Genomic DNA, 144,179 nt, shown 5'->3' with positions numbered 1-144,179 from the left:
GACTGTGTTTTTTGAACTTGCTTATAATAATAGTGCTAGAGTATTTTTAAGTGTGTCTTTAAATAAATAATTATATACTTGATACCAAAGCTCTGGTCAGAGTATGCTTGTGCTACTGTATTTGGGTACCTATCTTGTATACTCTACATACTGTCTAACTCTTCTTGAGAGAAGTCTGGCTGCTCAGCCACAGCTACCAGGTAAATCTTGGTGGTACAGACTGCTACCAATTGGGTTTACTGCCAACACCTGTAGTCTTAAGCCTTTTGCAGTGTTCCCTAAGGGAACTGCACCGGTTTCTGCCTAACATTGAGGGTGACTGAAAGACCTCAATGAGCACACAGAGCAAGGGCACTTACAAATTACTCCCAGACAGGTGTTATATCAAAATATAGACACATTTATTACAAGGCCTTTGTAACTCAGACCATAGCAAAAGAATCATAGCAATACTAAGTAAAGCAACACAACAATATCAATACAATGTATATACAAGACCATTGGGGTCTAAAGGGGTGAATGCACGAAATATGTAGACAACCTAGATGGGTAGGAAACAGGCAGTGCAGGTAGTGTTTAGGCCTTTACGACATCAGCAACACACCTAACTAAGAGGCAGTCCAAGCCCTAAGAAGAGAGGAGAATTGTGCTCAAAAGTACATGCAATGCAAGCGCACACAGTTGTTCCAATGGGCGAAACAGGGTCTCTTCAGGGGTCTCTAGCAGCTCAGGAAGGTGGATGAGGCGATGAAGAATAAGTTCCCTCTATTCAGGGAGGATCTCCACTTGAAGGCAGAGGCAGTTCCAGAGTGCGGGATGGAGTCGCTTGTTTGCACTAGCAGTGGAAAGGAGAGGGACCCTCAGGGGCCACTCGTGCGTAAAAAGGGGCCCTGGTGCTAGAGGTCACTGGTTAGTGTTGGAAGTACTCACCAGTCCCAGGTGCACTCGGACCTAAACTTCGCCAGTTCAGTCCACTTAGTTTGCAGTTTCGAACACGACAAAAAGGACATCTCTGCGGCTTTCAGTTCCGAAGATACAGTGATGATTCCCAAACGGGACAGTGGTGATTTCTCCACTCCGTGTGATGAATCGACCCAGTTTCACTGCAGCAGGCTTCAGGGGCAAGAGGGCCACAAATGCAGTGTACCTGCAAAGGTCGTTGCCGCGGCAGGGCAACACGGTAACCGCATATGCTTCGGTCTGGGCGCACTCATCTCACTTCAGACCTGGGGATGCCAAGTGTACGAAATTCAGTGTGAGGGTGCCGTGGACACAGAGCTAGTGGTATACCAAGTTTCAAGGGGCTCCTCGAAACGGTGACGGTGACAGAGCAAAACAACTGAGTAAGCTGGTCAGCCCACTGGTTGGCCCAGGGAAATTTTTAATAAAGCTTACTTGCAGGTTTGGATGAAGGTGCCGAGAATAGTTGGACCCGCTATTCTAATGGGTCGAAGCGTCTTCACAGACCTCCTAGGAAGACCAGATGCAGAAGGGTCCCACGGGATGACAGCGGGCTCAGGGTGCCAAACCTTCCAGCGGTTCCTCGACCCGACTTCTTACTTTCAGGATACTTTGATCCTATCCTTCGTTCAGTGAGAACTCCAGAGATCGACATAGTATGGGTGTTTTCAGCCTCCTCTTATCCAAAGTTCCCTTCATGCCAAAATGGAGAGGACCCAATGGCAGATCTGCTCACAAACACACACTCCATATGTGGACCAATCATGGACCACAGTGGTCCCAGTCATTCACAGCACTCCAGACTTTCTGGCACCCAGGATGTGTACTGGGGACAGACACCCCAGCCCACATCCTGGAGGCACACACACAAGGCATGCAGGAGCCCGCGAAAGCTTGGCATTTTGCGGGAAACTGCATGTCCAAATAAGGACTGACCCAGTCGACTTGACCTGGGGAAGGTGAAGGGGCAAGATGGCCAAAGGAAAGGACAAAGAACCTCATGGCATGGCCATTTTGGAGTCAGGCCACCTATTCGTGCCAAACGCGGTTAACGCGGTTAACACGGTTAACATGGCAGGAAAGGGTTACAAATAATGCGAAAAGGGAGCTGCCAACAGCCCTGTCCATGACACATCTGCACATCTCACAAAAAGTCCATCGGGAGTATCTAGGGCCTTTGGAAAATGACTACAGACCCAAGTACACTGTACTGGAAGGTGCATAGGCCCTCATTACGACCCTGGCGTTGGACCATGGTGCTAATAGCACCATGGTCCATGCTGGTAACTTACCGACTCCGCCATGGCGGAATGGGGAATTACCGCCCCATTCCGAGGTTGGCGGGGTGGTAATTCCCCATGCCGCCATGGCCTTTCCCCATTCCCATTTTTGCCCCATAGGGCTCAATGGGACTGGGGAAGGCGCTAAGTACGCGGCCGCAAATTGCGGCACCGTATTTAGCACTAAGGTCCCTTTGCAGGTTGGTTTTTAACGCCTGCAAAAAGCAGGCGTTAAAACCTCCAACCCGCAAAGGGACCTCGTAATCAGGCGTTAAGGGGTTAACGGCGCCGCCACCTTTTACGGCGCCGTTAACCCCTTAACGCCAGGGTTGTAATGAGGGCCATTGTGTACTTGTTACATGTTGCAGAAAATTGCAACATTGGAAAAGGACTAAGGGAAACAAAGTCTCCCAGTACTCACTGTCTTAAGGGCATGTCAGTTTCCCCAATAAAAGTGAGTGAAAGCCCAGAGGAGTGCAGCTGAAGGCTGTGCTTCTCTGACAAAGTTAGTCTATGGTGTCTAAACAGCAGCAACAAGTTTGGGGGTGTACACATGGAGGAAAAATTACATACAAATATGAAATCTTTCCTAACACTCGCCCCTCCCAGACTAAGGACAGGGGATACTAATCCACCCCTGGATGAGTTTCTTGTTCAGGTCGGTTAAACATTCTGGACAACCCATCAGCATTGCTATGTTGGACACTTGGCCTATGCTCAATCGTGAAGTCAAAGCCTTGCAGATTTATGGACCACCTAAGCAACTTTGGATTCTCTCCCTTCATGTTCATTAGCCACTTTAAGGATTTATGGTCAGTTTGCACAGTGAAGTGGGTCCCATAGAGGTAGGGCCTCAGCTTCCATAGGGCCCACACAACAGAGAAACATTCTTTCTCCACTGTGGACCACCTGAGCTCTCTGTCCTTAAGATGGCGAGTAATGAAGTCAATAGGATGTTCCCTACCCTTCTCATCTACTTGTGATAGTACAGCTCCTATCCCAGTGTCAGAGGCATCTGTCTGCACAATAAAAGGTCTTTGGTAATCAGGGGCCCTGAGAACAGGGGCCTGGCACAAGGAGTTGTTTATGCCATGGAAGGCCTTCTCACACTCTTCAGACCAAAGTACCTTCTTGGGTTTCTTTGGAGTCGTAAGAGCAGTGCCGTGGACACAGAGCTAGCAGTATACCAAGTTTCGAAGGCCTCCTCGAAACGGCGGTGGTGACAGAGCAAAACAACTGGGGAAGCTGGTCAGCCCACTGGTTGGCCCAGGGACACTTCAGAGAAATCTTACTTGCAGGTTTGGATGAAGGTGCCGAGAATAGTTCATCCCACTATTCTAATGGGTCGAAGCGTCTTCACAGACCTTCTAGGATGACCAGATGCAGAGGGATCCCACGGGACGAAAGCAGGCTCAGGGTGCCAAACCTTCCAGCAGTTCACCAGTGGTTCCTTGACTCAGCTTCTTAGTTTCAGGATACTTGGATCCTATCCTTCGTTCAGTGAGAACTCCAGAGATCGACATGGTATGGGTGTTTTCAGCCTTCTCTTATCCAAAGTTCCCTTTGTGCCAAAACGGAGAGGACCCAATGGGAGATCTGCACACAAACGCACACTCCGTACGTGGACGAATCATGGACTGTGGTGGTCCCAGTCATTCACAGCACTCCAGACTCTCTGGCACCCAGGATGTGTACTGGGGACAGACACCCCATCCCACATCCTGGAGGCACACACACAAGGCATGCAGGAGCCCACGAAAGCTTGGCGTTTTGCAGGAAACTGCATGTCCAAATAAGGACTGACCTGGGTTGACTCGACCTGGGGAAGGTGAAGGGGCAAGATGACCAAAGGACAGGACAAAGAACCTTGTGGCATGGCCATTTTGGAGCCAGGCCACCTATTCGTGCCAAACGCAGTTAACGTGGTTAACATGGCAGTAAAGGGTTAGAAATAATGCGAAAAGATAGCTGCCAACAGCCCTCTCCATGACACCTCTGCACATCTCACAAAAAGTTAATCAGGAGTATCTAGGGTCTTTGAAAATGACTACAGACCCAAGTACACTGTACTGGAAGGTACATTGTGTACTTGTTACATGTTGCAGAAAAGTTGCAACATTGGAAAAGGACTAAGGGAAACAAAGTCTCCCAGTACTGACTGTCTTAAAGGCATGTCAGTTTCCCCATTAAAAGTGAGTGAAAGCCCAGAGGAATGCAGCTGAAGGCTGCGATTCTCTGGCAAAGTTATTCTATGGTGTCTAAACAGCAGCAAAATGTTTTGGGGTGCACACATGGAGGGAAAATTACATACAAATATGAAATCTTTCCTAACACTCGCCCCTCCCAGACTAAGGACAGGAGGAACTAATCCACCCCTGGATGAGTTTCTTGTTCAGGTCGGTTAAACATTCTGGACAACCCATCAGCATTGCTATGTTGGACACTTGGCCTCTGCTCAATAGTGAAGTCAAAGCCTTGCAGACATATGGACCACCTAAGCAACTTTGGATTCTCTCCCTTCATGTTCATTAGCCACTTTAAGGGCTCATGGTCAGTTTGCACAGTGAACTGGGTCCCATAGAGGTAGGGCCTCAGCTTCCTTAGGGCCCACACAACAGAGAAACCTTCTGTCTCCACTGTGAACCATCTGAGCTCTCTGTCCTTAAACTGGTGACTAATGAAGCCAATAGGGTGCTCCTTACCCTTCTCATCTACTTGTGATAGTACAGCTCCTATCCCAGTGTCAGAGGTATCTGTCTGCACAATAAAAGGTCTTTGGTATTCAGGGGCCCTGAGAACAGGGGCCTGGCACAAGGAGTCTTTTAAGCCATGGAAGGCCTTCTCACACTCTTCAGACCAAGATACCTTCTTGGGTTTCTTTGGAGTGGTGAGAGCAGTCAGAGGGGCAGCTATGGTGCCATAGTCTGTCATGAAATTTCTGTAATACCCAGTGAATCCTAAAAGGGCTCTCAACTTGGGTCTGAGTAGTGGGGGTAGGCCAGTCTTGTACTGCTTGTACATTACTGGGTAGAGGATGTATCCTCCCTCCACCTACTTCATGTGCAAGGTAGACCACTGATACTTGTCCAATCTAGCACTTACTGGCCTTTATGTTCAAGTGGGCCTTCTGAACAGCCTGTAACACAATCCTAAGGTGTTTCACATGGTCTTCACAGGTGGCACTGAAAACTGCTATATCATCCAGATATACAAGACATAATTCATCCAACCCATTCAACACATGATTCAAAAGCCTCTGGAAAGTGGCAGGTGCATTCTTCAACCCAAAAGGCATTACCCTGAACTGGTAAAGACCCTCTGGTGTTGAGAAAGCTGTCTTCTCCTTGGCATGTTCTGCAAGAGCTATTTGCCAATAGCCTGCAGTGAGGTCAAATGTGTTGAGGTATTTGGAGGCACCCAAACTATCCACCAGCTCATCTGGTCTAGGCAAGGGGTGTGCATCTGTCTTGGTGACAGCATTCAGAGCCCTGTAATCCACACAGAACCTCAACTCAGACGTACCTGCTTTTGGAACCAATACCACTAGGCTGGACCAAGCACTACTAGAGGGTTCAATCACCCCAAGATCCAATATTGTGTTGACCTCTGTCTTAATGTAAGACCTTACTTTGTCTGACATTCTGTATCCCCTACTTTTGGTAAGTACACTGTCTCCTGAGTCAATGTCATGTTTGCACCAAGGTGTCAAACCAGGGGACTGTGAGAACAAGGGGGGAAACTGTATAAGCAAACTTTTCTCCTCTGCTTATGATATGATATGATATGGCATTTGTAACGCGCCTATACACAAGTGTTTCAAGTGCTTGTTGATCAGAAGTCAGGTGAGGGGCCACATGGACACCCTCAATGGAGCTGTCTGGAGGACTACTTTGGAACAGGTCAGGGAGAGGTTCCGACTCTTCTTCCTCAACATCTGAAGCCAGTAGCAGTTCAGCGATTTCAACTCTGGGGATGAAAGCCTTCAGTCCATTCACATGGAACACCTTTGGAGCCTGCCCAGCCCTTCCAAGGTACACTAAACAGTTGACCTCACCCAGTGACTCCACCACTGTGTAAGGGCCTGGCCATTTGTCCTGCAAAGCTCTAGGCCTTATAGGATTCATGATCAGGACTTTCTGACCAGGTGTGAAAGTGATGGGGAAGCTTTCTGGTCATACCAATGTTTCACCAGTGCTTGCCCTGCCTTCAGCTTGTTACTATCCAGACCCATCAGGAGTACCATCCTTTTTCTGAGCCCTAGCACATAGTCCACTACGTTGGTAGTAATAGGGGGAGTGGGCATCTCTCATCCCTCCTTGACTATGGCCAAGGGTCCCCTTACAGGGTGACCAAACAGAAGTTCAAAGGGGCTGAAGCCAACACCCTCTTGTGGTACCTCTCTGTAGGCAAACAGTAAGCATGGTAACAGAAGATCCCATTTTCCTCTTTGGGGTTTTTCCAGAGCCCCAATCATGCTTTTTAAGGTTCTGTTAAACCTTTCCACAAGATCATTCATCTGTGGGTGGTATGTGGATGAAAACTTATAGGTGACACCACATTCCTTGCACATGGCCTGCATATACTTTAACATAAGGTTGCTGCCTCTATCAGACACAACTTCTTTAGGGAAACCAACCCTAGTAAATATGCCAAGTAAAGCTTTTGTAACTGACTTGGCAGTCACAGTCTTCAATGGGATGGCATCAGGATAACTGGTGGCATGGTCAACCAGCACCAGGATAAACCTATTGCCTGAGGATGTTTCAGGTTCAAGGGGACCAACAATGTCGGTCCCTACCCTCTCAAATGGTACACCCACCACAGGGAGTGGTACCAATGGAGCTTGGATTGTTGAGCCACTCTTACCAGATAAGTGGCAGGTGGCACACTCCTGCAGTGACTTTCTACTTGCACCCCCATCTTGGGCCAGTAGAAGTGCATGGATAACCTTTGCTTGGTTCTCTTGATTCCAAGGTGACCAGCAAGGGGCACCTCATGCGCCAGCTGCAGGAGGAAGGGTCTTACAGAAAGGGGAACCACCAACCTCCTATGGTCTCCTTCTGTAGACTCTGTAGGTTCACTGTACAGGAGACCACCTTCCCAATAAATCCTATTCTTCCAGGAGGTTCACTCTCAAGCTGGGAGCAGGCCTGTCTCCATAGGCTTTCCAGAGATGGGCACTCAGGTTGGCCTTTACTGAATTCTTCTCTGTCGGGACCACCTTCTACCAACAAGTCTTTTAGTTCAGGATGGTCATTTGGATCAAATAGTTCAGGAAACACCTCTACCTCATCAAGTTCTGGTGTTTGACCTACTACCTCCACCTCAGTGGTAGGTGAGTTAGGGGGAATATTCTCATTCCCTCTTTTGGTTTTTCTGACTCCTTTAGCCTTGGGTTTCCCCTTTGGCTGGGGCACTGCAGTGGTCTTGGCCAGTGCTGCCCTTGTTTGAGACCTTGTGCAGGGTCTTTCAGCTGTACCTCCCACAAGCCCTAAAGCTCTGAGATCATTTCCCAGCAAGACCTTTCCTGGGACATCTCTCTGAATGCTCAATGGAATCCTGACTACTGTACCATTTACAGTAAGATTTACAGGTATTACTGGGAACTGGAGAGGTGGGCCATGAGCCAATTTAGTGGGCATCAGAGGAGCTCTGGCAACTTCCTCTGGGTCTACCAAGGTTTTTAAAGACAGTGTGCTGATCAATGGAGTGTATACTCCAGCTCTTAGGGATAGTGGGTGCAGTCAAACTGTAGAGGATTCTACCTTGGTAGACTCAGAGGAAAGACTTGTTAGTAGAAGGCAGTCCTGACAGGGAAGAATTCAGTAAAGGCCAACGTGAGTGCCCATCTCTGGAAGGCCTAAGGAGACAGGCCTGCTCCCAGCTTGAGGGTGAACCTCCTGGGACGCATCAGATTTATTGGGAAGGTGGACTCCTGTATAGTGAGCCCACAGAGTCTACAGAAGGAGACCATAGGAGGTTGGTGGTTCCCCTTGCTGTAAGACCCTTCCTCCTGCAACTGGCTGATGAAGTGCCCCTTGCTGGTCACCTTGGTATTAAGAGGACCAAGCAAAGGTTATCCGTGCACTTCTACTGGCCCAAGATGGGGGTGCAAGTAGTAAGTCACTGCAGAAGTTGTGCCTCCTGCCAATTATCTGGTAAGAGTGGCTAAACAATCCAAGCTCCATTGGTACCACTCCCAGTTGTGGGAATACCATTTGAAAGGGTAGGGATCGACATTGTTGGTCCCCTTGACCCGCAGACATCCTCAGGCAATAGATTTATCTTGGTGCCAGTCGACTATGCTACCAGATATTCTGAGGCCATCCCATTGAAAACTGTAACTGCCAAGTCAGTTGCAAAAGGGTTACTTGGCATCTTTACTAGGGTTGGCTTCCCTAAAGAAGTTGTGCCTGACAGAGGCAGCAACTTTATGTCAAAGTATATGCAGGCTATGTGGAAAGAATGTGGGGTCACCTACAAGTTCTCTTCTGCATACCACCCCCAGACCAATGGTCTGGTGGAACGTTTCAACAGAACGTTAAAGAGCACGATTGGGGCTCTGGAAGAACCTCAGAGAAGAAAATGGGATTTTCTTTTACCATGCTTACTGTTTGCCTACCGAGAGGTACCACAGAAGGGTGTTGGCTTCAGCCCCTTCGAACTTCTGTTCGGTCATCCTGTACGGGGACCCTTAGCAATAGTCAAAGAGGGATGGGAGATTCCCACTCCCCCTGTTACTACCAACGTAGTAGATTATGTGCTGGGGCTCAGAAAACGGATGGTACTTCTGATGGGCTTGGCTAGTGATAAATTGAAGGCAGGACAAGCGCTGGTGAAACATTGGTACGACCAGAAAGCTTCCCTCATCAACTTTACACCTGGTCAGCAAGTCCTGATCATGAATCCCATAAGGCCTCGAGCGTTACAGGACAAATGGTCAGGCCCTTACACAGTGGTGGAGCCCCTGGGTGAGGTTAACTATTTAGTGGACCTTGGAAGGCCTGGACAGGCTCCAAAAGTGTTCCACGTAAATAGGCTGAAGGCTTTTGTCCCAAAAGTCGAAATCGCAGCACTGCTACTGGCTTCAGATGTTGAGGAAGAGGAGTCTGAACCTCCCCCCGACCTGTTCCAAAGCGGTCCTTCAGATAGCTCCTTTGAGGGTGTCCGAGTGGCCCCTCACCTGACTTCTAATCAGCAGGCTGAGGTGAAAAGTTTGCTTAGGCAGTTTTCCCCCGTTTTCACAGTCGCCTGGTTTGACACCTTGGTGCAAACATAACATAGACACAGGAGACAGTGTACCTACCAAAAGTAGGGGATACAGGATGTTAAGACCGAGGTCAACAAAATGTAAGACCTTGGGGTGATTGAACCCTCTAGTAGTCCTTGGTCCAGCCCTGTGGTTTTGGTTCCAAAAGCAGGCACTTCTGAATTGAGGTTCTGCGTGGATTACAGGGCTCTGAATGCTGTCACCAAGACAGATGCACACCCCTTGCCTCGAACAGATGAGCTGGTGGATACTTTGGGTGCCTCCAAGTACCTCAGCACGTTTGACCTCACTGCTGGCTATTGGCAAATAGCTTTAGCAGAACATGCCAAGGAGAAGACAGCGTTTTCTACTCCAGACGGCCTTTACCAATTCAGGGTAATGCCGTTCGGGTTGAAGAATGCACCTGCCACTTTCCAGAGGCTTGTGAATCATGTATTGAATGGGTTGGACGAATTCTGTCTTGCATATCTGGACGATATAGCAGTTTTCAGTGCCACCTGGGAAGACCATGTGACACACCTCGGGATTGTGCTCCAGGCTCTTCAGAAAGCACACTTGACCATAAAGGCTAGTAAGTGCCAGATTGGACAAGGCTCATTGGTTTACCTTGGACATGAAGTAGGTGGAGGGAGGATACAGCCTCTTCCCAGTAAAGTACAAGACTGGCCTACCCCCACTATACAGACCCAAGTGAGAGCCTTCTTAGGACTCACGGGGTATTACCGCAACTTCATGGCAGACTATGGCACCATAGCTGCCCCTCTGACTGCCCTCACTACTCAGAAGAAACCCAAGAAGGTAACTTGGACCGACGAGTGTGAGAAGGCCTTCAACGGCTTAAAAGAATCTTGTGCCAGGCCCCTGTCCTCAGGGCCCCTGATTATCAAAGACCTTTTAATGTGCAGACGGACGCCTCTGACACTGGGATAGGAGCTGTACTATCGCAAGTAGATGAGAAGGGTAAGGAACACCCTATTGGTTTTATTAGTCGCCAGCTTAAGGACAAAGAGCTCAGATGGTCCACAGTGGAGAAAGAATGTTTCTCTGTTGTCTGGGCCCTACGGAAGCTAAGGCCCTACCTCTATGGGACCCACTTTACTGTGCAAACTGACCATAAACCCTTAAAGTGGCTAATGAACATGAAGGGAGAGAATCCAAAGTTGCTTAGGTGGTCCATATGTCTACAAGGCTTTGACTTCACTATTGAGCATTGGCCAGGTGTCCAACATAGCAATGCTGATGGGTTGTCTAGATTGTTTAACCGACCTGAACAAGAGACTCATCCAGGGGTGGATTAGTTCCCCCTGTCCATAGTCTGGGAGGGGCGAGTGTTAGGAAAGATGTCTTAATTGTGGGTAATTTTCCTTCCATGTGGCAACCCCTAAACATTTTGCTGTTGTTTTCACCAGGATCTAGACTTTGCCAGAGAAGTGCAGCCTTTGTTTTACGTAGTTTCTTTATCATGTTGCAGCTTTCGCGCAACATGACACAAGAGGGCAGTGTAAGCTAAGTTACTGCTCTCTTGGGTCTCTAATCCTCTACAGGCCCTAGATACTCTCTTTGGATTGTTAATGAACGACTCAAGTGAATCACGGACGGGACTGGTGGCAGCGATCGTTTCTTGTGTTTTTTAGCTCCTTTTGGCATTTAAGCATGTTTCTCGCGCTTAGCCCAAAATGGTGGCCTGGCTTCCAAAATGGCCGGACCATGAGGCTCTTTGTCCTGTCCACTGACCGTCTTGCCCCCTTCAACTCCCCCAGGTCGAGCCGACCCGGGGCCTTCCTTATTTGGGCAGGTACTTTCCCGCGAAACACAGATGCTTTCGCGGGCTTCTACAGGCCTTGTGTGTGCCTCCAGGATGTGGGCTGGGATCTCTTGTCCCAATACACATCCTGGGCGCCAGAGAGTCTAGGGTGTCGTAAATGCCTGGGACCACCGTGGTCCGTGATAGGTCCACGTATGGTGTGAATGTTTTATGAGCAGATCTCCCATTGGGTCCCCTCCGTTTTGGCGCGAAGGGAACCGTGGATAAGAGGGGGCTGGAAACACCACTCCTGAGTTCTCACGACAAAGGACTACAGGAGCCAAGTATCCTGCAACCACGAGGCTGAACCGAGGAATCGCTGGTGACCCGCTGAAGGACTGCTCCTATGCACTGCTGTCGCTTTGTGAAACCCTGTCTACCCCGAATCGAACGAGAAAGCCTGTACTGGTACTTCGACCCTTGGAATAGTGGGAACCACTATTCTCGGCACCTTCACCATCTCCTGCACGTAAGCCTTCGGAAGTGTCTCTGGGCCATCCAGCAGACTGACCAGCCTACCCAGGAGTCTTGCTCTGTAACCGCCATCAGGTTGTGTTGTATTACGAGTCCTTGTCACTCTCACACGATTCGTACACTTGGCATTCCCAGGTCTGAAGTGAGTAGTGTACATTTGGCTGAAATACACACGGCTGCTCCGTTGCCCTGCTGTGGTAACAAACTGTGCGGGTTCACTGCGTTTGGGACATCCTCAACTCAACTTCTGCTGCTGCGGAATTTACACGACGCCGAGACGTCCCCTGCTCGTATCTGAACCTGCCAGCACCGAAACTGACGCGGAGAAGCCTGGGTCTGCCTGCATCGGGGACCGGTGAGTAGCATCGCTAGGAACTGGTCGCCCTCCTGCAGGAGCCCATAGCTTTTCCCCGCTGTGTCTAACAGCACGCCTTTCCGTACTCGCGCTCTGCTTCTGCCCACAGTGGAGGCTGCGCTTGAGTCGCGGAGCTCTGTTCATCTTCATTTGTTCATCGAACTAAACTGCCTGATTCCCTCGAAGAGACTCCCCTTTTGCCCATTGGAACCAGCGTGTGCAGGTACTTTTGAGCACAAGGCTCCACTCTTCGTAGGGCTTGGACTTCCTTTTAGTTAGGTGCCTCTGAAGGCGGACTGAGTCTAATTATTATTCGCACTGCCTGTTTTCCTCCCCATGTAGGTGGTCTACATATTTCATGCGTCTAACTCGTTAGACTCGTTTGTATTTGTATATATATTGTATTGGATTGGTATGTGTTGATTTACTTGAGTTTTATTGTGATTTCTCGCTATGGTCAATGTTACAAAGGCCTTGTAATAAATTTGTATATATTTTTAATATAACACCTGCTTTGAGTAATTTGTAAGTGTCCTTGCTTTGTGTGCTCATTGCGGGCTTTCAGTCACCCTCACCCCTCTTGAGACCTAGTCTTGACCACCGCAATCGCTACCCTGATTGGTCTGGCTTGTCCGGAGGTTACCCTGTTCCAAGAAACTAGGCTGTCCTTCTGAACCTCTGCCCCTCCTGGACAGAGTTCAGAAATCCATCTTAACAGTGACTCTTGCCATTCCATGATTCTTTGACTCATTTCGATTTGTGTGCCTTGAACAGGTAAACCCCTCTCAGCACACATCTTTCTTAATGTAGGCTGTGCAGGTAGTCTTTAGGCCCTTTTGACATCAGCAACACACATAACTAAGAGGCAGTCAAAGCCCTAAGAAGAGAGGAGCCTTGTGCTCAATAGTGCATGCAATGCAAGCACACGTAGTTGTTCCAATGGGCAAAACGGGGTCACTTCAGGGGTCTCTAGCAGCTCAGGAAGGTGGATGAGGCGATGAAGGATAAGTTCCCACTTTTCAGGGAGAACCTCCACTTGAAGGCAGAGGTAGTTCCAGAGTGCAGGATGGAGTCGCTAGTTCGCACTAGCAGTGGAAAGAAGAGGGACCCGTAGGGGCCACTCATGCATAAAAAGGGGCCCTGACTCTAGTGGTCACCGGTTAGTGTTGGAAGTACTCACCGGTCCCAGGCGCACTCAGACCCAAACTTCGCCAGTTCAGTCCACTTCGTTTGCAGGTTCAAACACGACAAAAAGGACGTCTCTGCGGCTTTCAGTTCCGAAGATACAGTGATGATTCCCAAACGGGACAGTGGCGATTTCTTGGCTCCGGGTGGATGAATCGACCCAGTTTCACTGCAGCAGGTTTCAGGGACAAGAAGGTCACAAATGCAGCGTACCTGCAAAGATTGTTGCCGTGGCAGGGCAATGCGGTAACCGCGTATGCTTCGGTCCGGGCGCACTCATCTTACTTCAGACCTGGGAATGCCAAGTGTACGAAATTTGGTGTGAGGGTGCCGTGGATACAGAGCTAGCAGTATACCAAGTTTCAAGGGCCTCCTCAAAACGGCGGTGGTGACAGAGCAAAACAACTGGGTTGGTCCCACTATTCTAATGGATTGAAGCGTCTTTGCAGACCTTCTAGGAGGACCAGATGCAGAGGGGTCCCACGGGACGACAGCGGGCTCAGGGTGGCAAACCTTCCAGCGGTTCACCAGCGGTTCCTCGACTCGGGTTCTTAGTTTCAGGATACTTGGATCCTATCCTTCGTTCAGTGAGAACTCCAGAGATCGACATGGTATGGGTGTTTTCAGCCTCCTCTTATCCAAAGTTCTCTTCGCGCCAAAATGGAGAGCACCCAATGGGATATTTGCTCACAAAACTCACACTCCATATGTGAACCAATCATGGACCACGGTAGTCCCAGTCATTCAAACCACTCCAGACTCTCTGGCACCCAGGATGTGTATTGGGGACAGACACCCCAGCCCACATCCTGGAGGCACACACACAAGGCATGCAGGAGCCAGTGAAAGCTTGGCGTTTCACGGGAAACTGCATGTCTAAATAAAGACTTACCCGGGTCAACTCAACCTGGGGAAGGTGAAGGGGCAAGAGGGTCAAAGGACAGGACAAAGAACATCGTGGCATGGCCATTTTGGAGCCAGGCCACATATTCGTGCCAAGCGTGGTCAACGCGGTTAACATAGCAGGAAAGGGTTAAAAATAATGCGAAAAGATAGCTGCCTACAGACCTGTCTATAACACATCTGCACATCTCACAAAAAGTCCATTGGGAGTATCTAGGGCCTTTGGAAAATGGCTACAGACCCAAGTACACTGTACTGGAAGGTACATTGTGTACTTGATACATGTTGCAGAACATTTGCAACATTGGAAAAGGACTAAGGGAAACAAAGTCTCCCAGTACTGACTGTTTTAAGGGCATGTCAGTTTCCCCATTAAAAGTGAGTGAAAGCCCAGAGGAGTGCAACTGAAGGCTGTGCTTCTCTGGGAAAGTTAGTCTATGGTGTCTAAACAGCAGCAAAAGGTTTGGGGGTGTACACATGGAGGGAAAATTACATACAAATATGAAATCTTTCCTAACACCCCCACCAGTGACGGCAACCTGCAGGCAGGCCCGGACCCATGTCCTCCCACCCCCACCCGTGACAGCAACCTACAGGCAGGCCCTGACTCATGTCCCCCCACCAAACACATTGTCCCAACATGCAATCATGTATCAAATGTCCACCGAAATGCAACCACACGCTGCCCCCCCCCACAGTGCAACTCAACACCCTTCCATTGGTCCTACTCCCCAATACCTGCTCCATGGCATGTGAATGCCAAATGCACACAAGCATGTTTGCAAACACATGACCAACATTGCTCAACAGCAGGGACACGTAACAGAGCCAATGAAGAGTGACACATGCACCAAACCATTGAGAGCAGACAGCACTTTGATTGGGATGAATAAAAATGTATTAAGAACAAAAAATCACACCAGCTGTGTACAGGTAAACATAGAGAGTGTGTCCAATAACCTCACTGTGTCAAAGCATGAACTTAGAAAGTGTGCCTAGTAGCGTAACTGTGGTCTAGTTCAATTTAGAAAGTGTGACTATTAACCACAAAGTTGAATTTAGAAGTATGTCTAATAGCGTAACTGTGGTCTAGTTGAATTTTGAGAGTGTGTCATATAACGTCACTGTGTCAAGTCTGAATTTAGAAAGTGTGCCAGTAGCGTAACTGTGGTCTAGCTCGCTTTAGAAAGTGTGCCAATAACTACATTGTGACAAAGTTGAATTTAGAAGTATTCTTAATAATGTAACTGTGATCTAGTTCAATTTAGAGAGTGTACCTAACAGCGTAACTGTGGTCTAGTTCAATTTAGAGAGTGTACCTAATAGCGTGACTGTAGACTAGCTCAACTTGGAAAGTGTATCTGATAACCACATTGTGCCAAAGTTGAATATAGAATTATCCCAAACAACTAACTGCGATCTAGTTCAATTTAGAGAGTGTACCTAGACACCACACTGTGCCATCGCTGAATTTAGAAAGTGTGTCAATGTTGTAGCTGTGGTCTAGTTCAATTTAGAAAGTGTACCTAATAGCGTAACTGTGTCCTAGTTCAATTTAGAAAGTCTGCCTAAGAACGTAACTGTGGTCCAATTCATTTTAGAAAGTGAGAATAATCCCACCCTATGGCATAGTTGAACTTAGAAAGTGTGAACAATATCATCCCGTGGTATAGTTGACCTTTAAATTGTGAATAATACTTTCCTGTGATACAACTGAACTTAGAAATCCTAAATAATAACAACAGTGCTACTGCCAAACTAGAAAGTGGGTCTAACTGCGGTACAGTTAAACTCTGAAAGTGTGAATAATATCCTCCTGTGGTTCAGTTGAACTTAGAAACCATCCCTAACTGTGGTATAGATAAACTTAGAGAGTGTGGATAATATCTTCCAGTGGCTCAGTTGAACTTAGAAACTGTCCATAACTGTGGTATAGGCAAACCTAGAAAGAGCGAATAATATCTTGCTGTGGCTTATGTTGAACCTTGAAACTATCCCTAGCTGTGGTACAGGTAAACATAGAAAGTCTAAACAATTAACATCCGGTGGTATAGTTGAAGTTGGAAGGTGTGAACGAAATCATTGTTAGGGAGAATTCTCATTTATGGCTGATTTCCCTCACCTAGTGAGTCCCCCAGCAGCTTTGCTGGACTTCTGGAGTTGATTTTTTTCCACTTGGTAAGAGTGTGAGCTTTTCCCCCACTCTTACCTGTGTTTTGCCATGTGTATTTCTCTGTTTTTGTGATTGTGGACTCTGAAGCACACCACTTCAGTAGCCCCCTTCTTGTGTGTGTCACACAGCACCTTCAGTGCCGTGGCACAGGGTTGTCTTTAAGACTTCCCCCGACTCCATTTCTGAGGCTGACTACAGTCCCCCAGAAAAGGGTAAAGTTGCCATTAACTTTACTTAGTCAATCTACCACAGATCCAGTACACCCCATCTTCCATGGAGTACTGGAAAGGGTTCATTCATATCCCTTTTTATCTGTACCTCCTAGAGCATTGTTTCGCTCTTTTAACATTTAGACTTGGCTGGTGGCAGTGGTATTTACCCTAACTTTTCTACCGCGATTATATTAAATAAACGTGGTATTGTTCTTGGCTAGTATATTAGCCTCGAACCTAAACCCACTTGACCAAATTGTCTTTCTTTTGGCTGCGGTTGGGTTTATTCGCCATTTCTTTTTGTTAAAGTCCTTCTTGTGTTTTACGTTGCGCGGCAAACTAGGTTTGCCTTCTTTGTTCACTGTCTTTTGGTGGGCTTCTGCTCACAAGCCCCCCACCAGGTGCCTGGGTGTCTAGGTGGGCTGAATGTGAGGGAGGGGTGTAGTCACCCCCTGCACAGGGTATCCTAGAAAATCCAAGTCGCACTTTGCCATGATTGGCTGAGGTGGTTGTCCAGGCTGGACAACCCCCCTGCTGGTTGATTGACAGCCAGGCTGTGTGAATGGGGGTTTTGCGCATAAAAGGCAGGTCTCTTGGGCTAGAAGTCAGAGAGTCGCCACTGGAACTACAAGGAACCGAAGAGAAGCAGAGAGAACGACGGCTGCTGCAACTCCCCTGTCCCGGTGAAGACTGCTGCAGTCCTGAGCTATCTACCCTTAAACGACTAATAGAAAATCCAGTCTGGAGTCTTCTTCCCTTGAGCCTGGTGGGGATAACCAGCTCATCTTCCATAGCCAGAGGATCATCTTCCTTGGTCGAAATCGCTGCACACGGCTGCAGTGGTCCGGATAGCCATTTGAAGAGCCTCTCCTGTTTTTAAGGAGCGCACCTTTTATTTGTTGTCGCTGCTGCCTGCTTCATCCCTGTATGATGCAGACCCCCTTCAGACGTCCTCCTTCACAACAAAGCTCCAGGAATCGTGGGTCTGCGGGAAACCAACAGGAACAACTGCCAGGGCACCAGCTGCACCATTGGAATAAGGTACTTTGTTCTGCTTGAGGAAACTAGGTGAACTTTTCTTCATCTCCAAGGCTTGCCCTTGTCTTCCCTCCTCCTTATAACTTTTGCTTCCGAACATTGACAATATCGAAGTACTCTTGGCTACATTGAATCTTTTACTGTCTGGCTGTGTGATCTTCGGCAACAGGCCCCCGTGTCACTTGAACCTGGCTCCGGCCTTTTGACTTTTGAACTCCTGTCTCTGAGTGTTTCTCGATTCTGTCTGCCTAACCAAAATATTGCCTGTGATTTTTGCCTCCAACTCTCTCTGGGTATCTCAGGTGCTAAGTGTGTTTTGCCCCTGTAGCATTTCATGTCACAGATATGCGTTTAATTAGTAGACCGAACTGTCAAAAACTGATCGCAATAGTATTCGCGGTAACGTGTTTTGTTTGTAACACCGGTTTATCCAAACACAGGGTACTTACCTTGAGACATACTGTACAAAGTGAATTGGTTAGTTGTAGTATATTTAACGTGTGGTTTGTGTTTAAGTTTAATAGATGTGTTGTGTTTATAACAAATGGTTTAAAAATAAATGTACTTATATTTTTCTACCTGAAACCTTGAGTCAGTGTTTGCTTGAGTCACAGTAATTGTGGTCCCTTTGTGTAATCTCTTCTATTGCTCATATACTCTTGAGATAAGCCTGGCTGCTCTGCCACTGCTACCACTGACATAGTAGTATAGGCTTGTACCAAAGGTAAAACTTGTATTGCCACCTGTAGTCTTAATTGTGTGTAGTGGTCCCTAAGCGCACTGCACAGGATTCTGCCTAACAATCATCCTATGCCAACTATAACACAGTTCAAACTTAACCACACCATGAGCCCACCCAACCCACCAAGGTCCGCCAAAAAAGACCTGCTCACGACCGCCTCCCTTCCCTCTCGCCCTACCTCCTATCCCCCCCTTCCCCAATCCATCCCGCCCTCCACCACATCCTCTGCCCATCCCCTATCCAACTCCCAAGCCAGAAGAACCATCCCATCCCAATCCAGCCCACCCTCCACCTCCCCCCACCTCATCTGCAATGCAAACACCAATCCAGAGGTGCACGATGGCGAGACAAACATCCTAAGACCCCTGCTCCTCCCATCCCCTCCACTCACCCGCCCACTATCATCATACCCTCACCCCGGGCTCCACCAACTAACGGCCCGCCTTGCCTCCCAAGCACACCCAGCCCCGCAACCACCCCCCCACCCTTCCCATCATCAACTCCCACCAACATCCCCCTCTGACCCCACTCCTTCCACTCCCTAAAAACTGCACGCCTCACCCTGGCAAGAACAGTAGCCGCATCCCTTGCACTCTCTGACCCCCCTACCCTCTCTCACACACCAACCGCAACAAAAACCCTGAAGAGAAAACATACCTGGTCTCCTTGAATCTCTCAGTATCCTTGCCACTCCTGTCTCGACCTACCACCTCAATCTCCCAATCTCGATCATCACCACCCTCACCCCCTGCCTCATCCTGCCTGAAACCCCTCTCCCTCGAATTCTCACCAACCACAACTGAAACTCCTAACCCCCCACACCTCATCTTCAAGTCTCCCGACCCAAACCCAACCAACCCGACACAACGTCCAACCCCTTCCCCCCACACCCACCACCTCGACCGCCCACCTACTCTTCCCATCGACCACCGACCACCCCCCTCTCTCTCACCCCAGTTTCCACTCTCTACCCTCACCCCCACACCAACTCACCTCACCACCCCTCTGACTCAATGCCCCTCCCCTCCCGCCCTCCACCTCTGCTACTCCCTCATCATCATCCTGTACCGAAGTAAGATGCATCCTTTTTAATGCCCGATCTGTAGCAAAAAACAGACACAGTATCTTTGACCTCCTCGCCTCTGGCAAACCGGACCTGGTATTTATCACGGAAACCTGGTTCTCTGATGACTTTGCCCCCATAGCCAATGAAGCCTTCCCCCAGACTACTCCCTTGTCCCACTGAACTGACCTTCTAGAGGAGGAGGACTAGCAATCGCCTTCAAGTCACACTTCTCTGCCTCAATCATCGCCAACCATCCCTTCCTGCGAATCACTTCTCGTAAAACTATCCCTCTTCCTTCGTTCTCCCACAGCTTCCTAATCATCTACAGACCTCCTGGCTATGACAGACAATTCTCAAACAACCTCTGTGACTCGATAGCCACCCTCCAATTAAACCATCCCACCCCCACCCTTCACCCTTCTAGGAGATTTCAATATCTGGCTTGACATCCCCACCAACCCTATGACCCACTCTCTGGTTGATTGCCTAGACGCGATTAACCTCCATACCCACATAAATGGGCCAACTCACTATTAAGGACACACCCTTGATGCCATCTTCAGCTCCCACGACCAGATACATCTAAACCCCCCACCCCTATCATCTGGTCCGATCACTTCATTGTCCCATTCACCATTCGCTCACCCACCCCGCTCACCGTACCCGAACCTCCAAATCTACGCAAATGCTGGAAGAAACTAAAAATCCTTCCCGACCTAGCTGACTCGCTCCTTCTGTCTCCTCCCCCTACTCGCCCACCCAATGAACACCTAACCTCTGATGCCTTTGACTTATGGTTCAATACCTCATTAATCCCGCTCACCCCCACTTGCAAACCATCAGCTCGCCATGGCCCTTTTCCTAGATGGTTTACACCAGAACTGAAGACCGCAAAACAACTATATATATCCCTAGAACGCAAATGGTGGAAAGACAAAACCACCCTGAGCAGATCCACCTTGGCCCGGCACCATCGCCACTACAATGCCGAAATCCAGAAAGCAAAAAAAGCCCATTACAACTCCCGAATCCTGAACTGTGAAAACCCCAGCAAAGAACTCCACAAAATCATCTCTGAATTCACCAAACCATCAAGTACCACCACCCAATCGACCCCCTCACAATCACTCTGCGACTCACTCTCTCTCCACTTCTGCACCACTGCCCTCAAAAGAACAAACTCTCTAACCAACAAACTGGCCCTCTTACACCCACCACACAATCTACCCACCCTACCTGCCATCCCACCACCTGCAACTGCTGCCCACCCGACCTTCGACTCCTTCACTCTGATATCAACTGACCAATTTCTCAAACTTCTCTCTGCCAGCAAACCATCCGGCTCCCCGCTGGACCCTTGCCCAGCCACAACCCTCAAAGAAATATTTGCATCTACCTGCGCAGGAGAACACGCAAGAACCATCATAAGCGACTTCCTCTCCTCAGGAATTTTTCCCAATGCGTTCAAAACTGCTCATGTCAAGCCTCTTCTAAAAAAACCTTCCCTTGAGCCTCTCAAGCCCAAAAACTACCGCCCCATCTCAAACACCAAGTTCTTTGCTAAACTCATTGACCGAACCGCCTACTCCCAACTAAATGCCGTTGTCGAAGCCAACAATCTCCTAAACCTCGCTCAATCAGGTTTGAGACCCGGACACGGAAATTGAAATCACCCTAACCTCAATCTGGGAAGACTTTAAAAACACTGCAGATTCTGTGGGATGCGCTGCATTAATCCTTCTTGACATATCCGCCGCCTTTGACACAATCAACCACTCAATCCTCCTGGACCGCCTCCACTCCCTAGGAATCCGTGGAAATGCTCTCAAATGGATAGCATCCTTCCTCAACAATAGGAACCAAATAACCCTTCTCTCCTCCTATGCTTCCCCCACCCGACCAGTCAATACCGGAGTTCCACAAGGAGCATGCCTATAAGCCCTCCTGTTCAACCTCTATATGTCCACCCTCCCACGAATAATCTGCTTACACAATATCCTGTGCTACAACTACGCCGATGACACCAAACTAATCCTAAAACTCCTTAATTCAAAACCCAACTGTCAACCCGACTTCGCTGTCTGCCTCCTTGACATAGATCATTGGATGACCACAAACCACCTCCTGTTAAACCCCTCCAAAACAGAAATCATGGTGTGTGGCAACACCGAACTTCTTCCGCACCCCCTACCCTGGCCATCTGCCATGGGCAAATCCCCGACAACCTCAAACTCAGTAAAAAACCTTGGATGCACTCTCGACTCCGACCTAACACTCTCGCTCCAAGTCAACAACGTCTCTAAGTCCTGCCACTACCACCTCAAAATTCTTAGGTGCATTTTTCCATACCTCTGCTTTCCGAACAGACTCTCTGTGGTCCAATCAATTGTTATGTCAAGACTGGACTATGCTAACCCCCTCTACCTCGGAATCCATGCGTACCACCTGACTAAACTACAAAGAGCACAAAAAGCCGCAGCCAAACTGCTACTATCACTTGGCCCAAGAGATCACATCTCCGCAGCTCTCAAAACTCTGCACTGGCTTCCGGTTGCCCGAAGGGTGACCTTCAAAACCTTATGCATCTCTCACTGAGTAATACATTTATTTATTTATTTATTTCAATTTATAAAGCGCTCAGCTGCCCTAGGGCATCGTGGCGCTGTTACAGTATATTCACTTGGGCGAAGGCAAAAACAGTGTACAGTTCTCAGTACAGGGTCATACAGATTAGTCAATAGTAAAGTTCCTTGGTTACAGTGGAACTTACAGTTATTTGAATAGTCCGGTTTTCAGAGCCTTTCTAAAGGCTAGGAGTGATGTTTCTTTCCTGAGTTTGGGAGGTAGTGAGTTCCAAGATTTTGGTGCCAATACTTCAAAGCTGGTACCGCCGGCTTTGGCTCTGTTAAAGACAGGGACCGCGAGTTGTCAAAGTAGAGTTCTCGCTTGGGTTTGAGTGATTGTGCAGGGTGTATTCGATCCGCTAGGTACCGGGGCGCCGATTGGGAGAGACATCTGTGTGTGATTGTGAGCGCCTTGAACAATATGCGTTCTTTGATAGGGAGCCAGTGGGCATCTTGTCTGGCCTGGGAGATATGCTCTCTCCTGGGGATACTAAGAGCAGCTCGGAGAGCATTATTTTGTGCAATTTGTAACCTGTTTATGTTCTTGGCAGACGTACCTAGTAGGAGGACATTGCAGTAGTCCAGTTTGAGGTAGGGTTTTACCGCATTGATGATTTTAGTGGTGTGAGCTGCTGATGAGGAGATGTAGCTAACTTGTCTATTCATGGAGAGGGTGAGTCTAGAAAGACACCAAGTGTTTTTACTGCAGTCGAGACTGGGATGACAGTGTTTTTGATGTTGAAATTGCTGTATTTGGTGTCAGGTTTTTTTAAGGTTTCCTTGGGGCCTACAATTAGGAGTTCCGTTTTATCCCCGTTAAGGCATAGGCCGTTTGCCACCATCCAAGTCTGATGATTGCATAGGTCTGTTGTAGTGTTCTGAGGTCTTTCTCGTAGTCACCAGATAGAGGGAGGAGGATTTGTGTGTCATCGGCATAATTGGTGAAGGTTATGCCAAGACATTAAATAATGGCATGGTGAAGAGGTTGTAGAGGGTTGGCGAGGTGCTTGATCCTTGAGGCACTCCACAGCTGATGGGAGAGGGAGCGGCTGATGCCTGGTCTGAGAAGACCCTCATGGAACGGCCCTCTAGGAAGGAAATTATCCATGTGGTGGCTTCGTGGGAGAAGGACGCAGAGTTAATGAGGTGGTTTCCTAGCGTTTTGTGGTCGACCAAGTCGAACACTGCTGATAGATCTAGGAGCAGGAGATGCGCAGCTTTACCATTGTCCATGTTTTTTAGGAGCTGATTTTTTAAATCTAGCAAGGCTGATTCTGTGCCGTGCCATGGGCGAAACCTAGATTGCCTCTTGCCCAGGAGGTTGTGCGATTCCAGAAAGGCTTGTATCTGTAGGTAAGCCGCTTTATCAAGAATTTTCAGAAGGAATGGCACAGTGGTGGTCGGTCTGTAATTGTTGGGGGAGTTTGAGTCAAGTGTGGGTTTTTTAGCAGTGGACGAACCCACGCTTCCTTAAGGGAAGAGGGTACAGTGCCCTAGGTAAGTGAAGCATTAATAAAGGCTGTAAAGAAAGGTGCTAAGGATGCAGCACAGTCCTTGATGATGTTAGCAGGGCAAATATCGCCTTTGCATAATGAGGGTTTAAGGTTCTTTTCGTATGACTTCAGGAATGGTTACTTCTCTGAAGGTAAAGGGTGTGGGGTGATTTGAGTCTGCGGCAGGGGTTTGAAGCTTGGTGCCAGTCTGTGTTGGGGGTGAGGCTTTGGGTAGGCTGTTGAGGTTGGTTTTAATTTTCTCTTGGAGTAGGTTGATCTTGTCTAACATAGCGTGTTGGATGTTGTTACACCATTTTTCATCCTTTACGGTCTGAAGTGTAGACGTGGGGCGAATAGTTAGTTCATTGAAAATGGCAAATAATTCCTTGGATTGTGATTTTGCATTGTTAATTCTGGAGTTGTAGACATTGGCTTTAGCTGTGGCTATGGCATTTTTATACTGTTTAGCGATTGATAGATATGACTCTCTTGCATGGGTGGAGGGGCTGGATTGCCAGCTCTTCCAGGCTTGTCTTTTTAGAACTTTTAAGTCAAGTAGGTCTTGATTGTACCAATAGTTGGAGTGTTTGTTTTTTTGGCTCTTTTACTTTCTAGAGGGGCGATGATATCGACTACCTCTTTGATGACTGATTTGTAGAGATTAACCAGTTCTGTGGGATTATTGGGTAGAGGTTGTGCAAGGGCTGATGCTTCAAGAAGGGGGAGGATTCTATCTTTGGTGAGCATTTATTTGTATCTAGCTAAGGAGGTAGGCATTGGGTTTTGTTGCATAGGTATTTTTGCCGGTATGAAGAAGTGTAGAAGGTGGTGGTCAGTCCAGGGGTGAGGGATGTTGGAGCTGATGTCTGCCTCACAGTTGTGATCCGCTAGCCAGTGTAGTATGCGACCTTTGATGTGGGTTAGGCTGTCAACTTTTTGGATGAAACCCAGGTGAAGGAGAGATTTGGCGAAGGCTTTGCCTTTTTTATCTTTGGGATCCTGTAACCCAAGGTTGAAATCTCCTAGGAGGATGGATCTGGAGCTGGTTTTGAGGTTGCTACCAATCAGGTGTAGGAGAATAGCTTGGAAGTCCAGCAGAGGGCCAGGAGGACGGCAGACTAGGTGTAATGTGATGGTGTCGTTAGGGGAGAGGGAGATTTTTACAGAGAGTGCATCAAAGTGGTCTGAGGTGGCGGACTTGATTTGTCTAGCTTTGAGTGATTCTTTAACAATAAGTGCTACCCCCCCTCCTTTGTTGGTACGTCTATCCTGGTGGAGGATGGTGTATCCCGGTGGTTTGGACATTAAACCGGACCTCAATATCTCCAGGACAAACTAAAACCCTACCATCCACCACACACTCTAAGATCAAGCTCTGCCCGCCTCCTAGTGATACCAAAAACCAACTGAGTCAGCTTAGGTGGATCATCATTCTCAGCCCTGGCCCCCACTCTGTGTAATTCACTTCCACCCCATATCTGACTCACCGAGGACCTCATGTCTTTCCGCAAATTACTGAAAACGTGGCTCTTCCCCTAAAATCGACTCTTAACACAAACAGTATAACAGCAACAACAAACAGTAGCCCAAGGTTGCTGTATCAAAAATAACAATCCAGCATCGAGACCCGATTGAGAAAAATGGAAAACTAAAACTGCTAATGTAAATTAAAATGGATAAACTGAATAGAAGGAATTAAGTGGATGAAAGGAATGAAGTGGATGAAAGGAATGAAGTAGATGCAGTGGGTGAAACTAATGCAGTGGATGAAATGGATGTAATGGATGCAGCGGATGAAACGGATGAAGCGGATGAATCGGATGCAGTAGGTGTAACGGATGAAGCGGATGGAAGGGGTGAAGCAGATGGAACGGATGAAGTGGACGGAAAGGATGAAGTGGATGGAACGGAGGAAATGGATGGAACCGATGAAGTGGATGGAACGAATGAAGTGGATGGAGCGAATTAAGTGGATGTAACGAATGGAACAGATGAAGTGGATGGAAAGGACAAAGTAGATCGAAGGGACAAAGTGAATGGAACGGATGAAGTGGATGGAATGGATGAAGTGGATGGAACGGAGGAAATGGATGGAACCGACGAAGTGGATGGAGCGGATGAAGTGGATGGAAGGATGGAGCAGATGAAGTGGATGGAATGGATGCAACGGATGAAGTGGATGGAACGGACAAAGTAGATAGAATGGACGAAGTAGATGGAACGGATGAAGTGGATGGAACAGATGAAGCGGATGGAACGGATGAAGTGGATGGAACGGATGAAGTTGATGGATCGGATGAAGTGAATGGATCGGATGAAGTGGATGGATCGGATGAAGTGAATGGATCGGAGGAAGCAGACGGAACGAATGAAGCAGATGAAACAGTGCAGATTGAACAAATGGAAAAAGTAGTAGCTTTAACAAATGGAACAGATCAAATGGGCTGAACCGATGCAGTTGATGAAAACGGATACATTAGACAGTACTGATGGAGTTGATGGAACAAATGGAGCGGAGGGAACAGATGCAGTAGATCGTTCCATTGGAGTAGATGGAATAGATGAAGTGAATGGAACAGGTAGAGTGGATGAGACAGGTAGAATGGATGGAACTGATGAAGTAGATGGAACTGATGGAATGGATGAACATATGGAGTGTATGGAATCAGATGGAGTGGATGGAGCAGAAGAAGTGAATGAAACAGAAGGAGTAGATGGAACGGATGGGAGTAGAGGGAACGGATGAATGGATGGAGTGGATGGATCGGATGGAGTGGATGGATCAATTGGAGTGGTTGGATCAGATGGAGTGGATGGATCGTATGGAACGCATGGAGCGGATAGAACGCATGGAGCGGATAGAATGGACGGAGTGGATGGAACGGATGGAGTAGATGGAACGGACAGAGTAGATGGAACGGATAGAGTGGATGGAATGGATAGAGTGGATAGAATGGATGGAATGGATGGAACGGATGGTGTGGATGGAACGGTTGGAGTGGATGGAAAGAATGAAGTGCATGGACCAGGTGGAGTGCATGGAACAGATTGAACAGATGGAGTGCATAGAACAGAGGGAGTACATGAAATGGATGGAGTGCATGGAACGGATAAAGTACATGGAATGGATAGAGTGCATGGAATGGATGGAGTGGATGGAACGGATGGAGTGGATGGAACAGATGGAGTGGATGGAACGGACAGAGTAGATGGAACAGATAGAGTGGATGGAATGGATAGAGTGGATAGAATGGATGGAATGGATGGAACGGATGGTGTGGATGGAACGGTTGGAGTGGATGGAAAGAATGAAGTGCATGGAACAGGTGGAGTGCATGGAACAGATTGAACAGATGGAGTGCATAGAACAGAGGGAGTACATGAAATGGATGGAGTGCATGGAACGGATAAAGTACATGGAATGGATAGAGTGCATGGAATGGATGGAGTGGATGGAACGGATGGAGTGGATGGAACAGATGGAGTGGATGGAACGGATAGAGTGGATGGAATGGATAGAGTGGATGGAATGGATGGAACGGATGGTGTGAATGGAACAGTTGGAGTGGATGGAACGAATGAAGTGCATGGACCAGGTGGAGTGCATGGAACAGATAGAACAGATGGAGTGCATAGAACAGAGGGAGTACATGGAACGGATGGAGTGCATGGAACGGATAAAGTACATGGAATGGATAGAGTGCATGGAATGGATAGAGTGCATGGAATGGATGGAGTGGATGGAACGGATGGAGTGGATGGAACAGATGGAGTGGATGGAACGGATGGAGTAGATTTAACGGATAGAGTGAATGGAACGGATAGAGTAAATGGAACAGATAGAGTGGATGGAACGGACAGAGTGGATGGAATGAATGGAATGGATGGAACGGTTGGAGTGGATGGAACGGATGAAGTGGATGGAACAGATGGAGTGCCTGGAACAGATGGAGTGCATGGAACAGATAGAACGGATGGAGTGCATAGAACGGAGGGAGTACATGGAACGGATGAGTGCATGGAATGGAAAGAGTGCATGGAATGGATGGAGTGCATGGAATGGATGGAGTGGATGGAACGGATGGAGCGGATTGAAAGGATGGAGTAGATGGAACGGATAGAACGGATGGAGTGCACAGAACGGAGAGAGAGCATGAACGGATGGAGTGCATGGAACGGATGGAGTGCATGGAACGGATGGAGTGGTTCGAACAGATGGAGTGGTTCAAACAGATGGAGTGGATGGAAGGAATGGAGTGGATGGAACAGATGGAGTGGACGGAATGGATGGAGTGGATGGAACGGATGGAGTAGATAGAACGGATGCAGCGGATGGAACTGATGAAGTGTGTAAAACACATGGAACAGATCGAATGAATAAAAAGGATGGAACAGACGGAACACACTAAACAGATGGGAAGGATGAAATGGATCAACAGATTAGTTGGAGCAGTTTATGTAGATGAAGGATCGAATGATGGAATTAATGGAAAGACTAGTAAACTAAATGATGAACCAGACGAAATGTATGAACAGACGAAGCTGAATTAACGGACAGAGTGAATAAAACGGATAAAATAGATGGTACAGATGAGCGCTCGATCTCAAGCACCTTACTGAAAACCACCACATCACACCACCATGCTTACTCTCTCCTATACACCACCACTCAACTAGAACCCAGCAATACTATGACACATTCGGTATAGCTGTTCTCATACAAACCCCTGCCACATACTCCTCATCATCCTAATTAAATAGAGCTAGTTCAGCACACACTGCTACCCTATGCGTCTCCTCAGGCCTAACACAGCCAGAAATCAGTCTGGGTATCAACCCACCAGAATGAACACACATTCCTGAGCTCCCAACCACCACACCTACCGCTAAGAAGCAGCTATCATGCAAGTGCCACACCAGCTGCACACAAATCCAGTGCACCCTTATGACTCTCTCTCTACTGACTTGAACTACGGTTCCGGAGGGCGTTCAACCTACCAGCGCTTTGAGATCATACTAATGATACATAAGGCGCTATATAAATGCAAAGTAACATAACATAACATAACCATGAAAATGAAAATGAAAGGAATGCCAATGAAAATGAAATCCAAAACAAAAACAAATGTGATATTTAAAAATGAGAAACTCCAAAAAGTGGCCCATGTTCAATGTTTGTCCTCCAAATGAAAATCCAAATAATAAAAAAACCATTACTCCATGGTGAAAAAAAAATAAAAATTAAAAATATGTCCAACTATGTACAAGTCTGAAGGGCCCATGATCCCAAAATACAAATATACATCCTTAAAAACCCTAAAAAACAAACTATTTACAAAATGTGGAGCAAAGTCCATTAACTCCAAATCATTAAAAAAAAGGAAACCTACCACTAAATAACTATTTACAAAGGCAGCGGGATAGTCCTATGACTCACCATTTTCCCCAAGAGTTTCGGCCAGGGCATCATCGAACTCTGCATCAATATCCTAGAGGGGGGCCTGTGCTCCCTCCTCGAGGGCCCGCAGGGACACCCCCATGCTCCTCACAAACTCCATGAGAGTCTCCTCGAGGAACTCCGCCCGCCTCTCTGCCCGACACAGGGTGTTCTCCGCCCTGGCCATGGTGAATCGTGCCCCCCATGCCCGCTGCCGCTCTGCATCGATCTGCTGGCCCATTAGCTGCAACATGGAAGACATCCTTGGGCTAAGGTCCATGTCTCCCTTCCGCCCGATGGCCGATACCTGCCTTTCTGATGTTGATGGCCCCGAGTCCTGTCACCTCCTACGTCGAGCCTGCTGCTGCCAATGTGCCCGGTGCCTGCGCCTCCAGGACTGCCTCCGGGATGATGACAAGCCCCGGGGCAGTCTTGCATGTGCCCTGCTGCAAGGTGCCTGTACAACCTCCATTGCCACTGTTCCTGTTGCTGGGGTGACCACTTCTGCTGAACCTCCGACTCCCGACTGTGACAGGGATGTGGTCTCCACCAGACTGGCTGCCATGGTTGGGACAGGTCCACAGGGGACCCTGGTGGCATCTGGGCAGGAAGACGGCAGGGAGGACGGCTGGCGCATAGTGGAGAAAGAGGAGGAGGGGGTCGCAGCAATGCCCAGCACACGTGGCAAACCCGCGACAATGAGCTGAGCTAGACAGTTCATGAGGGCCCAGACCTCTTTGTGATGACGTGCAAGCACCCAACTGGAAGCCTGCACACCATCATGAAGGGCGCCTGTGAGCCTCGCGATACTGGCTAGCATGGGCTCCACCCTGTCACGGATTGCCTCGTCCGCAGGTAGTGGAAGGTCAGTTGATGTGGACTCATCTGCTACCTGCGGATGGGTATGGCGTGAGGCATGCCCCCAGGTGCATACTGATACAGACGCAGCTTCAGGGACAGGATTAGGCACAGGCCCCTCCACGGTGACCTGCATTGCCTCCTGCCCCTGGACTGCACCAGTTGCACCTGCCTCATCACCCCCGCCAGGCCCCATGTGCTAGTCTGATGCGGCCTCCTCCTCCGCAACCACCAACCTGGATGACTCTGAACCGTGTTCTGCATTGGATTGCCCCTGTGGGGGCTCACCTGTCGCTCCCGCTGCCGAGGAGCCCACGTCCAACTTCACCTTCTCGGACCTCCCCTCAGCAGCTGCAGCCGTAGTTGTGGACACAGCACCAGTCTCATCGCTCCCGGAAGATATAGTAGCCTGGGAGGATGACTGGGCCTTGCGTTTCTGTCTGGTGGAGGCATCCTTGCCGCTGTGCTTTACAGCGCTGTCTCCGCCCTCTTCCTCCATGGCTGCTGTGGATAGGGAGACATTGAACACAGGCATCAGTGTACCAAACAAATGTCTGCTTGACACAAAGCAAATGCACATGAGTGTCACTGTCAAACGTCACAACCATCTTCACCCTCCACAACACACAGGTCAATGCACGCAACACACATGCACAAACATGCATGCCACGTGCAACAAACATTTGCATCCATGTACAAGGCACTGCAGCCACATCAGAAGAGGGGCTCAACCTCACATGTATAATGGAACATGTACATCACATGCACACACATCACCTGACAGTCATGCATCAGGCCATGTAGACCTCCCGTCACAGCGCACTTGTGGACAACTGGGCCGCATGAGTCAATCACGCATTGAGATGCACATGTGTCATGCATCCATGGGGTTGGCCAGTCACACACTCACCACTCATACACACGCACATGTACACCATGCATGTCCATGAAGGTGACATAAGCATCCATGTCTCACACCTCTCGCATGGCCAAGTCCAGACACAGGCATGCAAACATGTGTGCGTCGTCACATGCTGGTGCACATCATGCATTGCAACACAGACACATTGATGTGGAACATGCTTGATTGGACTCACATGCTGCACTGTATTGGACATGCACACAGACATTAGTACATGAGGCATGCCAGACATGAGGCCAAGGTGCACTTACCATTCCACTCCGGACTGATGTTCAACTCTAAGACCTGGGTGTGCAGCGCTGGGTTGATGCGCTCCGGGACCCTCATCTCATTGTTGGTCAACCGGCCCCGGTGCCCCACTCCATCACCAGACGTGACGAGGCACCAGGCCTTGTTGAGGGTCCTGGCCATGAAGTCTTCCCAGCCCTTCCGGACATGTTTGAAGTCACGGGATGCCACCGCCTTCGCATTGATGGCACCCACCACCCACGATGTCCGCCCAGATCTTACTCTGTCCTTTCCTTGTCGAGTCGTGATGGTCCAGGGAAGAGAGCATCATAATGCCCCAGGACTTGCTCTACCAGGATGCCAACTTCTTTGCAAGAGAAAATGGCAGCCCTCTGCCTCTCTGCCGGGGGGTTGGCACTTACCCCAGATGTTGCCTGGTCCGACATGGCAACCCCTGAGGCAAGTGTGGGTGGGCAACTGGGTCCTGGGGCTGGGCTGTGGAGCAATGGAATGGCAGTCGGGAGTCTTCTGGGTTAGCAGAGGTGGTCTCAGCAACAGGAATTCTCGCAATGTGATGATGAAATTGCAGGGCATGTGGGCAGCAGGCACACAGAGTGGGCTGGCAGCAGCAGATGGCTCGTAGGAGACAGCTCGGGGTGTCTGAGGCAGGTAAATGGCCTTGTGGGCAGGAGCGTGGGTGTTCCGTGTGCTTTAGCTTGGCCAGCTGGATGCAGAGTGACTCTGCACGTGCGGAAACAGCGCATTAGCATGTAATCAGAGGAAAGGCCCTAAGCGCGTAAATTACATGACGCACGCGGGACATTGGGCGTTGCCGTTCAGTACGGGTTAAAGGTCCGCGTAGGACGCCAGTGCACTGTACATGCTTTTTGTGGGGACTGACGCATGAAATTCTTCTTCTTGTGGGTTCACATGCGATTTGCTCACTACTGTGGCAGTGAGTACTTCTTTACTGTGGCAGTGCTTACTTCTGGTTTACTGCGGCAGTGCTTACTTCTTGTTTTGGCAGGGGAGCTGCCGACGTGCACACGCGTGTGTTTTTTTCTTCATTTTTCCAGGCAGATGGTGAGTTGCGCACGTATTTTTCCCACTGTGGTTGCCCCTGTGTGTCACGTACCCCATTGTTGAGGTCGTAGTAGCCTGTGTGTTCCACGATTATGCATTTTTTGTGTTCCTGGTTGCCACAGCATCCTGTGTGACGTTATTTCCACGTACGTAGGCTACTGAGGGGACCCGTGCACATTTCTTTTGGGTTTTGGGGTGCCTGAGCATTGCGTGACCTGTCATTTTTCCCCAGGGGTCACAGACAGCCTTGGAGGAGGACAGCGGTATGTTTTCCATCACGTACCCTGCCCCCTTGGTAGGCAGAATCACCTGCAGTACCCTTGGGGACCACTACAGGCAATTAGGACTACAAGTGTAAGCACAATTTCACCTTTGGTAGAAGCCTGTACTACACAGTAAAGTGGCAGCGATGGCTGAGCAGCCAGACTTATCTCAAGAGTTTATGTGAGCAGTAGAACAAGTTACACAAAGGACCAACCAATACAGTGATTCAAGTAAACACTTACTCAAGGTTTCTTTGTAAAAGAATATACATTTATTTACTCGGTCAGTTATAAAACATTACACTAGCATAAGCAGCTCAATATCATACACTAATACACCACAAAAATCCAACCGGTAAGTAACTAAACAAGTTTAGCTCAAAAATCAAGTGTGAGCAAAATGGCACTTTAGATACTTGAAAAGGGAGGGAATAGACAAGGTTATAAGAATAGACAGCCCAAATACAATCATAGGCAGGGCAAAGGATTCACAACCAGCAATTCTTCTGAATAGGCCTGTGCCAAAGTCAATGGTTCAGAGTCTTTTGTATAGGATAGCACAGTTCTGGTATATAACGGTTAAGTCTTTGCCACAGATTTTTAAAGGATTTCGCTAGGCGAAAGTTTGATGAATGTTTAGGGAAGGACAAGCCTTCGTAGTTGAGGAAAGTTTCACACACTTTCTCGATGCCGAAAAGATTTCCGGACCGCGTTTGCACAGCACCTTTGAAATGAAGAAAGCTGTAGATGAGGCAGTTGCTCCTGGCAGTTCGAGCAGATCTTGCTGTTCCTGTGCTTCAGTCGTGGGGACAAGAAGGAGGACATCAGGAGGTTCCTGCACTGCCCAGGGAAGAGGCCAAAAGCTGTAGCAAGACATCGGTTTAAGGTGAAGTGCCTTAAATACCCCCTGGTTTCCTTCCCTCTGGCTATCCGGTTTTCAACAGCACTCTGATGAAAATTCGACCAGAATAGGACGGTGCCAGGTGGCTTGTGAGTTGGTTGTTCCCACTAAACTCAAGGGAAGAAGTTAACCTTGAAGGGCTTCTCTGTTGTCAGAATTCAGACCTGCAGCCGGGCTTCACCGGTCGTACAGGAGTTGCATCCGTCCTCTTCCTTCCTCTCCTCTTCGGTTCTTTCATTCCAGTGGTCGACTCTCCTTTCCAAGTTCCAGAGACCCACTTTTAAACAGTTTTCCCCCATTCATTCCAGCCTGGCTGTCACTCACCCAGCGGACAGCCGGACAGCCGGACAGTCAGCCAGCCAGTCACACCAGAGTGCATTCAGGTCTCCTAGGAGACTAAGCACAGGGAGTTTCGGGCACCTTGCTCACATCCTGTCCACCCCGGACACTCTGGCACCAGAGGAGGGCTTCAGCACAGAAGCCCGCCAAAGGGCACGAACAAAGGGACCAAACCTGGTGTGGCGCACAGAGTTACACACAAGAAGGACTTTTCCTAAAAGAAATGGTGAAAAAAGATGACCGGAGTCTGTTTTTACAGATAGGTCTGGGGCGCCATATTGAAAAACATGGCTACTCCTGATTTTGAGCTAGCGTTGTTAGTGGTTGCGAAAAATCATGGTAGTTGATCTAAACCACTGCTACCAGCCATTTAAAATAGGAAAATATAACATTTTACTGTTACATGAGTGTTTTCACTCAGGGGAAGCTAAGCAACCCCTCCAGCACTCTATAGTAAGATAGGGTGTGCTGGGTCAGTAAATTTAAATAGACTAGTAAAGTCAATTTAACTTTACTTGTCCTGAGAGACAGTAGTCATTCTCAGGGAAGGTAGTTAAACCTTTGGGGAGTCTGAAAAGACAACCCTGTGTCACTGCACTGAAGGTGCTGTGTGACACACAGAAAAAGATGATGCCACTGGAGTTGTTTTAAAACTCCATAACCAAAGAACACCAAAGTAAAACACACACAAAATACATGGAAGAGGGGGAAAAAAAGGCACATACTCTTCCCAGGTAAAAATGTTAATCCAAGAAATCCAGCAAAGTTGCTGGGGTTCTCAAAAGGTAAGGCCCATTCAGGGACTGCTATGCTGACTTCAGTGGGTCAGGGAGATGCAGCTGCAGCTGACACACCCCAGCTCAGGGCCTGCTAGCCCGGACCGGATTGGTCAGGGAAAAGGCACGGGATGACTCACAGGCTGACTTCCATGTCAGGAAGTCCAAGCCATGTGTGGCGGTGAAAGTTGCTGTCATCAGGCCACGTGGATCTGGTGGAGCAATGTCATCTGCTGTCCCGAGCAGCCAGGAAGTGGAAGCTGCAGGGGCATCTGCAGCTGACACCACCCCGGCTCTGAGACCCCCAGCCGGACTGTGTTGGTCCCGGCCCTTGACACTGAGGCAGTTGTGGCGCTGGGTCCTGGTGACAGCACCCAGCAGCCAATGCCTGCAGTCAGATCTTCAGTCGTCATGCCATTGCCTGCTTCCAGTGACCAGTCCACCTGCTCTTCAGCCACTAATGACCGGAGCGGCAGAAGCCACTCAGGGTCCGCACCACCTCCCAAGAGGAAGAAGCGTGCTCTTGCAGAACAGGCTGGGACTCCAGACACGGCTCGGGCCTCCAACACATCAAGGAAGCAGGGTTTCAATCAAATGGAACTGGACGCACTTGTGGGCTACGTGTCAGTACACGGCCATGACATGCTGGTGATGGTAGGGTGCAAAACTACGCCTGCTCAGCGTAGGGCCCACTGGCAGTGCATCGCGGACCGTATTAGTGCCTTGGGATGTGAGAAGCGCACAGCTGATGATTGCTTGAAGCGTTGGAATGATCTCTGACGCCGAGCAAAAAACAAGTAAGCTTCTAATTACGCCTCTACTCTGGAGACTGGCAGTGGGTCACCACCAGAGGAGGATGAGCTCACTGAACAAGAGGCGATCGCTGGAGGGTTCATCGCAGAGGGTCAGATCCAAGGCGTGGGAGATCTCCCGGATTATGAGACAATGTCCGGTGAGTGTTCATTCGTGTGTGTCCAGGCCATATGTATGTTGTTTGGGTGATGTGTTGTGATTGACTGCCAGTTCAGGCTATTTAGTCATGACTGCCATGTGTGACTCATGCAATTCTTGACTGATACGTGTTTGTTGTGATGCAGACTGCATACAGGCCATGTGCTGTACACAGAGGCAATCCTCATCAACACACCTGCACCCTCCTTCCATGTCAATCACTCGCCAGCCTCTCTTGTCCAAATTCTTGCTCCGAAACATGTTTGCGGATAGCCTGTGATGATCTTCCACTCAACACTCGCCCTCTGTCGTCACCTGACTGATGTCTCTGTGAGGTCACCTTGCAAGCTGATCCTCCTCAGGGGCATCCTTCCTTGCCTCTCTATCCCCCAGCAGCTCGCTGTCTCCATGGGAGTGGTGATTCCAATTGCGGACTACTGCTACGGCCTGTTCCTGATTTTTTGTGAATATACACTCTTCCCTCTGCAACTCTGCCGGACCTGTACTGTGTGGAACATCCTTTGGCCTTGATGCAGGGTCTGTCACTCGGACTGTGCTGATGGCCCAGGCTCACAGTGGCCATGAGTGTTCATTCATGGACCATGTGCATTCCAAGCAAGCCCCTATGGGTCCGGGGCAAGCCCCTCATCCGACTCCATCTCTGGTATTTCCTCCTACTCGTAGTATTTGATCATCCCTTTCCTGCTCCCTCAGGGTCAGTTACTCCACATGGCCATTAGTTTGTGGTTCTCGTCTGTGTCGAGCGGATGTCTCCCTCTGGTACAGCCTCCCTGACTCTATGCAACTGCTGTTGTGAGTTCTCCAGGTCTGGGGGCACTACTGATGCTTCCTCATGTGTTGTGCTTTCTGTCCTCCTCTCCCCTGCTGTAGTCCCAGATGACTGTGAGAATGCAATTGACATCTGCCCACACTGTCTGCTACAACAGGGTACTATGCGTAACCATTTTGACCCATGCACTGCCTACAAGCCATCCCCCGCCCTTGGGGTTGGGGTTCACTCTATCCCTACAACCTACTGGCAACACTTTGGACATGATGACTGCACTTGCCCTTACACTGCCATCATGACACGACATTGAAATTACTGGTTTTGTCTTTTTATTGATAGTTGAGGCTGTACACATGTACTGCACCCACACACTTCTGAGCCCTGTTTCACCCTTCAACATGCCTATTCACTTGTGTGATTTCAAAGTGACCTAGAATTAATTTATCCATGTGCCTCCCTTCACTGTATTTCAACACCTTAGCGTTGTTGCATCCTGTGACACATGTGTGTTTTGTCATAGTGATTTCCATGTACTCTCTGATGACATGCATTTTACATGGATCACAGACAGTAGTATTTAACTTCCATCTGGGGCTGGTTGACAGTTCTGCCCTGGCTATGCTACATTCCATCTGTGTGTTGGCATCTGTCATGTTTGTGGAAGGACTATGCCAGTCACAAGCTTGTGTGTGATGCAGGTGCTATGCACCATGCAGTACATGTCTTATTTTGCCATTTGACAGGCATCCATTGCTTTCAGGGTCCCGTTCCATTACATTGGCACTGTGTGCATGCCTGAATTTGTGTCATGTGTCACATGGCTGCTCCATGTGTTGGCTTTCAACATTGTAATACCTATTTTTGTGGCCTATGATGTTAACATGTGTGGTCATGTCTTATTTTTTATTTTGTGCAGGTGATGAGGCACTGGAAGCAGTGGAGGAGGAGGAGATGGTGGCGGGGGTGGAGTATTCAGAGCCCCAACCAGGCACCAGTGGAGGCCGTCGGGTGGTAGCGCATGTAAATCAATTGGTGTTACAGACCATTCTGGCCAGGGGTGTCTCTGAGTACACCCTCTGAGGATCTCTATGCCTCTGGTGTGGAATCGGATATTGAACCATATGTGCTGTCGCAGGTGAGTGATTCTGGCATGGATGCTGTTCTGTCTGACACACCTGCAGTGGGGGTAGACCCCTCAAGGGGCCATTCAGTGTTGGTACATCTTCCTGTGGCGGTTACAGATGCAGGGTCACGCTCCACACTATTTGCTCCTGTTCCTGGGGCAGCAGATCAAAGGAGGGATGCAGTCCTGCAGCCACAGGCAGCGCCAGCACAGCAAGGACCAGATCTCCTTGGGCCCAACAGGTGTGGTGTCTGGCCGTGCGCCACAGGGCAATACTGTGTGGGTGAATTCCATGTATGCAATTGCACAGCAACAGGGGGCATCATGTGAGATGATGGCTCAGGGCGTGGAAAGGGTGGCCAATTCCATTCCCCCCCAAAAGGCAGTTGGAGCTCCAGCAGCAGTCCACATGCCGCTCACAAAGGCAGGTCATGCTGGCCGCCAACAAGGACCCACGGGCTGAACTGGGCGCTCTGTGCACAGCCATGGCTGCAGAGGTACAGGCCCACAGGGATGCCCTGGGGGAAGAGAACACCTCCCTCAGAGCTACTCTGGGTGCACTTGAGATAGCCCACAGTAGACAGGTGGAACAGCAGATGGAGCACCAGACACACAACATCTCGGCTGAGCACCAGGCAAGCCGTGAGGAAACCCATGTGTCACGTGAGGCCTTGCAGGCGGAAGTCTGTGCAACACGTGAGGCCTTGCAGGCAGAACGCTGTGCTATATGTGAGGTGCTGCATGGGGACCTCCGGACCATCATCCTGCAGAACACGACCTTTCAGATCTGCATGCTTGCTGCGATGGAGGAGCATGCCAGGGCTATGCATGGTCAGCCTCCTGTGCCATGCACACCTTCTCATATTGCACCAGAGGGTGACGACATGTGGGTGTTGAGGTCAACCATGGGCATTTTCTTTTTTTTTTTTTCTTGAATTTTTTTTGTGTCTATTGTGCATTCATGTGACAGTGTGTTGCTTTGTGTGGCATCCGAAGGCATCCACTGTGTGTTCCGGCTGGGCCCATACAGGCTTGTCTCGTGTTTGTGTTTGAGGCTTGGGGTCCAGACACATATGCCACTCCTGTTTCCACTTTCCATGGGCTTGCAAGGAGGGCACCGTGTGACAGTAACTTACACAGAGGCATTGGGTTTCCATCATTTCTGTGGTGAGTCTGAAGTCCAAACTGTGTATACACCCCTAGTGGGGATTCATGATGGTTTCTCCAGTGCATGGTTGAGATGCATTTTCGTTTGTATATTGCTAATTGTGCATATTTACATGTTACATCTAAATGTATTACCTTGTCTGTCTCCATTGTTGATGCACTTCATGCTGTATGCGGTACCCTGCCACATTTAGCTAGCAGCAACACACTCAGGATGGGAAGGGGTCCATGTGGTAGCTTTGTCAATTTGAGACACTTGTGGTATTGTGATTGGTCACTGTCTGACGTTGTCAGTGTTGGGTGGTCCTGTGTTCATGATATGTTATGCGGGTAAATATATGTTCATGTGTACGGTTTGATTTTGATGTGTCAGAGGGAATTGTCTCTGGCCTGTTTCCATTTATCACAGTGCACTTTGTGACAGTTGTGTCATGTGTTGTGCATTTGTTTTGTTGTTTTTACATAGCATGCGATGGCTTGGTATGTCGGGCAGGTTTGTTTGTTTGTTTGTTTATTTATTTATAATGTCCACCAGACCCAAGGGCGCAGAAGAGGGAAAGAGGATTGTTCAGCTTAGGTTACATTGCTGTACATTGCAATACAAAATAATAGTGATAGACAGTGCTGGCCTAAATCATACAAATAAGCGAGAGGTAGCACTGAGCATCAAGCAACAGTTTTGTACAATATATACAATTATACAGATACAGGTATACAGATACAGATATAAATATATACATGTATACAGTTATACGCAGTGGTGTAGAATGGTGTGGTGGTGTGGACGAGGTCAGATGTCATGCTCCTTAATCCATTGGATGAGGTTAGATCTGAAGCGTGGGTAGGGCAAGTCTTCTCTCTCTTAGAGAGGGTGAGAGTGAGTTCCATTTTTGGGAGCTTTGACCAGGAAGCTACTACCACCGTTTGAATCCAGGCACTTGAAGTAGGTTTGTATTAGCTGTAGGTGACATGGGGTTTGGGAGGGTTTAGGTGACATACTAGTATTTGGATGTGCTGTTTTGCAAGGGGGTAGTGGATTATGCACCTTGAATGTGTGCCTTTTGGTCACACGGGATTGGGTTTGTTTAAGTAGCTAGGGATGCACACAATGTAGCACTTCCAAGGACATATTCTCAGGGTGGTAAGGTTTTGACAGTTGACTGTCCCTTTGTTATCATCGATTGTCACCTGGAATGTGCCAGGCCTGTGTGCACTCCGCAGGGGTGGGATTTTAGGTGAAAAATCGAATCACAGGCTTGGTACGGACTGCCTCGCCACTTGCCCTTTCCCCTTCCATGCGCAGATGGCGTGCTTTTGGCTTGGGATTGGGGGCATCACCATGTCCACTGGTACACCCCACAGTGTTGCAAAGTTGTGCAGGACACATGCTGCCACAATTATCCTGCACACTACTGGCGGTGCATATAGTAGCTGTCCACCAGAGCGGTCAAGGGAGCGGAAACCTGACTTGAGCACTCCGAATGGGCGCCCCACTATGGCCCTGGTTGCAATATGGTCTGCATTGTATCTTACCTGAGGTGGTGTGGTGGGGTTCCGTATTGGCACCATCATGTAGGTGCTCAGAGTAGGCACTGTCCCCTGGGGAGGTGATAATGGTTGTCATTAGTTGGGTTTGTCCATTTATCTGTGTGTGACATGCATGCATGTGCACAGGCATTTGTACTCACCAATGAGCCATGTGTTGCCATGCCCCCGAGCTTCCAGGTCCCAGTTTAGGGGTAACATTCTGAATATGAAACTTTCATGGGTGGACCCTGGATAGTTTGCATCGACAGAGGTGATGATTCCCTTGGCATCGCATACAACCTGCACGTTGATGGAATGCCAGTGCTTGCTGTTGCGATAGATGTGCTCAGTGGCCCTTGGTGGACAGAGGGCCACATGGGTGCAATCAATGGCACCAAGCACTTTGGGGAAGTGTGCCACCCGTAAAAGTCCTGGACCACTGCCTGCCTTTCTGCGGGTGTTCTGGGCATGTATATGTGCCTGCGGACTGAGGGGCGTGCAGTCATAATTGCCAACACCTGGTGTAGGCAGCGTGACTGCGCGGGCTGTGAGACGCCACCAACTATGGCAGTTGTCTGCTGAAATGACCCAGTGGCCAAAACATTCAGGACATTGAGCACCTTTTCCAAGGGACTCAGTGCTTGGGAGCACAGGGTGGGTGATGTGAGGTCATCGTCCCACTCAGTGACCAGGTCTAGGATGATATGAGGTGTAAACCTATACCTGCCATAGACCTGGTCATCAGGCATCCCAAAAAGGCTGGTCCTGGGTAAAAAAAATGTGGGCCTGGCTATCCTTCTCCTCCTCATGCGGTGTCCCACGATCACTGCTGCGAGGAATTGTACATTCATCGTAGCTGTATACGCACATTTGTTGTTTGCTCGCACTTTTATGCATTGGCTTTGGTCCGCGGGGGCGCTTCCGCCTGCTTTCACCTGGCGTACGTGTTTCCGGGTTTGCACGTCTTTTGCCACGCACCAGTGAGCCCTGTTCGATTCCATGAATACGTGTTGTTAGCGCGTGTGGGCGTTGCAAGGATTTTACTTCGGTGCTTCCTCCTCTAACGCCCACATTTTCGCGTGTTCTTCCCCATTTCACGTGTTCCTCCCCCTTTTTAGGTGTGTGCGCTGTTGAACTTGTGCGGATTCAGCGCAGGTCTCAGGTAAGCCACGTGCAATGTGTTCCATGCATACCTATACATGCAAAAATGGGCGCTTGCGCGTGTTTTCGCACGCAAGCACCTGTTTTTGGCGCACATTTATTCCATTAATTACTTTGTTGGGGTTACCAGTGGTCTCGCCTTTTCCCTATGCGCCCAGCTAGGTGCACCCACACGTGTGAGGAACTGTTTTCATCGGGACACCTGTGGGAATGCGGGAAGGTAGGACATGTGTTGCTGGTGGCATGTTTCAGTGAGATGACAAAAGGAAATGTCTGAAAATTACGTTTTTTGGCCACATTTCGGACTTTGCCGGGGTTTGTTGGTAATAAATTCTGGGCGATTCGCGCAAGTCAGACCTCTGTGCATTCCCACGGGTGTCTTCTTTTTGGAAACGCATGGGGTTCCCTGTTTTCCATTTTGGCTTAGACACGCTAGGCTCAAATCTGTAGTTTGTCCACAAGAGCAAAATCCTGCAAAATCTGCTCTGCCGAAATGTTAGGGAGAATTCTCATAAATGTGCTAATTTCCCTTAAATTTCCCTTATCTTTTGAGACCCCCTTTGCTGGATTTCTAGGACTTTCATTTTTACCTGGAAAGAGTGTGAGCCTTTTCCCCCACTCCTTCATGTATTTTGATGTGTGTTTTACTTTTCTGTTCTTTGGATATGGAGTTTTAGACAACTCCATAGGCATCATCTTTTTCTTGTGTGTCACACAGCACCCTCAGTGCAGTGGCACAGGGATGTCTTTTAGAATTCCAGAGGTTTAAATACCTTCTCTTGGACTGACTACTGTCTCCCAGTGAACGTAAAGTTAAATTGACTTTGCTAGTCTTTTTAAAATTGCTAGACCCAGCACACACTGCCTTACAGCGAAGTTCTGGACAGAATACCTAGTGTTCCCTATGCCTAGAAAACTCATGTAGCACTCAAAAGCTACCCTTTCCTCTCAGAATGGCTGGTGGCAGTGGTATTACCATGATTTCCTCGACCACGACCCGTTTAAACTCTGCGCTAGCCATGTTTTCCAAGATGGCGTCTCTGTAAAAACAGGTTTCCGATGGACTTTTCTTGCCATTTCTTTTTTGAACCCTCCTTTTAGTGTTTGTCTCTGCGCGCCAAACTAGGTTTGGTCCCTTAGTTTGTTTGCCTTTGGCAGGCTTCAGTGCTGAAGCCCCCCTCTGGCGTCTGAGTGTCTGAGGTGGACAGGATGTGAGGGAGGTGCCTGAAACTCCCTGTGCTTAGTCTCCTAGGAGACCTAAATGCACTCTGGCGTGATTGGCTGGCTGACTGTCCGGCAAGGACAGCCACCCTGCTGGGTAATTGACAGCTAGGCTGGAATGAATGGGAGAAAACTGTTTAAAAGTAGGTCTCTGGGACCTGGGAGTCGACCACTGGAACGAAAGAACCGAAGACGAGCTGAAGGAAGACGACTGCTGCAACTCCTGGACCATTGGTTTGGCCATTGAAGCCCTGCAGCAGGTCCGAATTGCCTTAAACTCCCTCAACAGAGAAGCCCCTTCAAGGACGACTTCTTCCCTTAAGCTGGTGGGAACAACCAACTCGCAAGCCACCTGGAAACCATCTCCATACTGGTTGAATTGTCTTCAGAGTGCTGTTGAAAACCGGATAGCCAGTGAGAAGGATACCAGTTTGTGGACTTTAAGGCACTCACACATTAAACTGATGTTTTGCCAAGCTTGTGGCTCCTTCCCTGTGCAGTGCAGGAACCTCCCGACGTCCTACCTCTTGTCCCCATGACTGAGGCTCAGTAACAGCGAGATCTGCAGGGTCTGTCAGGAACAACTGCCTCAGCTACAGCTTTTCTTCAATCAAAAGGTACTGTGCAAATGCGGTAGAGAAATCCTCTTTGCTGCGGTGAAAGTTTGTGAAACTTTCCCAACTTTGGAGTCTTGTTCACTCCTAAACCGACCTATAACTAACTCTTTTTCGTGCGAACCACTTCTAAGAACATTGGCAAATACTTAACCGTTTACTTTCAGAACTGTGCTATCCTATCCAAGACACTGATCCATTGACTTTGGCCCAGGCCTATTGAATTGAATTGCCTCTTGTAGTGACTGAAACTATTTGCCCTGCCTATGAAAGTAACTGTGTTTGATTATAATAACCTTTATCTTTCTACCCCTTTTGAAAGTTACTGAACTGCCATTTTGCTCCCACTTCAGGGGTGCCTAACTTGTTCAGAAACGTATTGGTTTGGTACTGTAGTGTATTATACTGTGATATTGAGCTGCTTATTACTAGTAGAATGGTTTCTAACTAAATGTGTAAATAAATTAATATTGTTTTACCAAGAAACCTTGAGTGTTTGTTTGAACCCCTGTGATTGCAAGTCCTTTGTGTAACACCTTGTACTGCTCACATCCCTCTTGAGATGAGCCTGGCAGATCAGCCCTGCTACCACAAAACTGTGTAGTACAGACTTAAAACAAAGGTGAGATTGTGATTACACCTGTAGTCTTAATTGTGTGTAGTGTTCCCAAAGGGATGGAACCGAGGAAATGGATGGAACCGACGAAGTGGAAGGAGCGGATGAAGTGGTTGGAAGGATTGAGCAGATGAAGTGGATGGAATGGATGCAACGGATGAAGTGGATGGAACGGACAAAGTAGATAGAATGGACGAAGTAGATGGAACGGATGAAGTGGATGGAACAGATGAAGCGGATGGAACGGATGAAGTGGATGGAACGGATGAAGTGGATGGATCGGATGAAGTGAATGGATCGGATGAAGTGGATGGATCGGATGAAGTGAATGGATCGGAGGAAGCAGACGGAACGAATGAAGCAGATGAAACGGTGCAGATTGAACAAATGGAAAAAGTAGTAGCTTTAACAAATGGAACAGATCAAATGGGCTGAACCGATGCAGTTGATGAAAACGGATACATTAGACAGTACTGATGGAGTTAATGGAACAAATGGAGCGGAGGGAACAGATGCAGTAGATCGTTCCATTGGAGTAGATGGAATAGATGAAGTGAATGGAACAGGTAGAGTGGATGAGACAGGTAGAATGGATGGAACTGATGAAGTAGATGGAACTGATGGAATGGATGAACATATGGAGTGTATGGAATCAGATGGAGTGGATGGAGCAGAAGAAGTGAATGAAACAGAAGGAGTAGATGGAACGGATGGGAGTAGAGGGAACGGATGAATGGATGGAGTGGATGGATCGGATGGAATGGATGGATCAATTGGAGTGGTTGGATCAGATGGAGTGGATGGATCGTATGGAACGCATGGAGCGGATAGAACGCATGGAGCGGATAGAATGGACGGAGTGGATGGAAAGGATGGAGTAGATGGAACGGACAGAGTAGATGGAACGGATAGAGTGGATGGAATGGATAGGTGGATAGAATGGATGGAATGGATGGAACGGATGGTGTGGATGGAACGGTTGGAGTGGATGGAAAGAATGAAGTGCATGGACCAGGTGGAGTGCATGGAACAGATAGAACAGATGGAGTGCATAGAACAGAGGGAGTACATGAAATGGATGGAGTGCATGGAACGGATAAAGTACATGGAATGGATAGAGTGCATGGAATGGATGGAGTGGATGGAACGGATGGAGTGGATGGAACAGATGGAGTGGATGGAACGGATAGAGTGGATGGAACGGACAGAGTAGATGGAACGGATAGAGTGGATGGAATGGATAGAGTGGATGGAATGGATGGAACGGATGGTGTGAATGGAACAGTTGGAGTGGATGGAACGAATGAAGTGCATGGACCAGGTGGAGTGCATGGAACAGATAGAACAGATGGAGTGCATAGAACAGAGGGAGTACATGGAACGGATGGAGTGCATGGAACGGATAAAGTACATGGAATGGATAGAGTGCATGGAATGGATAGAGTGCATGGAATGGATGGAGTGGATGGAACGGATGGAGTGGATGGAACAGATGGAGTGGATGGAACGGATGGAGTAGATTTAACGGATGGAGTGAATGGAACGGATAGAGTAAATGGAACAGATAGAGTGGATGGAACGGACAGAGTGGATGGAATGAATGGAATGGATGGAACGGTTGGAGTGGATGGAACGGATGAAGTGGATGGAACAGATGGAGTGCCTGGAACAGATGGAGTGCATGGAACAGATAGAACGGATGGAGTGCATAGAACGGAGGGAGTACATGGAACGGATGAGTGCATGGAATGGAAAGAGTGCATGGAATGGATGGAGTGCATGAAATGGATGGAGTGGATGGAACGGATGGAGCGGGTTGAACGGATGGAGTAGATGGAACGGATAGAACGGATGGAGTGCACAGAACGGAGAGAGAGCATGAACGGATGGAGTGCATGGAACGGATGGAGTGCATGGAACGGATGGAGTGGTTCGAACAGATGGAGTGGTTCAAACAGATGGAGTGGATGGAAGGAATGGAGTGGATGGAACAGATGGAGTGGACGGAATGGATGGAGTGGATGGAACGGATGGAGTAGATAGAACGGATGCAGCGGATGGAACTGATGAAGTGTGTAAAACACATGGAACAGATCGAATGAATAAAAAGGATGGAACAGACGGAACACACTAAACAGATGGGAAGGATGAAATGGATCAACAGATTAGTTGGAGCAGTTTATGTAGATGAAGGATCGAATGATGGAATTAATGGAAAGACTAGTAAACTAAATGATGAACCAGACGAAATGTATGAACAGACAAAGCTGAATGAACGGCAGAGTGAATAAAACGGATAAAATAGATGGTACAGATGAGCGCTCGATCTCAAGCACCTTACTGAAAACCACCACATCACACCACCATGCTTACTCTCTCCTATACACCACCACTCAACTAGAACACAGCAATACTATGACACATTTGGTATAGCTGTTCTCATACAAACACCTGCCACATACTCTTCATCATCCTAATTAAATAGAGCTAGTTCAGCACACACTGCTACCCTATGCGTCTCCTCAGGCCTAACACAGCCAGAAATCAGTCTGGGTATCAACCCACCAGAATGAACACATATTCCTGACCTCCCAACCACCACACCTACCGCTAAGAAGCAGCTATCATGCAAGTGCCACACCAGCTGCACACATATCCAGTGCACCCTTATGACTCTCTCTCTACTGACTTGAACTACGGTTCCGGAGGGCGTTCAACCTACCAGCGCTTTGAGATCATACTAATGATACATAAGGCGCTATATAAATGCAAAGTAACATAACATAACATAACCATGAAAATGAAAATGAAAGGAATGCCAATGAAAATGAAATCCAAAACAAAAACAAATGTGATATTTAAAAATGAGAAACTCCAAAAAGTGGCCCATGTTCAATGTTTGTCCTCCAAATGAAAATCCAAATAATAAAAAAACCATTACTCCATGGTGAAAAAAAAATAAAAATTAAAAATATGTCCAACTATGTACAAGTCTGAAGGGCCCATGATCCCAAAATACAAATATACATCCTTAAAAACCCTAAAAAACAAACTATTTACAAAATGTGGAGCAAAGTCCATTAACTCCAAATCATTAAAAAAAAAGGAAACCTACCACTAAATAACTATTTACAAAGGCAGCGGGATAGTCCTATGACTCACCATTTTCCCCAAGAGTTTCGGCCAGGGCATCATCGAACTCTGCATCAATATCCTAGAGGGGGGCCTGTGCTCCCTCCTCGAGGGCCCGCAGGGACACCCCCATGCTCCTCACAAACTCCATGAGAGTCTCCTCGAGGAACTCCGCCCGCCTCTCTGCCCGACACAGGGTGTTCTCCGCCCTGGCCATGGTGAATCGTGCCCCCCATGCCCGCTGCCGCTCTGCATCGATCTGCTGGCCCATTAGCTGCAACATGGAAGACATCCTTGGGCTAAGGTCCACGTCTCCCTCCTGCCCGATGGCCGATACCTGCCTCTCTGATGTTGATGGCCCCGAGTCCTGTCACCTCCTACGTCGAGCCTGCTGCTGCCAATGTGCCCTGTGCCTGCGCCTCCAGGACTGCCTCCGGGATGATGACAACCCCCGGGGCAGTCTTGCACGTGCCCTGCTGCAAGGTGCCTGTACAACCTCCATTGCCACTGTTCCTGTTGCTGGGGTGACCACTTCTGCTGAACCTCCGACTCCCGACTGTGACAGGGATGTGGTCTCCACCAGACTGGCTGCCATGGTTGGGACAGGTCCACAGGGGACCCTGGTGGCATCTGGGCAGGAAGACGGCAGGGAGGACGGCTGGCGCATAGTGGAGAAAGAGGAGGAGGGGGTCGCAGCAATGCCCAGCACACGTGGCAAACCCGCGACAATGAGCTGAGCTAGACAGTTCATGAGGGCCCAGACCTCTTTGTGATGACGTGCAAGCACCCAACTGGAAGCCTGCACACCATCATGAAGGGCGCCTGTGAGCCTCGCGATACTGGCTAGCATGGGCTCCACCCTGTCACGGATTGCCTCGTCCGCAGGTAGTGGAAGGTCAGTTGATGTGGACTCATCTGCTACCTGCGGATGGGTATGGCGTGAGGCATGCCCCCAGGTGCATACTGATGCAGACGCAGCTTCAGGGACAGGATTGGGCACAGGCCCCTCCACGGTGACCTGCATTGCCTCATGCCCCTGGACTGCACCAGTTGCACCTGCCTCATCGCCCCCGCCAGGCCCCATGTGCTAGTCTGATGCGGCCTCCTCCTCCGCAACCACCAACCTGGATGACTCTGAACCGTGTTCTGCATTGGATTGCCCCTGTGGGGGCTCACCTGTCGCTCCCGCTGCCGAGGAGCCCACGTCCAACTTCACCTTCTCGGACCTCCCCTCAGCAGCTGCAGCCGTAGTTGTGGACACAGCACCAGTCTTATCGCTCCCGGAAGATATAGTAACCTGGGAGGATGACTGGGCCTTGCGTTTCTGCCTGGTGGAGGCATCCTTGCCGCTGTTCCTTACAGCGCTGTCTCCGCCCTCTTCCTCCATGGCTGCTGTGGATAGGGAGATATTGAACACAGGCATCAGTGTACCAAACAAATGTCTGCTTGACACAAAGCAAATGCACATGAGTGTCACTGTCAAACGTCACAACCATCATCACCCTCCACAACACACAGGTCAATGCACGCAACACACATGCACAAACATGCATCCCACGTGCAACAAACATTTGCATCCATGTACAAGGCACTGCAGCCACATCAGAAGAGGGGCTCAACCTCACATGTATCATGGAACATGCACATCACATGCACACACATCACCTGACAGTCATGCATCAGGCCATGTAGACCTCCCGTCACAGCGCACTTGTGGACAACTGGGCCGCATGAGTCAATCACGCATTGAGATGCACATGTGTCATGCATCCATGGGGTTGGCCAGTCACATACTCACCACTCATACACACGCACATGTACACCATGCATGTCCATGAAGGTGACATAAGCATCCATGTCTCACACCTCTCGCATGGCCAAGTCCAGACACAGGCATGCAAACATGTGTGCGTCGTCACATGCTGGTGCACATCATGCATTGCAACACAGACACATTGATGTGGAACATGCTTGATTGGACTCACATGCTGCACTGTATTGGACATGCACACAGACATTAGTACATGAGGCATGCCAGACATGAGGCCAAGGTGCACTTACCATTCCACTCCGGACTGATGTTCAACTCTAAGACCTGGGTGTGCAGCGCTGGGATGATGCGCTCCAGGACCCTCATCTCATTGTTGGTCAACCGGCCCCGGTGCCCCACTCCATCACCAGACGTGACGAGGCACCAGGCCTTGTTGAGGGTCCTGGCCATGAAGTCTTCCCAGCCCTTCCGGACATGTTTGAAGTCACGGGATGCCACCGCCTTCGCATTGATGGCACCCACCACCCACGATGTCCGCCCAGATCTTACTCTGTCCTTTCCTTGTCGAGTCGTGATGGTCCAGGGAAGAGAGCATCATAATGCCCCAGGACTTGCTCTACCAGGATGCCAACTTCTTTGCAAGAGAAAATGGCAGCCCTCTGCCTCTCTGCCGGGGGGTTGGCACTTACCCCAGATGTTGCCTGGTCCGACATGGCAACCCCTGAGGCAAGTGTGGGTGGGCAACTGGGTCCTGGGGCTGGGCTGTGGAGCAATGGAATGGCAGTCGGGAGTCTTCTGGGTTAGCAGAGGTGGTCTCAGCAACAGGAATTCTGGCAATGTGATGATGAAATTGCAGGGCATGTGGGCAGCAGGCACACAGAGTGGGCTGGCAGCAGCAGATGGCTCGTAGGAGACAGCTCGGGGTGTCTGAGGCAGGTAAATGGCCTTGTGGGCAGGAGCGTGGGTGTTCCGTGTGCTTTAGCTTGGCCAGCTGGATGCAGAGTGACTCTGCACGTGCGGAAACAGCGCATTAGCATGTAATCAGAGGAAAGGCCCTAAGCGCGTAAGTTACATGACGCACGCGGGACATTGGGCGTTGCCGTTCAGTACGGGTTAAAGGTCCGCGTAGGACGCCAGTGCACTGTACATGCTTTTTGTGGGGACTGACGCATGAAATTCTTCTTCTTGTGGGTTCACATGCGATTTGCTCACTACTGTGGCAGCGAGTACTTCTTTACTGTGGCAGTGCTTACTTCTGGTTTACTGCGGCAGTGCTTACTTCTTGTTTTGGCAGGGGAGTTGCCGACGTGCACACGCGTGTGTTTTTTTCTTCATTTTTCCAGGCAGATGGTGAGTTGCGCACGTATTTTTCCCACTGTGGTTGCCCCTGTGTGTCACGTACCCCATTGTTGAGGTCGTAGTAGCCTGTGTGTTCCACGATTATGCATTTTTTGTGTTCCTGGTTGCCACAGCATCCTGTGTGACGTTAATTCCACGTACGTAGGCTACTGAGGAGACCCATGCACATTTCTTTTGGGTTTTGGGGTGCCTGAGCATTGCGTGACCTGTCATTTTTCCCCAGGGGTCACAGATAGCCTTGCAGGAGGACAGCGGTACGTTTTCCATCACGTACCCTGCCCCCTTGGTAGGCAGAATCACCTGCAGTACCCTTGGGGACCACTACAGGCAATTAGGACTACAAGTGTAAGCACAATTTCACCTTTGGTAGAAGCCTGTACTACACAGTAAAGTGGCAGCGATGGCTGAGCAGCCAGACTTATCTCAAGAGTTTATGTGAGCAGTAGAACAAGTTACACAAAGGACCAACCAATACAGTGATTCAAGTAAACACTTACTCAAGGTTTCTTTGTAAAAGAATATACATTTATTTACTCGGTCAGTTATAAAACATTACACTAGCATAAGCAGCTCAATATCATACACTAATACACCACAAAAATCCAACCGGTAAGTAACTAAACAAGTTTAGCTCAAAAATCAAGTGTGAGCAAAATGGCACTTTAGATACTTGAAAAGGGAGGGAATAGACAAGGTTATAAGAATAGACAGCCCAAATACAATCATAGGCAGGGCAAAGGATTCACAACCAGCAATTCTTCTGAATAGGCCTGTGCCAAAGTCAATGGTTCAGAGTCTTTTGTATAGGATAGCACAGTTCTGGTATATAACGGTTAAGTCTTTGCCACAGATTTTTAAAGGATTTCGCTAGGCGAAAAGTTTGACGAATGTTTAGGGAAGGACAAGCCTTCGTAGTTGAGGAAAGTTTCACACACTTTCTCGATGCCGAAAAGATTTCCGGACCGCGTTTACACAGCAGCTTTGAAATGAAGAAAGCTGTAGATGAGGCAGTTGCTCCTGGCAGTTCGAGCAGATCTTGCTGTTCCTGTGCTTCAGTCGTGGGGACAAGAAGGAGGACGTCAGGAGGTTCCTGCACTGCCCAGGGAAGAGGCCAAAAGCTGTAGCAAGACATCGGTTTAAGGTGAAGTGCCTTAAATACCCCCTGGTTTCCTTCCCTCTGGCTATCCGGTTTTCAACAGCACTCTGATGAAAATTCGACCAGAATAGGACGGTGCCAGGTGGCTTGTGAGTTGGTTGTTCCCACTAAACTCAAGGGAAGAAGTTAACCTTGAAGGGCTTCTCTGTTGTCAGAATTCAGACCTGCAGCCGGGCTTCACCGGTCGTACAGGAGTTGCATCCGTCCTCTTCCTTCCTCTCCTCTTCGGTTCTTTCATTCCAGTGGTCGACTCTCCTTTCCAAGTTCCAGAGACCCACTTTTAAACAGTTTTCCCCCATTCATTCCAGCCTGGCTGTCACTCACCCAGCGGACAGCCGGACAGCCGGACAGTCAGCCAGCCAGTCACACCAGAGTGCATTCAGGTCTCCTAGGAGACTAAGCACAGGGAGTTTCGGGCACCTTGCTCACATCCTGTCCACCCCGGACACTCTGGCACCAGAGGAGGGCTTCAGCACAGAAGCCCGCCAAAGGGCACGAACAAAGGGACCAAACCTGGTGTGGCGCACAGAGTTACACACAAGAAGGACTTTTCCTAAAAGAAATGGTGAAAAAAGATGACCGGAGTCTGTTTTTACAGATAGGTCTGGGGCGCCATATTGAAAAACATGGCTACTCCTGATTTTGAGCTAGCGTTGTTAGTGGTTGCGAAAAATCACGGTAGTTGATCTAAACCACTGCTACCAGCCATTTAAAATAGGAAAATATAACATTTTACTGTTACATGAGTGTTTTTACTCAGGGGAAGCTAAGCAACCCCTCCAGCACTCTATAGTAAGATAGGGTGTGCTGGGTCAGTAAATTTAAAGAGACTATTAAAGTCAATTTAACTTTACTTGTCCTGAGAGACAGTAGTCATTCTCAGGGAAGGTAGTTAAACCTTTGGGGAGTCTGAAAAGACAACCCTGTGTCACTGCACTGAAGGTGCTGTGTGACACACAGAAAAAGATGATGCCACTGGAGTTGTTTTAAAACTCCATAACCAAAGAACACCAAAGTAAAACACACACAAAATACATGGAAGAGGGGGGAAAAAAGGCACATACTCTTCCCAGGTAAAAATGTTAATCCAAGAAATCCAGCAAAGTTGCTGGGGTTCTCAAAAGGTAAGGCCCATTCAGAGACTGCTATGCTGACTTCCTTTGGGTCAGGGAGATGCAGCTGCAGCTGACACACCCCAGCTCAGGGCCTGCTAGCCCGGACCGGATTGGTCACGGAAAAGGCACGGGATGACTCACAGGCTGACTTCCATGTCAGGAAGTCCAAGCCATGTGTGGCGGTGAAAGTTGCTGTCATCAGGCCACGTGGATCTGGTGGAGCAATGTCATCTGCTGTCCCGAGCAGCCAGGATGTGGAAGCTGCAGGGGCATCTGCAGCTGACACCACCCCGGCTCTGAGACCCCCAGCCGGACTGTGTTGGTCCCGGCCCTTGACACTGAGGCAGTTGTGGCGCTGGGTCCTGGTGACAGCACCCAGCAGCCAATGCCTGCAGTCAGATCTTCAGTCGTCATGCCATTGCCTGCTTCCAGTGACCAGTCCACCTGCTCTTCAGCCACTAATGACCGGAGCGGCAGAAGCCACTCAGGGTCCGCACCACCTCCCAAGAGGAAGAAGCGTGCTCTTGCAGAACAGGCTGGGACTCCAGACACGGCTCGGGCCTCCAACACATCAAGGAAGCAGAGTTTCAATCAAATGGAACTGGACGCACTTGTGGGCTACGTGTCAGTACACGGCCATGACATGCTGGTGATGGTAGGGTGCAAAACTACGCCTGCTCAGCGTAGGGCCCACTGGCAGTGCATCGCGGACCGTATTAGTGCCTTGGGATGTGAGAAGCGCACAGCTGATGATTGCTTGAAGCGTTGGAATGATCTCTGACGCCGAGCAAAAAACAAGTAAGCTTCTAATTACGCCTCTACTCTGGAGACTGGCAGTGGGTCACCACCAGAGGAGGATGAGCTCACTGAACATGAGGCGATCGCTGGAGGGTTCATCGCAGAGGGTCAGATCTAAGGCATGGGAGATCTCCCGGATTATGAGACAATGTCCGGTGAGTGTTCATTCGTGTGTGTCCAGGCCATATGTATGTTGTTTGGGTGATGTGTTGTGATTGACTGCCAGTTCAGGCTATTTAGTCATGACTGCCATGTGTGACTCATGCAATTCTTGACTGATACGTGTTTGTTGTGATGCAGACTGCATACAGGCCATGTGCTGTACACAGAGGCAATCCTCGTCAACACACCTGCACCCTCCTTCCAAGTCAATCACTCGCCAGCCTCTCGTCCAAATTCTTGCTCCGAAACATGTTTGCGGATAGCCTGTGATGATCTTCCACTCAACACTCGCCCTCTGTCGTCACATGACTGATGTCTCTGTGAGGTCACCTTGCAAGCTGATCCTCCTCAGGGGCATCCTTCCTTGCCTCTCTATCCCCCAGCAGCTCGCTGTCTCCATGGGAGTGGTGATTCCAATTGCAGACTACTGCTACGGCCTGTTCCTGATTTTTTGTGAATATACACTCTTCCCTCTGCAACTCTGCCGGACCTGTACTGTGTGGAACATCCTTTGGCCTTGATGCAGGGTCTGTCACTCGGACTGTGCTGATGGCCCAGGCTCACAGTGGCCATGAGTGTTCATTCATGGACCATGTGCATTCCAAGCAAGCCTCTATGGGTCCGGGGCAAGCCCCTCATCCGACTCCATCTCTGGTATTTCCTCCTACTCGTAGTATTTGATCATCCCTTTCCTGCTCCCTCAGGGTCAGTTACTCCACATGGCCATTAGTTTGTGGTTCTCGTCTGTGTCGAGCGGATGTCTCCCTCTGGTACAGCCTCCCTGACTCTATGCAACTGCTGTTGTGAGTTCTCCAGGTCTGGGGGCACTATTGATGCTTCCTCATGTGTTGTGCTTTCTGTCCTCCTCTCCCCTGCTGTAGTCCCAGATGACTGTGAGAATGCAATTGACACCTGCCCACACTGTCTGCTACAACAGGGTACTATGCGTAACCATTTTGACCCATGCACTGCCTACAAGCCATCCCCCGCCCTTGGGGTTGGGGTTCACTCTATCCCTACAACCTACTGGCAACACTTTGGACATGATGACTGCACTTGCCCTTACACTGCCATCATGACACGACATTGAAATTACTGGTTTTGTCTTTTTATTGATAGTTGAGGCTGTACACATGTACTGCACCCACACACTTCTGACCCCAGTTTCACCCTTCAACATGCCTATTCACTTGTGTGATTTCAAAGTGACCTAGAATTAATTTATCCATGTGCCTCCCTTCACTGTATTTCAACACCTTAGCGTTGTTGCATCCTGTGACACATGTGTGTTTTGTCATAGTGATTTCCATGTACTATCTGATGACATGCATTTTACATGGATCACAGACAGTAGTATTTAACTTCCATCTGGGGCTGGTTGACAGTTCTGCCCTGGCTATGCTACATTCCATCTGTGTGTTGGCATCTGTCATGTTTGTGGAAGGACTATGCCAGTCACAAGCTTGTGTGTGATGCAGGTGCTATGCACCATGCAGTACATGTCTTATTTTGCCATTTGACAGGCATCCATTGCTTTCAGGGTCCCGTTCCATTACATTGGCACTGTGTGCATGCCTGAATTTGTGTCATGTGTCACATGGCTGCTCCATGTGTTGGCTTTCAACATTGTAATACCTATTTTTGTGGCCTATGATGTTAACATGTGTGGTCATGTCTTATTTTTTATTTTGTGCAGGTGATGAGGCACTGGAAGCAGTGGAGGAGGAGGAGATGGTGGTGGGGGTGGAGTATTCAGAGCCCCAACCAGGCACCAGTGGAGGCCGTCGGGTGGTAGCGCATGAAAATCAATTGGTGCTACAGACCATCCTGGCCAGGGGTGTCTCTGAGTACACCCCTGAGGATCTCTATGCCTCTGGTGTGGAATCGGATATTGAACCATATGTGCTGTCGCAGGTGAGTGATTCTGGCATGGATGCTGTTCTGTCTGACACACCTGCAGTGGGGGTAGACCCCTCAAGGGGCCATTCAGTGTTGGTACGTCTTCCTGTGGCGGTTACAGATGCAGGGTCACGCTCCACACTATTTGCTCCTGTTCCTGGGGCAGCAGATCAAAGGAGGGATGCAGTCCTGCAGCCACAGGCAGCGCCAGCACAGCAAGGACCAGATCTCCTTGGGCCCAACAGGTGTGGTGTCTGGCCGTGCACCACAGGGCAATACTGTGTGGGTGAATTCCATGTATGCAATTGCACAGCAACAGGGGGCATCATGTGAGATGATGGCTCAGGGCGTGGAAAGGGTGGCCAATTCCATTCCCCCCCCAAAAGGCAGTTGGAGCTCCAGCAGCAGTCCACGTGCCGCTCACAAAGGCAGGACATGCTGGCCGCCAACAAGGACCCACGGGCTGAACTGGGCGCTCTGCGCACAGCCATGGCTGCAGAGGTACAGGCCCACAGGGATGCCCTGGGGGAAGAGAACACCTCCCTCAGAGCTACTCTGGGTGCACTTGAGATAGCCCACAGTAGACAGGTGGAACAGCAGATGGAGCACCAGACACACAACATCTCGGCTTAGCTCCAGGCAAGCCGTGAGGAAACCCATGTGTCACGTGAGGCCTTGCAGGCGGAAGTCTGCGCAACACGTGAGGCCTTGCAGGCAGAACGCTGTGCTATATGTGAGGTGCTGCATGGGGACCTCCGGACCATCATCCTGCAGAACACGACCTTTCAGATCTGCATGCTTGCTGCGATGGAGGAGCATGCCAGGGCTATGCATGGTCAGCCTCCTGTGCCATGCACACCTTCTCATATTGCACCAGAGGGTGACGACATGTGGGTGTTGAGGTCAACCATGGGCATTTTCTTTTTTCTTTTTTTCTTGATTTTTCTGTGTCTATTGTGCATTCATGTGACAGTGTGTTGCTTTGTGTGGCATCCGAAGGCATCCACTGTGTGTTCCGGCTGGGCCCATACAGGCTTGTCTCGTGTTTGTGTTTGAGGCTTGGGGTCCAGACACATATGTCACTCCTGCTTCCACTTTCCATGGGCTTGCAAGGAGGGCACTGTGTGACAGTAACTTACACAGAGGCATTGGGTTTCCATCATTTCTGTGGTGAGTCTGAAGTCCAAACTGTGTATACACCCCTAGTGGGGATTCATGATGGTTTCTCCAGTGCATGGTTGAGATGCATTTTCGTTTGTATATTGCTAATTGTGCATATTTACATGTTACATCTAAATGTATTACCTTGTCTGTCTCCATTGTTGATGCACTTCATGCTGTATTTGGTACCCTGCCACATTTAGCTAGCAGCAACACACTCAGGATGGGAAGGGGTCCATGTGGTAGCTTTGTCAATTTGAGACACTTGTGGTATTGTGATTGGTCACTGTCTGACGTTGTCAGTGTTGGGTGGTCCTGTGTTCATGATATGTTATGCGGGTAAATATATGTTCATGTGTACGGTTTGATTTTGATGTGTCAGAGGGAATTGTCTCTGGCCTGTTTCCATTTATCACAGTGCACTTTGTGACAGTTGTGTCATGTGTTGTGCATGTGTTTTGTTGTTTTTACATAGCATGCGATGGCTTGGTGTGTCGGGCAGGTTTGTTTGTTTGTTTGTTTATTTATTTATAATGTCCACCAGACCCAAGGGCGCAGAAGAGGTAAAGAGGATTGTTCAGCTTAGGTTACATTGCTGTACATTGCAATACAAAATAATAGTGATAGACAGTGCTGGCCTAAATCATACAAATAAGCGAGAGGTAGCACTGAGCATCAAGCAACAGTTTTGTACAATATATACAATTATACAGATACAGGTATACAGATATAGATATAAATATATACATGTATACAGTTATACGCAGTGGTGTAGAGTGGTGTGGTGGTGTGGACGAGGTCAGATGTCATGCTCCTTAATCCATTGGATGAGGTTAGATCTGAAGCGTGGGTAGGGCAAGTCTTCTCTCTCTTAGAGAGGGTGAGAGTGAGTTCCATTTTGGGGAGCTTTGACCAGGAAGCTACTACCACCAGTCTTCATGCGTTTGAATCCAGGCACTTGAAGCAGGTTTGTATTAGCTGTAGGTGACATGGGGTTTGGGAGGGTTTAGGTGACATACTAGTATTTGGATGTGCTGTTTTGCAAGGGGGTAGTGGATTATGCACCTTGAATGTGTGCCTTTTGGTCACACGGGATTGGGTTTGTTTAAGTAGCTAGGGATGCACACAATGTAGCACTTCCAAGGACATATTCTCAGGGTGGTAAGGTTTTGACAGTTGACTGTCCCTTTGTTATCATCGATTGTCACCTGGAATGTGCCAGGCCTGTGTGCACTCCGCAGGGGTGGGATTTTAGGTGAAAAATCGACTCACAGGCTGGGTACGGACTGCCTCGCCACTTGCCCTTTCCCCTTCCATGCGCAGATGGCGTGCTTTTGGCTGGGGATTGGGGGTATCACCATGTCCACTTGTACACCCCACCGTGTTGCAAAGTTGTGCAGGACACATGCTGCCACAATTATCCTGCACACTACTGGCGGTGCATATAGTAGCTGTCCACCAGAGCGGTCAAGGGAGCGGAAACCTGACTTGAGCACTCTGAATGGGCGCCCCACTATGGCCCTGGTTGTAATATGGTCTGCATTGTATCTTACCTGAGGTGGTGTGGTGGGGTTCCGTATTGGCACCATCATGTAGGTGCTCAGAGTAGGCACTGTCCCCTGGGGAGGTGATAATGGTTGTCATTAGTTGGGTTTGTCCATTTATCTGTGTGTGACATGCATGCATGTGCACAGGCATTTGTACTCACCAATGAGCCATGTGTTGCCATGCCCCCCAGCTTCCAGGTCCCAGTTTAGGGGTAACATTCTGAATATGAAACTTTCATGGGTGGACCCTGGATAGTTTGCATCGACAGAGATGATGATTCCCTTGGCATCGCATACAACCTGCACGTTGATGGAATGCCAGTGCTTGCTGTTGCGATAGATGTGCTCAGTGGCCCTTGGTGGACAGAGGGCCACATGGGTGCAATCAATGGCGCCAAGCACTTTGGGGAAGTGTGCCACCCGTAAAAGTCCTGGACCACGGCCTGCCTTTCTGCGGGTGTTCTGGGCATGTATATGTGCCTGCGGACTGAGGGGCGTGCAGTCATAATTGCCAACACCTGGTGTAGGCAGCGTGACTGCGCGGGCTGTGAGACGCCACCAACTATGGCAGTTGTCTGCTGAAATGACCCAGTGGCCAAAACATTCAGGACATTGAGCACCTTTTCCAAGGGACTCAGTGCTTGGGAGCACAGGGTGGGTGATGTGAGGTCATCGTCCCACTCAGTGACCAGGTCTAGGATGATATGAGGTGGAAACCTATACCTGCCATAGACCTGGTCATCAGGCATCCCAAAAAGGCTGGTCCTGGGTAAAAAAATGTGGGCCTGGCTATCCTTCTCCTCCTCATGCGGTGTCCCACGATCACTGCTGCGAGGAATTGTACATTCATCGTAGCTGTATACGCACATTTGTTGTTTGCTCGCACTTTTATGCATTGGCTTTGGTCCGCGGGGGCGCTCCCGCCTGCTTTCACCTGGCGTACGTGTTTCCGGGTTTGCACGTCTTTTGCCACGCACCAGTGAGCCCTGTTCGATTCCATGAATACGTGTTGTTAGCGCGTGTGGGCGTTGCAAGGATTTTACTTTGGTGCTTCCTCCTCTAACGCCCACATTTTCGCGTGTTCTTCCCCATTTCACGTGTTCCGCCCCCTTTTTAGGTGTGTGCGCTGTTGAACTTGTGCGGATTCAGCGCAGGTCTCAGGTAAGCCACGTGCAATGTGTTCCATGCATACCTATACATGCAAAAATGGGCGCTTGCGCGTGTTTTCGCACGCAAGCACCTGTTTTTGGCGCACATTTATTCCATGAATTACTTTTTTGGGGTTACCAGTGGTCTCGCCTTTTCCCTATGCGCCCAGCTAGGTGCACCCACACGTGTGAGGAACTGTTTTCATCGGGACACCTGTGGGAATGCGGGAAGGTAGGACATGTGTTGCTGGTGGCATGTTTCAGTGAGATGACAAAAGGAAATGTCTGAAAATTACGTTTTTTGGCCACATTTCGGACTTTGCCGGGGTTTGTTGGTAATAAATTCTGGGCGATTCGCGCAAGTCAGACCTCTGTGCATTCCCACAGGTGTCTTCTTTTTGGAAACGCATGGGGTTCCCTGTTTTCCATTTTGGCTTAGACACGCTAGGCTCAAATCTGTAGTTTGTCCACAAGAGCAAAATCCTGCAAAATCTGCTCTGCCGAAATGTTAGGGAGAATTCTCATAAATGTGCTAATTTCCCTTAAATTTCCCTTATCTTTTGAGACCCCCTTTGCTGGATTTCTAGGACTTTAATTTTTACCTGGAAAGAGTGTGAGCCTTTTCCCCCACTCCTTCATGTATTTTGATGTGTGTTTTACTTTTCTGTTCTTTGGATATGGAGTTTTAGACAACTCCATAGGCATCATCTTTTTCTTGTGTGTCACACAGCACCCTCAGTGCAGTGGCACAGGGATGTCTTTTAGAATTCCAGAGGTTTAAATACCTTCTCTTGGACTGACTACTGTCTCCCAGTGAACGTAAAGTTAAATTGACTTTGCTAGTCTTTTTAAAATTGCTAGACCCAGCACACACTGCCTTACAGCGAAGTTCTGGACAGAATACCTAGTGTTCCCTATGCCTAGAAAACTCATGTAGCACTCAAAAGCTACCCTTTCCTCTCAGAATGGCTGGTGGCAGTGGTATTACCATGATTTCCTCGACCACGACCCGTTTAAACTCTGCGCTAGCCATGTTTTCCAAGATGGCGTCTCTGTAAAAACAGGTTTCCGATGGACTTTTCTTGCCATTTCTTTTTTGAAACCTCCTTTTAGTGTTTGTCTCTGCGCGCCAAACTAGGTTTCGTCCCTTAGTTTGTTTGCCTTTGGCAGGCTTCAGTGCTGAAGCCCCCCTCTGGCGTCTGAGTGTCTGAGTTGGACAGGATGTGAGGGAGGTGCCTGAAACTCCCTGTGCTTAGTCTCCTAAATGCACTCTGGCGTGATTGGCTGGCTGACTGTCCGGCAAGGACAGCCACCCTGCTGGGTAATTGACAGCTAGGCTGGAATGAATGGGAGAAAACTGTTTAAAAGTAGGTCTCTGGGACCTGGGAGTCGACCACTGGAACGAAAGAACCGAAGACGAGCTGAAGGAAGACGACTGCTGCAACTCCTGGACCATTGGTTTGGCCATTGAAGCCCTGCAGCAGATCCGAATTGCCCTAAACTCCCTCAACAGAGAAGCCCCTTCAAGGACGACTTCTTCCCTTAAGCTGGTGGGAACAACCAACTCGCAAGCCACCTGGAAACCATCTCCATACTGGTTGAATTGTCTTCAGAGTGCTGTTGAAAACCGGATAGCCAGTGAGAAGGATACCAGTTTGTGGACTTTAAGGCACTCACACATTAAACTGATGTTTTGCCAAGCTTGTGGCTCCTTCCCTGTGCAGTGCAGGAACCTCCCGACGTCCTACCTCTTGTCCCCATGACTGAGGCTCAGTAACAGCAAGATCTGCAGGGTCTGTCAGGAACAACTGCCTCAGCTACAGCTTTTCATCATTCAAAAGGTACTGTGCAAATGCGGTAGAGAAATCCTCTTTGCTGCGGTGAAAGTTTGTGAAACTTTCCCAACTTTGGAGTCTTGTTCACTCCTAAACCGACCTATAACTAACTCTTTTTCGTGCGAACCACTTCTAAGAACATTGGCAAATACTTAACCGTTTACTATCAGAACTGTGCTATCCTATCCAAGACACTGATCCATTGACTTTGGCCCAGGCCTATTGAATTGAATTGCCTCTTGTAGTGACTGAAACTATTTGCCATGCCTATGAAAGTAACTGTGTTTGATTATAATAACCTTTATCTTTCTACCCCTTTTGAAAGTTACTGAATTGCCATTTTGCTCCCACTTCAGGGGTGCCTAACTTGTTCAGAAACGTATTGGTTTGGTACTGTAGTGTATTATACTGTGATATTGAGCTGCTTATTACTAGTGGAATGGTTTCTAACTAAATGTGTAAATAAATTAAGATTGTTTTACCAAGAAACCTTGAGTGTTTGTTTGAACCCCTGTGATTGCAAGTCCTTTGTGTAACACCTTGTACTGCTCACATCCCTCTTGAGATGAGCCTGGCAGATCAGCCCTGCTACCACAAAACTGTGTAGTACAGACTTAAAACAAAGGTGAGATTGTGATTACACCTGTAGTCTTAATTGTGTGTAGTGTTCCCAAAGGGTACTGCATGTAATTCTGCCTAACACGAAGGACTTGGGGTTACCAGTGGTTTAGCCTTTTCCCTTTGCGCCCATGTGAGGCTCGTTTTCATCAGGACACCTGTAGGAACTTGGGAAAATAGGACATTTGTTGTTAGCGGTGTGTTTCGGTGGGTTGGCAGAGGAAAATGTCTAAAAACTTTGGGTTTTTTGCCACATTTCTGACTTTGCCAGGGATTGTGGTTAACGAATTCTGGGGCGATTTGTGCAGGTCAGACCTCTGTGGATTCCCACGGGTGTCGTCTTTTTGGAAATACATGGGGTTCCCTGTTTTCCTTGGTGGCTGCGACATCCCAGACGCAAGTCTGTAGGTTGTCCACAAGAGCAAAATGCTTCAAAATCTGCTCTGCCGAAAGACTTGGGGTTACCAGTGGTTCAGCCTTTACCCTCTGCGCCCAGGTCAGTACTCCCACACATGTGAGGTACCGTTTTCATCGGGACACCTGTGGGAACGCTGGAAGGTAATACATGCATTGTTGGCAGTGTGTTTCGGTGGGTTGGCAGAGGGAAATGTCTGAAAATTGTGGTCTTTTCGCCAAATTTCGGACTTTGCCAGGGATTGTGGGTAATACATTCTGGGGTGATTCGTGCAAGTCAGACCTCTGTAGATTCCCACGGGTGTCTTCTATACTGGAATGCATGGGGTTCCTTGTTTTCCTTGGTGGCTGCAATACCCTAGACCCAAATCTGTAGGTTGTCCACAAGAGCAAATTGCCGCAAAATCTGCTCTGCCGAAAGACTTGGGGTTACCAGTGGTTCAGCCTTTTCCCCTTGCTCCCAGGTAGGTGCTCCCACACATGTGAGGTACCGTTTCCATCAGGACAACTGGGGGAACGCGGGAAGGTAGGACATGTGGTGTTGGCGGCGTGTTTCGGTGGGTGGGCAGAGTGAAATTACTGAAAATTTCTTTTTTTCCGCCACATTTTGGATTTTGTCGGGATTGTGGGTAATACATTCTGGGGCGATTCGTGCAAGTCACACCACTGTGGACTTCCACAAGTGTCTTATTTTTGGAAATCGATGGGTTCCATGTATTCCTATAGTGGCTTCGACACCCTAGGCCCAAATCTGTAGTTTGTCCACAAGAGCAAAATTCTGCAAAATCTGCTCTGCCGAAAGACTTGGGGTTACCAGTGGTTTAGCCATTTCCCTTTGTGCCCAGGTAGGTGCACCGACACATGTGAGGTTCCGTTTTTGTTGGGAAACCTGTGGGAACGTGGTAAGGTAGGACATGTGTTGTTGGTGGCTTGTTTTAGTGGTTTAGCAGAGGGAAATGTCTGAAAATTGTCTTTTATTCACTACATTTCCGAATGTGCCGGGGATCGTGGCTAATAAATTCTGGGCCGATTCACGCAAGTCAGACCTCTGTGGATTCTCACGGGTGTCTTCTTTTCAGAAATGCAAGGGTTCCCTGTTCTCTTTGGTGACTGCGACCCCCTAGGCCCAAATCTGTAGGTTGTCCACAAGAGCAACATCCTGCAAAATCTGCTCTGCCGAAAGACTTGGGGTTACCAGTGGTTTAGCCTTTTCCCTTTGCGCCAAGGTAGGTGCACCCACACATGTGAGGTACCATTTCTGTCGGGACACCTGGGGGAAAGCGGAAAGGTAAGACCTGTGTTTTTGGCACCATGTTTCGGTGGGTTGGCAGAGGGAAATGTCTGAAAATTGAGGGGTTTTTGCTAAATTTCAGACTTTTCTGGGGCGATTAGCGCAAGTCAGACCTGTGTGGATTCCCACGGGTGTCTTCTTTTGTGAAACTCTTGCGGTTCCCTGTTTTCCTTGGTGGCTGCAAAACCCCAGGCTTAAATCTGAAGGTTGGCTGCCCAAACCATTTCTGGGACAGCAGTTCTATAGCCTTTTCCCTTTGCGCCCAGGTAGGTGGCACCAACACATGTGAGGTACAGTTTTTGTCGGAACACATGTGGGAACACGGGAAGGTAGGACATGTGTTGTTGGTGGTGTGTCTTGGTGGGTTGGCAGAGGAAAATGTCTGAAAATTGTGGGTTTTTTGCCACATTTCGGACTTTGCCAGGGATTGTGGCTGATAAATTCTGTGGCGATTTTTGCAAGTCAGACCTCTGTGGATTCCCACGGGTGTCTTCTTTTTGGAAATGCATGGGGTTCCCTGTTTTCCTTGGTGGCTGCGACACCCTAGACGCAAGTCTGTAGGTTGTCCACAAGAGCAAAATCCCGCAAAATCTGCTCTGCCGAAAGACTTGGGGTTACCAGTGGTTTAGCCTTTTCCCTTTGCGCCCAGGTAGGTGCACCCACACATGTGAGGTACTGTTTATGTGTGGACACCTGTGGTAATGCAGGAAGGTATGACATGGGTTGTTGGCAGCGTTTTTCGGTGGGTTGGCAGAGGGAAATGTCTGAAAAGTTTGTTTTTTTCACCAAATTCCGGACTTTGCCAGGGATTCTGGGTAATAAATTCTGGGGCGATTCATGAAAGTCAGGCCTCTGTGGATTTCCACGGGTGTCTTCTTCACTGAAATACATGGGGTTCCCTATTTTCCTTGGTGGCTGCGACACCCCAGGCCCAAATCTGTAGGTTGGCTCTCCAGACCCTTTGGGGGATAGCAGTGGTTTAGCCTTTTCCCTTTGTGCCCATGTAGGTACACCCACACGTTTTGAAAATTGTGTTTTTTGACCACATTTCTGACGGACAGGGCCTCCGTATCGCTGTCCTTTACTACTTTTTATCGTGTGTTCTGTCGTGTTTTCCACGCAGGAGTTAATTTGGGACTCCTGGCGGTGCAGCTCTCTCTTGTGGTTTGGTGAACAGACCCATGGGATACCCTTATGGCACCCATGGGTAGGGGTACAACCCTGTGACCCTAGTGTATGTTTTTGGGCACCTGTGCATGACCCACAGAGCAGGGAACGGGCTGGTGGCAGCTCTGTGCTGAAATGACTGGTGCCCTGAGCGTTCTCCATTTTGGGATGCCCAGGCCCTGTCATTGGCATCGGTAGATTCCGGATGGAGACAAAATGGCCCTCATGGCCTTTCGCCTTCCATCACCTGTTACCTTGATCTTCCCGAAGTCCCGGGAAGCCCTGCCTCTGTCCCTTCCCCCTGACTGGCTGTTGGGTTGAAGTTCCATATATGGTAGTGTGGGAAAGTGCCGACCAGACTGGCTGGAGCCTTCTCAATGACCGTATGTTGTGGGTACACCTGTGGGTGGGACCTGGGTGAATGGGGTGTGTGACGAATACGCATTCTATGTTATGGGTGTCTAGTATCTGGTGGTTAACACAATGACTGAGACAGCCCTGCCCGAAACCGGTATGAATGCAGTTTGGAGTGTTGAATGGCTCGGTACTCGTCCCAATACACATAACATGTTGTGAGTGTCTGGAGAGAAGTGAATCGCCTGAATGCACTGCGTGCCTGATTGGCTGCCTGCCTGCATGAATGCCCTTAGTCGTGATTGGATGCTTGAGTGTGACCCAGCGGAATGAATGGGAGATCAACAGTATATCTAGGGACCTCTCACTGCTAGGAATCGTGTTCAGAAGCTGAAGTCCTGAAGTCCACTACGACGAGTAACTGAAGCATGATCTTGAAGCCCTGCTGGATGAGAAGAATTGCTGTTGCTCTCCTTCATCAATCTGAAAGCTGCTGTGCCTTCAAGGACTGACCCAGAGAGGACCTGGTAAGGCACCTTCTTCCCGAGCTACAAGGGACCATCGTGCACAGCTGATCTTTGCCTAAGCTCCCTGGTAGACAGACCTTCAACAGGCTGCCAACCCGATACGGGGATTGCTGCGGAACTCCAAGGAGAAGCGCCCGGACTGTTGTCCGCCACTGTCGCCGACCGCCGCCGCCGACTGGATCCGCTGTGCTCCCGTTTTGCCTAAGAACTTCATTGATCCAAGGGCGCTCTCGTCCGCATCGTCGCCGCTGTATCCTGCTGGAGAAGGCCTGACCGGCGACGCGCCGAAGAGCATCCACCGGTGGGTTTCCCGCCACCCAAACACCACAGAGACGCCAACGACTCGACGGCCTTGCTGGGCCACAGTTCTTCAAACTCTTTGCAGTTCTGAACTATCGACAGCGAGGTGCACCGCACGCCTCTTCCTGGCAGGATGTTTACGCTTCCCCGTTAACGAGCACCGCTAGGAACGACGCGGCCACTTCACCGTCATAGCTCGACCTGTTCTCCGTCGGACGTTTGATGACCCGTGACTCCTGTATGAAAGGGAGGGCACTCAAAAAGGGCCGTCGATTCCCCAACAAGGAATGCTACAACACCAAGGTACTTTTGGGTTGCAGACCTATTGGAAAGTCTAGTGTGAACAATATATGGACTGGGCTTGTATCTTTCTTCTACAGGTTGCCCAGGTAGGGGGATCTCAACACAGAGCTGTGTTTAACGGTAGTTACCAGTGCTCTGCCAATTGTTCAACCATCTTGTTTCCCTCCTCTCTCTACTGCTGGTTTCCTCTTTATTTTGATCTGTGTATCATTCTGACTGTATGCACTTTAATGAGATCTGATAACGTTAGTGGTACCACTTTAGAATTGCATATATTTACCATTGTTGATTTTCATAGTACAAAGTGAGTTATCGTGATAGTGTATATGACCTTGAATATTAATTATATAAAGACTGTTGGGGTCATTACGACCCAGGCGGTAAGTACACCAACTTTACCACCATGGTGTAAACTACGTTTACACCATGGTGGATGGCGGATTTACCGCCCCATTCCAAGGTGAGTGGGGCGGTAAATCCCCATTTCCCATTTACCCTTCCCCATTCCCATTTTTGCCCCATAGGGCATAATGGGAGTGGGGAAGGCGCTAATTACGGCACCGTAAATTACGGTGCCGTAATTAGCACCAAGGCGGTTTAGCACCATGGATTTTAACGCCTGCTAACAGCAGCAGTTAAAATTGGAATCAGGCGTTAAGGGTTAACGACGGCGTTAACCCTTAACGCCTGAGTTGTAATGAGGCCCTGTGTTTTAAACGATACAGTGTGTGGACATTCCTTTGTGGGTGCTTGGGGACTACACTGTACTTAAGAACCAGCTTGCATCACCTCCCGAGAAGCTAGGCCTTGATTGCTTGTCCATTGCTACCATAATAAAGAATCTTGGCAGGGGTCTCTGTGCCTCCCCTCTACCATATAGAGAGCGGAAGTACAGACCCCCCTCCGGTCTTCACAGTAACTACCCTATTTTTCCTACCGCAGTTATCTTAAATAACATTGGTAGTGTTTTAGGCTATCTTGGTAGCCTCGAACTTAAACCCTCTAAACCATATACGTTTTATTTTGGTTCCGGCTGGGTTTATTCGCCGTTTCTTTTTGTAAAAGTCTTTCTAGTGTTTTTCTCTGCGTGCCAAACCAGGGTTTGGTTCCTTTGTTCACCGTCCTTTCGCGGGATTCTACACAGAAGCCATCCTTAGGGGCCTGAAAGTCTGGGTAGGCAGGATGTGAGGGAGGGGTTTTAGGATCCCTGCCATGAGTTCCCTTGGGAACCCAAGTCGCACTCCTGTTTGATTGGCTAAGGTGTCTGTCCCGCCGGGACAGCCACCCTGCTGTGTGATTGACAGCCAGGCTGTGTGAATGGGTGAAAATTGCATAAAAAGCAGGTCTCTTGGGATTGGAAGTCAGAGTCACCACTGGAACGAAAGAACCGACGAGGAGCTGATGGAAGAGAACCCCTATAACGACTGAACCACCCGGTGAAGCCCTGCTGCAGGTCCGAATCTTCAGACTCCAACGACAGAGAGGATCCTCCAGGAATCTTCTTCGCCTGAGCTGGTGGGACCAACCAGTTCGCCCAAACTACAAGCCAGGACTCCCTCCTCTGGTCGATTTCGCTGTACAGAGCTACAGTGGGCCGGATAGTCAGGAAGGTCGGACCCTGCCTGGGTTTTAAGGAGCGCACCTTTTATTTTTTGCTTTGCTCTGCTGCTGGTTTCTTCCCTGGGCAGTGCAGGACCCTCCAGTCTTCCTATTTCATGTCAATCCAACAGTCACTTCAGTAACCGTGAGCCTGCAGGACCTGCCAGGAACGTCAGCTACAACTTCTTCTCCATTTAAAGGTACTGTGTAAATCCGGTTGTTTGTTTGGTTCAGCCACAGTGAAGGTGTGTGAAACCTTTCGCCAATCCGAGGGCTTGTCCTTCTCTTCTCTTTAAACTAACTTTTCTGCTGACCAACTTCGTCCGGAACTCTTGGCAAAGACTTAACCGTGAACTACCCTGAACCGTGTGATCTTGAGCAAAAGACTTTTGTCCTATTGACTTTGGCCCTAAGCCTTTTTTATCTGATTCCATCACTGTAGTTCCTCTTTCTAGATTGCCCTTCTTACTTATCTGTTGGTGCTGCCCAATTTATATCTAACTTTGTCTTTCCCTCCCTTTTTAAATTGCTGGAGTGCCATTTTGCTCACACTTCATTTTGAGTTTAACTTGTCCAGAATCTATTGGGAGTGGTGTGATGTATTAGTAATGTGATTTTTCAACTGCTTTACTGTAGTGAACTGTTTTACAACTAATGTGTAAATAAATGTATATTCTTTTACTCAGAAACCTTGAGTCAGTGTTTGTTTGAATCATTGTAATTGCTGTCCTTTGTGCAACTATTGATACTGCTCACTTGCTCTTGAGATAAGTCTGGCTGCTCAGCCATCGCTACCACTTTACTGTGTATGCAGGCTTGTACCAAAGTGAATTTGTACTGTCACTTGTAGTCTCAATTGTGTGTGGTGTTCAGAAAAGGGTACTGCATATAATTCTGCCTATCATCTTGGTACCAAAATGACCAGCTAAGGGCACCTCAAGCGCCAACTGAAGCAGGAAGGGCTTGTGAACCTGGTGTACCACCTACCTCTTGAGGGCACATGGTTCAGGCTTAGTGGGCTCACTAACAAGGAGCTCACCCTCCCAATGGATCCGGAATGTCCTAGGCACTTCTCCTTGTGTCTGGGACAGGGCCTGTTTCCTCACACCGTCGAGAGAGTGGCACTCTCTCTGACCCTTACAGAAGTCAGCCCGGGACGGTCCCCCTTCAGCCAACAGGCATTGAAGGTCAGGGTTGTCCTCCGGGTTTAGCACCTCTCCCGCAGGACGGTCTTCTGCCTCTTCTCCCTCAGGACTTAAGTTTGGGTTTTCCACATGACCCAGCCCGTCCGGAGCATGGATCCCAATGGGTGCTGTAGGAACAGCAGGAAGAGAAGGAGCCCCCTTCACAGAGGTGGCCTTCTTGTTCTTCCGTCTCCTTGCCTTAGGCCTCGCCTTTGCCTTGGGTACCTGACTCACAGCCAGACCCTGTGTCACCTGTGACCTAGTGACTGCAGCAGCAGTCATGGGTAGACCATCCGAGATCAACCCCAACTCTACTAGATCATTTCCTAACAGAATGTTAGCAGGGACATTGTCCTGAACCAGGACAGGAAGCCTTGCTGTCTTGTCTCCAATCATGAGTGTGACTAGGGCTACAGGCGATAACTTGGGAGGCCCACCAACTAACCTGGTGGTTCTCAGAGCTACATAGTCCTCTGGCTTGAGCAGGGTCCTGTCCACCACTGTCATGCTTGCCCCAGTGTCTCTCAAGCCAGTAGAAGGCTGGCCATTCCAGAGGACACTTCTCAAAAACCTACGGACGTTCTGTGGGATTGTCACTAGTACTTCTGTGTACTGGTCCCAGGCCCCAAAGGACACTAAGGAAATCTCTACAGGAGCATTGAATGTGATCCCTGTAGAGGAGGGGAGGACAGTGGCATCCACCTCCAGGCTGACAGTCTGGACTCCAAGTGCCTTACCTTTACAGTTGGGGTCTCCCTTCTTGTGATCCAGAGCCCCACAGTCCCAACGAGTTCCAGGAATGCGGGGTACGGTATTGGAACCACTGGGAGCCTGCTTTGCAGCAGGTGGACCAACTACTCTAATTCCCACCCACAGATGACTTATCCCTGTTAGATTTTTGGGTCTTAGGAGAGGAAGGTTTTGGTTTACCAGACTGTGATTGCTTTTGGGACTCCTCAGCTTTCTGAGAGGTCCCCTTTTCTTTGTCCTTGTCCTTCCCACTGGAGTCCTTAGGGGACACCCTGTGGGAGACCCACTTGTCAGCCAGCCTGGCCAGCTTAAAGGGATCCAAAATGTTCTGATCAGCAACATACTGACGCAGCTCTGGTGAACAGGCTTCAGAAAAATGCTCAAAAAACAAGAGGTGGGACAATTCCACAAAAGTTTTCAACTTGTATACATCAATCCACCCCATCATGTTCATGTGCGCAGCACTCACCCAGTCAACCCAAGACACATTCTCTCTTTTCTTAAAATCCCTGAACTTTTTAAGGTATTGGGTAGGTGTCTTGACAAACTTGCCAATCAAAGCAGACTTCATGCACTCATACTGACCCCTTTCTTCCTCACTCAGTTTCAGAATACAGTCATATCCAGGCACTCTGCTTAATATGCACTTAGCCCAATCTCTTTTATCTACATCATGAATTGCACAAGCCATTTCAAACGCTTCAATCCATTGGATGATATCAGAACCCTCCACAAACACACCAACCAAATCTTTCATAAACTTGGTGGCTGGGGACCTGCCACTCTCAACTGGTTTAGCTGAAGTCTCCACTCTAGCTTTATCTAGCTGGATTCTCTGGTGCTCAGTCTCCCTATCTTTGAGTACCACTTGCTGTGCCAACACCTCTTTCTTCAACTCAGCTTCTGTTTCCAACTGTTTGTATTGGAAGACTGTTCCCGTTGTTGCTCCAATTTTAAAAGTTCTATCTTCAGGGCCTCCCTCTGAAGAGCAGTGCTGGGGTTCGGAACAGAGGCAGCAGGAATGGTGGCATTCCCAGATTCAGATTCAGCAACAACCCCAGGGGCAGAGTTCTCATTGGTTGCATCCCCCCCTTCAAGAATTTCACCATCAGTCTGGTAGTCCACCAGGGCAGCTATCCGCTCAGCCCTACACTTATCTTCAAAGTCTAACTCCCTGGCTTCACAAGCACTATGGAGAGCCTCTAAGCTCATCCTAGTCAATTTACCATTTGCAATAGATTCCATTGCTTGTAATGCAGTTATCTTGTACACAACTAAACCTCAATTAAATAAGTCCAGATATTTTATAAGTGGCACAGTTATACACTGATTCTTAAAACCATAAGCATCCCACCGCTGCCACCAGTGTAAAGACTGGAGGGGGGGTCTTTACTTATGCTCTCTATATGGTAGAGGAGAGGCACAGAGGACCCCAGCCAAGATTCTCTATTACGGTAGCAATGGATGAGCAATCAAGGCCTACCTTCTCAGGAGGTGATACAGGCTGGTTCTTAAGTACAGTGTAGTCCCCAAACCCCCACAGAGGAATGTCCACACACTATATTAGTTAAAACACAGTCTTTATATAATTAAGGTTCAAGGTTATATACACAATCACAATAACTCACTTTGTGCTCAGTTAATCTACAATGGCAAATATATACAGTTCTAAGTGGTACCACAATTATTATCAGATTTCATTAAAGTGCATCAACTGTACTTTGGTTAAATGTCACACAAATCACTTAAAGGTAACCAACAATAGATATAGGAGGGAAGCAGTTGGTTAGAACAACTGGCATAATACTGGCTCCATTACCTAGACACAATTCTGTGTGGAGATCCCCCCGCTTTGGCAACCTGTAAAATAAGGATATCACAAGCCCAGTCCATATATTGTTCTATAAGTCTTAGTTCCTTCTACAATGTTTCTACCACCCCAATGTACCTGGAATAGCAGAGCTCTACGACGGGTCATCGTCGGATCCTTCTTGAGCGGCTCCCTTTAAAGCAGGAGCCACGGATCTTCGAGATCCCTTGTAGAAAGTGAACTCGGCGTCGAGGCGGCAGCTTCGGTCCCAGCAGTGATCGTTGACGACGGAGCGAAGACGTCCTACAAGGAAGAGGCATGCGGGGCACAGCGATGTCGATAGTTCAGGACCGCAAAGAGTTTGTGAAGAACTGTGGCCCAGCAAGGGCATCGAGTAGTCCGGCGTCTCTACTGTCTTTGGGTGGCGGGAAACCCACTGGCGGATGCTCCTCAGGACGTCGACGGCCTGGCCTTCTCCGGCGAGATAAGGCGGGCGGCGGTGCGGACGAGCGCATCCGTGAATCAGAAGTCTTAGGCAAAGGAGCGTGCGGCTCCAGTCATCAGTGGCACGGCGTCAAGCGGTCCCCTCTTCTGGGCAACACGGCTTCGACGGGCCTCCAGCAGTTACAGCAAACTTGCGACCGCTGGTCGACGACTGTGGACGGAATGTCCGGTGCTTATCTTCGTTCTCCTCGGCGGCCCCTGTCTCCAGTCGGCAGCCTGTCAAGTGTCTGACTTCCAGGGAGCTTCGGCGAAGGTTAGCGGTGCTCGATGGTGCCTCGGAGCCTCGGAGCATGGGAAGATGGCGCCTAACCAGGTCCTCTCTTGAATCAGTCTTGACAGCTTTCGGCTTTCGGATTTCAGCGAAGGGAGACAGCAGCCAACCTTCTCCTTCAGGCTTGCCTTCGAGATTAAGCATCAGTTTCAACTTCAGCTTCTGAACGATTGCTAGCAGTGAGAGGACCCCAGATATATTAGTTGATCTCCCATTCATTCTGCTGGGTCACACTCAGGCAACCAATCACTTAGAAGGGCATTCAGCAGTCAGTCAGCCAATCTGTCATACAGTGCATTCAGGCTATACTCCTCCCTCTCAGACACTCACAACAAGGAATCTGTATTGGGACAAGAACCCAGCCATTCAACACTACACATTGCATTCAAACCAGTTTCGGGCAGGGCTGTCTCAGTCATTGCGTTTCATACTAGAAACCAGACATCCACAACAAGAAGTGCATATTGGTCAAACACTCCATTCACCCAGGTCCCTCCCACAGGGTATACCCACAACATACAGTCACTGGGAAGGCTCCAGCCAGTCTGGCCTGGACTTCACAACAACACCAAACTCAAGGGAAGAAGTTAACCTTGAAGGGCTTCTCTGTCGATGGAGTTTCAGGCAATTCGGACCTGCAGCTTCACCGGTCGTCCAGGAGTTGCATCAGTGCTCTTCCTTCAGCTCGTATTCGGTTCTTTCGTTCCAGTGGTCAACTCTGCTTTCCAAGTTCCAGAGACCTGCTTTTAAACAGATTTCCGCCATTCATTCCAGCCTGGCTGTCAATCCCACAGCAGCATGGCTGTCCTTGCCGGACAGCCAGCCGGCCAATCACGTGAGTGTGCATTCAGGTCTCATAGGAGACTAAGCACATAGAGTTTCGGGCACCTCCCTCACATCCTGTCCATCCCAGACACTCAGGCGCCAGAGAAGGGGTTAAGCACTAAAGTCCGCAAAAGGGCAATGAACAAAGGGACCAAACCTGGTTTGGCACGCAGAGAAAAACACAAAAAGGAACATTCCTAAAAGAAATGGCAAAAAAAGTTGACCGGAGTCTGTTTTTTCAGATAGGTCTGGGGCACCATATTGGAAAACATGGCTGACCCGATTTTTAGCTACCGTTGTTCGCGGTCGGGAAAAATCATGGTAGTTTAATCTAAACCACTGCCACCAGCCATTTAAAGTAGGAAAGGGTAACATTTGACTGTTACATGAGTTTTTTGACTCAGGCGAAGCTAGGCAACCCCTCCAGCACTCTATAGGAAGATAGTGTGTGCTGGGTCTGTACATTTAAAGAGATTAGCAAAGTCAATTTAACTTTACATGCTCTGGGAGACAGTAGTCAGTCCGAGAGAAGGTATTTAAACTGTGGGAAGTCTGAAAGACATCCCTTTGCCCTGCACTGAAGGTGCTGTGTGACACACAGTAAAAGATGATGTCTATGGAGTTGTGTTAAAACTCCATAACCAAAGAAAACAAAAATAAAACACACATCAAAATACATGGAAGAGTGGGAAAAAAAAGGCTCACACTCTTCCCAGGTAGAAAAATCAAATCCTAGAAATCCAGCAAAGTTGCTGGGGGTCTCAAAAGGTAAGGGAAATTAGCAAATTCTTGAGAATTCTCCCTAACACTTGTCCCCACCCCCCCAGACTAAGGGACAGGAGGATGAGGATTTAATCCACTCCTGGATGAATCTCCCTACTCCAGTCGGTCAAACATCCTGTAGAGACCATCAGCATTTTGGTGGTGACACCCAGACCTGTGTTTAATGGTAAAATCAAACCCTTGCAGCCGGATTGACCATCTCAGTAGTTTAGGGTTTTCCCCTTTCATTTGCATCAACCATCTCAAGTGTTGGTGGTCAGTCTGAATCACAAAAGTAGATCCATACAAGTATGTCTAAACTTCTTCAGTGACCACACAATAGCAAAACATTCTCTTTCAATGGTTGCCCACCTTGGTTCAGGTTCCTTCAGCTTCCTGCTGGTGAAGCAAATGGGGTGCTCCCTACCTTTCTCATCCAGCTAACCTAGAACTGCACCTATACCTGTATTTGAAGCCTCTGTCTGCACACTGAAGGTTTGGTTATAGTCAGGAGCTCTTGGGACTGGAGCTTGACAAAGGGCTTTCTTTAGGCCTTCAAATGCTTGCGTGCACTCCTCATTCCACCTGACCTTTTTAGGGAATTTGGGAGAAGAGACCACATTCAAGGGAGAAGCTATGGTCCCATAGTTCTCTATGAAGTTCCTATATTAACCAGTGAGACCTAGGAAGGCTCTCATTTGGGTTTGAGTAGTAGGGGTGGCCCAGTTGTGTACAACTTGTACTTTGCTAGGCAATGGCCTGATTTCACCTCCTCCTAGTGTCCAAGGTAGACCAGTTTACTCTGACCAATTGGACATTTACTAGCCTTTATGGTCAGATGGGCCTGCTCAAGAGCCTGCAATACATATCCTAAGTGGTCAAAATGTTCTTTCCAAGTAGGGCTGAACACTGCAATGTCATCCAAGTAGGCCATGCAGAAGTCATCCCTCCCATTAAGAACCTGGCTAACCATCCTTTGGAATGTAGCAGGTGCATTCTTTAGTCCAAAAGGCATTATCTTAAACTGGTAGAGGCCTGCTGGGGTTGAGAATGCAGTTTTCTCCTTGGCATAGTCTGTCAGTGCTATTTGCCAATAGCCTGAAGAGAGATCAAATGTACTGAGGTACTTGGCTGAACCAAGTTTGTCCACCAGTTCATCTGTTCTTGGTAAAGGGTGGGCATTAGTCTTGGTGACTGCATTAAGAGCTCTATAGTCCACACAGAATCTCAACTCCTTGGATCCTGCATTTGGTACTAGAACAACTGGACTAGACCAAGGACTTGTAGAGGGCTCTATTACCCCGAGATCAAACATGCTGTTGAGCTCCTCCTTTGTGGGGGATCTTACATGATCTGACATCCTGTAACCTCTGCTTTTAACAGGTAAACAGTCACCAGTGTGAATATCATGCTGGCCCCGAGGGGTCAAGCCTGGTGATAGTGAAAACATGGAGGCAATCTGATTTAACAGAAACTTTCCCTCCTCCTGTTGTTCAGGTGTCAAATTAGAAGAGAGATTAACGCCTTCTATTTTCTCATCTAAAGGCTGGCCTCTGAGTAGGTCAGGTAGAGGTTCACTCTCCACCTCCTCTTGAGCTGAAGCTAGAAGCAAAGCTCCCACTTCTGGTCTTGAGACATAAGCTTTTAGACGGTTGGTGTGAAAGACTCTGGGAGTCTCCTTAGGATTGCCTAAGTCTACTAGATAGTTGACCTCTCCAAGTTTACCCACAACTTTGAAGGGTCCTATCCATTTGTCCTGTAAGACCCTCTACCTTGTAGGTACCATAACTAGAACTAGCTGATCTTGTCAACCATGTTGGCCTTCTGGTCATGCCAATGCTTCACCAGAGCCTGATGCTTCTGCCATCATGTGTGACATTCTCCTCCGGAGACCTATCACATAGTCAGTGACTCTCACTGGCTTGGGGGAAGGAGCACTCTCCAACCCCTCCTTAATTAGGGCCAAGGGGCCTCTAACTAGATGGCCATAGAGAAGCACAAAGGGACTAAATCCAACTCCCTCCTGAGGGACTTCTCTATAAGCAAATGGAAAGCATGGCATTAGAAGGTCGCACTTGCTTCTAAGGGGTTCTTCTAAAGCACCTCTCATGCTCTTCATTGTACGGTTGAACAACTCTACCAATCCATTTTTCTTAGGATGGTAGGCAGTTAAGAACTTGCAAGTTACTCCACAGTTTTTCCATATGGCCTGCATGTAGTGGGACATTAAATTGGACCCTCTGTCAGAGATAACTTCTGCAGGAAAACATACCTTGGTAAAAATACCAAGTAGGGCCTTAGCAACAGCCTGAGCTGTAACAGTCCTCATAGGTATGGCTTCAGGATACCTAGTAGCATGGTCTACTACAACCAAGCTAAACCTGTTTCCTGAAGATGTTGGAGGGTCTAAGGGACCAACAATGTTGATTCCTACCCTCTCAAAAGGGACTCCCACCACTGGGAGAGACACCAAGGGTGCCACATTCTTGGCTCCACTCTTGCCAGAGGTTTGGCAAGTGTGACAGCTCCTACAGAACTTATCTACATCAGACCCCAACTTAGGCCAGTAGAAATATAAAGATAGCCTTTCCTTGGTCTTCTTAAAACTTAAGTGACCAGCCAAAGGTATCTCATGGGCTAACTGTAGGAACTGGAGTATGCTTTCAAGAGGCACTACAAGTCTTCTGTACTCTGCTGGAATAGACTCAGTCGGTTCACTGTAGAAGAGGCCATCTTCTCAGTACAACCTATGCTTCCCTGGCTCTTGCCCATCAAGCTGAGAAACTGTCTGTTTGTGAAGCCCTTCAAGAGTAGGACACTCTCTTTGACCTCTGCTGTAGTCTGCCCTAAAGGGTCCACCTTCTGCCAGTAAAGACGGCAGTTTAGGATGGTCTGCAGGATCCAGATCTCCAATAGGAGCAAGGTCCTCTTCCAGCTCTGATTCCACAGCAGCTGATTCAACCACACAAGGTTGTTCCACACACTCAGCCTCAGCTGGTGGAGGAGTCACAGGTGTGACTTTGGACAGTGATCTCTGGGATGTCCTTGTTGGTAGCACAGGAGTGCTGGCTGGTTTCTTCCTGGAGGTTTTAGCTTTCCTCTTTTCCTCCTTCTTCTTTGAAATTGCAGTCAGTAAGTCTTGTGGACTGGGAGTTATATTTTCTTCTATATTCTCCTCTTGAGAGCCTTTCAAGGTACTACCTCTGGCCTTCCTCGTCTGCTCCTGTTTCCTTTTGCTGGGAGGCCTGGGGGTGCTTGATGCAACTCCAAGAGTTTTTAAGTCATTCCCCAACAGGACTCTCCCAGGTACTTCACTGTGCACGCTTACGGGTATCTTGACAGTCATGTCATTGCACTGGATGAGAGCTGGTAACTGTGGAAGCATTTGGACAGGGCCTCCAGTAAGCTTAGTTGGGAATTTGGGTGCCTTAGCAACATCCTCTACCTTAAAAATAATTAATCAACTACAGTTATGCTGGCCCCAGTGTCTCTGATTGCAGGGGTTTCCTGACCATTCAGAAGAACACTGTCTTTGTAATACTCTTTAGTATTGTCTGGAATGGAATTAAAGACATCTAAGTTCTGTTGTTCCCACAGACCCAGGCATACTAAAGACACACTGGCTGAGACTTTCATGGGTTCCTCAGCCAGTAAGTTAAAGTTTCCACTTGCCATTGGTACTTCATCCTCTGGGGAGAAGGCTAAGGGAACAGTGTGGATCCCTGAAGGTTTACCCTTACATCTGGGATCCCCTTTCACGTGGTCAGTTGACCCACAAGCATAACATTTACCAAATGTCTTTATGAATGGGGGTTGGTTCTGACCTCCTTCTGGTTTGGTACAAGGAGGTACACTAGCCTGATTCGGTTTCCCTTGTGGCTTACCCTTGTTATGTGTGGGGCCCTCCTTTGGAGTGGATGTATTGGAATTCTCTTTGGTATCTTTCTTGTGCTGCTTTCCCTCAACCTTTTTCTGAGTTACCCCAGAATCCTTGTGAGTAGCCCTGTTGGCAACCCACAAGTCAGCAGCCCTTCCTAACTTCTTTGGAATAATTTCCTTAGAGTCAGCCAAGTGCTGTCTCAGCTCAGGAGAGCAGGCATCATAAATAGATTCCAACATGAACAGATTCCTCATACCTTCATAAGTGTTAACTCTGTAACCCTTAACCCATCCATCTAAGTTTTTCAAACATTCAGTCACCCAGGTAGCCCAAGGGGTACCATCATGCTTTTTGAGGGTTCTAAACCTCTTAAGATACTGAGAAGGGGTCTTCCCAAATCTAGCTATCAAAGCTAGCTTCACAGTTTCATACTCCTTTCTGTCTATATCCCCCAACTCCATTACCACATCAGTTGCAACAGGGGGTAGCCTAGACAAAAAAGCCAAGGAATCAACTGATTCCCTGTAATGTCTTGAATCCCATGGTTATATTCAAAAGCAGCCAACCAATCCAAAATATCAAGCTTAACCTCATACATACTTACTGCATCGTTGGGCATGCAAGACCTCTTAGGACTGGAAGACCTAGAGGACTCTGGGAGAGAACCAGTTTCAAGAGACAACTTTTTCATTTCAAGTGCATGATTCATCTCAATTTCTCTGAGCTTAAGTTCTTGGTGTTTACTTTCAGATTGAGCTTGGATTCTTTAAAATTTTAACTCCAGTCTCATTTTTTCCAGAGAGACAAATTCAGGACTTAGTGTTGGACCTGATGGGGTCACTGTGGTCAAAGGTTGAGGCCTATGAGCAGGTAGAGGTAAAACAGGGCCTACATTGTGAGACTCTTCTGCCTCATCTAACTCATCCATAACATTATGATTATATGATATTGCATTTATAACGCGCCTATACACAAGTGTTTCAAGGCGGGACATTAGAGTTGGGCTCTGACATATTCTCATCCACATCAACATTTTCCACATTTGCGCAGGGGTGGGGATTTCAGACCCAATCCTCAGACTTAGGTATTCTAACAACTTTTCTATTAATTCACCCTTCTTGCCTTTTAAAGTGAGATTTCTAGCTTTACACATATCTCTCAATTGATCAACTGTTAAAGTGACTAGGGTCTCCTGTCTGTAGCTTTCCATATCAGTAATGATAAAACAATTGCTTATCTAGTGTTGCTTAGCCTTGTGAGGCTTATTTGAACAATGGTAAGATTAGCACTCTAAATGTAACAAGTATATTTTATCCCACCCTGCCACCAGTGTTAGGCAGAATCACATGCAGTACCCTTTGGGAACACTACATGCAATTAAGACTATGAGTGTCAGTACAATGGGCCTCATTCCGAGTATGGCGGTAAGGGATAGCGGCCACCGCTAACGAGAGCGGTGGCGGTAATCCCTTACCGCCATACTCCGAGTTCCCTTAGCGCCATGGTGCTTTTAACACCTGCTTTTAGCAGGCGTTAAATACCATGGCGCTAAGGGACCTTGATGTTAATTACGCCACCGTAATTTACGGTGGCGTAATTGACGCCTTCCCCACTCCCATTATGCCCTATGGGGCAAGAATGGGAATGGGGAAGGGTAAATGGGGATTGGGGAATTACCACCCCGCCAACCTTGGAATGGGGCGGTAATTCCGCCAACCACCAAGGCGCTGCCGGTCCGGGTACGGCGTCAACCAAGGCGTTAATAGCGCCATTGGTTAGCGCCGTACTCGGAATGAGGCCCAATGTCACCTTTGGTAGTTATGTGGTAGCAGTGGCTGAGCAGCCAGACTTATCTCAAGAGTTTAGTGAGCAGTAGAACAAGTTACAGAAAGGACCAACAAATACAGTGGTTCAAACACACACTTACTGAAGGTTTCTTGGTAAATGAATATACATTTGTTTCCACAGGCAGTTTGAAAACATTACACTAGCAAGAGCAGCTCAATATCATATACGAATATACTACAAATACACAACAAATAAGTTAACGAACAAGTTAAGCTCTCCTGAAGTGGGAACAAAATGGCACTTTAGATACTTTTAAAAGGGGTAAAAAGACAAGGTTATAAGAATCAGTAGCACAAATACTTTCATAGGCAGGACAAAGGGTTTCAGTGAACTACAACCAGCAATTCAGTTCATAGGCCTGGGCCAAAGTCAATGGTTCAGAGTCTTTGTATAGGATAGCACAGTTCTGGTAGTAAACGGTTAAGTCTTTGCCACGAAGTTTAGAAGAATTTGGGTAGGCGAAAAGTTAGACGAATGTTTAGGGAAGGACAAGACTTCGAAGTCGGGGAAAGTTTCACAAACTTTCGCAGTGGCCGAAAAGATCGCATTTGCACAGTAACTTTAAAGGGAAGAAGAGCTGTAGCTGAAGCAGTTGTTCCTGGCAGTTCGAGCAGATCTCGCTGTTCCTGAGTCGTGTGGACAAGAAGGAGGACATCAAGAGGTTCCTGCACTGCCCAGAGATGAGGCCACAAGCTTGGCAAAACATCGGTTTTAGGTGTGAGTGCCTTAAAATCCACAAGCTGGTTTCCTTCACCCTGGCTATCTGGTTTTCAACAGCACTCGACCACGATGGGGACGGTGGCCAGGAGGCTTGAGAGTTGGTTGTTCCCACCAAACTCAAGGGAAGAAGTTAACCTTGAAGGGCTTCTCTGTCGATGGAGTTTCAGGCAATTCAGACCTGCTGCAGGGCTTCTGCAGCAGTCCTCTTCCTTCAGCTCGTCTTCGGTTCTTTTCGTTCCAGTGGTCGACTCTGCTTTCAAAGTCCCAGAAACCTGCTTTTAAACAGTTTTCCCCCTTTAATTCCAGCCTGGCTGTCAATCACAGAGCAGCGTGACTGTCCTTGCTGGACAGCCAACCGGCCAATCATGCAAGAGTGCATTCAGGTCTCCTAGGAGACTAAGCACAGGGAGTTTCGGGCACCTCCCTCATATCCTGTCCATCCCAGACACTCAGTTGACAGAGGAGGGCTTCAGCACTGAAGTCCGCCAAAGGCCAATGAACAAAGGGACCAAACATGGTTTGGCACGCAGAGACAAACACAAGAAGGACCTTTCCTAAAAGAAATGGCGAAAAAAGTTGACCGGAGTCTGTTTTTACAGATAGGTCTGGGGCGCAATAAAAACATGGCTGACCAGATTTTAAGTTACCGTTGTTCGCGGTCGGGAAAAATCATGGTAGTTTGATCTAAACCACTGCCACCAGCCATTTAAAGTAGGAGAGTGTAACATTTGACTGCTCCATGAGTGTTTTGACTCAGGGGAAGCTAGGCAACCCCTCCAGCACTCTATAGGAAGATAGTGTGGGCTGGGTCCGTAAATTGAAAGAGACTAGTAAAGTCAATTTAACTTTAAATGCCCTGGGAGACAGTAGTCAGTCCCAGAGAAGGTATTTAAACCTTGGAAAGTCTTAAAGACATCCCTGTGCCAGTGCACTGAAGGTGCTGTGGGACACACAGTAAAATATGATGCCTATGGAGTTGTGTTAAAACTCCATAACCAAAGAACACAAAAGTAAAACACACATCAAAATACATGGAAGAGTGGGAAAAAAAAGGCTCACACTTGTCCCAGGTAGAAAAATCAAATCCTAGAAATCCAGCAAAGTTGTTGGGGGGTGTCAAAAGGTAAGGGAACTCTGCACATTCTTGAGAATTCTCCCTGACAGCTGTGTGTTTAGGTGGGTTGGCAGAGGCAAATGTCTGAACATTGTGGTTTTTTTGCCAAATTTCAGACTTCTCCAGGGATTGTGGGTAATAAATTCTGGGGCGATTCGTGAAAGTCAGACATTTGTGGATTCCCACCGGTGCCTTCTTTTCGGGAATGCATCGGGTTCCCCATTTTCATTGGTGGCTGCGACACCCTAGGCCTAAATCTCTAGGTTGTCCATAAGCGCAAAATTCTGCAAAGTCTGCTCTGCCGAAAGACATGGGGTCACCAGTGGTTTAGCCTTTTCCCTTTGCGCCCAGGTAGGTGCACCCACACATGCGAGATACTGTTTCTTTCGGGATACCTTTGGGAACCCGAGAAGGTAGGACATGTGTTGTTGGCAGCATGTTTTGGTGGGTTGGCAGAGGGAAATGTCTGAAAAATGTGGGTTTTTTGCCACATTTTGGACTTTGGCAGGGATTGTGGCTAATAAATTCTGGGGTGATTCACGCAAGTCATATCTCTGTGGATTCCCACCAGTGTCTACTTTTCGGAAATGCATGGGGTTCACTGTTTTCCTTGGTGGCTGCGGCTCCCTAGGTCCAAATCTGTAAGTTGTCCCCAAGAGCAAAATTGAGCAAGATCTACTCTGCTGGAAGAAATGGGGTTATCAGTGGTACAGCATTTCCCCTTTGCGCCCAGGTAGGTGCATGTTAGGCAGAATCCCGTGCAGTGCCCTTAGGGACCACTACACACAATTAAGACTACAGGTGGCAATACAAGTTTTACCTTTGGTACAAGCCTGTACTACTAGGTTATAGTGGTAGCAGTAGCGGAGCAGCCAGGCTTATCTCAAGAGTATATGAGCAGTAGCAGAGATTACACAAAGGGACCACAATTACTGTGACTCAAGCAAACACTGACTCAAAGTTTCAGGTAAAAAATATAAGTACATTTATTTTTAAACCATTTGTTATTAACTCAACACTTCTATTAATTTAAAAACCACACATAAAATATACTACAACTAACCAATTCACATTGTACAGTATTATTCGAGGTAAGTACCCTGCATTTGAATGGACCGGTATTATGAAACAGAACACGTTACCGTGAATTCAATTGCGATCACTTTTTGACAGTTAGGTCTACTAGATAAACGTGTATCCGCTGCAAGAAATGCTAACCGGGTAAAAACACACTTAGCACCCGAGATACCCAGAGAGATTTGGGGGCAAAAATCAAGGGCAATATGTTGGTTAGGCAGACAAAATCGAAGAACACACATAGACAGGAATTCAAGAGTCAAGGGGCTGGAGCCAAAGTCAGGCGACACCGGGTGCCTGTTGTCAAGGATCACACAGTCGGACAGTTTGAGATTCAATGTTGCCAAGAATACTTTGATATTGTCAATGTTCGGGAGCAAAAGTTATAAGAAGGAGGGAAAAGTAAGGACAAGCCTTAAAGTAGAGAAATAGGGATTTCACCCAAAATTCCTCAAACCGGAGACAGTACCTTTCTCAAAGAACGAAGCTGATGCCACGGCAGTTGTTCCTGTTGGTTTCCCGCAGACCCACGCTTTCCTGCAGCTTCAGCACGAAGAAGGACGATGAGGGGGTCCGCACCACACAGGGATGAGGCCAGCAGCAGCGACAACGAATAAAAGGTGCGCTCCTTAAAAACAGGAGAGGTTCTTCAGGTGGCTACGCAGACCACTACAGCAGTGTGCAGCGATTTCGACCACAAAGGCGAACTCTGGCTGAAGAAGATGAGCTGGTTATCCCCACCAGGCTCAAGGGAAGAAGACTCCAGACTGGATCTCCTCTTAGTCGTTGAAGGGTAGATAGCTCAGGACTATAGCAGGCCTTCACCGGTACGGGGTAGTTGCAGCAGTCGACCCTCCTCCACTTCTCGTCGGTTCCTTGTAGTTCCAGTGGTGACTCTCTGACTTCCAGCCCAAGAGACCTGCTTTTATGCGCAAAAACCCCCATTCACACAGTCTGGCTGTCAATCACCCAGCAGTGGGGTTGTCCAGCCCGGAAAACCACCTTGCCCAATCATGACAAAGTGCGACTTGGGTTTCCTAGGATACCCTGTGCAGGGGGTGACTACACCCCTCCCTCACATTCAGCCCACCTAGACACCCAGGCGCCTTGAGGAGGGCTTCTAGGTAGAAGCCCGCCAAAAGACAGTGAACAAAGAAGGCAAACCTAGTTTGCCGTGCAAAGTAAGTAAAACACAAGAAGGTATTTAACAAAAAGAAATGGCGAAAAAAATGCACCAGAGCCAAACGAAAAAGGATTTAGTCAAGCGGATTTAAGTTCTGAGGCGAACACAATAGCCTACAATATTACCACGGTTATATAAGATAACCGCGGTAGAAGTTTAGGGTAGATACCACTGCCACCAGCCGTGTCTAAATGTTAAAAGAGCGAAACAATGCTCTAGGAGGTACAGATAAAAAGAGTTAAGAGTTAACCCTTCCAGCACTCCATGTAAGATGGTGTGTACTGGATCTGTGGTTAAATTTGACTAAGTAAAGTTAATGGTAACTTCACCCTTTTATGGGGGAAAGTAGTCCCCCAGAAAAGGGTAAAGTTGGGAAGTTTTAATGACAACCCTGTGCCACTGCACAGAAGGTGCTATGTGACACACACAAAGAAGGGGGCTACCGAAGTGGTGTACTCCAGAGCCCACAATCACAAAAACAGGTCAAAACACATAGCAAAACACAAGTAAGAGTGGGAGAAAAGCTCACACTCTTACCAAGTGGAAAGAAACAACTCCAGAGATCCAGCAAAGCTGCTGAGGGACTAACTTGGTAAGGGAAATTAGCAATGAAATGAGAATTCTCCCTAACACTCACCCCCCCAGACTAAGGGACAGGAGGATTTAATCCACTCCTGGATGGTTCTCATACCTCTAGTCGGTTAAAAACACCCTAGAGTGACCATCAGCATTTTGGTGGTGACTTCCTGCTCTGTACTCAATGGAAAAATCAAATCCTTGGAGGCAGATTGACCATCTGAGTAACTTTGGGTTTTCCCCTTTCATTTGCATCAGCCATCTCAATGGTTGATGGTCAGTCTGAATGGTGAAGGTAGATCCATACAAGAATGGTCTAAACCTCTTCAGCACCCACACAATAGCAAAACATTCACATTCTATTGTTGCCCACCTTGTTTCAGGATCCTTTAACTTCCTGCTGATGAAAGAAATTGGGTGTTCCCTATCTTTCTCATCCAGTTGACTAAGGACTACACCTATACCTACATTTGCAGCATCAGTTTGTACAATGAAGGGTTGGTGATAGTCAGGAACTCTTAGACTGGAGCTTGACAAAGGGCTTTCTTCAGACCTTCAGAGGCTTGATGGCACTCCTCATTCCACTTGACCTTTTTAGGAAATTTGGGAGAGGAGATGACATTCAATGGAGAAGCTATGGTCCCATAGTTCTCTATGAAGTTCCTGTAATACCCAGTGAGACCTTAGAAGGCTCTCACTTGGGTTCGAGTAGTAGGGGTGGCCCAGTTTTGTACAGCTTGTACTTTGCAAGGCAATGGCCTTATTTCACCTCCTCCTACCTCATGTCCAAGGTAGACCACTGAACTCTGACCAATTTGACATTTGCTTGCCTTTATGGTCAGATGGGCCTGTTCCAGAGCCTACAATACACAGTCTAGGTGTTCAATATGTTCTTTCATGTAGGGCTGAACACTGCAGAAGTCCTCCATCCCATTCAGAACTTGATTGACCATCCTCTGAAATGTAGCAGGTGCATTTTTCAATCCAAAAGGCATTACCTTGAATTGGTAGAGGCCAGCTGGCGTAGAAAATGCAGTTTTCTCCTTGGCATGGTCTGTCAGGGCTATCTGCCAATAACCTGACGTTAGTTCAAATGTGCTGAGGTATTTGGCTGCACCAAGTTTGTCCACCAGCTCATCTGTCCTAGTTAAAGGATGGGCATCAGTCGTGGGGACTGCATTCAGAGCTCTATAGTCCACGCAGAATCTCGAATCCTTGGATCCTGCCTTTGGTACAAGCACAACTCAGCTAGACCATGGCCTAGTAGAGGGCTCTATAACCCCGAGATCAAGCATCTTGTTGACCTCATTCCTTATATGGGTTCTGACATTGTCTGACATTCTGAAACCCCTGCTTTTGACAGGCAAACAGTCACCAGTGAGTATATCATGCTGGTCCCAAGGGGTTAAGCCTGGTAAAAGTGAGAACAGGGAGGCAGACTGATTCAACAGTAACTTGCACTCATCCTGCTGGTCAGATGTGAGACTGGAAGAGAGATTAACTCCTTCCACTTGCTCATCTAAAGGTAAACCTCTGTGGAAGTCAAGCAGAGGTTCACTCACCTCCTTCTGAGCTGAAGCTAGAAGCAAAGCTCCTATCGAGAGACATATGCCTTCAAACGGTTGGTGTGAAAGACTCTGGGAGCCTCCTTAGGTTTGTCTAAGTCCACCAGATAGTTCACCACTCCAAGTATACCCACAACCTTGAAGGGTCCTATCCATTTGTCCTGCAAGGCCCTCTGCCTTGTGGGGACCATAACAAGAACAAGCTGGTCTTGAGTAAACTTAACCATGTTAGCCTTCTGGTCATGCCAATCTTTGACAAGAGCTTGACCAGCCTTCAAGTTATCAGTTGCCTCTGCCATCATGTGTGACATTCTCCTCCGGAGACCTATCACATAGTCAGTCACTCTGACTGGCCTGGGGGAAGGAGCACTCTCCAACCCCTCCTTAATCAGGGCCAATGGACCTCTGACTGAATGGCCATAGAGAAGTTCAAAGGGACTAAATCCTACTCCCACCTGAGGGACTTCTCTATGTGCAAAGAGAAGGCATGACACGTCCCACTTTCTTTTAAGGGGTTCTTCTAAAGCACCTATCATGCTCTTCATAGTTCTGTTAAACCTCTCTACCAGTCCATTGGTTTGGGGATGGTAGCCAGTTGAGCACTTGTAGGTAACTCCACAAGTTTTGCACATGGCTTGCATGTAGTTGGACATAAAATTTGATCCCCTGTCAGATATCACCTCCTTCGGAAAACCTACTCTGGTACAAATACCAAGTAGGGCATTAGCCACAGCCGGAGCCGTAACAGTCCTCATAGGTATGGCTTCAGGAAATCTAGTGGCATGATCCACTACAACCAGGATAAACCTGTTGCCTGAAGATGTGAGAGGGTCAAGAGGACCAACAATGTCAATCCCAACCCTCTCAAAAGGAACTCCCACCACTGGGAGAGGCACCAAGGGTGCCACATTCTTGGCTCCACTCTTGTCAGGGGTTTGGCAAGTGTGGCAACTTCTGCAGAATTTGTCTACTTCTGAACCCTTTTTAGGCCAGTAGAAATAAAGAGAGAGCCTTTCCTTGGTCTTCTTAAAACCTAAATGACCAGCCAAAGGTATCTTGTGGGCTAACTGCAGAAACTGGAGTCGGTTCACTAGAGGTACTACAAGCCTTTTGCAGTCTCCAGGGGTTGACTCAGTTGGTTTACTGTAGAAGAGGCCATCTACCCAGTGCAACCTATACTTCCCTGGCTCAGTCCCATTGAGCTGAGAAGCTGCCTGTAGGTGAAGACCTTGTAAGGTAGGACATTCTCTCTGTCCCTTGCTGAAATCTTCCCTATTGGGTCCACCTTCTGCCCGTAAAGACTGCAGCACAGGATGGTCAACAGGGTCAGGATCTCCTACCAGAGTAAGATCTTCTTCTAGATCTGATTCCTCAATATCTAGTTGAACCATACAGGGTTGAACCTCACACTCAGCCTCACCTGGTGGAGGAGTCACTGATGTGACTTTGGACAGCCTTGGAGATGTCCTTCTGGGCACAGGAGTGCTTGCTGGTTTCTTGCTGGCAGACTTGGGTTTTCCCTTTGTCTTTTCCTACCCTACAATGGCAGTAAGTAAGTCCTGTGGACTTGGGGTGATAGTTTCCTCTATCATGTCCCCAGGAGAGCCCCTCAAGGTTCTCTCCCTTGCAGACCTCGTGAGCTCCTGCTTCCTTCTGCTGGGGGGCCTGGGGGTCCTAAACACAACTCCAAGAGTTTTAAGGTCATCACTCAGCAGGACCCTCCCAGGTACGTTATTTTGCACACTTACAGGTATTCTGACAATCATGTCATTACACTGGATGAGAGCTGGTAACTTGGGAACCATTTGCAGAGGGCCTCCAGCTAACTTAGTTAGGTGTTGGGTGCCTTAGCAACATCCTCAACCTTGAAAAAACATTCATCAACCAAAGTTATGCTGGCTCCAGTGTCTCTGATGGCAGGGGTTTCCTGACAATTCACAAGAACACTATCTTTGTAATACTCTTTAGTATTATCTGGGATTGAGTTATAGACATCTAAGTTCTGTTGTTCCCAAAGACTCAAGGACACTAAACAAACACTAGCTGAGACTCTCATGGGCTCATCAGCTAGCAACTGAATGTTTCCACTGGCCATAGGTACTTCATCCATCTGGGAGAAGGCTAAGGAGGCAGTGTGGATCCCTGAAGGTTTACCCTGACATCTGTGATCCCCTTTCACATGGTCAGGCAACCCACAAACAAATCATTTTCCAAATGTTCTCTGGAATGGGGGTTTGTTCTGCCCTCCATCTGGTTTGGGACCAGATGGTACACTAGCCTGATTCGGATTCCCTTGTGGTTTACCCTGGTTATGTTTGGGGCCTTCTTTTGGATTGGAGTCATTGGAATTCTCTTTGTTGTCTTTCTTTGGCTGCTTTCCCTCATCCTTCTTCTGAGTTGCCCCAGAATCCTTGTGAGTAGCCCTGTTGGCAACCCACAAGTCAGCAGCCTTAGCTAGTTTCCTAGGATCTATCCCCTTTGAATCAGCCAAGTGCTGTCTAAGCTCATGGGAGCAGACATCAAAAATAGACTCCACATTACAAGATTCCTCAAACCTTCATAAGAGTTCATTTTGTAACCCTTAACCCAACCATCTAAGTTTTTCAAACATTCACACACCCAGGTAGCCCAAGGGGTACCATCCAGATTTTTGAGGGTTCTAAACCTCTTAAGATACTGGGAGGGGTTTTCCCAAATCTAGCTATTAATGCTAGCTTCACACACTCATAATCCTGTTTATCCTCCTCCCCCAGCTCCATTATAGCATCACTTGCAACAGGGGGAAGCCTAGAGAAAACCCAGGGAATCAGCTGATTCCCTGAGATACCTTGAATCCCATGATTGTACTCAAACATTGCTAACCAATCCAAAACATCAAGTTTATCTCATACATACCAATCATCTCCTTTGGCATACGGGGTCTCTTAAGGTTGGCAGACCTTGAAGACTCTGGCAGAGAAGCATTTTCTACAGACAATTTCTTCATCTCTAGTTCATGATTCAGCTCCATTTCTCTGAGGCTTAACTCTTGATGTTTCATGGCAGTTTGTGCATCAATACGTTTCACTTCCAATTTGAGTTTCATTTTCTCAAGTGCAATAAATTCAGGAGTAAGTGCAGGACCTGTAGGGGTCCCAGTGGACAGAGGTTGTGCTTTCTGAGCAGGCAAAGGAGTTGTAGGGTTTCCTAACAAGGGCTCAGCTACTTCTTCTAAATAAACACTCTCAGAATCAGAAACATCAGTATCCACATTTGCTGGAGGGGTAGGCCCTTCTGACCCACTCTCCAGACTTTGTTTTCCTATTAACTTTGCAATCAATTCAGATTTCTTTCCTTTACCAGAGGGACTCCTCTCCCTCCACATGGTTCTTAAAACCTCAGCAGTGTAGTTTAAGAGACCCTCTTCAGTGTAGCTTTCCATATTTGACATGATTTCTCAGTAAAAATAGAATTAGTGGTGTTAGCCTTGTGGTTAGTTGAACCTAAGCAATAGCAGCACTCTAAGTGTAATCACTCTACTTCCAAATCCTCACCGCTGTATACCAGTGTTAGGCAGAATCCTGTGCAGTGCCCTTAGGGACCACTACACACAATTAAGACTACAGGTGGCAATACAAGTTTTACCTTTGGTAAAAGCCTATACTACTATGTTAAAGTGGTAGCAGTAGCGGGGCAGCCATGCCTATCAAAAGAGTATATGAGCAGTAGTAGAGATTACACAAAGGGACCACAATTACTGTGACTCAAGCAAACACTGACTCAAGGTTTCAGCTAGAAAAATATAAGTACATTTACACTTCTATTCAATTCAAAACCACACGTAAACTACACTACAAATAACCAATTCACTTTGTACGGTATGAATCAAGGTAAGTACCCTGTGTTTGAATGGATCGGTGTTATGAAACAAGTAACGCTACTGTGAATACAATTGCGATCACTTTTTGACAGTTCGGTCTACTAAATAAATGCGTATACGCGGCAAGAGTTGCTACCGGGGCAAAAACACACTTAGTACTTGAGATACCCAGAGGGAGTTGGGGGCAAAAATCACAAGCAATACTTTTGTCAGGCAAACAGAATCGAAGAACACTCATAGACAGAAATTCAAGAGTCAAGGGGCCGGGGAGCCAGTGTCAAGTGGAACCGGGTTCCTGTTGTCGAGGATCACACAGTCGGACAGTTCACGATTCAACGTAACCAAGAATACTTAGATATTGTCAATGTATGTAAGCAAAAGTTATAAGAAGGAGGGAAGATAAGGACAAGCCTTGTAGAACGAGAAATAGGGATTCACCCAAATTCCTCAAGAAGGACACAGTACCTTGTTCAAAATGAAGAAGCTGGTGCCACGGCAGTTGTTCCTGGTAGTGTCCAGCAGGCCCACATTTCCTGGAGCTTCAGCAAGAAGGAGGATGATGAGGGGGTCTGCACCACACAGGGATGAGGCCAGCAGCCGAGGCGATGAATAAAGGGTGCGCTCCTTAAAAACAGGAGAGGCTCTTCAGGTGGCTATCCAGACCACTACAGCAGTGTGCAGCGATTTCGACCACGAAGGAAATCCTCTGGCTGTAGAAGATGAGCTGGTTATCCCCACCAGGCTCAAGGTAAGAAGACTCCGGACTGGATCTTCTCTTAGTTGTTGAAGGGTAGATAGCTCAGGACTGCAGCAGGGCTTCACCGGGATGGGATAGTTGCAGCAGCTGACTTCTTCTCCGCTTCTCTTCAGTTCCTTGTAGTTCCAGTGGCGACTCTCTGACTTCCAGCCCAAGAGACCTACCTTTTATGCGAAAATCCCCCATTCACACAGCCTGGCTTTCAATCATATAGCAGGGGAGTTTTCCAGCCCGGACAACCACCTCAGCCAATCATGGAAAAGTGCAACTTGGGTTTCCTAGGATACCCTGTGCAGGGGGTGAATACACCCGTCCCTCACATTCAGCCCACCTAGACACCCAGGTGCCTAGAGGAGGGCTTCTTGGAGAAGCCCGCCAAAAGACAGTGAACATAGAAGGGAAACCTTGTTTGCCGCGCAAAGTAAAACACAAGAAGTAGTTCAACAAAAAGCAATGGTGAATAAACCGCACCGGACCCAAAAGAAAAAGTATTTGGCCAAGCGGGTTTCAGTTCGAGGCTAATACAATAGCCTACAATACTACCACGTTTATATAAGATAACCGCAGTAGAAAAGTTTAAGGTAGATACCACTGCCACCAGCCAATTCTAAATGTTAAAAGAGCGAAACAATGCTCTAGGAGGTACAGATAAAAAGGGCTAAGGATTAACGCTTTCCAGTACTCCATGTAAGATGGGGTGTACTGGATCTGTGGTTACATGAATAAGTAAAGTTAAAGGCAACTTTACCCTTTTCTGGGGGACAGTAGTCAGCCTTAGAAATGGAGTTGGTGGGAAGTCTGCACGCCAGCCCTGTGTCACTGCACTGAAGGTGCTGTGTAACACACAAAAGAAGGGGGCCACTGAAGTGGTGTACTCCAGAGCCCACAATCATAAAAACAGGTAAAAGACACATAGCAAAACATGGGTAAGAGTGGGGGAAAAGCTCACACTCTCACCAAGTGGAAAGAAATGACTCCAGAGATCCAGCAAAGCTGCTGAAGGACTCACTCGTTAAGGGAAATTAGCCATGAAATGAGAATTCTCCCTAACAGTCCCCATCAGGAATCTAGGGGTGCCATAAGGGTATCCCATGGGTCCGTTCACCAAAACCAAAAGAGAGAGCTGCACCGCCAGGAGCACCACATGAACTCCTGTGCGGACGGAAAATATGACATAACACACGATAAAAAGCAGTAAAGGACAAGGATACGTATGTCCTGTCCCTCTGATGCATTTCCAGCATCACAGTTATCCTTTTTGGACAGCCCATCAAAATTGCTACATTTGGGATCTGGCCTATGCCGCATAGTGTAGTTGAAGACCTGCAGACCTAGGAACCACCTGAGCCACTTTGAATTCTTCCCTTACCATCTATCAACCACTTCAAGGTTTGAGGGGGATCATACCCAGTGAAGTGAGTCCCATGGAGGTATGACCTCCACTTCCTAAGGTACCATACAATGGAAAAACAACTCTTCTCCACCTTGGGTCAACTGAGTTCTCCACTCCTAATTTGGTAGCTGACTAGATATATAGGCTGTTCCTCCCTTTTGTCATTAAACTGTGAAAGTCTTCCAACTATCCCAGTATCATAGGCATCTGTCTGCACTACGAAAGGTCTCTTCCAATGAGGTGCCCTTAAACCAGGGGCCTGACCTAGGGATTATTTCAAGCCAGTGAAGGCTTTCTCACACTCCAGAGTCCATAAGAATTCTTTAGGTCCCCTATGAGTAGTGAGGGCAGTCAGAGGGACAGCTATATTTCTATAGGCTGCCACTTCGCTCCTGTATTTGCTAGTGAGGCCCAGGAAAGTCCTCACTTGGGCTTCGGTAGTGGGGGTTTCCCAGTCCTGTACATGAAGTACATCAGTGACAGGAGTATGCATCTTGTCCCCACATACATCATCTTCATGCATGAGGAAGGCCAATGGCACCTGTTCATTTTGACACGTGGCTGTCTTCCTGAACAAGTTGGCCTAATGAAGGTCCTGACACCCAGTCTCTTGAGTCAGAGCCAGTTCCTTCCAAGTGGGGGTTGGCTCTGCCATGTCATCCAGACATGTATTGCTGAGATCCATTTTCCCATTCAGAATACGGGCTAAACTCAGTTGACAGGTGTCAGTTGCAGCCACCAATCCAGATGTCCATACACTAAAGTAAGGCTCTGAAAGGGCTGAAACTGCTTTCTCCTTCTCAGCGCAGACTGACAGGGATATGTTGCCATACCCTGCAGAGAGATCATAACAGCAGCTGTACTTTTCAGCACAGAGCTGTTCCACTAAGGTGTTACCTATTAGTGAAGAGTGTGCTTGTGTCTTGGGGACAGAACACAGAGCTCTAGTGTCCATAAAGAATCCAAAACTGGATGTACCTGTATATCCATCCAGTTCCTCAGAACTGAACTCTTGACAGCTAGAATGCTCAGATACTCTTTGTTCCAACACACAGTGGATCTTGCACCAACCGTCAGGTCTTTCTCTTGGTTCGAGCAACCACAATACCCAATCTTGGTGGGTTCACTTATTCCCAGAATACATTCTGGTTTACACCATCCTGTTATAAAGGGTGTCAGTGACATCAAGTGGGCAGATTGCCTCAACAAACTCTCCAGCTCACTTTGCTGATGTGGGGTACGGTGAGTAGACACTAGGCCATCCTCACTGAAGCCATTAGAAGGGCTGATTTGACACAGGGCAGGCAAACATACAGATTTCTCCGGCTCTATAGCCACACGCATACGCCATATGCAGGGCTCCAATTTTATCTCTCAAGATAAAACCCTCCATACTATTCCCAGAAAACTGTATGGCAACCTGTCCAGGTTCACCAAAGCCTTGAGAATAGTGTACCTTGCTAAACTATGAAACTTGGCAAGGCCGAGACCACTGACAGGTGGTCAGGAATTTACTGAACAAGTTTGACAGGAGAAGGTCCCACCTCCTTCTCTGGGGCTCACTGAGAGCTCCAATCAAAATCATGAGAGATCTGACAGATCTCTCTTTCTCAGACCATCCTGTGGATGACAGTTCAGTGACACTTGACAGGTCACTTCACCATCCTTCCACTGAGTCTGACCACTACTGAGAACAGTAGAGGAGCTACCTCTGTATCTGTCATTCAGTAGGGTGTCAATGACTGACTCGGCAGTCATTGCCTGTGGGTTGGCACACGGGCATATGGGATTATGATCAGTAATCACCACTTGCAACATATTGCCTGAGGTCTCCAGAGTCAAATGGCTGATACAAGTATTTCCTAAAATTGAACTCTGGAGTAACTGAATTCTAGTCTCACTCCTGTCAACCTGTTGACAGAGAGTGAGACTTCTACATTGGTTTCCTCTGGGACTCCAATCATGGGCCAGCAGAAATGTGTGTTAGACCACACAGGTTATATCCTGACACTAGGGTGCACCATCAGTGGAATGTCACACACCAACTGTAGGAGGAAGGGCCTCACAACCTGAGCAACCTCCAATTTCTCAATGTCTGCTCTGGTGGGCTCTGTGGGCTTACTTTGCAGTAACCCACCTTCCTGTTGAACTCTTTGCTTCACTGGAGAATAATCCTCGCATTGGAAGCAGGCCTTTTCTCAATAGGCCTAACCATGATGGTTTCCTTTTCTGTTGGCCTTACTTCTTGGTCTCCTAGGACTCTCCGCTACCTGTATACTAGGCAGCTGAAGAGGCCCATAGTATTCAAGGTTTTCTGGGGGTCTCTCTTCCAAACTAGGAATAGGGACACTTCCAACTACCTCAACATCAGTTGTAGGTAAGGCAGGGGGAATATTCGCCTTCCCCCTGCCTCTGTTGCTGACTCCACTAGCCATGGGTTTCCCCTTAGGCCTAGGTTTTCTCTTAGGCTTGGCCAAGACAGTCTAATTTTGAGACTGAGTGCTTGAAGTGTCTGGTGAGGGCCTATCAGGACCTAAGTCTTGAAGGATCAACTCACCCAGTATTCTACTAGGAACCACTCCCTTCATATTGACATTTGCCCTAGCCATTTCTCTATTCACAGCTTGAATGACAGGTGCTACTAGAACATTAAGAGCGGGCCTACCAGCCAACTGAGTATCCCACACAGGAACTCTGGCAAGAACCTTTGGTATACCATGAAGGAAGCTACATCAATGGGACTAGCCCCAATGTTCCTAACAGTAGAGGTAGTTATACCCACTACCTGAACACTATCCTCAACATAATTATCACTATGCAATAGGACTGGGATGAGAGCCAATGCTGCAGCATTGCTAGTTTCCAAGGCATCCAGACTAACCTCAGACTCTTCCCCTGAGGGAATGCAGTCTAAAGGGAAGGACACACCTGCCATCTCTTCTTCCTTATACTGAGAGAAGACCAGACTGGCAGAGTGGACCCTGTAGGTTTTACCCTTACATTTGGGGTCCCCTTCCTGTGGTTACTTGCCTCACACGTGTAACAAGTCCCGCTGGCACTTGACACATATGGAGGCTTTGAGTAGCCCTCACCTGCTTGGGAGGGTTAGTCCCACTATCCTAACCTGATTCTGATGACTTCCCCTCATTAAACTTTTTATGGGCCTTCTTGGACATAGTTTTATCAGTATCCACACCCTCTTTCTCTTTCTGCTTCTTTCCCTCTTCCAGCTTACCTGAAGCAAGCTTGTCGTTATAGGACACTCTATGTGAAACCCATATGTCAGCAGCAATGGCTAGCCCCTTTGTATTGAACTCATTTGAGTCAACCAAATGCTGCTTAAGCTTTGGGGAAGAAGAGGCAAAAATATGTTCCAGCATGACTAAATTGATCATGCCCTCAAAGGTGGTTACCTGATAGCCTTCTATCCAGCACTCAAGTTCATCAAAGAATCAGCAACAAAACTTGCATAGGTCATGCATTCATTCTTTTTGTATTTTCTAAACCTCCTCAAGTACTGGGCAGGAGTCTTCCCAAACTTGAGGATCAGAGATTGCTTTCAGTTTTACAAAGTCTAATCTGTCAGCCTTTGACAAGTCCATAATGGCACTGCAGCCAGAATGGGGCAGTCTGCTGATCAACCATGCAATACTGTCAGTATCACTCACTCCTTGTAACCTCGCATGCATATTTAAAAGTTACAAGCCAGTCAATTATATCATTCTTCTCCTCATACATACTCAGGAGATATTTAGGAAACCTAGGATGTGAAGAGGACCCAGAACCGTCTCCAGATCCTTTGGAAGAACCTTGTGAAGCCTGAATCTTGGCACGCTCCAGCTGGTGATTCCTATCTTTCTGTCTCTCAACCCTCTTATTTTCCAATTTGGCCACAGCAAACTCAATCTCTTTCCCTTTGAGCCTAAGGGTGTCTCTTTTCAAATTGAACAACGCCTCAGCATTTTGGGGGGGGCCTCAAACAGAAGTCCAGAGGATGCACCTTCTCCTTCCTCATCCTCAACACCAGCCACTGTAGTGGTAGCAATTACATTCCTGGTGCTGGGTCCAGCCCCAGCTCCACTATCAGGACTATTTGTCAAGTTTGGCACAACCTTGCTTCTCTCAAAGTCCAGAATGTTTACCACTAACTCGACTTTTGTGCCAGAGACTGTCAAGCCTCTCTCAACACACAACTTTCTCAATTGATCCACTTTTCAGGCACTCAAAGTGTTGAAAGTGATTGTTTCCATGATACTTAGTATAGTAGGTGACTTGTATCTACAAGTCAATCAAAACTTATAGTGTCTTGTGTAAGTATTATCTTTACACACCACCATTGATCTACACTGTGGTACCCAATACAGATCCTTTTCACAAAACACCCAGATGTTATGTGGAGAGGGTCATCCCACCGCTGTACACCAATTTGTTAGGGCTGATTTTCTATACTCTGGCCTGGTGGACAGATGTATAGAAGGCCAACCTATATTGTGACAGGAACAACTCTGGGAAGCTGTAACCATTTTAGGTAGCAGTGACAGACGGTCTATGCTAAGTTCTTCAGAGGGGGTGAGCTTGTAAAGGTTCCACAATGAGGTCACACAATGGGAATCACAAATTAGACTTAGACAGGATGTATAAAAATACAGTTATTTAATTATGGCCAAACCCAATATAGAAAACTGACTACAAGCAGGTAGATGTATCACACAAAACTATTTGACTAAACACACATATTCGTTCACTAGGTTATAATGCATAATGCAAATCTGATACTCCTGCAAAGGAAAGGTTAGACAAGTATTATGCACAAAAAGGCCCACAGAGATGATCCCTAGCTAAAATTGTCCAGCCTTAAATTGCCTGGGGCCATGTGCCGTATTATTCAGGATACAGTTCCACAGAAATTAGGATGCAGGAAAAAATGCAGGTAGGGTCTCTGGGGTCCAGTGAAGGGTTCTTAGGGTTAGGGTTCAATGTAGACTAATGACCAAAAGTAGTCCCAACAGTCAGAAGTCTTGCATAGGCAAGTTATGGCAAAGCCAATATTGTTAGAAATAGGTTTATTATAATCCCATTGATTTATAACGGGAGCATAGGGGTAGGTTAAAAGCTCTGTAACTTACCTCGCTTAGTCCGAATCTTCCCCAGACTTGGTAGAATAAAGGAAGGGTGTCCTATGTTGCTTTTCCCTTCAGAATCTATGGTCCTAGATTTCCAGGGGTTGCAGGTTCTAGCTCCACTCCGGTTGGTGTCTTTTGCTGGTGCAAGGACTCTCAGTCGAAGAATGCATAAACACTTGATGCAGCACCTCTCTAAAGACTGGACTCCGGTAAGGTAAGATGTTTTCAGATGGGGCACGCTGCGCACAGTCATGCAACAGGACTCAGTTGCCGTGGTCAGACTTTCCGGTCTTTCACGGGTCCCCTTTGTGCTAGGATGCCAAATTTCCACAGGAGGTAGCCTTGCAGTGGCAACTGAGGGTCCACCGAGTTTTAAGCCAAAATACGATACGGTGACGTCGCTAGCACGGTAGCCCAAAAACAAAGCTGGTCAGCCACAGGATGGTTTCAGGGCACTTCCGAAGGCTGTCTTTGGCATGGCACCAAGCAGACATCGGGAATGCATGGTCCCTCCACTCCAAGGGTATAGCACCTTCGCAGGACTACTAAAGATCACAAGCAAGACAGGGCTCCACCAGGACTGCAGCAGAAGTTGGTTGCCAGGCCTCCATCAGTCAGGTTTCAGGTTTCTTCGCGGGTCTCACAAATTGGACAGGATACTTGGCTCTGTCAGGTTTCTCCAGGATCTATGCAGAATGGGTGCAGGGGTCCTTTTATTATCCTAAAAGCCAGGTAAGAGCTTAAACTCCCACTAGCCAATAGAAGGACTAGTCCACACACACACCCCAGCAGTGGTCCTATCAGGACCATTGGCGGGAACATTTATGCATAACACTCAGAAACACTGAAACCAGTATGTCGATTGCAGTCAGACTGACCCAGCAAACATCCTGCTTGCAAACATAAACAGTCCTCCAGTAGCCCGCCGAAAGCTCCTGCTTTCCAGGCACTGGAAGTCCTTATAAAGATTTTCCTGACCTCTGAGGCCAGGAAGGAAGCTAAACAACAAGATGGCAAAAGAACAGGCGAAGAATCTCGTGGCAAAGCCATGTTTGACCAGTAACCACAGTTAGTAGCCAAATGCGGTAAATGCGGTAAAGGTAAAATGAAATTCTCTAAAAAGTGGGGAAAAGTCACTGCTGTCACCAGCCCATCTTTTAAGCACAACTAGAGTAACCAAAAATCCTCTGAGTGTTAGTCTAGGGCACCCCATTGCTCTGCAATGTAAGCTGCTTTGTACAATGATAAGAAGTTACCACAAGTGATACAAAAGTAACCACAAGTAGCAACATAGTAACTCGACCAAGGGAAACAATGTTTCCCAGTACTGACAGCCTGAAGGACATGTCAATTTCCCCATAACATATCAGCAAATGCCAGTGCACTGAACTGCAAAATGTACAGGTCAGATTCAAAAATAAAGGCAAAAAGTTTAGGGGTTCCATGAAGATCGAAGGAAAGGTGCAGTAAAGTGAATCTTTCCTAACAGTGACCATCCCCAAGTCCAGCGGCAGTCCCAGTGAGCCTCGGAAGTGTGCTCATCCCTTCAGGCAGGGAATGCTGTAATCCAAGCCAGCCAGAGCTCTGGTGTGATGCTGGAAATGCATCAGAGGGACAGGGCCTCTGAATCATTGTCCTTTGTTGCTTTATCATTTATGTTCTGATTTGTTTTCCGCACATGAGTTCATGTGGGACTGCTGGTGGTGCGGCTCTTCCTGTATTTGGTGTGGTGAACAGACCCTTGGTATACCCTTATAGCACCCCTGGGTGGGAGTACAACCCTGTACTCCTAGTGTATATTTTTGGGGCACCTGTGTGTGGCCCACAGAGCAGGGTACGGGATGGTGGCAGCTCTGTGCTGAATTGACAGGTGCCCTGAGCGTCCTCCATTTTGGGATGCCCAGGCCCTGTCATTGGAATCAGTGGATTCCTGATGGAGACAGGATGGCCGCCGTGCCCTCTTGCCGTCCCTCGCCTGTTACCTTGGTTTTCCCAAAGTTCCAGGAAGCCCTGACTCTGTCCCTTCCCCCTCACTGGCTGTTGGGTGGAAGTTACATATATGGTAGTGTGGGGAAGTGACGACCAGACTGGCTGGAGCCTTCCCAACGACCGTATGTTGTGGGTACACCCGTGGGGTGGGACCTGGGTGAATGGAGTGTGTGACGAATACGCATTCTGTGTTATGGGTGTCCAGTATCTGGTGTTTGACACAATGACTGAGACAGCCCTGCCCAAAACTGGTATGAATCCAGTGTGTAGTGCTGAATGGCAGAGTACTTGTCCAAATCCACATTCTGTGTTGTGAGTGTCTGGATGGAGAAGAATGGCCTGAATGCACTGTGCGCCTAATTGGCTGAATGATTGCCTGAATACCCTTCTGAGTGATTGGTGCGGAAGATCAACAGTATATCTGGGGGCCTCTCACTGCTAGAAATCCTTCAGAAGCTGAAGTTGATAGTTGATTCTTACTCTTGAAGCCGAGCCGGAAGAAGAAGATGAACCGCTGGTCCCTTATGTGTAATCTGAAAGCTGCTGTGTCTTCAAGAACTGATCCAAGAGAGGACCTCGCAAGGAGACCTCTCCCCGAGCTACGAGGGACCATTGTGCACCAGTTGATCAAAGCTCCGTGGTAGACAGACCTACGAAAGGCTGCCGACCAGAAAAGGGGACCGCCGAGGAAAACGAAGAAAAGCACTGGACAGACATCCACCGTCTCCGACCGTTGTCGCCGACCGGAGCCGCTGAGCTCCCGTTTGCCTAAGAACATTTGATCCAAGGACTCCCTTGTTCATCATTGTTGACGGCTTTCGTCCTGCCGGAGAAAGTCAAGGCCGCCAATGACCGCAGAGAATCCACTGGTGGGTTTCCCGCCACCCGAAGACCTCAGAGACGCCGGTGAAGCTACTGAAGCCAGCCGTGGACCCGTCCCATTCGCCGATGCAAGAAGCCGACGACTTGACACCCTTGCGGGGCCAAAGTTCTTCACTAACTCTTTGCAGCAGTGAACCATCGTCGTCAAGGTGCAACGCACGCCTCCCCTGTTGCTGAACATTTTTGATCACTCATCTACGAGCACCGCAAGGACCGAAGCTGCTGCCTCAATGACATCGTTCACCCTTTCTTCATCTCGGAAGTTCGACGACCCGTGGCCCCCGCTTGAAAGGGAGCGCACACAAGAAGGTCCTGTCGATTCCCTGACAAAGAACTCTACAACGCAAGGTACATTTGGGTTGCAGAACTATAGAAGAAGATAAGACTCTAATAGACAATACATGGACTGGGCTTGTTCAATATATCTTTAATTACAGGTTGCCCATGTGGGGGATCCTCAAACGGAACTGTGCCTAGTGGTAGGGGCCCAGTATTCTGCCAATTGTCTAACCAACTTGTCTTCTTCCTAAGTCTATGGTTGATATCATTTTATGTGTTGATTCATATGCTATTTGAACTGAGTACAGTTGATGCATTTTAATGGAACCAGAGTAATCGTGGTATCACCTAGAACTGTATATATTTATCATTTTAGAATTATCGGAGCACAAAATGTATTATCGTGATAGTGTATATAACATTGAACCTTATTTATATAAAGACTGCGTTTTAACTAATACAGTGCGTGGACATTCCTTTGTGGGTGCTTGGGGACTACACTGTACTTACGAACCAGCCTGCACACACATCCTGAGAAGCTAGGCCTTCATTGCTCGTCCATTTCTACCATAATAGAGAATCTTGGCTGGGGTTCTCTGTGCCTCTCGTCTACCACATACAGAGCAGGAGTACAGACACCCCCTCCAGTGCGTTTCTTTACAATGGTGGCAGCGATGGGATGCTTATGGTTTTAAGGATCAGTGTATAACCTTGCCACTTACAAAATATCTGTACTTTGTTAAATTGAGGTTTAGTTGTGTACAAGATAACTAAATTACAAGCAATGGAATCTATTGCAAATGGTAAATTGACTTGGATGAGCTTAGAGGCTCTCCAAGGTGCTTGTGAAGCCAGGGAATTAGTTAGACTGTGTGGATAAGTCTAGGGCTGAGCTGATAGCTGCCCTGGTGGAACATCAGACTGATTGCGAAGCTCTTGAAGGGGGGAATGCAACCAATGAGTACTCTGCCCCCGGGGTTGTTACTGAATCTGATTCTGGGAATGCCACAGTTCCTGCTGGATCTGTTCCGACCACCAGCAATGTTTCTTTAGGGAATGTCCTGGAACTTGAGTTATTAAGGATGAAGTTGGCCTTTGAATACAAAAAGTTGGAAATAGAAACTAAGCTTAAGAAAGAGGCGTTTGCTCAACAAGTTATTCTTAAAGCCAGGGATCTGGAACTAAAGGATAGGGATCTTGAACTCAAAGACAAGGACACTGAATGTCAGCAAATCCAGCAAGAGAAAGCTAGAGTGGAGACGTCAGCGAAACTCGTTGGGAGTGTCAGGTCCCCAGTTACCAAGTTTATGAAAGATTTGGTGGGTGTGTATGCGGAGGGTTCTGATATCCTCCAATGGATTGAAGCATTTGAGATGGCTTGTGCAATTCATGATGTCGATAAAAGAGATTGGGCTAAGTGTTTGTTAAGTAGAGGGCCTCAGGCTGGATATGACTGTATTTTGAAACTGAGTGCACAAGAAAGGAGTCAGTGTGAGTGCATGAAGTCTGCTTTGATTGCCAAGTTTGGCAAGACACCTACCCAATACCTCACAAGGTTCAGGGGATTTAATAAGAGAGAGAATATGTCTTGGATTGACTGGTTGAGTGCTGCACCCTTTAAAATGATGGGGTGGATTGATGGTTACAAAGTGAAAACGTTTATTGAGATGTCACACCTTTTGTTTTTTGAGCATTTTTTAGAAGCCTGTTCACCGGAGCTGCATCAGTATGTTGCTCACCAGAACATTTTAGATCCATTTAAGCTGGCCAGGCTGGCTGACAAGTGGGTCTCCCACTGGCTGTCCCCTAAGGACTCCAGTGGGAAGGACAAGGACAAAGAAAAGGGGACCTCTCAGAAGGCTGAGGAGTCCCAAAAGCAGTCACAGTCAAATAAACCAAAACCTTCCTCTCCTAAGACTCAAATATCCAGTGGGGATAAGTCTTTTGTGGGTGGGAGTAAGAGTAGTGGTCCGCCTGCTGCAAAGCAGCGTCCGACTGGTTCCAGTACCGTACCCCACATTCCTGGCACTTTTTGGGACTGTGGGGTTCTGGATCACAAAAGGGGTGACCCCAAGTTTAAGGGTAAGGCACTTGGAGTCCAGGCTGTCAGCCTGACCTACCCCTACTCTGTACCTGATGTGGAGGCCACTGTCCTCCCCTCCTCTACAGGGAGCTTTGGTGCTCCCGTAGAGATATCCCTAGTGTCCCTTGGGGCCTGGGACCAGTACGCGAAACTACTGGCGACAATCCCAAAAAACACTGGTAGGTTTTTGAGAAGTGTCCTCTTGAATGGCCAGCCTTCAACTGGTTTGAGAGACACTGGGGCATGCATGACACTGGTGGACAGGACCCTGCTCAAGCCAGAGGACTATGTAAGTGCTCCTCTGAGAACCACCAGGTTAGCTGGTGGGCCTCCTAAATTATCGCCTGTAGCCTTAGTCAACATTACGATTGGAGACAAGACAGCGAAGCTTCCTGTCCTGGTTCAGGTCAATGTACCAGCTAACATTTTGTTAGGAAACGATTTGGTAGAATTGGGGATGATCGCGGATGGTCTACCCATGACTGCTGCAGCAGTCACCCGATCGCAGGTCACACCAGTTCCGGCCTTGAGTCCGGTACCCTCGCCGACGGGGAAACCAAAGGCACAGCGATGAAGGAAGAGCAAGAAGGTCGCCTCTGCGAAAAGGACCCCGTCTCTTCCTGCTGCTCCCGCAGCACTCATTGGGATTCATGCTCTGGCCAGGATGGATCCAATGGAGACCCAAGCCTCAACTCCTGTGTGAGAAGAGCCAGATGACTCTCTTGTGGAAGAGGTACTCAACCCGGAGGACCACCCGGCCTTCAATGCTTGTTAGCTGAAGGGGGACCTTCCCGGGTGGACTTCTGTAAGGGCCAGAGAGAGTGCAACTCTCTCCAGGGTCTGCAGAAACAGACCATGTCCCAGGCACAGGGAGAAGTACCTAGGACATTCCAGATTTATTGGAGGGTGAGCTCCTTGTTAGTGAGCCCACTAAGCCTGAACCTGGTGCCCTCAAGAGGTTGGTGGTACCCCAGGTTTACAGGCCCTTCCTGCTGCAGTTGGCGCATGAGGTGCCCTTGGCTGGTCATCTTAGTACCAAGAAGACTAAGCAGAGGCTCTCTGCCCATTTCTACTGGCCCCAGATGGGAGAACTCTACAACACAAGGTACATTTGGGTTGCAGAACTATCGAAGAAGATAAGACTCTAATAGACAATATATGGACTGGGTTTGTAGTGCATCTTCATTTACAGGTTGCCCAGGTGGGGGGATCCTCATACAGAACTGTGCCTGACGTTAGGGGCTCAGTATTCTGCCAATTGTCTAACCAACTTATCTTCCTCCTAAGTCTATGGTTGATATAGTTTTACTGTGTTGATTTGTATGCTATTTGGGGCTGTCAGCCGTGGTCGCATTTTAATGGAATCAGAGTAAGAGTGGTACTACCTAGAACTGTATATATTTACCGTTTTAGAATTGTCGGAGCAAAAAGTATATTTTCGTGATAGTGTATATAACATTGAACCTTATTTATATAAAGACTGTGTTTTAACTAACATAGTGTGTGGACATTCCTTTGTGGTTGCTTGGGTACTAGACTGTACTTTAGAACCAGCCTGCATCACCTCCTGAGAAGCAAGGCCTTGATTGCTCGACCACAGCTACCCTATAGAGAATCTTGGCTGGGGTCCTCTGTGTCTCTCCTCTGCCGTATAGAGAGCAGGAGTACAGACGGCCCCCACCAGTGCGTTTCTTTACAGTCGACCGTTCCAAATTTCAGCGGCAGTCACATGCAGCCCTGGCAGTGTCCCCATCCCTTCCTGGAGGAAAAAGCTGTAACGCAGCCTAGACAGAGCTCAAGGATGGTCCGGGCTGCTGCCCCCAGCCTTGGGCACCTGTCTCCCTTGTTAGTCAACCAAACTCAAGTTCAGTGGTGGTTCCAGGGTGCCCTGGTAGTGTGCCAATGCCTCCTCAGCCAGAGCTCCAGCACGGTCGGGACTGCTGCCCCTGGCCTTGGGCACCTGTCTCCCATGAGGGTCGTCCCTCTACAAATCCAGCGGCAGTCCCGGGGAGTCCTGGTAGGGTCCCTGTCCTTTCCTGGAGGGAAAAGCTGTAACAGCCCAGCCAGAGCTCAAGGATGGTCGGGAATGATGGCCCCGGACTTGGGCACCTTTGTCCCTTTTTGGTCGACCGTCCCAACATCAGCGGCAGTCCCAGGGAGGCCCCAGCAGGGACCCCATCCCTTACCATAGGGAAAAGCTGTAATGCAGGCCAGCCAGATCTCCAGGACATCTGCAGGTACTACTGTGATGCTGGAAATGCATTCCCTGTCCCTTGTCCTGTAGTCCTTTTACGTTTGTGTTCTGTATTGTTTTCTGCCCAGGAGTCCATGCAGCTCTTCCTATTTTTGGTTTGGTGTACAGACCCACGGGATACCCTTATGGCATAGGAAAAAGGGGAAGTGGGGGGCACTACATATTGTAGATCATTATGTTAGAGTGTAAATCACAGTTAATTTGACAAATGAGCAGTCTTTAATACCTCAGGTGCATGTCGGGGAAATAGGTCTCAAGGCCACCTGAGACCGGAAAATCGAAAAGCAACACAAAGGCTAGTTGTTGACAACCAGCACCCCTGTATGCACTCCTATGGGGTATAAACCCCAAATGTTTCAAAAAATGTTTACAATGCTACTATTCAAACCACTGGATTGAACTCCTGTAGCTTGTTCAAATCAATTTCATACATTAAATGTTATAAATCATACAAATTTCAATATAAGTGTAACCAGGTTACCTATCTGTAGTGAATCACAAAACAGGGCACATTTTCATAAACAAATATTATTATTAGTGCTGGATAGTAAGTGCCAACCTTGCATTTACATCACTAACATAATTTGAAAGAAATAATGTGATACAGTACAATGTTGTTTGCTCATATACAGTTTCCGTGGCTCCAAAAAACGTACACATGAAACAATTAATCACATGTATGTGTGTATCTCCTAATACACTCCACAGATGCTAATTGTATTGCAAACGCGTTTCAGATAATCATACCCATCTTCAGGGCCATGGAGTACATATGTTTCTAGGCTTGATACAAAAGTGCATCTACAAAGTAATATAGAAAAGCATGTGTCAGTAAGGGAACCTTCACTAATAGTACGATGGTTCTAATCCAAATTGGCCGGTAACTAACCTCATTGTTGTCTCCGCTGGACACCCAAGGACTCACTGAGAACCTAAAAGAAAGAAAAGGGAAATTAACCAAAAAGCAAGTCCTATATTCAGAAGTATGTTGTATGTTTTGTTTCTCACACAATCCGACTGTTAGGGAGAATTCTCATTCTATGGCTAATTTCCCTTACCTATAGAGTCCCCCAGCAGCTTTGCTGGATTTGAAGGGTTTGTTTTTTTCTCCTGCTAAGAGTGAGACACTTTTTCCCACTCTTAGGCATTTTTGCTATGTGTGTTCTAGGCTATTTTTGTGTTTAATGTCTATGGGTTTTTCTCACCTCCATAGGAACCATCTTTATTCACATGTGTTACACAGCACCCTCCGTGCAGTGACACAGGGGTGTCGTAGCGACCCCCAAACATAGAATCCATACCCTGGGACTGATTACTGTCTCCCAGGACATGTAAAGTCCCCATTGACTTTACTAGTCAATTTTTATGAACTTAACCAGTACAACCCATCTTACTATGGAGGTACTGGAAAGGGTTCATAGTTTTTCCCTTATGTTCATTTTCGAGAGGGTACCGTACAGTTCCTCTCTCAAAAGTTTCTGGCTGGTGGCAGTGGTTACTACCTTAAATATTCGACCGCAAATATTTTCCTATGGGATTTTCCCATTGTTCGAGGCTACAACATTTTCTGACAGCCTCTAACATACCACCGGTTTATTTTAATATTAACTTTAATCCGGTAGGTTTTATTTGCCAGAACTTTAATATAACTTCTTTCTCGTGTCTTTCTCTAAACTCCTAACCCAGGTCGGGGATCCTTTGTTCGTCCGTTTGGCAGGCTTCTGCCAAGAAGCCCTCCTTTCGGTGCCGCTGAGTCTGGGGTGGGTCTATTGTGTGGGAGGGGGAGTAGGACCCCTGGACAGGGTGCCTCAGCAACACATGTCGCACTCCTTCCTGATAGGCTGGAGGGTCTCCTGCCAAGAAGACCACTCTACTGTGTGACTGACAGCTAGGCTGTATGAATGGGGATCTTTTTGCATAAAAGCAGGGTCCTGAGGACTGGAAGAGCAAGACGTCGCCACCGGAACTAAGAACCTGAAGAGGAGAGAAGCCAAAGACATCTGCAATGACTAAACCACCGGTGTAGCCCTGCTGCAGCGTCTCACCACTTTTCTCCACACGACGAGAGAAGATCCTCATCTGCAAGAGCCTTCTTCCCTTGAGCTGGTGGGGCCAACCAGTTTGCCAATCGCCTTCCTGGACCTGCCTTGGTCGAATCATCAGTACCCTGTACTCGGAGGCCGGATAGCCAGGCAACAGTCCACCCGGACTGCGATTTAAAGGAGCGTACCTTTTATTCGTCGGGGAGCACCGCGGCTGGTTTCATCCCTGGGTAGTGCAGTAACTCAAACTTTCCTCCACGACGAGAGCCTCTCTTCCTCTGCTGGATCCCCCGAACTGCAGGAACTACCAGGAACAACCGCCACCGCAGGAGCCACTTCTTCATTTTAAAGATACATTGTTCCGCCAGGCCGCCCTTTCTTCGTGTAGAGCTAAAGGTGTTTTAAATCCTTTACCTACCTGTTGGGTTGGCCGCAACTCTCTCTTAACATTGTCTTTCACCTTCTGCATCACCCTTTTCAAAATCGTTAACCAAAGACTTGACTGCAGCTACAAGAACATTTTGCTCCTGGGCCCTTGCCCTGTACCACTGACTCTGGCACAGGCCTACTGACTCTGGCTACATTTGTTAAACCTGCCTTCTTTAGATTGATTCTCAACTAGAACTGTGTTGGTGCACCTACTTCTTATAACTACCCTTTTCTTCCCCTTTCTAAAACGTGTGAAATGCCATTTTGCTCAGTTTGCATTTAAGTACTTTCTATACTGATGCACTGTCTTACTTAATCTGGTTCACAAACTTATGGGACGTGTTGCTAGGGTGTGTAAGAAGGTATTTCTGAATAACTTGTGTTTCCCCCCCTTGTGAGAAATTGCTAGAGTATCCCTTGTGTGTAGTTTTCACTGTGCTGTTTTGATCAGTTTTCACTCTGGTTCACTTGGTCTACAATTTAACTAGGGAGTGTGTATATTTTTCCTTGACTTATTTTAACTTGCTTGACGACTGTGATAAATGTGTTTTACTAGAAGTGTATAAAATAAATATATATCTACTTTTTTGCAAAGCTTTGGTCAGTGTTTCCTTGTGCCATAGTACTGTAAGCCTATTGTGGAAACCCTGAATACTGCTCATCCCCCTCTTGAGATAAGTCTAACTGCTCAGCCACAGCTACCAACTAAATCTTTGTGGTACAGACTGATACCAAAGGGGATTTATTGCTCTCACCTGTGTTAGGCAGAAACCTGTGCAGTTCCCTTAGGGACCACTGCAAAAAGTTTAGGACTACAGGAGTTAGCGGTAAACCCAATTGGTAGCAGTCTGTACCACCCAGATTTACCTGGTAGCTGTGGCTGAGCAGTCAGACTTCTCTCAAGAAGAGTTAGGCAGTATACAGAGCATACGCAATAGGGCAGGTAAACACAGTAGAACAAGCAAACACTGACCAGAGCTTTGGTGTAAAAGATAAATAGTTATTTATTGAAAAACACATCTATGAAAACACGCTGGCACTAATATCAAGCAAGTTCAAAAACACAGTCACTAAAGTATATACGCTCCCTTAAAAGAATCTGAGACAAGTCTTAAGTAAAGCACCACTTATTTTCAGACAGCGGTGAGCGCTTAACGCAGATGGCACTCTAATGATTCGGCTTAAAAGGGAAAGGCAGAGCATAAATTGAAACAGATCCAAACACTTTCAAAAGAACACAGCAAGAGAGGAAGGCAGAATCAAAACCGTGACGTTAGAGTTCAGAAAGCCGGATCCACTTTAAGGGGATCAGAATGAAATGGGTCCAAGGTCACACGATTGGAAGGTGCACAAAAGTCTCGAAAAGGTTCAGAAAGAAGTTGGACCAAAAGAAAGGGACCAGTTAGATGGTCAAGAGGCCAGCCCAGTCTAGAAGGTTAAGGATTTACTGTCACCTTGTAGCAATCTCTAGAAAGGGAGGCCAAGCAGACACAGTACCTTGAAATGGTGAGAACACTCCAGCGGGGGCAGTTGTTCCTGGCAGCGGTTGCGAGTCGGTGCTTCGTCCGGCAGAAGAGAAGATCTCGTCGGGGAGAAAAGCAGGAGGTCATTGTGCTGCCAGGGAAGAAACCAGCCGCAGAGTTTCTCAATTCAAAGGAGCGGTCCTTTGTGTCGCGTCTCAGTGGTAGGTGGCTATCCGTTTGCCGGGGTGCTTGGCACGGGCAATTCGACCACTAGACGTCCTGGTAGGTGAAAAGGAAAGCAAACTGGTTGCCCCCACCAGCTCAAGGGGAAGAGACTCTCCGGCAGGAAGATCTCCTCTGTTGTCGGGAAGTGGTGAGACGGTTCAGCTGGGCTCCACCGGTGGTGTCGTCATTGCAGGTCGGCTCAGCTTCTCCCTCTTCGAATTCTCAGGTCCTGTGGCGACTTCTGAAGTTTCAGTCCCAAAAGCCCTGCTTTTATGCAAGAAACCCCCATTCATTCAGCCTAGCTGTCAATCAAACATGCTAAGTGGTGAGCCGGCCGGCTCACCACTTATGCCAATCACACAAGAGTGCGACTTGAGTTGCCAAGGCAACATAGTCCAGGGTGTCTAAACCCCCTCCCACACCCCTTGCGGTACCCAGACAGAGTGGCACCACTTTTGGGGGCTTCTGTGGAGAAGCCCGCCAAAAAGTGAAACAAAGGGCTCGACTTGGGTTGGAGTCACAAACGCCATTTTAGAATCGAGTTCTGGCAAAAAATACCAACCGGTGAATTAATATTAAATCAATAACCCGGCGGTATGTTCGAGGTTATACGAATTAAATAATTAAAGTTGGTAGCCTCGAACAATGGGAAAATCCCATAGAGATATATTCGCGGTCAAATATAAAATGTAGTATCCACTGCCATCAGCCAAAACTCGATCAGGGGGGATGGAGACGTGCCCCCTCGAAGAACAGACCCCGGGGCAATCGAATTGCCCCGACCAGTACGTCCACAATATGATGGTTTGTACTGGTTTCCGTTCGTAATTCGGGACTAGTAAAGCCAATGGAGACTTTACATGCCCTGGGAGACAGTAGTCAGTCCCAGGGTATGGAGTCTATGGTGGGGTGTCACTATGACACCCCTGTGTCACTGCACTGAGAGTGCTGTGTAACACACATAGTAAAAACACATGAGACCTATGGAGTAAAAGTCCCCATAGCCCATAAAACACATTAACAGTCAAAGGAACCCCTCAAATCATGTCCAAGAGTGTGAGGAAAAGAGTCTCACTCTTGGCAGGAGAAAAAAACAAACTCCATAAATCCAGCAAAGCTGCTGGGGGACTCACTACGTTGGAAAATTCAGCCTAAAGAGAGAATTCTCCCTAACACTCGCCCCCTCCCCAGACTAAGGGACAGGAGGATTTAGTCCACTCCTGGATGAATCTCATACCTCTAGTCAATGACAAACATCCTAGAGAGACCATCAGCATTTTGGTGGTGACACCCTGACCTGTGCTCAATGGTGAAATCAAACCCTTGCAGGCAGATTGACCATCTCAATAGTTTTGGGTTTTCCCCTTTCATTTGCATTAACCATCTCAAGGGTTGGTGGTCAGTCTGAATGACAAAAGTAGAACCATACAAGTACGCCCTAAACTTCTTCAGAGCCCACACAATAGCAAAACACTCTCGTTCAATGGTTAACCCACCTTGTTTCAGGATCCTTCAGCTTTCTTCTGATGAAGCAAATGGGGTGCTCCCTACCTTTCCCATCCAGTTGGCTGAGGACTGCACCTATTCCTACATTTGAAGCATCTGTCTGCACAATGAAAGTTTGGTGGTAGTCAGGAGCTCTGAGTACTGGGGCTTGGCAAAGAGCCTTTCTCAGGTTTTCAAAGGCCTGATTGCACTCCTCATTCCATCTAACCTTTTTAGGGAATTTCGGAGAGGAGATGACATTCAGTGGAGAAGCTATGGTCCCATAGTTCTCTATGAAATTCCTGTAGTACCCGGTGAGACCTAAGAAGGCTCTCACCTGGGTCTGAGTAGTAGGTGTTGTCCAATTTTGCACAGCTTCAATCTTACTGAGCAAAGGCCTTATTTCTCCACCTCCTACCTCATGTCCAAGGTAGACCACTTTACTCTGTCCAATCTGGCATTTACTTGCCTTTATGGTCAGATTGGCCTTCCCGAGAGCCTGCAAAACATAGCTCAGGTGGTCCACATGTTCTTCCCAGGTTTGGCTGAAGACTGCAATGTCATCCAAGTATGCCATGCAGAAGTCCTCCATCCCTGTCAGAACCTGATTTACCATCCCTTGAAATGTAGCAGGTGCATTTTTCAATCCAAAAGGCATAACCTTAAACTGGTATAAGCCAACGGGGGTAGAAAATGCAGTTTTCTCCTTGGCATGGTCTGTCAGGGCTATTTGCCAATAGCCTGACGTCAAGTCAAATGTGCTGAGGAACTTGGCTGCACCAAGTCTATCCACCAACTCATCTGTCCTTGGCAAAGGGTGGGCATCAGTCTTTGTGACTGCATTAAGAGCTCTATAATCCACACAGAATCTAAGTTCCTTAGACCCTGCCTTTGGTACTAACACCACTGGGCTAGACCATGGACTAGTAGAGGGCTCTATTACCCCGAGATCAAGCATCTTGCTGACCTCACCTTTGATGTGGATTCTTACATTCTCTGACATCTGGTATCCTCTGCTTTTGACTGGCAGACAGTCACCAGTGAGTATGTCATGCTGTCCCCAAGGGGTCAAGCCTGCTGAAAGTGAGAACAGAGAGGCAAACTGATTCAACATAGATCTGCACTCTTCTTGTTGCTCAGGTGTCAGATTTGAAGAGAGATTTACTCCTTCAATCTTTTCGTCCAAAGGTAAGCCTCTGAGGAGATCAGGAAGAGCTTCACTCTCTTCTTCTTCCTCTGAAGATGCTAGAAGCAAAGCTCCTACATCAGGTCTGGCGACATATGCTTTTAGTCGGTTGGTGTGGAAGACTGTGGGAGCCTCCTTGGGATTGCCCAAGTCCACCAGATAGTTGACCTCTCCAAGTTTACCCACAACTTTGAAGGGTCCCATCCATTTGTCTTGCAAGGCCCTCTGCCTTGTTGGAATCATAATGAGAACTAGCTGGTCTTGAGTAAACTCAACCATGTTAGCCTTTTGATCATGCCAGTGCTTGACCAAAGCTTGACCAGTTTTCAGGTTATCACTAGCTTCCGCCATCATGTGTGACATTCTCCTTCGGAGACCTATCACATAGTCAGTCACTCTGACTGGCTTGGGGGAAGGAGCCCTCTACAACCCCTCCTTAATCAGGGCTAAGGGACCTCTGACTGGATGACCATAAAGAAGTTCAAAGGGAGAATAACCTACTCCCTCCTGAGGGACTTCTCTGTAAGCGAAGAAAAGGCATGGCAGAAGAAGATCCCACTTTCTTTTTAGGGGGTCCTCTAAAGCACCTATCAAGCACTTCATGGTTCTGTTGAACCTTTCGACCAACCCATTTGTCTGAGGGTGGTATGCGGTTGAGAACTTGTAAGTAACTCTGCAGGTTTTCCACATGGCTTTCATGTAGTGGGACATAGAATTTGACCCCCTGTCAGAGATTACTTCCTTAGGAAACCCAGCCCTGGTAAAAATGCCAAGAAGGGCCTTAGCCACAGCCGGAGCTGTAACAGTCCTCATAGGAATTGCCTCAGGATACCTAGTAGCATGGTCTACTACAACAAGAATAAACCTGTTGCCTGAGGAGGTTGGAGGATCAAGGGGACCAACAATGTCAATCCCTACTCTCTCAAATGGGACTCCCACAACTGGGAGAGGCACTAAGGGTGCCACATTCTTGGAGCCAACCTTACCAGAAGTCTGGCAGGTGTGGCAGCTCCTGCAGTACTTATCTACTTCAGCCCCCATCTTTGGCCAATAAAAGTAGAGTGAGAGCCTTTCCTTAGTCTTCTTGAAACTCAAGTGACCAGCCAAAGGAATCTCATGGGCTAACTGCAAGAACTGTTGTCTGTTCTCTTGGGGTACTACAAGTCGTTTGTACTCCCCAGGGGCAGACTCTGTTGGTTCACTGTAGAAGAGGCTATCTTCCCAGTGCAACCTATATTTCCCAGGCTCTTGCCCTTCAGCCTGAGCATCTGCCTGGTGCCGAAGACCTTCCAGAGTTGGACATTCTCTCTGTCCCTTACTGAAGTCTGCCCTGTTGGGTCCACCTTATGCCAGTAAAGACTGCAGCTCAGGATGGTCAACAGGATCCAGATCTCCAATGAGTTCCTGCCTTCCGCTAGCTCTTCCTCAGAGTCTAGTTCTACCACACAGGGTTGTCCCACCCTCTCAGCCTCAGCTGGAGGGTGAGTTACAGGTGTAACTTTGGACAACCTCGGGAAAGTCCTTGTTGGCTGCACTGGAGTGTTGACTGCTGGTTTCTTTTTAGAAGTTTTAGGTTTCCCCTTTTCTTCTGGTTGTTTGGATACAGCAGCTGACAGCTCCAGTGGAGTAGGAGTGATCTCTTTCTTTATCATCTCCTTGAGAGTACCTCTCATCGTTCTCTCCCTTGCAGGTCTGGTGAGCTCCTGTAACCTTTTACTAGGAGGTATGGGGGTATGTGAAACTACTTCAAGAGTTTTCAAGTCATTACCCAACAGAACCCTTCCTGGCACCTCACTTTGTGTGCTGACAGGTATCTTCACAGTCATGTCATTACACTGGATGAGAACTGGTAATTGAGGAGGCATCTGCACAGGCCCTCCAGCTAACTTGGTGAGGCGTTTGGGTGACTTAGCAACATCTTCAGCCTGAAAAAACGATTTGTCCACTACAGTTTTGCTGGCCCCAGTGTCCCTAGTGGCAGGAGTCTCCTGACCATTCACCTGGACACTGTCCTTATAATACTCTTTAGTATTATCTGGGATAGAATTATAGACATCTAAATTCTGTTGTTCCCACAAACCCAGAGACACTAAAGAAACACTGGCTGAGACTCCAATGGGTTCGTCAGCCAGTAATAGAAAGTTTCCACTTGCCATTTGTACTTCCTCCTCTGGAGCGAAGGCTAAGGAGACAAGCTGGACCCCTGAAGGTTTACCCTTACATCTGGGATCTCCTTTCACATGGTCAGTAGAGCCACAAACAAAGCATTTACCCAATGCTTTTTGGAATGGTGGCTTGTTTTGACCTCCTTCTGGTTTGACACCAGAAGGTACACAAGCCAGATTCGGTTTCCCTTGTGGTTTACCCTTATGGTTCTGTTTGGGGCCCTCTTTGGGATTGGAACTATTAGAATTCTCTTTAGAGTCCTTTTTAGGCTGATTTCCCTCATCCTTCTTCTGAGTAGCCCTGTGTAACGCCCACCTGGTTCCCACGGGGGCGCTGATCTAGTCTGGATTACTGCGGCCTCTTCTAGCGTGATGCGCAGGACCCGGAACACCGATTGGACAGGACCTCCAAATCGTGCTTCCTTGGCCCGTAGGAATACCCTTCTGCAGATGAGAAAGGGGATTAACAGTCTGCAGAATGGTTTGCTAGCTCCCCCCTTCCCCCCTCCGTTCCTCTCTATTCCTCTAAACCCGGTTTAAGCTCACCTTATGGTTTGGAAGGTTGAACTCTCCATCCTGCTTCTGGTGCAGGGGCGTGCGTTCGTCCAGTTACTTCACTGGTTTTCAGAATGGCGCTGGCAAAATCCACTTGACTTTCCTGAGTGATGCGCCGTAAGTATGAAAGTTCAAAGTTCAAGTGAGGCCCCCTTTATGCTGTCTTTCTCACCTGTGATCTGTCCTTTATTTCAGGTGCAGAATGAAGGTGATGCGTCGAGGGGTTAACCTGCCGAGGTGAGTAGTAATGAGGGCGATCCCTCTAGATGTCCTTATCATTCCTCTGAAATGTCTCTAGTCCTTTCCCCATAGGGGCCGGGGTACGGTATCTGCCAACGGGGCGGCGCCGACCCGAAATGTGGAAGAAAAGCCGGTAAGTATTATGGCTGTTAATCAGGCTTTCCTTCTGTGTGTCCTTCTGCTCACCTTTTGTTTCTTCCTCTCTCCCCTAGGTGCAGAGATGTGGCGTCCGATGCTGACAGCCACGATGGAGCCGGGAGATGTCTCGAGGACAGGACAGGTGAGTGAAGCGTGGCGCTGCAGCGAGCAACGCGATGCTTTTAAATTGAAGTCTTCCTTCAGGGATGCTGGCGAGAAGATTCCGGATGCAGGTAAGAAGCTTGAAATAATCCTTGGTTTTCACCTTTCTCTTCTCTTCTTTCCTTGCAGGTCTTCCAGGTTCAAGACGGGCGTGGCTGTAGTCCAGGAGCAGGAGCAGACACGGTGAGCGTTAAGCTGCAGGAAGCAGAACAACGCGAAGCATGAGCTGCTGTCTGGGCGTGGCTTAAATAGCCTCCAAAGAAGTCCCAGGTATGTATCCTTCCCCAACTAGGTATGTATCCTTCCCTGGCCACGCCCGAGTGAAAAAATAGTCCCTATGAAAAAATAGTCCCTTTCAGGTCTCAGGGAGGCCTGAAGCATGCAGCATGGTCTGCATCAGGTAAGTGCACAAAACACCTCCCTTTATGAGCCTGGCGCCTATGGTGCCAGGACTGAGGTCCAACATGAGCCTGGCGCCAAAGGCGCCAGGACTGAGTCCAAAGAGTCCTTATAAGGGGCCACTGGGCTTTTACCTGAGGGCATAATGCCTGCTTCCGGGGGTGCTGGGCCTGGCCTGATGCTCCGGGGGTAGGCATCATGACAGCACTCCCCCCCAAGGCCCCTCCCAAGGTCGTTCCTTCTGGAGGTTTCGGTTTGTTTGGGAAATTCCTATGGAACCTTTTTACCAGCCGAGGTGCATGTACGTGATCACTGGGTTCCCAAGACCTTTCCTGAGGCCCATACCCTTTCCAATCAATTAGATAGAAAAGCTTTGATTTTAAGATTTTGGAATCCAAAATGTTCTTTACTTCGAATTCTGGCTCTCCATCTATCAGGATTGGGTCTGGTGGCTTTATTAATCTGGTTCCTGGTTGTACTGGTTTCAAAAGTGACACATGAAAAACGCGGTGAATCCGCATGTTGGCTGGTAGATCGAGCTTGACTGCTACTGGGTTAATTATAGCTTTGATTGAGTAAGGGCCTAAATACCTTGGATTAAAAGTTTGAGGTCCCTTGAGCGATAAGTGTTTGGTAGCCAACCAAACTTGATCCCCAATTTGGTACGGAGGCGCCTCCTTTCGATGTAGATCCGCATTCTTTTTGTATTTCTCTTTCGCATGTTGCAAATGTGCAGTTGCATCCTTGAAGGCTTGAGTTATCGTAGAATGCAAATGATCCACTGCGGGCATTTCAAGGCTCGAAGGTGAGTCCAAGTCTGAAGTACGAGGGTGATGTCCATATAGGGTAAAAAAGGGGCTTTGACCCGTTCCAGAGTGTATCGAGTTATTATAAGCATATTCAGCCACCCACAGAATATCCTTCCAATTACCCTCCGATTGGTGCAACATACATCGTAGAAATTGTTCAAGGGTCTGGTTCGTTCTCTACGTCTGACCATCGGTCTGTGGGTGGTGGCTGGTCGAGAGTCTTACGTCGATTTGTGCCAGCTGACAACACTTTTTCCAAAAATGAGAAATAAACTGGCTTCCCCGATCGGAGACTAGTATGGACGGGAATCTATGCAAACGGATGATATTCTCGAGGAATTCCTTGGCAAGAACAAAGGCTGAAGGTAATCCTTTCAACGGAATAAAGTGGGCCATTTTGGAAAATAAATCCACCACGACCAGAATAGTATTGTAACCATTACAAGAGGGCAGGTCCGTGATAAAATCTAGTGACAGGGTGTGCCAAGGTGCTGGTGGAATGTCTAAGGGCTGAAGAAGACCGGCGGGTCTTGTCTTTTGACCTTTGTTTTGGGCACAAACTCCACAGGACATCACGAAAGATTTAATATCCTTTCGCCAGGAAGGCCACCAGAATTGTTGTCTAACCTTTTCCTCAGTTTTGGCAATGCCAGGATGTCCTTCCATCAGGGTGTCATGATGACGGGAAATAACCAGTTCTTGCAATTCCTTTTCTGGCAAAAATAAGCGTCCTTGGAAGTAAGGTAAGCCATCCTTGACTGAAAAGTTAGACCCCTTTTTGATCCAATCCTGCAAGGCTGAAGAGTCCAGGACTTGTTTTACTCGTGCTTGAATGTCTTCAAGGGTTTGTAAAGTGGTTATTCCCAAAATTCTTTGTTCGGGAATTATCGGCACAGGTTCTGAGTTTGTGTCTATTTCTTCTATTCCAATTCGGGATAGAGCGTCCGCCTTACCATTCTTAGAACCGGGGCGGTAGGTGATTACAAAATCGAACTCAGCAAAGAACAAAGCCCATCGGAGCTGTCGAGACGATTGGGCCTTGGCAGTTTTTAAATATTGTAAATTTCGGTGATCAGTGATCACGGTGATGGTATGCCGGGCGCCGAGGAGATAATGCCGCCAAGCCTTAAAGGCGGACTTAATGGCTAATAGTTCCTTATCGGTAATCGCATAATTTATCTCCGGCGGTGAGAACTTTCTAGACCAAAATGCTACGGGGTGCAGTTGGTTGGTTTCAGGGTCTCTCTGAGACAGGACAGCTCCCATGGCTAAGCTGGACGCGTCGGTTTCGACTATATATGGGAGATCAGGACGCGGGTGCTTCAAAATAGGTGCGGACGTGAACTTAGCTTTCAACTCCTGAAAGGCCTGTTCGGCTTCCTCGGTCCATTCAAAACATTTATTTTTTCTCAAGAGTGCAGTGATGGGTTGCACCACACGTGAAAACTCCGGGATAAACCTGCGATAAAAGTTGGCAAAACCAAGCATGCTTTGGACACCTTTCACTGAACTAGGTGATGGCCATTTGAGGATGGCATCCACTTTCCGTGAATCCATTCGGACCCCTTTAGGTGTCAGGATGAATCCGAGAAACTCAACCTCGGTGGTATGGAAAACACATTTTTCCAGCTTGGCAAACAGTTTGTGCTGGCGTAGTTTCTCTAGGACGGCCCTGACATGTTTTCTGTGATCAGATTCCGAAGAGGAGTACACAACAATGTCATCGATATACACGATAACACAGACATCGATGAGTTCCCGAAGGACATCATTGATGAAGTATTGGAAGGCAGCAGGCGCGTTGCACAACCCGAAAGGCATCACCTGGTATTCGAATAGTCCATATTTTGTACGGAAGACCGTTTTCCATTCGTCGCCTTCTTTTACTCGTACCAGATGATAAGCCCCCCGGAGATCTAACTTGGTGTATACGCAAGCGTCTTTCACCTGGTCAAGGAGTTCAGGGATCAGAGGCAGAGGGTAACGATTTTTAACAGTTATCTGCTTCAATGCGCGGTAATCGATACAAGTCCTAAGGTCGCCCTCTTTTTTAGGCACGAAGAACAAAGCTGAAGATGCCGGGGACTTTGACGGGCGAATGAAACCATTGGCGAGGTATTGATCTAAATATTGTCTCAAATGCAGATTCTCAGGTTCAGTAAGGGCATAAATCCTGCTACAAGGGGGTTGTGCACCGGGCACCAGATCAATTTGGCAATCGTACGATCTGTGGGGAGGTAACGTGTTGGCCTGTTCCTTTTGGAAGACGTCCTGAAAGTCTTGGTACTCTGGAGGTAGTTGCACGGGGACAGAGGTTACTGATGCTAGATTAATCTTTGGATTTTCTGGGTAGCAGGTTTGTGCACAATCCGGGAAGGTTATTCTCTTCGCTCGCTAATCAATTCGAGGATTATGTGTCTCTAACCAAGGGACTCCGAGAATAAGCTGAAACTGTGGAGCCTTGATCTCATCAAACACAACTGCCTCCCGATGGCCATCCGGACCTACAAGTGTCACCTCAGCTGTGGAATGTGTTACCGGTCCAGAGGCAATTTCGGTTCCATCTACAGTGGTGATGATATCTTTGCTGGTTTTAGGACGCAGAGGGAGGTTTATCCTAGAGACCAATTCTCGATCCACATAGTTTCCTATGGCCCCGCTATCGATGTATGCCTTTATAGCATGCAACCGTTTTGGCTGTTCCGGATCTATGAGGACTATTGGCACAATGAAATGCGAGGTCTGAGAGTTAGTTTTCAAGCTCGGCAAGCGGACCCCTACGCTTGCCGGGCGTGGTCTTTTCCCGATACAGAGTTTCCATGGATTTTATCAGCGGCTCCTACCACCTTCTTGGGCGGCTTAACCGGGCAATCTCGTAGAAAGTGTCCTGAGGACCCACAATAAAGGCATAATTGCATCTGTCGTCTTCTTTCCCGTTCTTTTTGAGTTAGGGGTCCTTTAACTGCTCCGATTTGCATAGGCTCCGAGGCATCAGCCCCCTTGGGGTTAGCGTGGGTTTTGGCCCACACCCGGGTTTCAAACTTGGACCGATCTGCTTTTCTGTTTTGCAGCCTGTGATCCAACTGGACCACTAAGTCTATGGGCCTCATTAGGACCCTGGCGGAGAGGGTTTTACGCCAGCGTAGTGCATGGCGTACCTCTCCGCCATACTACGAGTTCCCGTAGCGCCATGGCGGCCTTTTCCGCCTGGTTTTACCAGGCGGAGAAAACCATGGCGCTACGGGACCTCGTTGTTAATTACGCCACCGTATTTTACGGTGGCGTAATTAACTCCTTCCCCACTCCCATTATACCCTATGGGGCAAAAATGGGAATGGGGAAGGGCAGAATGGGGATTGGGGATTTACCGCCCCGCCAAGGTCGGAATGGGGCGGTAAATCCGCCAACCCCCATGGCGCTATCGGCGGCTTTCCGCCATGCTTCGCGGTGCATTTAGCACCGCGAAATCCGCCTGGGTCCTAATGAGGCCCTATGTATTCAGTGCATTCTTGGGGCGGATTTACAACTTGTGCCAGGACATCTTTAAGTTCTCCACGTAGACCTCGATAGAATAACGTGATTCTTTTATCCTCTGGCCAACCAGTTTCCACAATTAGTCCATTGAAGGTTGCAATGTAGGATAGAAGCTCTTGATTGCCCTGTCGCAGAGATAGAAGTTCGTGATCCAGAGCCTGTCCCTGGGAATGTCGAGCAAATAACCTTTCCATGCTTGTTTGAAATCCTTGAAAATCACGAAGAATCAGGTCATCTTGAGTTACCAGTGGGACTGACCAATCGGCAGCACAGCCGCTGAGAAATGACAACACAAAGGCTACCTTGGTCTGATCATTAGGGAAGGCCCCGGGTCTGCATAGGAAGTGCAAACGACACTGATTCATGAATACGGCGAATCGTTTGGGGTCCCCAGCAAAGCGTTCGGGTGGGGCCAGCGGCATGTTTGCAGGTAGATTAGTCAGCACAGGGTTACTGGAAACCACAGGAGTGGGGTTCCCCCCGGAACCGGGTAAAGGAGTTTGTCCAGCTTGACCTTGCAAAAGCTGTCTAGCCAGGTCATCAGTCCTTTCCCTTGTTACAATCACTTCTCTTCTGAGGGCATTAGTCTCTTGACGAGCGGCGTGTACCTCGGCTCGTAATTCCCCCAGTAGCTGGGCCAGTTGGTCAGTCTCAGAACTTTCCATAGCGCCTGGGTGGGAATTTGTAGGGAGGCTTCGCGTTCTGTAACGCCCACCTGGTTCCCACGGGGGCGCTGATCTAGTCTGGATTACTGCGGCCTCTTCTAGCGTGATGCGCAGGACCCGGAACACCGATTGGACAGGACCTCCAAATCGTGCTTCCTTGGCCCGTAGGAATATCCTTCTGCAGATAAGAAAGGGGAGCAACGCGATGCTTTTAAATTGAAGTCTTCCTTCAGGGATGCTGGCGAGAAGATTCCGGATGCAGGTAAGAAGCTTGAAATAATCCTTGGTTTTCACCTTTCTCTTCTCTTCCTTCCTTGCAGGTCTTCCAGGTTCAAGACGGGCGTGGCTGTAGTCCAGGAGCAGGAGCAGACACGGTGAGCGTTAAGCTGCAGGAAGCAGAACAACGCGAAGCATGAGCTGCTGTCTGGGCGTGGCTTAAATAGCCTCCAAAGAAGTCCCAGGTAGTATCCTTCCCCAACTAGGTATGTATCCTTCCCGGGCCACGCCCGAGTGAAAAAATAGTCCCTATGAAAAAATAGTCCCTTTCAGGTCTCAGGGAGGCCTGAAGCGTGCAGCATGGTCTGCATCAGGTAAGTGCACAAAACACCTCCCTTTATGAGCCTGGTGCCTATGGCGCCAGGACTGATGTCCAACATGAGCCTGGCGCCAAAGGCGCCAGGACTGAGTCCTAAGAGTCCCTATAAGGGGCCGCTGGGCTTTTACCCGAGGGCATAATGCCTGCTTCCGGGGGTGCTGGGCCTGGCCTGATGCTCCGGGGGTAGGCATCATGACACCCTGTTGGCAACCCACAAGTCTGCAGCCTTAGCTAGCTTCCTGGAATCTAATTCCTTTGAATCAGCCAGGTGCTGTCTGAGCTCAGGAGAGCAGGCATCATAAATTGACTCCAACATTACACAAGTCTTCCTTCCCTCATGAGTGTTAACCCTGTAACTCTTAATCCATCCCTCTAAGTTTTTCAAACTTTCACTCACCCAGGTAGCCCAAGAGTTACCATCATGCTTTTTGAGGGTCCTAAACCTCTTAAGGTACTGGGGAGGGGACTTCCCAAATCTAGCTATTAAAGCTAGCTTCACACACTCATAATCCTTCTTATCCACCTCCCCCAACTCCATTACCACATCAGTTGCAACAGGGGGGAGCCTAGAGAACAACCAAGGAAGTAGCTCATTCCCTGTGATGTCCTGGAGCCCATGATTATATTCAAACATTTTCAACCAATCCAACACATCCAACTTAGGTTCATACATACCCACTAATTCCTTAGGCATCCGGGGTCTTTTGGGACTGGAACTCCCAGAGGAACAAGAAGAGAGAGAAGCAGTTTCCACAGACAACTTTTTAATTTCAAGTTCATGATTAAGCTCTATTTCTATGAGCTTCAACTCAGCTTGCTTCTGCTCAGCTTGGGCATTGATTCTCCTGAACTCTAACTCTTGGTTCCATTCAGATTGAGCAATAAAACGTGTGTATTCTAATTCCAGCTTCATTTTTTCAAGTTACAAAATATTCAGGATTACATGTGGGACCTGGTATACGTCCAGTAGGTACAGTTGGTAAAGCAGACAGAGGTTCCGGGTGGCTAACTGCATTAGGCTCACTTTCCTATTCTGACTCATTATCAAGGTTATCAATACTTTGATTTAGATCAATACCATCACTGTTATCTACATTTTCTTCTGTACCACCCAGACTTTGATTTTCTAACAATCATTCTATAAGTTCGATTTTCTTGCCCTTCCCAGAGAGGTTCTGTCATTACCCAACAGAACCCTTCCTGGCACCTCACTTTGTGTGCTGACAGGTATCTTCACAGTCATGTCATTACACTGGATGAGAACTGGTAATTGGGGAAGCATCTGCACAGGCCCTCCAGCTAACTTGGTGAGGCGTTTGGGTGACTTAACAACATCCTCAGCCTGAAAAAAACGATTTTTCCACTACAGTTTTGCTGGCCCCAGTGTCCCTAACGGCAGGAGTCTCCTGACCATTCACCTGGACACTGTCCTTATAATACTCTTTAGTATTATCTGGGATAGAATTATAGACATCTAAATTCTGTTGTTCCCACAAACCCAGAGACACTAAAGAAACACTGGCTGAGACTCGATTGAGTTCATCAGCCAGTAATAGAAAGTTTCCACTTGCCATTTGTACTTCCTCCTCTGGAGCAAAGGCTAAGGAGAAAAGCTGGACCCCTGAAGGTTTACCCTTACATCTGGGATCTCCTTTCACATGGTCAGTAGAGCCACAAACAAAGCATTTACCCAATGCTTTTTGGAATGGTGGCTTGTTTTGACCTCCTTCTGGTTTGGCACCAGAAGGTACACTAGCCTGATTCGGTTTCCCTTGTGGTTTACCCTTATGGTTCTGTTTGGGGCCCTCTTTTGGATTGGAACTATTAGAATTCTCTTTAGAGTCCTTTTTAGGCTGTTTTCCCTCATCCTTCTTCTGAGTAGCCCTGTTGGCAACCCACAAGTCAGCAGCCTTAGCTAGCTTCCTGGAATCTAATTCCTTTGAATCAGCCAGGTGCTGTCTGAGCTCAGGAGAGCAGGCATCATAAATTGACTCCAACATTACACGATTCTTCCTTCCCTCATGAGTGTTAACCCTGTAACTCTTAATCCATCCCTCTAAGTTTTTCAAACTTTCACTCACCCAGGTAGCCCAAGAGGTACCATCATGCTTTTTGAGGGTCCTAAACCTCTTAAGGTACTGGGAAGGGGTCTTCCCAAATCTAGCTATTAAAGCTAGCTTCACACACTCATAATCCTTCTTATCCACCTCCCCCAACTCCATTACCACATCAGTTGCAACAGGGGGGAGCCTAGAGAACAACCAAGGAAGTAGCTCATTCCCTGTGATGTCCTGGAGCCCATGATTATATTCAAACATTTTCAACCAATCCAACACATCCAACTTAGGTTCATACATACCCACTAATTCCTTAGGCATCCAGTGTCTTTTGGGACTGGAACTCCTAGAGGAACAAGAAGAGAGAGAAGCAGTTTCCACAGACAACTTTTTCATTTCAAGTTCATGATTAAGCTCTATTTCTCTGAGCTTCAACTCAGCTTGCTTCTGCTCAGCTTGGGCATTGATTCTTCTGAACTCTAACTCTTGGTTCCATTCAGATTGAACAATAAAACGTGTGTATCCTAATTCCAGTTCATTTTTTCAAGTTACAAAATATTCAGGATTACATGTGGGACCAGTAGGTACAGTTGGTAAAGCAGACAGAGGTTCCGGGTGGCTAACTGCATTAGGCTCACTTTCCTATTCTGACTCATTATCAAGGTTATCAATACTTTGATTTAGATCAATACCATGACTGTTATCTACATTTTCTTCTGTACCACCGAGACTTTGATTTTCTAACAATTTTTCTATAAGTTCGATTTTCTTGCCCTCCCCAGAGAGGTTCTGTTGTCTACACAATACTTTCAAGCAATCAGCAGTTTTGGCAGACAATGATTCTAGGGTATCACTTTCCATAGTAGACAGGTTTAGAAAATCAGCTTTTTAGTGCTAAGCTTTGTGGTTAGTTGTCCTAAAGTATCTAAAAGCACACTAAAGTGTATACTCAATACAAATCCCACCGCTGTACACCAGTGTTAGGCAGAAACCGGTGCAGTTCCCTTAGGGACCAATGCAAAAAGTTTAGGACTGCAGGAGTTAGCGGTAAACCAAATTGGTAGCAGTCTGTACCACCCAGATTTACCTGGTAGCTGTGGCTGAGCAGTCAGACATCTCTCAAGAAGAGTTAGGCAGTATACAGAGCATACACAATAGGGCAGGTAAACACAGTAGAACAAGCAAACACTGACCAAAGCTTTGATTTAAAAGATAAATAGTTATTTATTTAAAAACACATCTATGAAAACACACTGGCACTAATATCAAGCAAGTTCAAAAACACAGTCACTAAAGTATATACGCTCCCTTAAAAGAATCTTCGACAAGTCTTAAGTAAAGCACCACTTATTTTCAGACAGCGGTGAGCGCTTAACGCAGATGGCACTCTAATGATTCGGCTTAAAAGGCAGAGAAAGGCAGCGCATAAATTGAAACAGATCCCAACACTTTCAAAAGAACACAGCAAGAGAGGAAGGCAGAATCAAAACCGTGACGTTAGAGTTCAGAAATCCGGATCCACTTTAAGGGGGTCAGAACGAAATGGGTCCAAGGTCACACGATTGGAAGGTGCACAAAAGTCTCGAAAAGGTTTAGAAAGAAGTTGGACCAAAATGAAAGGGACCAGTTAGATGGTCAAGAGGCCAGCCCAGTCTAGAAGGTTAAGGATTTACTGTCACCTTGTAGCAATCTATAGAAAGGGAGGCCAGGCGGACACAGTACCTTGAAATGGTGAGAACACTCCAGCAGGGGCAGTTGTTCCTGGCAGCGGTTGCAAGTCGGTGCTTCGTCCGGCAGAAGAGAAGATCTCGTTGGGGAGAAAAGCAGGAGGTTGTTGTGCTGCCAGGGAAGAAACCAGCCGCGGAGTTTCTCGATTCAAAGGAGCGGTCCTTTCTTTTGCGGTTCAGTGGTAAGTGGCTATCCGGTTGCCGGGGTACTTGGCACGGGCAATTTCGACCACTAGACGTCCTGGTAGGCGAAAAGGAAAGCGAACTGGTTGTCCCCACCAGCTCAAGGGGAAGAGACTCTCCGGCAAGAAGATCTCCTCTGCCGTCGGGAAGTGGTGAGGCGGTTCAGCAGGGCTCCACCGGTGGTGTCATCGTTGCAGGTCGGCTCATCTTCTCCCTCGTCGGATTTTCAGGTCCTGTGGCGACTTCTGAAGTTCCAGTCCCAAAAGTCCTGCTTTTATGCAAGAAACCCCCATTCATTCAGCCTAGCTGTCAATCAAACACGCTAAGTGGTGAGCCGGCCGGCTCACCACTTGGGCCAATCACCCAAGAGTGCGACTTGTGTTGCCAAGGCAACACAGTCCAGGGTGCCTAAACCCCCTCCCATACCCTCTCTGGTACCCAGAAAGAGTGACACCACTTTTGGGGGCTTCTGTGGAGAAGCCCGCCAAAAAGTGAAACAAAGGGCTCGACTTGGGTTGGAGTCACACAAGAGAACACAAACGCCATTTTAGAATTGAGTTCTGGCAAAAAATACCAACCGGTGAATTAATATTAAATCAATAACCCGGCTGTATGTTCGAGGCTATAGGAATTAAATAATTAAAGTTGGTAGCCTCGAACAATGGGATAATCCCATAGAGATATATTTGCGGTCGAATATAAAACGTAGTATCCACTGCCACCAGCCAAAACTCGATCAGGGAGGACGGAGACGTGCCCCCTCGAAGAACAGACCCCGGGGCAATCGAATTGCCCCGACCAGTACGTCCACAATATGATGGTTTGTACTGGTTTCCGTTCGTAATTTGGGACCAGTAAAGCCAATGGTGACTTTACATGCCCTGGGAGACAGTAGTCAGTCCCAGGGTATGGAGTCTATGGTGGGGTGTCACTAAGACACCCCTTTGTGTCACTGCACTGAGGGTGCTGTGTAACACACATAGTAAAAACACATGAGACCCTATGGAGTAAAAGACCCCATAGCCCATAAAACACATTAACAGTCAAAGGAACCCCTCAAATCATGTCCAAGAGTGTGAGGAAAAGAGTCTCACTCTTGGCAGGAGAAAAAAACAAACTCCAGAAATCCAGCAAAGCTGCTGGGGGACTCACTAGGTTAGGAAATTCAGCCTAAACAGAGAATTCTCCCTAACAACCTGTATTCCTAATCTTCTGTAGTGCTCCCTAAGGGAACTGCTCAGGATTCTGCCTAACACCGACGTACTGTGAACAGAAAGAGGGATTGTTGAAAAAAACTTGAGTGATCCGCGTTAGTGTACAAAAGTATGTACTATTGACCGTGACGTCCTGATCGTGGTTCAAATAAACAACATTACTCCCTCATAATCCCCGTTACCAGGTGGCTGACTAATATCTAACGTAGCCCGTTATGTTTAGACTAACTCAAGGAGGCTACCCGGCCCCCTTTCTCCAAAAGTTAAATTGCATCGGATACCGCCGAACAAAATCTGAGTCCAGCTCCGTGCCTAATGTGAAGTAGAGGTACAGGCCCATTCTTATGCCAAAAGCTCGCTACACATCAAGTGATAAGAGATGATTAATGTAATTTACCACGTAGTGTTGTTTGTGGCGCCGCCATACGCAGAGTGCTGATCGCTGCTCAATCATGCTCAAACTGTATATGGGATTGTTAAGAGACCCCCGCGCATGCGCGGGTGGACTCTAGGGAAGACGGCGGCCATATTGGTAGAGGCAACGCTTCCCGTTGTCGTGGTAACCTGCTATAACATGGGAGATACGACTCCCTGAGGTTCGGTTGCAATCGGACAGTGAGTATAACTGTGTGCGAATTATAAGGTGCCATTAATCAAACGGTAGACCCAGACTTGGCTAGATATCTCAGTACGTGTCTGCCCGCAAATTAAGGTAGGAGGTAGGAGCACCCAATCCGGATCAACAAATCCAGTTGGGTGCCCCAAGAACCTCCAGGAGTATACAACAAAATGGTCCTAAGTGGTGTTCAAGCGCCAACGGAGACAGCAACGGGGCCAACGGGCCAGAGTTGCTAAACTGAAATCAAGCATAAATTGCGTGAAAACATTTAAATGCATTGTGCAGTGTCTCTAACACATCTACAAAATTGAAAAAATCGCACATGAAGAGTAGAAAGGGCAGGGGTAAAAACTATTACATCATTACAGCGTGTATAACCCGTATAGCTCTACAGTTGTACCGGGGGTGGTGTCAATTGACCCAAAAGCAATATATGACTCACATAAAAGTAAGAATAATAAGAATCTCGCTGAACATAAAAAATCAAAAATCTTGAGCAAATCAGACAAAACACATTAGATCCATTTCTGTGTTCATTCCTCTAGGGTGTATAGAGTCCAGTAAGTCTATCCAGAGTACTTCTCTTTGGAGTAATCTGTGTAGATCCCCTCCCCTGGGGCCCAGTTTCACCTGTTCAAGAATGACACACTTAAGCTGAGCTATCGTGTGCCTGGCTTCCATGAAGTATAAAGCCACCGATGATTTTGGATTATGGGTCTGTATGTTGGACTTGTGTTCGGTCCAACGAGTTTTTGCCTTCCTGGTCGTAATACCCACATAGTAAAAGCCACACAGGCACTTAAGTCCGTACACCACATTGGTGGAATCACAAGTGAAAGAATGTTTCAAGAGTAGTGGTTTGCCTGAGTGTGGGTGTGGAATGCTGTTGCCTCGCAGTATGTTGTTGCAGTGCTCTCAATCACAACATGGCTGAGTTCCTTTGTGTTTTCTATTGTGGTCTGTCTTGTCTGCTACTGTACTTTCTGCTTTGATCAGACTGTTTCGTAATGTTCAGTTATTGCGATATGCAAAAGTGGGTAATTGGCGGAATAGTGGTTGCAGTTGTGGATCCATTTGTAACATTAGCCAATTTTTTCTAATGGTTCTCTTGATGAAAGGACCCTGTACCGAGTGTGTCGTAACGTAAACTAAAGATTCTTGTTTTTGAGAGGATTTTGGTGTCAAAAGAGTCTGTCTCTCCACCAATTCCACTTTTCCTGCAATATCAGATAGTAGTTCTTGTCTGTATCCTCGGTCACGAAACTTCTGTTGGAGAGTAGCTGATTGATTTCTATATTCATTGATGTCCAATATGTTGTGTCTATAGCGTAAAAATTGGCTCAAGGGGACGCTGTCCAAAGTACGTTTGGGGTGAAAACTATTGGCGAGCAATAAACTGTTCCTATCAGTGGGCTTGGTGGTGATCCTTGTTGCCAATGCTTTGTCCTTTATGTAGATCTCGACATCCAGGGGATTAATATATGTTGTACTTGTTTCCGTAGTAAATTGAATTCTGGGATGCATACCGTTCATCATCTCAAAGAACTCATGTAGCTCATCTCTTGGACCCGTCCAGATGCCAAACACATCATCAATGTACCGTACGAACATCAAGGTATGGGCTGGTGGCAGCTCCATGTTGATGTGAGAACATGTTCGTGTTCTAAATGATACATGTATGCGTTAGCATATGTCGGTGCCATAGAGGCACCCATGCTTGTGCCTGATATTTGTAAAAAGTATTGGTCCCTTAATCTGAAGAAATTGTTCATGAGAACAAGCTTAAGTAGAGTGAGCACAAAAAGTCTGTCTCCTAGGCAATGTGGAGACAGTAATAAGAGCCATTCAATGGCTTCCAGACCACCTTCGTGGACAATGTTGGTATATAGGGAGGTGACATCCATAGTGAAGAGGATATCCCTCCCCACTACGAAGCCCACTGTACCAAGCTTTTGTAGAAAATGCATTGTGTCTCTGATATATGTCTCTGTGCCTTGGTTGAGGGGTGGTAACACTTGGTCTAGGTATTTTGCAGTGGTTCCAATGGGCTTTGTGTTGCCGCTATGATCGGGCGGCCTAGGGGTTTATCCAACCTCTTGTGGATCTTTGGGAGAATGTACATCACAGTTGTGATCGGATGTTGGTTTTCCAAATACCTGCGTGTCTTCTCTGTTATAGCTCGGTGTGGCTCTTCCTGTATTTGGTTTGGTGAACAGACCATTGGCATACCCTTATGGCACCCATGGGAAGGGGTACAACCCTGTGCCCCTAGAGTATGTTTTTGGGCACCTGTGTGTGGCCCACAGAGCAAGGTATGGGCTGGTGGCAGCTCCATGTTGAATTTGACAGGTGCTCTGAGTATCCTTCATTTCGGGATACCCAGGCCCTGCCATTGGAATCAGTTGATTCCTGATAGGAAACAAGATGGCCCCTGTGGCCTCTTGCTTTCTATTGCCTGTTACCTTGTTTTCCCAAAGACCTGGGAAGCTCTGACTCTGTCCCTTCCCCCTGACTGGCTGTTGGGTGGAAGTTCCATATATGGTATTGTAGTGAAGTCCAGGCCAGACTGGCTGGAGCCTTCCCAGTGACTTTATGTTGTGGGTAGACCCTGTGGGTAGGACCTGGGTGAATGGAGTGTGTGACCAATATGCACTTCTTGTTGTGGATGTCTGGTTTCTGGTATGAAACACAATGACTGAGACAGCCCTGCCCGAAACTGGTACGTATGCAGTGTGCAGTGTTGAATGGCTGGGTACTTGTCCCAATACACATTCCTTGTTGTGAGTGTCTTAGAGGGAGGAGAATGGCCTGACTGCACTGTATGACTGATTGGCTGACTGACTGCTGAATGCCCTTCTGAGTGGTTGGTTGCCTGAGTGTGACCCAGCAGAATGAATGGGAGATCAACCAGTATATCTGGGGGCCTCTCACTGCTAGAATTCGCTAAGAAGCTGAAGTTGATACTTGAAGCTTATACTTGAAGCCCAGCTGGAAGAAGAAGATTTGCTGCTGCATTTGCGTTGACCCGATCCGAAAGCTGTCGAGTTCATCGAGGACTGATCCGAGAGAAAATCTGATTAGGCGCCCTCTTCCCGAGCTCCGAGGGACCATCGAGCACCGATAACCTTCGCCGAAGCTCCCTGGAAGTCAGACCCTCGACAGGCTGCCGACCAGAGATGGGGACCGCCGAGGAGAATGAAGAGAAGCGCCGGACATTCCGTCCACTGTCGTTGACCAGGGTTCGTAAGTTTGCTATAACCGCTGGAGACCCGCCGAAACCGTGTTGCCCAGAAGCGGGAACCACTTGACGCCGTGCCATCGACGACCGCAGCCACAGCGCTCCATTGATTAAGACAATCGAAGGAATCTCTCGACCGCACCGCCGACCGCTTTGTCCCGCCGGAGAAATTCGAGGCCGCCGACGCACCGAGGTGAATCGGTCGGTGGGTTTCCCGCCACCCAAAGATCGTAGAGACGCCAGACGACTCGACGCCCTTGCTGGGCCAAAGTTCTTCACAAACTCTTTGCAGTCCTGAACAATCGACATCGAGGTGCCCCGCACACCTCATCCTTGCATGACGTCTTTGACTCATCATCGACGAGCACCGCCAGGACCGAAGCTACTAACTCAACGCCACCAAACTTTCCATCGAGGATTCTCATGCCAAGTTCAATTTCTTCGAGGCCCATAGATGATCCGTGACTCCTGCTTTAAAGGGAGTCACTCAAGAAGGATACATCAACGCCTCCTCGAGGAACTCTGCTAGTCCCGGTACATTGGGGTGTTAGAAACCTTTTAGAAGGGAATAAGACTCATTGAACAATATATGGACTGCGCTTGTAGTATATCTTTATTTTACAGGTTGCCCAGGTGGGGGATCTCCACACAGAGCTGTGTCTAGGTAACAGGGCCAGTATTCTGTCAATTGTTCTAACCAACTGCTTTCCTCCTATATCTATTGTTGGTTACCTTTATTAATTGATTTGTGTGCCATTTGACCAGAGTACAGTTGGTGCACTTCAATGAAATCTGATAATAATTGTGGTACCACTTAGAACTGTATATATTTGCCATTGTAGATAACTGAGCGCAAAGTGAGTTATTGTGATTGTATATATAACTTGAACCTTAATTATATTAAGACTGTGTTTTCACTAATACAGTGTGTGGACATTCCTTTGTGGGTGCTTGGGGACTACACTGTACTTAAGAACCAGCCTGCATCACCTCCTGAGAAGCTGGGCCTTGATTGCCCGACCTGCACTACCCTATAGAGAATCTTGGCTGGGGTCCTCTGTGCCTCTCCTTTGCCATACAGGAGTAGGAGTACAGACACTACCTTCAATCTTTACACTGGTGGCAGCTGTGTGATGCTTATGAAGAATCAGTGTATAACCTTGCCACTTACAAAATATCTGCATTTTGTTAAATTTAGGTTTAGTTGTGTGCTAGTTAACTGCATTACAAGCAATGGAATCTATTGTGAATGGTACATTGACTTGGATGAACTTAGAGGCTCTCCAAGGTGCTTGTGAAGCCAGGGAGTTAGACTTTGAAGATACGTCTAGGGCTGAGCTGATAGCTGCCCTGGAGGACTATCAGACTGATTGTGAATTTCTTGAAGGGCAGGATGAAACCATTGAGGCCCCTGACCCTGGGGTTACTGTTGAATCTGTTTCTGGGAATGCCTCCATTCCTGCTGCCTCTGTTTCAACCTCCAGCAACGTTTCTTCAAGGATTACCTTGGAACTTGAGTTATTAAGGATGAAATTGGCCTTTGAATACCGCAAGTTGGAAATAGAAGCTGAGCTCAAGAAAGAGGAGTTGGCACAACAAGTGGAGCTCAAGCATGGGGATCTTGAACTCAAAGATAAGGACCTTGAACTTAAGAACAAGGACACTGAGTGTCAGAAAAACCAACTATGACACAATACTCACAAAAGGAACAAATTCTTCAGAAGGCCAGGACAATAGATCACATCAGGATGAATGGCAAAGAAATACTCCTCTACCAAGACCTGGCACAGTCCACACTCCAGAAACGTAGGGACTTGGCGCCCGTCACAAAAGAACTCATAGAAAGGCAAATCCGATACAAGTGGACATTCCCGTTTGGCCTCTTATTTACGTGGAATGGAAAACAACAGTGGGTTACCATGTGTGAGGAAGGACTGAGGATAATGAATATTCAAGCACAGGAGCGGGAACACTCCACAGGCAGAGATAATACCCGGGGACGGAGGGACCCACAGGGATGGCAGACCATCAATAAGAGATGTAGACACCCGAGGCAAAACTCTGAACTCGACAATCACTCACCCCAACCCTCACAGTAGAAATAAATGGAGAAACACCAGGAAGCAGACAGGATACCGAGAAGTTACAGGAGAGGACCGAAGACTGCAACATTGATGCGGCAGGGGCTTGGATTAGTCGCAAGACTTTCAAAATCTTAAATCGGGTTTAGGGTTCCCCACGTCCAAGTTACTCCTGAGCATAGTGAGGGCATGGCGCAACAGCCTCGCGCCCGAGCGATCATAGGGCCCAGTGCCCTCCTCAGGGAAGTTTTGGGGGGAGGGAAAGGAGGATTGTTGGGGGATGGTGTTGAAGGGTTAGGGGCAGAAAAGGGAACCACCGGGGTCACTCACCAACATCAAGAACGGACCCGAGAAATCCACAGTGAACAGGATTTGGTCTACAATGAATGGGGCTGAAAATCTTAACATATAACGTCAGAGGATTGAACTCCCCTGTCAAAAGGAAAAAGTAGGAGCACTTTTTACATAAAGGGAAGTACGATATAATTACACTCCAGGAAACACACATATAAAGAAACAAGATAAAGGGAAACTCCACTTGAAAGGATATAACCATATTCTCCAAACAAACAACGGGGAAAAGAAAGGAGGCTCCCTAATAGCAGTCGCAAACTCTCTCAGTGTGCGAATCTGAGAGACGCTCACGGACTCACAAGGAAGATTCCTGTACGCAAACATATAGATTGAGAGACTCCCATTGACAATTGCAACAATATACGCCCCTAATACGGGACAGGATGGCTTCTTGAGAGACACCATCAATAAATTAGAAGTCTTTGTCGGTGCAGAAATCATATTGACCGGAGATTTTAACTTGGCATGAGAACCCTGTTAGGCAGAATTATATGCAGTACCCTTTGGGGGGAACACTACACACAATTAAGAGTACCAGTGACAGTACAATTTCACCTTTGATACAAGCCTGTACTACACAGTTATAGTGGTAGCAGTAGCGGAGCTGCCAGACTTATCTCAAGAGTAAGTGAGCAGTACAAATAGTTACACAAAGGACAGCAATCACTATGATTCAGGCAAACACTGACTCAAGGTTTCTAAGTAAAAGAATATATATTTATTTACTCAACAGTTGTATAACATTTCACTATTCTAAGCAAGATCAAAATCGCAATCATAAATACACCACACCACTTCCCTTAATTCCAGACAAGTTAGCCCACAAAATGAAGTGGGAGCAAAATGGCACTCCAGCAATTTAAAAGGGAGGGAAAGACAACGTTATTAGAAATTAGGCAAAACCAACAGGTAAGTACTCAGGGCAATTGAACAAGAGAGACTACAGTGAGGAGATCAGCTAGAAAAGGTTTAGGGCCAAAGTCAATGGCTCAAAAGTCTTTTGCTCAAGATCACACAGTTCAGGGTAGTTTGCGGTAAAGTTCGTGGCACAGATTCCGGACGAGTTTGGTTGGTAGAAAAGTTAGTTCAAAGATAAGAGAAGGACAAGCCCTCGGATTGGAGAAAGATTTCAAACACTTTCATCGCAGCTGAGCGAAACGCACAACCGGATTTGCACAGTACCTTAAAACGGAGCGGGGGCTGTAGCTGAGGCAGACGTTCCTGGTAGTACCTGCAGGCTCACAGTTCCTGAAGCGACTCTCGGACTGATCAGAAGTAGGTAGACTGGAGGGTCCTGCACTAACTAGGGAAGAAACCAGCTGCAGCGCCAAACAACAAATAAAAGGTGCGCTCCTTAAAACCCAAGCAGGGTCCGACCTTCCTGGTTATCCGACCCACTGTAGCTCTGTACAGCGAATTCGAACAGAGGAGGGGTCCTGGCTTGTAGTTTGGGCAAACTGGTTGGTCCCACCAGCTCAAGGGAAGAAGTTTCCTGGAGGATCTTCTCTGTCATCGGATTCAGAGATTCGGACCTGCAGCAGGGCTTCACCGGGCGGTTCAGTCGTGGTAGGGGTCCTCTTCTTCCAGTTCCTCGTTGGTTCTTTCATTCTAGTGGTGACTCTGCTCTTCCAGTCCCAGAGAACTGCTTTTTATGCTGTTTTCCCAGACAAGAGCACGACTTGGGTTACCAAGGGAACCCATGGCAGGTGTCCGAAGATCCCTCCCTCACATCCTGCCTACCTAGACTATCAGGCACCATAAGGAGGGCTTCTGTGCAGAAGCCCGCGAAAAGACAGCGAACAAAGGAGTCATCCCCAGTTTGGCACGCAGAGAAAAACATGAGAAATGGCGAATAAACCCAGCTGGAACCAAAATAAAATGTATTTGGTCAAGCGGGTTTATGTTCGAGGCTAATATAATAGCCTAAAACATTACCACGTTTATATAAGATAATCACGTAGAAAAGTTAGGGTAGATACCACTGCCACCAGCCAAGGCTTAATGTTAGAGGCACAGACAAAAAGGGATAAGAGATAACTCTTTCCAATACTCCATGTAAGACGGGGTGTACTGGGTCTGTGGTTAAAAGTGACTATATAAAGTTAATAGCAACTTTACCTGTTTCTGGGGAACAGTAGTCAGCCCCAGAAAAATTGAGTCAGTGGGAAGTCTCAAAGACAACCCTGTGTCACTGCACTGAAGGTGCTGTGTAACACACACAAAAAGTGGTGCACATGGAATAGGTGAGGCTCCAGTGCCCACGATTACACAAAAAGTAGAAATACACATAGCAAAACACATGTAAGAGTGGGAAAATAGGCTCACACTCTTAGCAGGTGAAAAAAATAAATCCTAGAAATCTAGAAAAGCTGCTGAGGGACTCATTAGGTAAGGGAAATCAACCATTTATGAGAATTCTCCCTAACAAACCCCGAGAGAACCCCTCGCATCCGAATCCCTCGCGACAGGGGACGCCTTCACAGGCACTGAAAAAATCCATGGAGAAGCTGGCCTTGGAGGACGTATGGCGGAGAATCTGGGGATCGACCCCGGGATTCAAGCACCACTCACACGTGCATGGTACAAACTAAATAATAGAGTATATCTGGGCCTCGATCGGCCTACTCGGGAAAATCTGAGACGCAGAGATCGGGTTTATTTTCAGATCATGCCCCTTTATGGATCTCGCTCCCCACACTCCACAAACAATTAGATCTATGGCGGTGAACACTTCCAGGATTTATCACCCAGGATTCCGTCTTGCGAGAGGCAATCAGAGTGCGCATCATGGGGTACTTCGATCAGAACAATACATCAGAAGTATCAAAAACCACCATGTGGGAGGCCTTCAAAGTAGTGATACGTGCCCACATAATTGCACTCAAAGCCCAATAAACAGGATAGGAAATGGGAGGAAGAGCTGGAGGCCAAGCTGGCGGAACTCAGGGAGGAAATGTCCTGCAACCATACGCAGAAACTGAAGAGAGCCTATTGTCATGTAGAGGGGCAGCTGGACTCCCTCCGAACAAAGAAGGCAGAAAAACAACTACTGTATCTAAAACACTGGTACGCAATAAAAGCAAATAAAGCCGACAGACTACTGGCAAGGCAACTGAAAGGGAAACAGCAAGATCAGAAAGTAAAGGCGCTAAGGGATAAGCATGGTCAGACGTGTGCACTAACGACGGAAATAGGGGATTCCTTTAGAGACTTCTACCAAGGACTGTACTCATCAGATGAACCAAACGAAGGGGATCAAGCATCCTATTTGAGAGACATTACCCTCCCTACAATAACAATAGAGGAGAGACAACATCTTGATGGTCAAATCGCAGTGGAAGAAGTACTCAGAGCAATTAGGGAGCTACCAAAAAACAAAGCTCGGGACCGGATGGCTATACGACCTCTTTTTATAAATCATACGCAGAGATCCTCGCTCTAGTTTTAACAGACCTATTCAACTCATTTAAAGACACAGCCAATATCACACCTTCCATGAACGAAGCTAAAATGTTGGTCTTTCATAAGAAGGGGAAAGGCCGAAGCTCCCGAGCTCTTATCGCCCTATAGCATTGATAAACTTAGATGCTAAATTGTACACCAAGGTATTAGCCAATAGACTCACGCCGCTGCTGCCTATACTGATACATCAAGATCAATCAGGGTTTATCCCCAACAGAACAACCCACGATAACATTCTGTGGATCACCCATCTGATCAAGAAAATAGGAATGACCCACGTACCGGCAGCATTATTGGCGATTGACGAGGAAAAAGCAATCAACCTGGACGAATGGTCCATGCTATTCCGCATACTGGACAAAATGGGTATGGGAGAGAACTATATCAAGATGATACATGGCAACTACAACACACCCTCATCTCATATAGCAGTGAATGGCAAACTCTCTGACACAGTAAAGATAAGAAGGGGAACAAAACAGGGGTGCCCACTCTCCCCGCTCCTATATACCATATTCCTGGAACCACTTTTGGCGCGAATCAGGGAATCTCCGGACATTAGGGGCATAGCCATGGGGGGGATATCCCATAAAACTGCAGCATATGCTGACGATATGTTGATGGCCCTGGCAGAACCGGTAAAGACATTACCATTGCTTTTACAGGAAATAGAAGCCTATGGTGCCATATCGGGGCTGAAAATGAACAGACAAAAATCAGAGGTCATGATTCTGGCCAGAGATCAAGAGGGGATACGGAGATGTGCCAAAGAACTTCATCTGAGAATCTCAGAGAAAGGGGTAAAATACCTCGGAGTCACGTTGTCCAGCAACATTAAAGACATCTATACAGAAAACTACCCAAACCTCGTCGAACAGATTAGAAGAGATCTAGAGATGTGGAATCTGCTCACTATCACGTGGTAGGGCAGATTGACGGTGATCAAAATGTCGGTTCTACCTATACTATTATACTTTTTCCAAGCACTCCCAATCCGGGTTCCGGCCTCCTTTTTTAAGGCTCTCACAAAGGCAGTTTCCAGATATATCTGGCAAAATAAAACTCTGAGGCTCTCAAGCTCAACACTCACAGCGCACAGGGAGGCATGGCACTCCCGCATTTCAGGAAATACTACGAAGCAGCTCAACTTTGGGTCCTCAAGGAATGGGTTCCAGACAAATCCGAGAAGCTATGGGAGGCACAAGATAGGGCAGTGGCAAGGACACGCCTCAGGCACCTCCTGTGGACAAGCCCCAAACATAGACACCCAAATACTCAGATAAGCAAGGTCATGAATGCAGCGCTAGAGATATATTTAAGAACCCGGAATTTCCACCTGGCACAGAGAGTGGGACATTCCAGAAATGGGAAACAGCTGAATGTACAAAGGTTGGGGACATGTTTGAAAACCAGCAAATCAGGACAGGACATAAAAGAAACAAACAAACAAACAAGAACTCAAGAGGTTGGCAACCCGGAGGGGGTGGAGGGGAGGGAGGGGCCTTTAGGATGGACGGGGTAAAAAGGGACGATGTTGAGTGTCCCATTGTTGATGTTTATGAAAATGCAATAAAAACATGTTTAAAAAACAATCCAACTAGTGAAAGCTGGAGACTTCAGCGAAACCAGTTGAGAGTGTCAGGTCCCCAGCCACCAAGTTTATGAAAGATTTGGTTTGTGTGTATGTGGAGGGTTCTGATATCCTCCAATGGATTGAAGCGTTTGAAATGGCTTGTGCAATTCATGATGTTGATAGGATAGATTGTGCTAAGTGGTTTTTTTTTAAATGTTTTTATTAGCATTTGTTATCAAACATACATTTCAAGGTATAGTGCGATCTCATATGGGTAATATTATAGCATCTGACATTTTGAGTTTCACAACAACTTTTAAACTATAAACAACAAATAACAAACAAACACTGTCTGCGGCCGCCAGATGAAGCTTATCGGAGTTGCAGTTCAGGTGGTGTGGAGTTGTTTATGCTATGATGGTTGACCTGGAGGTACTCCAGTCGGGTGGTCTCTAAAAAAGTTCTCTTGCGTTTTGTTCAGTTCGTGTGGCGGTTTCTTGGTTTTTCAGGGGAGTTTATCGTCTCCTGTGAGGGAAAAGTCTCTGATTATGGCCTTCCATGCTTCCAGAGTGTGGCTCATGTCGCTGTCTGAACCTTTGTTTCCTTCTGTCCAGGCTCTAGTCTCTTCTGTTGTCCATCTTTCCAGCTCTTTTTTCCATAGTGTGTATAGTGGTCCTCCGGGTGTTTTCCATGCCATGGCTATTGCCATTTTTGCTAAGATGCATGCCAAATCCATTAGTTTTACTACGTGATTATGCTTGCTTAGTCGAGGGTTTGTGGCCAATAGGCACTCTTTTGGGGACCAGTCGTACCTGTTCACTCCCGACCTTCTACATTTTTGCTCGATTCTGGCCCAGAATTTTTGTATTTTGGGGCAGCTCCAGAATGTATGTATTAAGTTTGCTTGTTCATTTCCACACCAAGGGCAGTTCAGCGAGGTCTGTTTGTGGAAGCTAGCAACTCTGAGGGGTGTCATGTATGTCCTGCATAGTATATTCAGTTGGATTAGTCTGAATCTGGCGTTCCTAGACACCTCTTTAGCGTGTGCCAGTGCCCTCTCCCATTCTTTGTCTGACAGTGTGTCCCCTAGGTCTTTCTCCCATTTCTCTTTTAGTTCAGTGCTGCGGGGCTTGGGCCTGTCTATTAGTTGGCGATACAGTCTTGACACAGGTCTCCAGCCGTCGCTCAAGCTGTTCATCTCCATGAGTATGGGGCTCGGCGTTGGTTCTTTAGGCCAGGTGTTCAATTCTTTCTTTGCAGTGTGTTTGATCCTTTGGTACCATAGGAATTGTCCTTTTGCTAATCCCACCTGCTCGTGTAGCTCCTCAAACTCCCTGAAAGTGCTGTCTTCAAACATGTCTCCCTAGGTGTACAATCCCACCTGTTCCCATTTTCTCATTGCTGGTGTTTCAGTAGCAGCTTTGCAGACATCTGCTAGCATTGGAATGTCAGGTGCGTAGGGCTGTTTCAGTTGGATTATTGCCTTAGTTCTGTTCCATACCCTTCTTCCTAGGGTCACGCTCATAGGTGGCTGCGCTGTGTTCATTGGTGTACCACAGTATTTTCTTTGAGGTATGTCGGGCTATTAGATGTCGCAGGAGGTTGGTCTCAGTGTCAGTCTAGAAAAATGGATACCTCTCATGTTTGATGGCAAATGTATTTTGGTGGCCGTGGGCCAACCGTCTCATGCCCGATATGACAGACATATAGGTTTCCGAGTCTGCCAATGAACAACCATTTTTATGTAACAAGGATTGCCATTTTGTTTTCTAACCATTGCTCATTGCTTTCTGTTCTTATTGCTTCACAGCACATTTTCTGCTTACACTGCTCGACTGTAAAACATTGTTGTCTGCACGTGAAAGGACAAGGCCGCAGGGCCGTGAGGATAACAAGAGCTTGTTGAAACACAACGTAGGCAGCTCCCTCCCGAATGTAGCCTTGAAACAGAGCTGCAGGGCATTTAATCATTTCGCAGCTGCCAGCCAGTCTCGTTATATGGTAGAATATGTTAGAATAAAGCAGCTAAAGGCTTGAATTATGCTCTTCTTACGGCCCCCCTTTACTGAGCCCTGTAGAGCGTGTCGGCTCCCAGGACACGAATAGCCCCTCATAGATAGCAGGGTCTGGAATGTGACTCTACCCCCGTATGTAGCTCGCTTCCAAGAACAGAAGCACTGTGTTCTGATCAACAATTGAAAGATGCCTCCGCACTTGCAAATTACATATTGTTACTAGAATAGATATTTGAAGGTGTCATAATTGTCGGAAGTGTCCATCATCACACCAAGTTCAAAGAAACCCAATAAAGGGGGGTGTTAACAACATGTCATAGCTGATTTATGATATGCATTTTGTATATATGTAACTGATGTACGTAATTCACGCTCTTGCGTCTCTCGAGGTCTAGAAATACACGTCGCGGGGCGTGAGACCGGGTTGGCCAACTTTGCAATAAACCCTAGCTTTGGGAATACAACCTTGTGTCTGGCGTATCTATCGTGTGTGGTAACTCGCCTTGTTTCCATAGACGTAAGGGACCCCTAGGGGCCCCTTTCAAGATGGCGCCTGAATAGGGACCCTCCCCCACTTGTTCCATCGCATACATTGTAATTGAGTCAAGGCAGAGAACGGTGAGGATGGGACGATCGAGCCGGGATCAAGAGGTGTTTGGGGCGCCCTGTAGAAGTGATGAGAGATTCCTTTGCAGATCTGCACACATCTGATCCCTGATCGACGTGCCTGGCTAGAGAACAAGGAGGCGAGGGTCCCGAAACGAGGCGGAAGCCAAGAAACGCAGACACAACGTCATTGGTTGAGTCAGTATACAGACGACTTGTGCCCGAAAGGACACATTTATTTATCAGGTGAGTCATTCCCAGATTCAAAGTAATCCTGATATTGGTTGAGAGTTGACTTTGCAAAATCAAACGCCGTAGGTAAGGTTGATTAACCAGGGGGAAGGTTGAAACATGCCTGGGGTATTGTCCACCCTAGCTGGGTTTTTTCGGCTGTGGTAGACAATCTTTGGAAGATGGCCAAATTGCACCACCTGGGGGAACGCCGGCATATGAGATGTATGTGAAGTATGGTGTGGGAGCGATAATATTCTGTGAGACTTGGCATAGGCAAACCAGAAAGCAACAAGACCATCAGTGGCCGATTAATGGTAGTTTTGAGATAGCGAGAATAGATAACTTGGAAAGGGTGTTGATAAGAAAGAAAGCGCGTCCTGCAGTATTTGATATTGTTAAGGACTGGAGAAGGGAAGCAATGCTCCGATTTAAAAGTAGAGCGAAGCATGCGCGCAGTCATAAATCGAAAGGTGAACTAGCGGAAGAAAAGGAAGAGGAGGAGTGGACTGAGAGTCTAAGGAGGTCAGGTAGATGTGACCAGTTGAATATAGAAAAAATATACCCACAACGAGAATTGCAGACAGCAGATGAATTGATAGAAAACATATTGATCCATACAAAACAAGGCCCAAGATCAGAAGCGAGGCTAGACACGTCAGTAACTAGTGCCCAAACCCCGCCCGTAGCCCAAACTCTCCCTCCTGTAGCTCAAGCCCTCCCACAGCCACAGACCGCACACGTAACACTTCTTATTAGCCAACCCGGCCCACAGCAGACACTCCCTGTTCCCATTGTCCCATCCGCACCTCCCGCCTTAGATACAGACTCAGTACCGTCCGTCCCTCCCGGGGTATAAGTTGAAACCACGGGGACGAGAGGCGGGACTGAACAACGTGGATGCACGAGGGTAACTCGAAGTGCGATCAGCAAAGAAAGGAAGGTGGAATTGCAGCAACAGGCAGAAATGTATATAGACGGGAATGATGGGACAGCAGCATTGGCCTCGATGTATGACTTGAGAAGAAGCAATGAAAGACAGGTAGTGCTAGAATGCATGGGTGAATATTTGGTGGAGAGATGGAAACAGTTAATTGGGAAATTACCACCGCAGCGATTGTTAGATTTGAATGCATTAGCAAGCTGTACGGAAAGGGATGAAGAAGTGAGAGAACATTTATATGGACTTTTTGAACTTAAGGACGAATTAGATAATGATTATTCCGAAATGTTTACTGCACCTGGGTACAGGGGTAAGGATATCGGGAGACATCAGAAGGGAATCCAGGGGTCACATAATGGACGACAGCATTTCTCATCGCCGGGGCAGAAGGCGATGGTAGACGGATTATCGTCGTTAAAACAGGTGGGGGAAGACTTGAAAGCATGCCTATTGAAAACACAGGTACTACTACAGCAAGTAGCAGGACATAATAGAGGGAGAGGGAATGCACAAGGAAGGAGTAATTCGAACATGCATGGCGGAGAAGTGGGACCAAATCAGTGTGCGTATTGTAAGGAGGAAGGACACTGGCGAGCGCAATGTCCGCATCTGCAGAATAGAAATGGGTCTGGTCAGAGGAGACGGCATAGAGAGCACCAAGGAGCGAATGGACCAAATAGGAATAGTATGCAGCAGCACCACAATAATGGAGGTAATCAAAACCAAGCCCAAAACCAAAGTGTCCCTAACCAGAGTCAGGGGCAGCAAAACCAACAGTATGTAAACCAGAGTGCGGGAAATAGAGGGAAGAGTGGGAACGTTGTCGATACGCAGCCAAACACGTATTACAGTAACAGTAATGATTACACATCGGACGATGTGTTATTTTCCCAATAGGACAGCCCAGGACAGGGGTCGGAACCAGTGTCTATTCCCGTGAATCAGAGAGGACCCTACATAGAAATGAGAGTCGGGAATGAGGAGCACTGCTTCCTTGTAGATACATATTCAATAGACCATCACTTGGTTCCAGATATACCACTGTCAGGGTAAAAAAATGTTTCCGTAGGATTCGCAGGTACACCAGTCATAAACCCAGTGTCCCAATCAGTCCCAGTTACTATAGGACCATTCAATGAACATTGTCCTTTCCTTCTAACAGAAAATTGTGGGGAAAACTTGTTGGGATTAAATTTGTTGGAGAAATTAGGTTCCGTTATACATTGCACGGCAGACGGGGTGTTCCTAACGATTTGGCCACAAGATGCCCTGTGTCAGAATTCATGTCTGAAACTTTACCAAGAGAACTAAGTAAAGGGTCAACCTGTATATGGGCAATGCATGACAACGATGTAGGATGCTTGAAAATAGAGCCAGTAAAGATCATTTTGAAAGAGGGTGTTACACTACCGCAAATTCCTCAATACAGAATTTCGGCTGAAGGTAAGAAAGGATTGAAGAGTATTGTTACAGATTTGGTGAAATTAGGGGTAATTGAAGAAATTACAGGCAGTACATGCAACAGCCCGATTCTTCCAGTTTATAAAAAAGGAGGCAATGAAGTACCATACCGTTTTATAATTGATTTGCGCGCGCTAAACAAAGTAGTAGATCCACAATTTCCTTTAGTGCCAGATGTCACCACAATATTGACAATGATACCTGTTTCAGCAGAATACTTTAGTGTAGTTGATCTGAAAAATGCGTTCTTTAGCATTCCGGTGGACAAGGACAGCAGATATTTGTTCGCGTTCACATTAGGAGGACGATCATTTACATTCACGCAGATTCCGCAGGGTTACACGGAAAGTCTGAGTATTTACAGTAGAGCATTGAAAGAGCAGCTGGACATGCTAGAATTACCAGTGGGTTGCGTACTCTTGCAATACATAGACAATCTATTGTTAGCTGCTGACACAGAGGAGATTTGTACAGAAGGCACTCTATTATTACTATCACACCTAGCGGCACATGGCCATAAAGCTAGTTTGAAGAAATTTCAATATAATCGAAAGGAGGTGGCTTATTTGGGCTACCTACTTTCAAAAGAGAGGAGAAGGCTAACGCCAGAACGCATAAAAAGTATTTCTTGTATGCCTATTCCAAAGACACAGAAAGGAGTCAGAGCCATAATAGGCATGGCTTCATATTGCTGACAATGGATCGGTAATTTTGCGTTAATTGTGAAACCGATGGTGAATTTGACTAGAAAGAATGTGGTTATGCCTCTACAGTGGGATGAGGAATGTCAGAGAGCATTTGATCAATTGAAAACTGCATTATGTTCTGCTCCAGTTTTGGGCACACCAAATTATGAGAAGATTTTTAGACTGTTTGTGTGTGAAAGTGAAGGATGTGCATTGGCGGTTTTGACACAGGAACAAGGTGGAAGAAATAGGCCATGCGGCTATTTTTCTTCTGTGCTGGACCCTGTAGCGCGTGCACTACCACGATGTTTGTGATCTGTCGCGGCAGCTGCTGCGTCAGTGAAACGAAGGGATGGTATTGGGGCATACCTTAATTCTGATGGTGCCACATGCCATAGATGTTCAATTAAATAGAACACAGACGCAACACCTCACCTCTGCTAGATTGACAAGATATGAAATTATCTTGTTCGCGCCCCATATCCAAATTATGGGGTGTAGCGCTTTGAATCCTGCAGAATTAATGCCACTACCCATAAAAGAAATTGGTGAGAATGAATCACCACCCCATGAATGCTTAATGGTCACTGAGGAAGAAACCAAGGGGAGAGTTGATGTAAGTGGTAGCCCACAGGAAGAGCCAGATGGAGAGTTATTTTGTGACGGCTCTTGTTTCAAATTACCTGATGGCACAACAACTGCCGCGTACGCTATCACTACCCTAGAGAGCATTGTGGAAAGCAAAAGAATCCCCTACAACTCGGCACAAGCCGCAGAGATAATAGCATTGACCAGAGCCTGCGAGATTTCTGAAAATTTGAATGTGAATATATATACTGATAGTCAGTATGCTTTTGGGGTGGTTCATAACTTTGGTCGACTCTGGGCTGAAAGAGGGTTTTTGACATCACATGGTGCCAGAATTCAACATGGCCCTTTGATTGTACGATTGCTGTCTGCACTCACGCTTCCAAAGCGCCTAGCAATAGTGAAATGCAAGGCACACAAAAAGGTAACATGCAAAGTAGGAGAGGGAAACGCGTTTGCAGACAGAATTGTGAAACAAACTGCCACTGATTTAAATACCAAAATGATGATGGTTCAGAATGAGGAAGTACCCTGTATGACAGAAGATGGAGTTGCCACTGTCACAGAAATGCAGGCCGAAACTACGGCCGATGAAATACAAGGGTGGGCAAAGGGCTCTGCTGAATTAGATCTGGAGGGTTGTTGGGTGGACAAGGGGACTAGAAACTGGATTTTGCCAAATTCGTATGCGACTGCAATGGTCACAATGGCCCACAGCCCTACTCACATCTGTGCGAAAAAGATAATACAGCACCTATACACAGTATGGCAGAATGTAAATATAAAAAAGAATGCAGAGAGGTTGGTGCAGAACTGTATCACGTGTTTACAACACAATGTAGGAAAGGGAACAGTGACTCCGGTGGGCAGTTTTGACCCACCCTCTATGCCCTTTGAGGTAATCCATTTTGATTTCATAGAGATGGAGAGATGCCAAAATTTGAAATATGTCTTAGTGGTGATTTGTGCATTCAGCAAGTGGGTGGAGGCATATGCCTTAAAAGTCTGCACAGCAATGAGCACGGCAAAAGTAATGCTTAAAGAATATTTTTCCCGTTTTGGCTTGCCCTGTGTCCTATGGTCAGATAATGGCCCACATTTTGTGGGCGCAGTGGTGTTACAGATATGTGCGGGTCTTCAGATTGATAA

This window comes from Ambystoma mexicanum, chromosome 9 (assembly GCF_040938575.1).
Source record: "Ambystoma mexicanum isolate Mex_15411 chromosome 9, UKY_AmexF1_1, whole genome shotgun sequence".
In the NCBI taxonomy this organism is placed as follows: Eukaryota; Metazoa; Chordata; class Amphibia; order Caudata; family Ambystomatidae; genus Ambystoma; species Ambystoma mexicanum.
The sequence above is the reverse complement of the archived record's forward strand: the minus strand, read 5'-3'. Positions refer to the sequence as shown.